Here is a 139,322-nt window from a genome sequence, read left to right on the forward strand (position 1 = left end):
AAGGTATCGGTATCGTATTGACTGATACGTATCGGTGTCACTAATACCTGATCTCTCACCACCATGGGCCGATCAATAAATTAACCAGATCAATAAATTAACCAGCAAAATGCATCAAAAGGTAGCTGAATTTATCAGTCATTGTCACCTTGCCTTGGACTCCAATATGTTTATTGGTATTAAAAAAAAAATGCTCTCCATTCCGTAACAACCTCTCTTCCCTTCCAAACAACATAGACCCATCAGAACTAAAATGAATAAATAAATATATATTTTATATGAAGGTGACATTTTCTGGTTGGGGCACGAAAATGAAAAAAAAAAAAAAAAAAAAAACCCACAGATACCACTCAACCTCATATTTCAAAATGATTAGATGAACAACAAACTCAGCCTTATCTCAACTTAATGGAGTCGACTACAAGGATCCAAAGAAGAGATTGTTACCAAGGGCACTCAATTAATCTGTGTGATCGAGAAATATTCTTGGGTGCAAGATAAACAAGATGGAGGCTCTGTAATTGGCTCTCTTGGTCTGTATAATGAACAACATTATAAAGTTACATTATAATACTGATAGAAAGAATGGAAGAAATACATTAGAAAAGGAATCTCACATTAAAAGAGAATAAGATTCTAATTGATCTCAAAGGTAGGTGAAGGTGATGTGGCTAATGAGGTAGACCCATTATCCTTATTAATTAGATTAGCATAAACATATGATCAAATGCATGAGTGCTTGGAATAGCAATAAATCATTATTTAGTACGAGGTGCAAGTCAGGCCAGGTTAGGTAGGCTTGTGTTCAACTCTACCCCCAATACAGGGGAATAAAAATTTCATCCTCTTAAAAGAAGGAAATGCATAAATTTTCACATATTTTTAGTTTTGGAGTTTATTTTAGGGGTTGATGTTCTTTGTGTCGCAGTGCAGGCTGCACCCAGACACATGAAACTGTATTTCTGCCATTCAAGGGGTGGGGCGATCATTTCGCCAACCCCCATGTATCTGGCACACCTTGCGCCCCCAACATAGAGAACATTTGGCCTTATTTTAGAATCAAGTTTCTCTTCAGCCATGGTTGATGGGAATCCATTCACTGAGGCAGGTTTAGATGCACATGGGGGAATCAAGAAGGTATTTTGGAGAACATACTAAAACCTAATAGGGACTTGTGAAACCTAGGATGATGGCTGAAGGTTCACCGTGGGTCAAGAAAAACTTTGTCTTGTGCACTTTTAGTGATCGATAGAAGGTTCCAAAAAGAGAGAGAGAGAAAGAAATCTATGTGTATTCACGACTCACCTATAGTAAGTTTTAAGAATCAGATGTAATTGAAACCAAGTCCATCGATTTTGATTCGAATTTAAACCATGCTGTTTGGTTGAAATTTCTTGACACCTTTGTTTTTTTTGTGGTAGAATTATTGGATTTGTACAGGTCCACAAATGCCAAATGTTTGTTTTTCCCCACTTTTTGACTAGTATCTCCATTTTCAAGAAAATCCCACCCAAAAAATGGTATAGAAAAAGGTTGGGTACACCGCAGGTTTACCATAAACTAGCACCATTTGTGTCTATTTCTCTTCCCCCTTTGAAATGATGCCCTTGCCTCTCCATTATGATGCTCTGTCCCATGCCCCCATTAATATCACCCACTACCTTACCACATAGGCGGTGTGCTTATCACTCTCCCAAAAAGTAATATTTGGATATAAATGCCTAGAAGTATTGGGATCAGGCTTTCAAAGGAAATATTGACCAGTGTTGATTTTGATCCTCTCTGGTTATGATCTCCTCAAAATTGTATCTTCTTTTGTGCCTGTATGGCTTTATAAATTTCTCACTTAGGTGGTCTATGAAATTGTATCTGACATAAAATATTTGCCACGTGCAAAATATTTTAACAACATTAGATTTGGATATTCTTACACATTTACTTCAGTATATGCTCTTCTCCACAAGAGAAAATTCAGATGTTGACAATCACATAAGATACAAATTTTATATCCCCTATATTGTTTTGAGATCATTGTTTTAGGTATTGTATCGGTGTCCATATTGGTCATTGTCGACACTGATACAATACCAATACGAATATATCAGCGGGTATCTATCGATATTGGTCGAAGGTTGAAAAACAAACCATTTTTGGCTAACACAAACCATCTGTATCTATATTTGAATTTGTAGCAGGTACCAATAAAAACTATTCTGTTAAAGGTTTCTATTTCTTCTTAGTTATAGAGACGTTTTTTTTTTTTTCGTATTATCATATATACAACATTTCGGGAGTCAAAATCAAAATTTTAAAACAGAAACGTTGTCATACATAGTCTTATTGGCTAAAACGCCATTATAGAGGAATCACATCAGATTAAAATGTCAAACTTTCAATGATCATTGATACCCTCTAAGTGCAAACAATTCAAATCTATAGTTTGAACCTAAAGTTAGCTTTAGGTTTCGTGTAGGGAATTGATTTCTTAAACATTTGGGAATGGCTACCTATTGTTAGGCTCTTTTTTTTCCTCTCTGGACGCAAAAGAATAATAGGCCATGATTCTGTTAGGGACAATATCTAAAAATAAATGTGGGAGTTGCTTTAACTCAAGACAAATCAGAAATAAATATTTAAAGAATAATAGGAAAGGCAGAGAGAGAGTATAAGAATCTGTAATTGTCCAATATTATATCCCATCTATGCAAAAGGCTTACCATGGCTGAAATGAACCTGCTGGTGGTGGGGTGCTAGTAATTACCCTAGATTCGTGAGTGTTTCCTTCATTGTGTGTCAAGGAACAGTGAAGGATATTTTGGATCTTCAATAAATAGGTGGGGACTAATAATTGTTATACAAGGCAAAGACTGTACGACTATTCTGTAATACGGTAATAGAAAAATACCTGTTAGTAGTACCGAGACACGAATCAAAGAGGAGAGCTCCGAACAGCACAAATAGGAACAAGCATGATGAGTTGAGTTGTATCTAATAGATACTCTCCTTAAGGTTTTAGATGCCCCACTTCTGCAAACTGGGTTGACCTTGCACCTAGCCCTTCAAGATGAAACAACTCCTAAACGTATAGGTTTGCAGTACCTGATACGAGTACTGTAGGATTCGAAAGGCTATACTATCACTTTGTTTATAAGAAAATGCAATAAGGTAAAACTGTCTCTGGAATGAACAATTGCATAGATAGAAAACGAAATCTGTTATCTATTGAAAATGGCAGACAAGACATGGTATTTGTAATGCTGGAGTACCTTTTTATGAAGGGATATACCCACGGCTCGACGCGCGTGCGTGCGCGATTCAAAAGCACCCCAAGGACCCCCCCCACACTAGCTAGAGAGAAGGATGACTATCTCTCCAAAATGCTCACACCTTAAGAAACCAACCATATATATATACCATTCAAGTTGCTTTCTCACAACCAATATTGCCTCTTGCACACAAAAAATGCACAACAAATTCAGACCAAAAACTGGAGGGAAGGTAAAAAGGAAGGAATGAACAAAAGACACTTTTTGAAACTTTGGCTCACTATGACTCTAAAAGTACTTTTAAAAATAATAATACAACAATAATGATCCTAGATTAATGGGAGTTTCCTCTTTTGTGGATCTAAAAAAACTTACGTCCAATTATATAAACAAAGGGTTGAGTTCCTATCCGGCTACGTGGCATAGCGTCTCCCTATTTTCTTATGAATAATTAAAGTGAAAAAGAACGTTGATTGGTCGTGTAGCTCCTGCATCCAGACTCAGGAGGGTGCGAAGTTACCATTACACCCCCATGGAAACCGAAAATCTCATCCATGTAGATGCCTGTAAGCACGCTCTATGCATTGGCCTCCACATTGATGTAGGGGCTACATGCCTAGACAACGATCTCTTGTCCTTAACTAAAAGTACGTGAGGGAAAAATAATGTTGCCTAATTGCGTGGCCCCTACGCCCAAACATAATGGATCCCCCTAAAATGACCGTCCCACCCCGCCCCCTACAATATGGAAAACCCCCTTGGTTGATGCCCCTGCACGTCCCTCATTGGTCCCCTTGCTGGTGCAGGGACTAGGCAACCGGACAGCGTTCTTCTTTCCTAAAAGTAACTATTAAGTTTTTTATATGCAATCTCATTAGCTTTTATGTATATTTTATTTCATTTATGTAAATAGATGAGTAGAAAGAATTGTCATTTCTATATTTTATGCTCTGATATAATGGCTATGATAGATGCTCACTTGATTTCTCATCTTTGCAAGTATCTTACTGATTTATTAATTAGTTCCAATTAATGTTATATCTACTATTTCTCTATCATGAGATAAGAGATAGACTGAAACATTTGTATGGTGACAAAATTTTAATTTTATATTTTTTAGTGACAAAATTCTAATTTTACAATCTTGCAAGTTTTCAATGTTTTAGTGCTAGTAATATAAAAAATCAATGAGATTGATAAGAGATTTGAAAATTTGAATGCACTTGTGAGACATGCATCTTTTGTGTGCATTTATGTATGTGATATAACTATGTAGTCTTCCCGGAAAGGAAATTCATGGCTTCACCTTATGTTATTTTCGAATCACCTAGATTTCTTGCCAAAGAATAGTATTCTGGCAATTTCAGTTTTTGGATTAAATATCACTATAAGCAGTATTTGTTTCGTTGTAAAAATTTTCATGAAATTGATATCCATTTGTTTTCATCTAAGAAGGTGAAAAAAAGTAAAAATTTTCTATAAAATAGGATTTTTCAATGGTTGTTTTAATATAAAATAATATATATTATAAAAGTAGAAAAATTGAGAAAAACTTTATAACAATACACACGTACATGAAAATTTTTCTCAATGTAATTTTTTTTTTATTTATTTTTATGTTTGTAGTGAAAAATCTTATTTTACAAGAAAATTTTCCTCTACAATTGTTCTACATGAAAGCAGGAGGAACCTTATGGGAAAAAAGGGTCATTCTCCACTAGGGGTGTCAACGGGCCGGGTTGGGACGGACTTACCCTAAACCTTAGCCCAACCCTAGGAGCCTTAACCTTAACCCAAGCCCAGCCCGACCCTGCTAGGCCCAAACATACCCTCAACCCAGTCCGACCTTGGCAGGGTTTTCCCAAGCCCGGCTCAGCCTTGAATATCTTGGCCCATTGAGTTGTGGAACTAACAAAGCCCAATCACTGCCCACTTAACAAAGGCCATGTTGTAAAAAAAAAAGATGCTTTTTGCAAAGAGGTTGTTTTTTATTTTCGAAAAAATACCCATTTGGTCAGAATGAAGCAACCCTGACTGTTGCAAAAACGCACCATATATATTGTATTTATAATGTTGCTTTAACCAAAAAAAATCCTTGTTACGTGAAACTATAGGATTTACTAGAATAATGCAATGTGGATATATCAAAATATTATACTAAAAATCCGTATCATTAACTTTAGAGTCATATTTAGCATTATAAGATATGCTAGTGAGTGTTTGCTTCTCTCCTCTTTGTGAGTGCTCTTTTTAGTGACTGTTTGCTTCTCTCCTATATCAGGACAAAAAAAAAAGAGTGTTTGATTCTCTCATCTTTGTGAGTGAATCACCATGATTATTGGAAGTTGTCCAAGCAAAGGTAAAAGTGAAGATATAGATGAAGATGAAAGCGAAAACGACGTCATGGTAGGGGTGAATTTGAGAACAGTGATGCAGTAGCATGGAATGTTCAAGAAGAGATGGAGGTTTCTAAAATGGAGGTAGACATAGACGAACATGATGAAGATGAGTTTGTGGTAGGGGATGAATATGAGGATATCGCCGCAATAGTCTGGAATAATTCTCTATTGTAATGTGTTTCTAGGTAAGCCCCATCGCAAGCAGGTTGTGACCGAAGCGTTGGTCTTTACATGGAATTCTCTAGACGAGGTGGAGGTTTCTCTAATGGAGGCTTGTCGATATCTGTTTCGTTGCTCCCCAAGATTTGTTTTTCAAGCTATTCTTCTCATTCGTTGCCGATTTGAAGTTCGTATTGAGCTCGTAATCAGGTATGGAAGGCTGCACATGTTTTGTATGCTTTGTTATTTTGATGAAATCGAGTGTTATAGGAACCAAGTAGACCCTTCATCAACATTTACGCTGAAGTTGAATTGTTCTTCGGCGGTAGCCTTTGACGGAGAAGACGATACCGCTAGAAACTTTAATTCTCATCAATTGATTTCAACCCTCAATGCATATCAAGTGGGTCTTGATTATCAAGCGGTTACAACTTATCAATTGATTTCAACCGTTAATACACATCAAGTGAGTCTTTTTTCCTTATTCTTAATTGAATATAATTTTTCTTTTCTTTCGATGTGAGCAAATGGTGTAACTCATTCCCTTGCCAGGAAAGCCTTGTCATTAGTGTGTATGATGGCTTGATCTAGTTCCATTCCTTGGCTTCATTATTTGTGTATTAATGAAACCTTGGCTATTACGCACTCTTATCATCAATAGAAATAGATTTTTGATTTATCAGGAAAAAAAAAAAAAACTTTTAGAATCTTATTTTATTGGGTACATTTCAAATTTGGGATCATAAATTCATAATTCATGCATGTAGTTTAAACATTTTTAAAAAAACAATGTTTTTCTTTTTTAATCATTTTCATTAATTTCTTTTGACATGTATTTGACTCTATTTGGACTAAAACTTAATATACAAGTAGACCTGATGTCTTTGGTGACAACTATTATTATTATTTATTATTTTCTTAGATACATTAATACTAGAAGTGGAGGTTAACTCGTTCAAATTAATTTCATACTCTGAAAATAAGTGATTTTTATTTTATTTTATGCAGTTTGAGAATATCTATTATCATTAGATGGCATTATAAATTATGAACTATATTAGGTCCGGGTCATGTTCACCCATAATCCACATTATGCCTCTTCAATAGCAAAGGAAACCAGAAAACTTGGTGACCCATAGGGTGGCTCTTCTAGTTTTTTATTTTTTGGTAAAGGGGGACTCTTCTAGTTTGATTATTATTATTATTTTCTTTCTTTCATGTTTTTTTTGATAATTAATTTATGAAAAAAACACTTATTTCTGATGTAAATTAGTACAAACTGGTTTGCCTGTCACATCACTCAATCCATGGCCCAATTCTCAACAGGGTTATGTTTGGTCTTGTGGTTCATGTTAAAGGTGTCAATTTAGAACCGAAATCGGCTATTAAATCAAGCTGAATGAACCAAAAATTTCAGCTTGATTTGTTTCATTCGGTTTGTCCAAAAAAGAAATGCATTCGGTTTAATTTCAGTTTAAAATTAAAATTATCAATTGAACCAAATCGTATAAAGCTCATCGTATAAATTTAAAATCGAACTAAGTTGAACCAAAGCTAAATCATACTAAACCCTACAATCATGAGTCTTTATTGAGTTGCCTAAAATTACCTACTATGGTTTCTTTGTTGAGTTGTGTAAAAAGAGATATTGTCTCGTATCATTGTGAGGTTGTAATTGCTTTTCTATATTTCCATTAAACCGAATTTGAACCTAATTACCAAGACCATGTACAAAGCAACTGAAACCAAATAAGAACTAATAGAATCGATTTGATTCCAGTTTTAAGATTATAAAAGATGAAACTAATACAGTTTTGGTTCAATTTCAATTTGTACATATCATACCCTGATCCAAATCGGAATCGAGTTTTGGTTCAATTTCAATTTGCACATAGCGTACTCTGATCCGAACCGGAATCGAACCAATTGGGCGACATTAAAAGTGTTTATTAATACCAATTGTACTTTACAAACGATATCTATCTAGAGTCTAGACGTTAGCTTTGTATATATTATAGGCTTTTCCCCAATTCTCCTGCTGCTGCTGATTAGTTGTTTTATTTCCTTTGTAAATTCTTAACTTTGTAACTCCTGAATACCGGATTCCCAGATGGCATAAGCTGTTGGAACTTGGAAGGCCAGGGCTCTTCAATGGAATGACTTTGGAGGTGTAAATAAGTAGAAAACTGTGAATTGAACACACTAGGGTTCTGTTTTCTGTCTCAGAAAATTAGGGTTCTTAAGACCTTCAACATTCCACCTTTAATGGGTGGTGGTGTTGGTTTCGGAGGATTTTAATGGAGAAACCCGAAGTCGAGGAGCCTGAGAAGAAGAAGAAACGTCATCTCAATTCTGTATCTTCCGCCATGGCCAGGAACTCACCTACTTCGCCTGAGAACAGAACTGTAAGCTCGCTCTTAATCTTTCTTGTTATTTCTTTAACTGGTACTTATTTTGGCAAGTGTAAATTCGTTATCATATTTGCTGCTAAGGATTTGATCATCTTGGTCAATGCATTATTTATACTCTGTACTCTTGATTGATCTTCTTGAGTTTGCTCCATTCCTTGGTTAATTTATTGTAGAAATTATGAACTTTTAATAATTTGATGGATTTCTTTGCTTAAAGTTTCGATCTTGATAATATGGTATTGGATTTGAGTACGAGTAAGTAAACAAAGGGATGTGTACATAAATAATGGAAGAAATGGGTAGACTCGGTTATGGAACACGTATTACTGATTTGGACACCCAAAACACTTACCCATATTATGAGAGGTCGTGGCATTGCTATTTGCTACCTGCTTTAATTGTCAAGAGCAATGAATCTTATTTTCTATATTTCGTAAACTTCACAAATTTCAAATTAGGTGTTAGTATAATAACCATGACCATTAAAATATTCGTCCTTATGTTCCTGATAAGGTTCAGAAGTTACCTTGAAGATGAATTATTCATCTTGTTACAGTGGAAAGGGGAAACCCTTTTTGGTGGTTTTTTTTTTTTTTTCCTTCCCCTCAGATGAACATTGCATATGCTTTTCAGTTGTGAAGAACCATAACTTTCTGCTGGTAAGAAAATAATGGGCCGTGTCAGTTTATCTTCCATATTGAAGGAAACAAAGTGAAAATTGGGAGAGAATAATATCCTTTGCAACTTTAGAATAGTGGTGCTGCTGGCGACCCGTCAACATCCTTCTGTTTTAAGAAGCTAAAAACATCCATACCAACAGAAGGATATCAATGATTTCCCAAAATTTGTCTGCATTTCCACAGCCTTTACTGCAAATTGTGATCAGCAGAGTTTCTGTGCACAGGCTGCATGCTTCATTAAAGATAAAGAACTGTTGCAACTGTGGAGAAAACTACTCCGTCAGCAAGCCCTCTGGGCCTCTTGTCCTCTCCCTTTTGCATATGTAAAGCCACAAATATCCCCAAAAAGTAAAGGATATTGATTATTCATAAAAAATAAATAGATAAATAAAATTAAGGGTATTGATCAAAGTTGTCTGCATATACACCTCTTTCCTTGCAAACTTTGATCATTGACGTCTGTGCATACAGTGCAGGCATAATGAGCATAATGCACATCATCAATGTAGAGTCTGATGCGAATTATGTCACTGTTTTAGTCCATCTAGGGCTGTATGTTTTAACTTGTAATAACTAAAGTTCCAAGACCTGGTTGTGATGCTGTAATGCTTTATTGGACTGGCACGAATCCGTCTTGAAAGCCCAGATCAAGACGAACCAGGTCTAAATATGGTATTGGTCCAGTAGGGTATTTAGTCACTAATTTGGGTTGATCTTGTAATCGTTTATGCTGTTTTGTTCTGTTTTATTTTGGGTTAGATACTTAGAAGATTGGATTGAGTTGTTTAGTTTCCTAGTTTGAGTCAGTTGGTTTCTATTTTGATTTCATATTTCCTCTTATTTATATGCATGTAACTCTTTGTTTGAGATTAGAATTGAATGTTGATTGAGTTGAGTTGTTGTTGGAGCCAAGGATAGGGCGTGGGTCCCCCCCCCCCTTGGCGATTCTGAAACTCCTCTCTCAGTTGCTCCCTCTCTTATATCTTCCTCTTCTTTTCCTTCCTATTCCATTTTTATTCCCTCTTATATCTTCCTTCTTGTTATTCTTACTTTTATTTTCCCTATTCCCTGTACCTGCGGTACTTTCTGGTTTTGAGAAATTTTGCCATAACTCGACTGAACCTTCACAGATCAGAAGTATTGGTGGTTTGCTTCCACTCTCTAGGGTGACCTGAGGTTTAGTTCCCCGCTCATTAGTTCCATCCCTCTCGTGAGATCAAATTCTGAAAGTCAATTTGGTTTTCCTCTTCTACCAGGTTTGGTTGCAGAATATTTTAATCTATTATTTCCTAACCAGTTGGGATTGTTATTACTTGCTTTCATTAGGGCTAGGGGTTGCGACTCACGACCTGAAATCTGAGGTTGATTAGTTCTCAATTGGTTGAGATTTCTCACTTGAATTGAAAGGGAGTTACCGCTGGTTTTTTCTACGTATCATGGGGAAGAAGATAGGTTCTTCTTATTATGGCTGAAATCCTATTTTCTGAATATATAGAACCCCCCTCCCCCTCTGAACTTTATTTCCTTTTGCCCCAATCTGATATTCAACATCCTAAATAACCCTTTGAAAAAGAGCGTCCCAGTGCACAAGGCTCTCGCTACTGCAGGGTCTGTAGTCTGTACGCAGCCTTACCCCCTGCTTCGCAGGAGAGGCTGTTTCCAAGTTTTGAACCTGCAACCAACAGGTTGCAATAGCACAACTTAAACGTTGCGCCAAGGCTCACCCACTTGCTTTCATTTTAATTTTTGATTTGCCCCAGTCTTTGGTTTCCTTACCAAAAGATGCTTGAACTATTCTCGAAATTACAAATTTGCCACTGTTCCATTATACTTGAATTTTATTATTTGAGTGGGCCCATAGCAACTCAAATTTAGGGTTTGGGAACCCATGGTTGCATCAGGGTGCAATGGGCAGTTACGCTAGTTCTTCAGAGGGCTGGGCTCCTCGACTGGTTGTCTGGTTGATTCGACAGTTGGTGATGCAGTGGGACTCAAATGGTTGGTTTGGGAAACCCAGCCCAGACGGAACTGGCCCAACCCGAGTTTTTGGTCTAATAAAGGTTGGTCGTGGTTGAGTTATTTATTTTGGTGTGCCCTTTTTAATGGTTTATTTATTTTTTTGGGGTTAACTTGTAGTTTATATTTCTTTTATTTTATCATGTTTCCCTTTGAGTAGATTACATAGAAATAGGAGGTAGAGTGGGAGTTAGTTTAGGTTTTACATTCCAGTTAGGAGTCTTTCTTTGATTTATCTTTCTTATCTGTATGTTTGTATTCAACGATTGGAAAACCAGATTTGGAATAGAAAATTTCTGAGTTTGCTCACCGTGGGTGTGGCAAGATTGTTGGTCTGAGATTCTCCCTCTTCTCCTTCCTCTTCCTCTCCTGTTACCAGATTCAACCCTTTTCCTTCTCCCTTGATCTCTTTCGTGCTTATCCCTTGTTCTTCCCTCTTATTTTCTTTCTTGTTCCTCTTCTTTCTTCCTGTTTCTGTTTGGCGTGACTCAGCCATCCATGTGGTTGCATTGAACCCTTTAATTCTCTTCTTTCCCCTCTCAGATTGTGGTATTAAATACCATGGAACAAAAACTTGCGATATCTAGCTATTTCAAAAGTTCGAGACGAGATGAAGGTCGAAATCCCATTTTACCCCAACTCAGTCGAAATCTCGGTCGGGTCGAGATTTCAACCCAAACACCATTATATGAGTGCCAGATCTCGGTGGTTTTTGGTCATATTGGTGGGAAATCTTGGTATACAAACACCTTGGTATACAGACAGTTATTTACGCCAGAAATCAGGACAGACACTTATTTATAACTAATATCATTTAAGTAAATGTTTCTTAACTATTCTTATTGGATTCAAGTAGGGGGGTATTTGCTTATTTATGAATAATATCTTAAGCAAATGAAAAACATTTACTAAATGATATCAGGCATAAATAAGTGTTTGTCCTGGTTTCTAGCATAAGTAAATGTTTCCCACCAAGTGAAATTCCTATTTGGACTTTGATTTTTCAAAATCTGATAGTGCCCTTGTGTTTAAATGGCCCAAAATAGGCTGTATATCAACTTTCATGACCAAACTAGGTCTAAAACCCACCGAAACCAGCCATTTAGTTCCCCCCAAAAAAAAAAAAAAAAACCCCAACTCGTCGATATCTCTACCCAAATTGCTTTTTGGCCTAGTCAAAACCTGTACTCGAGACGAGTTCTTGAACCATGTTAAATACCTTACCGTAGGGCGGTTCAAACACTGGAGTTTCATCCCCAACCGATCCTCCTCTTGAGAGATCTATTTCTGATCTGCAGAGCTTGATTTTCTGCCCTGGACATCCATGTTGGCTGTTCACTGTGTGTAATCTAGAGGTCAAACAGAGAAGCACTGAAGGAGTTCCCCCTTCAAAGTTGTGCTGGTTTTCTGCCTCCCTGTTTCGATCAGGAGGTTGAAGACAACCTAAACCCTCCCCACGATATATTGGATTTTACCTTTATTTCCCCTTTTGCCCCTCCTCCTTCATTTAATTCAATATTTTCCTTTATTTTAGTTTTATTTCAAATCTATCCTCTTCCTTTAATTGCTAAGCCCCCCCTATGTTCCTCTACCCTTTATTTCCTTATAGCCATTTAAGATTCCCTTTAATTACAATTCTGCTGTTCTCTTATAAATTTCACCTTAGTTACTGTTTTGCCACTATGCCTTGGATTTGAGCGTTCTCTTGCTCGTGCGGGCTCATAGTGATTCCGAATAGGGTTTCTGAACGCAGGGATCACCATCAGTTGGGCCCCATTAAACCAAACTCCAGGCTAAGCTAGTACCTAGATGGTTCACATGTAAACTGCCTGAGTAGGATGAGTAGATTGACGGAATCTCTATAGAGGTCTATCTTTTGCTTCTGACTTTCCCCATTATGACATATCACATCAAGTAAGAAAGAGTAAAAACTTCTATCTATATTTGCAGGTTGATGCAGCAGTTCTCCAGTATCAGAATCAAAAGCTTGTTCAGCAGCTGGATGTCCAGAAACATGAATTGCATGTTCTAGAAGAAAAGTTCAAAGAATTGAATGACAAGCAGACTTCTTATGATGACACTTTAATTACAGTGAACAGACTCTGGAGTCAGGTAAAATGAATTCTACTCAACTAATCCTGATCCCAACAAATTATGGAATCAAGGTCGATCATGGAAATATTTTTATACATGCACTTACCATAACTTTCCTCTTTTTATTAAAAAATGTCTTTTACAATTTTCTTTCCTTAATAGATCTTTATTGATTTAATTTTTTACCCAAATGGTAGTTGGTCGACGATTTAATTCTGCTTGGAGTGCGTGCTGGGGGTGATGGAAATGGTTTGCCAGTTTGGGATCAAGCTGATCGCTCTCAAGGTTTTATTCAGTTTCTTCTAATGCATTCTGAACTGTTGTCGATCGGTTGATAAAATGTGTAGAGCTAATCTCATACTTCTTTTGAAGCATATAAGATTAACTTATTTGCGCCATTTCGTTTTCTCTAGATTCAATTCCATCTTGCCCCTGGGAGGAGGTGTTTCTCTATAGACTTCTAGAAGCTGATCCTGTTGATTGGAATAGAGCTAAGGAAGCTACCAAAAATGTTGAAGAAGCCCTTGCTGCTCGCCATGCCTCTACTCTGAATTTGATGAAGTATTTAGAAGATACTATTGATGCCCAAAGAGCTAAAGCAGATAGCATTGCATCAAATTTTCATGGAAAGCTCTCTGCTGAAGGTCAGAAAGTATCTTGGTGCGAGGATCTGCGTTTTGATATATTTGTGTTCTTATTTATTGTCCTTAATGTTATCGTCAGAGTTGTTTTATGATAATTGTGTGAGGAATTTCTATGATGATTTTTTGTCTTCTCATGTTTGAATCTCTCAGATGCTATCATCCACCTGCATAAGATTGATGAAATAATGAGGGAGGAAGCATGCAATCTACGAAAGGTGATTGATATTCTTCACTTGAAGCATAGAGAATATGCGCATGAGATCCAAACTTATGTGCAAAGCCACTCTATGGATCAATCTGAGATAAGACGCCTTGCAGGTTTTGAGAAACATTTCCACTAATTCATCTTTGGATTGTATTATTTGTTTATGCATGTTCTAGTTGTATAAATGCATTTCATTATCAATTAATATTTATGCCCATATATTTTCCGAATATGTAGACTGCTGACTAGCACGGGTGGGATAGTGGGATAAGCATGTAGGCTGATAAGTAATCACAGCATGCACTCTAGGGGCAATATTATAAATTGTTGTCTATTGAATCTGATCCATCTTTCCTTTATGTTGACAGGTGAGGTAGAGGAATGCATGGCCGAACTGGAGGAAAGTAGGAGAAAATTAGTTAATCTTAAAATGCAAAAGGACGGCACATCTAGAGTGCATGTTCCTGTTCAGAATGCAGTAAATGGGAGCATGTCACCAGAAAAGCCTGTGGATAGGAGCATGGGGTTGCGTGAGCTTAAGGATTCCATGGAGGAAGCTAAGGTATTGTGTTCCGGCTGGGCACCTGTCTAGTAGGAAACTGTCATGACAACTGCTGCCTCATACTTCTTGACCTTTGTGTCCAAATTTTTATTTCCCTCAGTCCCTCTGCTTTTTTTCCCTTCTCTAAGTGGAAACTTACAATTTTGATTGTCTGGCATTGTTGCACCAATCTCGCAGATACTAGCAGCGAGCCGTCTTTCAGAGCTTCAGGAGGCACAAGAAGATAATCTAAATCTGTCCAAGCAATTTAAAGCACTTCAGGTTGGGTCAAAGCTCTTTTTTTTATTTTTTTGAATTTATTTAATTCGCTCAGAAATCATTATATCTGCTTATTTGTAATTACCTGTATTTGTTTAGTGGTCTCTGATCTTACATTGTCACAGGATGAGCTGAAGGATGAGAAATTTGTAGTCTCATCTAGACCTTACACTATACTAAGTGATCAGCTTCATCATTGGAACACTGAACTGGAGCGGTACAAAGGGTTAACAGATTCCTTGCAGGTATATTTGCCTTTACACAATTGCATGTGCTTAGACTGCAGCATTGGTTTGTGATTGTTTCTTAAAAGTTTAACTTCAGGCTGACAGGACTAATGTCCTGCGAAGGGAGAAGGAACTGAGTGCAAAGTCAGAATCAGCAGAGGATGCAAGAAGTGCTATTAACACAGCCGAGGTTCGGATTGAAGAGTTAGAGCTTCAGCTGCAAAAGTGTGTGATTGAAAGAAATGACCTTGAAATTAAATTGGAAGAAGCTGAGCAAGATTCAGGTGAAAGCAGGATTCATTCTGAAATTTTATATCCGTCTTGTGCCATTCCATGCTGGTGAGCTTCTGTTGTCTAAGCATGCTATCTGCTTCAGGTAGAAAGGACATTAAAGCAGAGTTCCGTGTTATGGCTTCTGCTTTGTCTAAGGAAATAGGGATGATGGAAGAACAGTTGAATCGATGCAAGGAGACAGCTCGTGAAGCCATTTCTTTACGTGAAGAATCCCATTCTCTGAAAGCTTTATTAAGTAGAAAGGTTTTGCCGGATCCCTACGCCATTATGTTCTTTGGCAGCCCTTTCAAAATTTTTTTTTTTATTTGGTCCTTATATTTTGATGTTGAAAGTAAATTGCAGTATGATGAATAATCAAAAGAAAAATTGTGACATTAGTTAAACTTGAAGGTAAAGATATTAATTGATGTTCTGTGCCATCTCAATTGTCAATTGGCAAACTGATATATATACATACACTCAAGAAGGAAGGACATATTAATTGATGTTCTGTAATGAAATCGTCATGATCTAATTGGATCCATTTCTGTCAGTCAAATTCTTCACGTGTTTCATTTTCACTAATGTTAATAATGCATTTTCAGTTCATTTATGTTTCTGGAGTATATTTTGCTATGTTTCTTTATTCAAATTGCTAGAGCTCAATTCATTAAATATTAACTATCCGTTGCTTCACCCTTATGAGTATGCTATTGTTCGTATGTTGTGTTTGACTTATAGGAGTTTATGAGTTACATATTTCCAGCATTATAACTTATCATTCAAATAGAAAGAAAGGAATTCCATTTTAAAAAAAAAAAGAATGAAAGGAATCTTAATGTCTGTGAGCACTCTGTGAGCATATTCTGGATGCTTGGACTGTTTGTGCGGGCTATGAAAGTCTCAACGCTTGTGGTGAATTGATGGTCTTGAGAGTACATCTTTGACGTTATTGTTGCTTTGTGTAGGATTTTTCTTATCTTATTATCTAGATGTAAGCTCGCCTCTATTTTTGTAGATGAACGAAATGAAGAGTCTAGCAGATAGATGCACTGAACAATCTGCAGAGATCAAATCCCTCAAAGTTTTGGTATGTTATTTCTCATATTAGTTTTGCACTTAATTTTTGAGTTGTGCCATCCTGACCCTTGGAGGATAAAAAAACTTAATGCAACACATGGCAGACAAAACAACCTTGCAGCTTTTTCAAACTTGTCTTGTTTCAAAGTACTTTGTCATCATTTCATCCCCCTTGGGTCATAGTATATCTTTTGTTATTTCTTTTTCAAGTATGCATGTATCTTCCTAAAAACAGGATTGAACTTCAACTTTTTCTGATAAATTATAGGTATCGCTACCTTGAAATAAACTAGATTTACTTTTTTGCAGATAGAGGAATTACAGAAGGAAAGACAGGAACTGGAAATCTTCTTGGAAATGCATGGACGGGAGTGTTTTGACAACAGGTACTTTCCTAACTAGACTTATTCTAAGCACTCTTACTAACACTGCTGTTGGCAACTTGGCATTAGAGTGCTTAGCAATCACTTTATGCCATGGGGGTTTCTGGAATAATGATGAGGTGACATGCTTATTGGAAGCTGAAAGTTCAAGAGATGAGAAACTTTTTTTTTCCTTTAGTTTTTTGAAATGTCATGATGATGGTTCCACGGGTAAAGTATTTTTCTATGTCATAAATTATATATGGGTCACCAATAAACAACAAGCCTTTCAATTTAAAAAAAAAAAAAACTCTCTGCAGGGGCATCTAAATAGCTGGATTAGACTTGTAAATCTAAAACATTGTGGTTTAGATTGTATCTAAAAGAACGCCTGTACATCTGAAGAGAGGTGGGCTTTTCAAATCCATTGATTTTTTTGTAGTTTCGGGTGTAGCCATTCAGGTGTGATTACTGGTTGATTGATGTAGATTTCCTTCTTCATTGTTTGGATATCATCTATAATTAGCTTCTATTGTGTGAACCAGAGATGTGATGGAAATAAAAGAATCAGAACGTAGAGCTCATGTACAGGCTGAAGTCTTGAGAAATGCTCTGGAAGAACATAGTCTAGAATTACGAGTTAAAGCTGCAAATGAAGCTGAGGCTGCTTGTCAACAAAGACTTGCTGCGGCTGAAGCTGAAATAGCTGATTTGAGGGGCAAATTGGATGCTTCTGAGAGGTGACATATCTTATTCTTTTCATTTGAAAACTTCCTTGAGCATTATTGGAAACTACATGCACTTGCAAGTGTATATGGTTTATGATTCTCTCATTTTATCCCTTTGGTTTTCTGATGGGAATCAGAAAATCACCTCTTCATCTGGTGTCCATATCTAGGCAGTCTAAGATACATTCTTAAGCTCTTTGGAGTATATGTGGAGTTTTCTTGTTGAATTATACAACCGAAAATTTTTAACTCTTAGGTGGCGAGGCTCACCTGGTATATAAAGTGTCTCCGAAGGACCCAAACCTAGTAGATGTTAGATTTTCCAAAACAGTTCTTGATGATTTTGTGTGGTTCTGGTGTTTCATCCCAATTGTTGAGCTCATGTGGAGATATACTATTATGGAAGTATTCTGAAGTCCTTTTAAGGAGATGAATAAATAGGATGTTACATCAAAGACCCATTGTTCCCGGGGGCTTACATTTTCTGACATAGAAAAAAAAAAAAGGGAGGGGGGGTGGAATTTTGGATCAACGGTCCAATATCATCTAGATGTGTGCAATATAATCTAATGATAAATTAGGATACCCAAACCAGTAACAGATTTTGATTCCTTTAGACTGATCTCCTTGGTTTCAGTTCAGAGTGACTGGAAGCTGATTTCAGACCATTCTGTTTCGATTCAGCATAAAAGGGAACCCCCCCCTCCCCCAATCACCCTCCACCAATACAAACAAATGCCAAAAAAAAAAAAAAGAAGAAGGCATCATGATGAACATTGTTGGAAGCTCTTTGGGGCTTTGGGCTGGAACTGGTTGTGCTTCCAGAGATCATGGAAAAACCATCTTTTGTACCCTACACCTCTTGGTCTTGCAGATTCTACCATGTGATATAAAGAATGTAATTATCTGTAATTCTGAAGCAATTGTTTTTTTTTTTTTGGGGGGGGGGGGGGGGTTGTTTTGTCCCTCAGTAAGAACCAAGTTCGTGGCTGGTTATTATCACAGGATAGATCCCAACAGTGATGCTTGTATATGACCAGGCATGTCTTGTCTCCCCCGCCCACTGAAGTGGAAGTCCAGAATATAGTCAATGATAGAAAATACAACATTGTCCTTTTGATATTCCACCTATTGGACATAAATTTATTTTCTTGATATGCTTGAACTCGGCGTTATTTTGTGCCCAAAAGATTAACAGCTGAACTTTAACTTCCACTGTTGGGTCAAGGAGGAGCTTGGGTTGGAACTTGGAAGAAGGCATCATGAATCCCCCCCCCCCCCTCCCCTTTTGTGGATTTTTTTTTTCTTGTTAGGGGGGGGGGGGGGGGAGAGAATTGATAAGAACATTCCAGTACACACCGTTAAAGGATGGAGTGTGAGGTTTGAAGCTCTTCAAACAAGGGAAAAGATAGTGTTTGGCGCAACTCTGGTCTGTTGTCCATAACATCAAGTGGAATGGCTGTGATTTATGATGCTGAACTGGAGTGAAAACCTATGTAATCCTGCAGGCTTCTGGACCAAGGATATAACCATGCATAATTTAAGGTTCCAAAAGATGCTTATGTGTCCAAAAACCAGCAGAAATAGTATATTCAGCAGCACAAAGCAGCTGGAAAATCTAGACTGCAGCCAAAAACCCAAGAAATTCCCGCGAAAAACAAATAATCTTTCATCCAGAATCAGGAACTCTGAATTACAATTGCTTCCACAGCATATATTTATGGACTCCTGACTATTCCTACTTCTATACTTCTGAGTTTCTTAACTCGTAATTAGACTAGGACTCCTAACATGATTATATTTTCTTTTTAGTAACTCTGTGCTCTAACCCCTCTCAAAGAATTACAAATATCAATTTAAGAAATAGCCTTTGAGTAAAGTTACTAACCAAATTAAACTTCCCTGAATAGAATTACTGTTACAGATCGACACCCTGTCCATAAATTGGTCATAACTTTCCTGGTACAGCTTAGAGTTACAACTTACAAGATGTTTCACAAGTTACTAAATAAGCTGTGAAACTACCTGTTATGGCTGTGTATTTTCTATATCCGATTGGTAGTATTCATAAGTTTCTTTACGGCACTCTGTTGCACTTGCATTTCATTTTGCAGGGATGTTTTGGAGCTTTCAGAGGCCATAAAAATCAAGGATGGAGAAGCAGAGGCTTATATTTCTGAAATTGAGGTGTCCAGTTGACTTTTTGCCCATACTATTCCTGTCATTATGCAGCACTTCTGCCTGCCTTTCCAATCTCAAAATTTCTTATGTTATTGTTTTCCTTCTCTTTCTCTTTCTGCAGACCATTGGTCAAGCATATGAAGATATGCAGACGCAGAACCAACATTTGTTGCAACAGGTTACTGACAGAGATGATTACAATATCAAGGTCTGTTGTACCTGCCTGCTTTGCCAGCTCAATCCTGTTTATTTATCAGTGTCAAGCTTCATCTTTGTTTTTGTTCCTCATCGAATTTGTTGATGCACTGATATGTGGTTGATTTTTTCTGATTATATTGAGTTATGGACTGCAGCTAGTATCTGAGAGTGTGAAAACAAAACAGGCGCAGAGCTTTCTCCTTTCTGAGAAACAGATGTTAGCAAAGCAGCTCCAGCAAGTTAATGCATCATTAGAATCCTTCAAACTAAAGATTTTCCGCAGTGAAGAGCAGGTAGATATATTCTTACTCTAAAATCATGCCCTTGCCCCCCTCTCCCCCCACCCCCTCTACAAGAGAGAAGAAGTCCATGTCTCTTTCCAACCAAAATTTTTTCTTGCAGATGAAAGCATATGTAGCTGAAGCTGGAAAAGCTTCTCTGGAAAACAGACACCTTGCCATCAACATGGAGAGTACAAAATGGGAATTGGCAGATGCTGAGAAAGATTTGAAATGGCTAAAGGCTGCTGTTGCTTCCTCAGAAAAGGAATTTGAGCTGAACCAGCGAAAGGCAGCAGAAATCCAATTAGAACTGGAGAGTGAAAGGTAAGTTTTCTTTGTTTAATGTATCCCTTCAAACAAGATTGCATGTAGGGCAGGTGCTGTAATCGTTGTTAGCCCTAGCCTTGTGATGGTCCACTCTCAACTGGTTGTGTATGGTAGCTCAGTTTCATGTGCCTTTTTTGTCACAGTCATGTGTTTCTAAAATTTAAATGTGGGTTTTGATCCAGAGCTGAGAAGAAGAAGCTCGAGGAAGAGCTCAAGGAGATGAATGGGAAAGTACTTGAGATGAGTTCAGCAAATGGGGAGGCTGCAATACAGAAGCTCCAAGATGAGATCAAGGAGTGCAAGGCGATCCTGAAGTGTGGTGTATGTTTTGACCGGCCTAAAGAGGTAGGATTTTTAGCTTTGCTTGTGAGAACAACTGCATGAACCTTTTGGTTACTCAGTGCTATTAGGATTAACGTATGCACTACTTAAATCCAAGGAGAATATTTCCATCATGCCTGTATTGATGCCATGATTGCATCTATGCAAGTAAACTGAGAGTTTCATCAATGCATATACATCAGGTCAATCTTCCAATTTGATAGAATACCCTTGATTATTCATCATGCTTGCGGTATGATTGATGTAGAAATTTGTTTTTAGAGAAGAAGTTGACCTGCATCCATTTAACTGCTACCTGGGTAATTGTTGATGATGGAATTTGTTTGTAACTTTGACAGGTCGTAATTACAAAGTGCTACCATCTGTTCTGCAATCCATGCATCCAAAGGAACCTAGAGATCCGGCATAGGAAGTGCCCTGGGTGTGGAACTGCATTTGGGCAGAATGATGTTCGATTTGTGAATATCTGAGTTCGCTTCCCCCCTCCTCCTCCTCCTCCCTCCCCTTAGGGATTTATTGGAATAGCTGTGTATATTGATCTTAATTTTGAAGCCATAGTTCTCTTTCTGACCTTCCTCAATGCTCATATTTGTTACATTTCTGATGATTAAAAATTTTTAGCATAAACATCTACCATGTTGGAGCTTCGTGTTGGGCACTCAAAATGGTGGAACTGTTGATTGTTTGAGTCTATCCACTTGGTGAGTATGAGCCTTCCATGTGAAAAAACTTTTGAGACTTGGTCAGAAGTAAGTTTCTGCAACTTTAGTTCAGTGATTGCATTTACAAACAGGTAAGAGCTCGATACATGGTGAGACCATATGCTAACATGAATGCCATGATGAGCACACAATTGGTTGAAATTAGAAAAGCCTAGGGTTTAAAATGGTACAAATTATCAAACAGTAACTCTCCCACGATCTCAATTATGATGTCCTATCTGTTGATGACTTGAAAGTCAAATACTCATTTCATCCATGGGAGTTAGGATCCAACTGAAGCACACTCGGAAGTCATCTTCAACGTGGTAAAATTTGATGCAACCATATAATAATAGGTCAAAATTGAGATCAATTTGAGTTCATTACAAGTAAATTGTAGTCCAGAAAAATCGTTTCTATTTAAGATTTAGTGCAGCAACAATTATAAAAAGTAAAAACTATGGGGGAAAGCTAAATACAAGGAAGGCTGAGGACTGATAATTTGAGATAAGACTACCAAATTTATTGTGGTCTATCTAAGTTACTCAAGGATATAAGTATTGGTTTCCATATCAATCTTGGCCGGTATCGATACGGATCGGCTAGAATTGAGTTGTATAGAGCTGCCCGAAACTGATTTAAACACTGATTGATACCCATATGGATCAGTTGGAATTGATGGTATCTGGCCAATATCAGATGTAATTTCAAAACTGATCCACTTTTAGGCTGATACACCCAAGTCATATTGGTATTTATCAATATTGGGCTCCAACAATGCCGATATGATTATAATTAGAACCATGGTGTTACTCTCAAGTCTCATTGCGTATCAGCTGACTAAAAGGGACAAAGTTCTTATAGATGTACATAAGCCTGAATTTTCATCCTCTTAACACACTTACGGATCCAACCGTAAAAACATGAGCAGTAACATCTTTTTTTCCTTTCAAGTGTTGGGTGGACGGTTGGATATTTAAGTGTGGTGCATTGGGCAATGCAGCGCACTTGAGTGGATAAATTTCCATAAAACATTTATTTGGCTTATATCTTCAATTATGTTTTATGTTTGACCAAAAAAATTTATGTTTTTGGCAAGAGATCATTGCATGGTAGTATAGTGCATGCACTAGCGCGGGAGGAGCAGGGGCCAATAAGAGCATGTGCAGGAGCATTTGATTGAATTGAATTTTTGAGTTCACTGGATACCGAGCGGTAATTTTGTGCGTAGGAACCACGTGACCAATTAACTTTCTTTTTCTATATGTTTTATTGTACCTGATTGTATCACAATAAGTTTATCTTTCATCACACTTATCCTAATCCTCTAGCTGTCAACCAAAAAACAAAAAAAAATTCCTAATCCTCTATCTATTTTTCCCTTAATAATATTAACCTTAGAAGGGTTTAGTGGTATGGCTATCACAACGGCATCAAGTTAAGTTAATTGCTATTGTTGGTGTTGGGTCACTTATTTGACTCCCAAATTTATAATTAGCAGCAGGTTGATAGACTGCGCTTCCTGTCTGCCATTCACATATCCTTATCCACAAAACAAGAGAAACTATCTTCTTTTCTTTTTCAATCCAATGGGCTTTCATTTTCATTAAGAATCTTCGGCAATCTTCTCTCTCTCTCTCTCTTCTCCTTGAGGTTTTGAGCACAGAAGCAGAAGAAAGATAAGAAGACGCAGAAGAAGAAGAAGAAGACCTGCTATTGTTTCTCAAGCTGACAACATGTTTCTCTCGCTGGTCCAAACATCCTTAACGTCACCCTTCCAAGCTATCCAAATCACGGGTACCCAATTTAATTCTTCTTTTCTGTCCAAAACCCTATTTCCTTCTCTTGGAACTGTGCCTTTCACCTTTATTACTCTGAGGAGATCACATAATGCTTCAATTGGCAAACTCAATGTCACTGGCGTTCATGCTTCCTTGATCCATAGTCCTGTCTTGTGGGTTGGTAGGCTTTGCATCTTCTATGCCCTCCTGAAGGCCGGATTAGCTGGATCTCCGGCAAGCCCATTGTTCTCAGGTACTAGAATCCTTTTACCTTTTGATGCTAAAGAGTTTTAATCTTTTCTTTCTTATATTGCCTCCTCTATTTCCCACAATTTTTATGTTCGACTCTTCTTTTTTCATTTGTTTCTTAGACCTGGAAACAGAAACAGAAGCCGACGATTTGGGCTTTTCCAAGTGGTTAGAGAGCTTGAAGGGGAAATCAGGTTTGTGGGGTTCCCTTCTTCTTTCATTTCCTTTGCTTTTCTTGCTTCTGTAATCTGTATTCTGTCATGGTGTTGTTGCCTTGTACCCGTCCTTAGCGATTTGATTGGTTGATCTCACAAATTATAAAGCATCATCCATTTAATCTGAATCTTCTGATGCTAATTTGTCCTTTAGTAGATTGCTGGTTAGATCGGGTAGATTAGTTAATCTTGTTTAACAAGTCGGTCTAATCCAAGGATTTCTAAAAATTTGCTTGCTACAGCATCGTGTGTCTTTTTGACAAGATATTTTAGAATCATGTTTTGGTTTAGTTTTATAGAAGCTAAGTAGTGAGGCAATAACTATGAACAAAGATAGACCCACTAATCCTGTACAGTCTATTGAGATTGAACTGCATTATCAGGAAGAGTACTGGATTTCATTAGCAGCTTAGTTAGAAAGATGAACTATATTCATTTAACTTGTGGTATTTGTTTGATTTAGAGGAAAAGGAAGCAGCTGACAAAAGGAAACTGGTGAGCAAATGGCATCCTACAACAAAAGGTACTCTCAAGAGGAGTTACAGAGTACCTTCCAAATCCGAAGGACGACGTCTTCTTAAAGCCATTGCGTCCCTGCTTTCTGATGATGATCACTTTGTTGATGCCACTTCTCATAAGGTACTTAAGTTCATACTATACTTCTTTTTCATCACTTGAAGCAGAGTTTGCATTCTCATCTAGATTTCTAATTGGAAGTTCTTGCATTGGTTTGTAGGGTTGTCAAATTAGGAGGGAGAGCGCTCATGGAGAAAGTGTCTGTTGTAACAATGTGAGAGCTCTTTTTGATGAGCTCCCTACTCCACATCTTGTTGTGGAGATCACACCTTTTCCTGCAGGGCCTCTCACAGACAAAGATTACGCCAAGGCTGAGAAACTAGAGAGGGTACTTAGGTCTGGACCTTCCATTTGAATTACCTTTGATTTCTTCACTTCTCCTTTGTGTATATACAATCCACAACTTGTACATATATATCACTAATAAAAGGTTTTTCTGTTGTTCCCTTTACATACTGAACCTCTTCAAGTCAATGATTTCTTTTGTCACATTCTGAAAATTGAAATCTATATGAAGCATGATGTAATCCAGGAGAAGAGAGTTAAGCCATTCCCCTATATGTGTGTGTACCTGTTAGGATCTCCCGTCGATAACAAATTTGAAAGGCTTTCCCATAAGTGACTGACAATTTATGGGCTGACAATGTTGTGTTGTGCTGCCGATATTCAAAGTGGAAAATGTGCAGCAATCCATTTAGTTTCTGTGAAATGTGAACTTTGTGGAGCTAGTTACTTAGACTTGTCAAAAATTGAATAAAGACACTCTGGAATTGAGAGTTCTCTTCTAGTTGGATCATAATACAAGTTGTCTCACCCAATTCACTTGTTATGTGAGTTCCTTAAAATTGGCGAACCGTCATGTAGAATGGAAGGTGAGATCTGGAAGAAAATGAAAATTCAAGAGAACTTAAATCACTCACTTGTTATATTGTTCATGAAATGGGTGCTGATTCCAGGTGATGAACAGGATTAGGACTCTCCCAGACATTGTGTTAAAATGTGTTTCATCTTCAGGATGTTTCACTCGATTTACTTACCTTATAATTACGAAACAGCAGTCTCTGATGTCTACTTGGGAATTTGTACTGCAACTCTTTTGTTCACAAGTAGAGGTTGCACGTGTTTCATATTTTCCTAAAAGGGTGCTGTGGGAGGGGTCTCCCTGGTAAATGGTTGGATGGGTTTCATCTCCAACGTGATTCAGTCAATTTACTTGCCTATGAGAACCAAAATGACAGCGTCTGCATCTACTTGATACTGCAGCTTGTTTGTTCAAAGCAGAATTTGTTGGAGGGTCGAACCCAAAACCTCTGAGGCATTAGTTTAAGAGAGTTTCTCAAATATACAAAGGCACCAAGGTTGGACTATAACTCTATAGCTCCCAACAAAACTTGTTTCTTTTTAAACTATCTTGGAAGAGATCTGCTTCCGATTACTGGGGGCTTCTAAGCTCTTGGTCCTTTAAACAGCTTCAGTGATAATTGCATATGTAATATTTTTCATAAATCCAAATAAACAATGGACAAGAGTAACAGTCAGTGTGGTATAGGGTTTTTTTTTTTTTTTTGTTTGGTTGAAAATGTGGTATAGGGGTTACTAGTTGCTGAAGTGTGTTTTTAATCAAGGTTAGAGAATAAGAGTTTCAAACACACAAAGCTTAGTCAAGTGAGATAGCATCTTTGAAAAGTTCCTACATTCTAGGGCTATTTCATTTTGCACCACCAAGGGGTTGGTATAGTCATTGCTTAGTCGTGCATCTACAGAGCGAACTCATTACCCTTGTGGCTGAGCTGAGAAAGTGGATATTATCATCACCAAAGAGACTAACAAGTGTTCCCTTTCCACTTTGTTTCAAGTTGTAATAATTGGATGTCTCATATGGTGGCCAATTTCTGTTTGTCCCAGTCTTGTATTGGTATTTGATCGAAGTGTCAGCACTACCGGAATCCCTATGTAATCTATTGTTGTAATAATATTTCTGATGAATAAAGTATATTCCCTCATGAAAAAAAATAAAAAAAAACCATTGTGGTTTTAGGGATTGACAGTTGAGAATATTTTGATCTTGAGAGTTTTTGTTTCTCAGAGCTTCGGAGTTTTTGCTTTCTTGTAAATATACATAGAAGTTTTCGTTTTAAAAAGTATTCAATGGAGGTTAAATCCAAGTTCCTGATGCTGTTGGGACTGTGGAGGAAAGTCTATGTATCATTCAAACGTAAATAGACAAAATTGTCACACAGGGATAGCGACAGCGGAGGTGAAATCCAATGTTACTCAGGGACTCAGGGTTCATCAATTCTCTCTTTATGTGATAAAACTCCCAATGCAGATTATTTTGCTTTTCTAATAATTTAAACTTCTATTAACTTCACTTCTCTGTCTATTGGTTATCAAATAACCCTTGAGAACTTATGTGGTTTAGTGGTTGTATCATGGTTTTTGGGAGGAAAAGAAATGGCATGATATCTTATTACAAGTTGGTGGTTGGAGGCAACATATATAGCAAACTGGATATAGGGAGTGAGTTTCATTGTAGTAATTTCTATCTCACTTATGATGTGCCACTAGTAAAGGCTTCTGTTTTGGGTAGCTCTGGGAGATTAAAAAAAAAAAAAAGAGTATCTAAAGTGAGTTTTTACAAAATTGAGGCTCAAAATCCTTGGTATCTTTTATTTATTAATTTTCTTAAGACCAGACCAGTCATGTTCATCAACCAAGGAATTATTGCAGTATATAAGATCTTGAAGCCTGATATCAAACATCTTGCCTTGGTTAGTAAAGGCTTCTGCAGGAATTTCTGCATTTGGAAGACTGTTTGAAGCAAGAAAAATGACTGCTGGGTAGTTTGCTTCTCTATAATAACCTGTCGGCTTGCCGTAAGCAAGAAGAGACAGAAGTGCAAGACAGAACTCAAGCACCTCTGAATGGTGTGGTTCCTGATACAGTTTTAGAAATTCACTTCTCATCTTCAATTTGGACCAAATTTAGGAAATTGGGTATCCATTATCTGAAAAGCATTCCATCACCAACAAAGGTCAGTCTCAATGTATTTGAAACAGCTTCTCTTTATTGAAGATAAAATACAGGGTCTGCGATAAACAAATGAAATGGTGAAACCTTTTTTTTTGTGGAAGAAGGTGAAACATTTTGACAGGGTTACTATACATGAAGTCCATATGGCTGAGGCAAAGATAGATCAAAAACAATTCAAAAACCACAAAATGAACATCAATACCCTGCTAACCTTAGCCATTCAGCATACAGAGAAAGCATACGAGGAGATCACCCAAACCAGATACACCTCAATATCTCCTAATCCAATTCTCACTGGCTTACAGGTTAACAGCACAGTTTTGAGTACCGGTGCACTTTCCCTTTCCTTTTTCAGGCCGTCAATAAGAACTATACATTTTACCAGGAACAGTGGAAATTAGCTACTAACGAGATCAGTACTTTCTGGTTAGAACCCCCCTCAAAAATAGAGGGGAAGGGGGGGGGGGGGGGAAGAGAGCGAGTTCCAACAGAATGTATTATGATATTCCATACTAATCAGTGCCTAATGGAGGATTACAAAACTGTTCAATACATCTCTATGCTACTGCTCACAGAATCCAAACTCAGCTAAAAAAGAAAATATTAAAGAAAATTGGCAAAGGTGCAGTGCAGCATTAATATTTACTACTTTTGACATTTTCATCTCCCAGGGAACTCACAACAATGCTGATGACCCTCGTGAGTTCGTAAGTTGCCACATTCTCCTTTATAAGTCATATTAACCCTTCATCTTGAGAAACAAACTGCAAGAGCAATCGCCATCATCTCACACCCACTGAATCCATCAGATCCTCGTACTCTGGGTCATTCTCCTGTTTTCTCACCTTGGCAGGACTATCTCCTTGTCGAGGAGGGGCAGAAGACACCGAAGTGGGTGAAAATGGGTCATAAATTTGGTTTCCTCCAGGACCGGAAGCAGGCTTACCAGATGCAAATGAGAGATTGTTGTTGAATTGCGGGTTTGGAAACAAGAGGTTCCCTGAACGAATAGTCGGGGACAGCTGATTCTGCTGTGGTTGCATTGCATTTGCAGGGCGAGGAGGTAAAGCACTGGGTATAGGAGGCATATGTGATGCTGAACCAAAGCTCTGTGGCCTCATTTGAGGCAGAGGAGTTGAAGGCCGGACAGAATGTGGACCTGGAAATACTGGAGGTCTTGGTGGTGGGGAGGTGGTGGTTGGGTTACCACCAAAGGGGACAACACCACCTGGTGAAGGTGTCAGGGCAGGAGCATGAGGCTGACCAATTGGATTGGCAACCTGAGGCCTTGCAAAATTTTGTATGCCAGGTTGTGGTATTGAATGCAAAGCTGGTCGAAAAGAAGGTGATTGAGGTGCCAGAGGTGGCAGCACTGGTGGGGTACTTTGAGCTGGGGGTTGTCCACTAGACCTTGGAACTGTTTGAGAAGCCGGATGCTGGGACCTGAGGGGCTGAAAAGTGAAATCACCAGAACTTGGCCTCTGGGGTTTTGGAGCTGTAACTGGTTGAATACTTCCTGGGCTTGTCACTGGGGGCTTCATGGGAGTAAAACTCGGTAAGCTTCCAGAAACAATAGGCATTCCAGATTGTGGTTGTGATGATGTTGATGGCACTGGTGAAGGAAGTGTTGATGAACCTACTACAGGATTTTGCAATGGATTACGCACTGGTGCACGTAAATTTACAGGCTGCATACGCGGCACTGGTGAAGTAGATTGAATGGAGGCAGCTGCTGATGCTGGAATTGTGCCAATTGCTTGAGTAAAAATTGGAGCTGGTACTCGAGGAAGTATTGCTGGTGGAATTTGTGTTTGTCCTGCCATAGATGGGCCCTGCAATAGTCCTGGTGCCTGTGAAGATACTGGAACTGGTACTGAGGGTTGAGAAGAGACTAATGGCATAGGGCTTGACCCAACTTGAGCTGGTACAGAAACAAAACCCGGTGTAGGAGCTGGACGGTTAACTGCTGATGTATTGACTAACTGGTGAGTGGGAGGTCGAGAAGGAAAACTAGCAGGAGAAACAACATTTGGTGCAGCAGGTCTACTCATTACAGTTGCTGAAATATTTAGCGGAGCTACTGATGCAATTGGTTGAACCATGGAACGAGGCCTTTGTGGTGGAACCATTGGTGAAGTCATCTGTACTGTGTTCCCTATCCCTTGAGGGATTACGGCAGGTACACCAGACCAACCACCAGAGCCCCCAGCAGGTGTTAGTGGCCTGTTTGGCAATGGTGGTCCTGATGAAAATGGTTGTGGTACCATTTGTCTTGCCACTGGTACTGGTCCAGCTGTTGTGGGTTGGTTACCAGTAAATGCTGGTGGTCCAGTAAGATTCGGTTGAGCTGATACAGTAGGGTATGCTGATGGAGGCTGTGAGACTGGCATGGGATTGTTTATTGGAGAGATGTGGCTAGCAGGTCGTGCGCCATGCATGTATGGCCATTGCAAAACCGGCATTGAAGGCTGTGGTCTGGCGGCAAGAGATGGGTTCGCTGAAACCGAACCAAATCCCGATACAGGAGTAAACCCCGCAAAAAATGGTCGGTTGTTTGAGGGATTGAGAGGGGGTGGAGAAATCTGAACCAGATTGTTAGGTACGGGCAATGAAGAATTTGGAAAGGAAATGAAGCCAGACGGTGATTGAATGGAGGTTTGGGTTGGACCTAGTGGGAACCATGGACTTGGATATGGCCGGAACTGGACTTGTGGAGGACCAGGCTGTGAAGATCCAATCATTGGTCGCACCATCCCCTGGTTTCCAATAGCAGCAGGCATCACATAACCAGTAACTAAGCCCTGACTTTGCTCAACAATACCGACAGTATCCCCAGAAACTGAAGTTGGAGCTGTGGAAACAACAGCTGAATTAACCTAGGGGGGAGGGGGAGACAGGCAAGAAGACACAGTATTAGCTTAAGATTCTAGGTAGATAAGCAGGAATAATACAACTTTCAACATGGCAAACTCACAGACACTGGTTTGACTAACAGTTCAATTAAAGCAACTGCAGCATCAACTTTCTCATATGTATCAGCTGATACATGGACATACAGCTCTTCATAAGCATTCTGGACTTCATCCCCATCTGCCCGAGTAATTTCAGCCTGGACATGAAGAAATAACAATGTGAAGAAGCTAGTAGGGCTTTATCTGTGTGTTCAGCCACAACACAGAGTGAACTGAGTGGATAAAACAGAGTAAATAATTGCAGTAAGATTATTCTAATATTACAATGGGAGTGAAATTAAAAAATGGAAAAGGAGAACAATAAATTCATGTCTTCGAGGCATTTTAATGAAACGAGACTTCCTTTCTTCCACTTCAAAGATGCATACCTTCTCTCCTGTGCCTGCTTTAGTGCCATGCACGCATACTTTAGCTCCAGTTTCCTGAACAATTCCAGAAAGAAACAGATTATGGAAAGCAGATGATTGATGTTGGGGGAGGGGGGGGGGGGGAAGTAAATGGGGAAGATCCCAAAACGAAGCCTTACAATTGGCAGCATAATTTATATCTGAAGTAACATGTAAGAAACACTTCTACAAGCATTAGGTGGGGAATACACAAACTACTCACTTCTTCTAATCTCTTAAGAGTATTTCTTCCAGACCCCAATAAAAGACCAATGAAATTGAATCTTGGATATGCTTTAAGCTACAAAAGCAACAGACAAAAGTTAAGCAATATATGTACAACAAACAATAAACAGAGCAACAAAGGGCTAATTGGTTAATGCTAATTATAACTTCTCGTTTTCAAAAAAAAATGGCAGTAACCACTGAAAGAGTCAAAGCAGAAGGTAGTGTGCTAGAAAGTCAAGGGCCAAAATCTGACTTACAGGAATAGGCACTACAGCCTCTTTCAATAATGGCTTGTAATCAGATGGAGCCTTGTAACTTGGATTCAGCTTTAGTATTTCACCTGGAAATACCAAGAACGCCTTGAGAATAAAATGAGAAATGAGAAATTGGAAACTGAACACTCACAAAACACTGAACATACCAATAACTTCCCTTCTTTCCAATTCCAATAGTTCCCACTTCTGGGCCTGCAAATTAGATAATAGAGACATTGAATTCAAGCATCATCAGAGAAAAAACAAATGCATCAAACTAACTATCCCAGCACAATGAAGTTACAAGCTTAAGGCAGCAACATTAACCATTATCATACCTCATCATTTATCTGATAGCTGGAGGTCTCAGAATTCGGAACCTGGCTCGGTGACACTGAGGCTTGGGCTTCTCCAGTCTTCAGAACTCCTGATTTCAGCTGTTGCGTAATTTGTTCCACTCGAGTCTGCTCAAAATTTGTGCCACCACACAGGCAGTAATATCACTTAATGCCACCTGGAATGGGAAGCTTCCATGCGAGAACTTCACAAGGAAGACACCCATGTTTAGCACCCAAATGGGAAAACAGAGAGTTGTCAATTGCCACAAATTGAGCAACTGACAAGCCTCCTTACAAATGGAGCTATAAATGCTCACGAAAAATTTCTACGACTCCATCTGGTGGGATGCTAAGTGTTGCAATGTAAACAAAATGGAAATCTTCCAAGTAGCTCAGAAAATTATTAGGAATGCTAAACCAAATTTTCAACATTATACTTCAATATTCGTGAAAATTATTGGCAAATTGGTCTTTTATTCTCAAAATATATATTTTGGTACTTACTTAAATGCTTTAGATTACAACATTTTAAATCCAACCAGATGGAGCCTATTCATTCTAAAAACTTAGGAAAAGGCAAAAATAAAATGGTGAGTCTCAGATAGAACTTGCAAACAGTCCCTTAAATACCTGATATGCTAAGGCTCTTTCTTTCCTGACAGCAGCATCTTGTGTCAAGTCAGTACCCCATTTTGTTTTCCTCTGAATCTGTTTGCTACTTTCTTCTTTGGTGGCATCACTGCTTTCGGACTTTCCCAAACTTCGAAATGCAGGAACTAAAGAACCTGATAATTTGTTCTTCGGTATAACAAATCCAGACTTCACACTGAACATGGAGACCTTAGAACTACTCGTCATTGCGGCAGCTGTAGTCCCAACAGTGGCTTGGTCAACCTTTGTAGCCATGTTCACTGGAGAAGTGTCCAATAGCAGCTAATCAATTGATGCTGCAACCCTGTTCAGAATATAAGTCCTAGATCAGCCTGGAAAGTTGTTTTAAAAGAATCCAGCAACACAATCACCCCAACAATGAAAAGACACCAAATTATCAGTTTCAAATAGCAAGTTCAATGATCAGAAATACTACCTTCAGTTTTGTCTTTTACTTCTCAGTTTAATTATTATTCATGATTCAAAAATTACTATGAACTGTGTTCCCAGAAAATGAAATTTGATGGGTTCTCATTCCGACTTCCTACTTACAATATATGCAAGTTTTTGTTACCAAAATTTAGATTAAGGGAGAAATGGCAAAAACTCGAAAAAAAGGATTCAAAGCCAGTAAGAACATATTATTAGGAAAAGAGTGAATCCATTATGAAACTATGACCTGAAAATCAATCCCTTCTTGTTTGGTCTTTTCGTTTCTTTTTTGTATTGGTTCCGAATCTACTTCGTCGGCATTGCAGGACAATCAAGGAGGACAGACTTTTTGAAGTAGACCCGCAAAAAATCGAACTAAAAAATTTAACCCTTAATCGTCAAGGTGAATGGAGGGAAAGAGAGGCAGATAAATGGAACAGGGGGTGCTCACCTGTAAAACTAGGGTTTTGACGTGCAACTGCGCCTCTGCTTCAGATTTAAACTTTGAAGACTTAAAAACCAACCAAGACGAAGACGGCCTTAAGAGCTTCCTTCGACATACGACATACAGAGAAGCCGCGAGCAAAGAGAACAAAACAGGTGACCCTTCTCTGCGTCCCAATTCCCAACTCCCATGTGAAACTGAAAAAGGTAAATTTTAGTGGGAGGCTGGGAGCTGAAAACTGAAGTACCCAGAGTTCCTAATGTAAAGAACGATGTTGCCCACTTGCCCCAAGGTGCACTTGCTCTTGGCTAATGGCTGTCAATGGCTGATGGCTCACACCACCTATAAGGATTCGAGTTTATTATGGTTCTGGTCCTCTGGATCTGATCCTCTGTTCGGGCCAGGGTTTTAAATCAAGGAAATTGAGATTTGAATCGAGTCCAGACGATTTCCGTCAGATTCTGTTTTGGATCGGTTGGAATCGGCCAAATTTCCCTTGAACCCTAGAAAACTTCATTGAATCCCCACTTCGGATTACGGTAGGATTTGGGATCGAATTCGGCTGCTTTTGATTCGATTTGCCCAATTTAATTCCCAAAATTTTTAATCTATGGTTCGAGAATCGCAATTGTGCAGATCCCCTACATCACCTTTACCTTTCAAATTAAGGAATCGGATCGAATCGGCCGTGACACACTCAAAACCCTAGAAATTTCCGTTTTTGGATTTGTGAATCGATCCTAGGGTTCTTGAAGGTCGATTCTAAATAATTCAATCCAGATTAGAATCATGACGATCCAATTCTGTCTCCAATCCACTTCGGTTTTGCACCTTGTCGATATCGTTTCAGTGACACAGTACAGACAAGAGATACTAAAATGATAAAAGAACCTATTTTTAAAGGAAAATCAAGGCAAATTTGTCCAATATGGCTGATACTAATAGATACCGATCCACTACCGTACCGATTTCTGAGTGTACTAAAACCATGGACTTGATATTAGCTCATCTCCAGGGAGCTCAGCACACCTAGGGTACTGCCAATCGTTGGGCTGTGCCACACACATCCCTAGGCATGCATCGAGATGTGTATACGCATAGCTCGACCACTAGATGCCCCCTCACATCACCCTGGGCACTGGGCTCTGAGACGATCCTGATCCCAAGATGGCTTGAATCAAATCTCTAGAAAGTGGACAGAAGAACGAGAAGTGGAAGTTGTCTACTTCGAAGTATTCAAGCTATCAGCCAAGCAAACTTGGTGAAGTAAAATCCTATATAATGAATCCCATTACATCTAAGATGGTATCTTGGTCAATGATACAATTGTCAACCATACATGACACCTATCCCATCATATAGTAGGATTCTTTTCTCACACAAGTACACTACCATGCTTACATTATGCTTCTTGTCATGTACAATTAAGAAGAAAAAAAAGGGGCAAGGGTAAAAAAAATGCAAAAATAAAGATTTCAAATAAAAAGTCAATTTTTCAGAATTTTTTTTCTTCCAATGAAACAAATGGAAACTTAGTGAAGTTTTTTTTTGGGTGATGGAACCTTAGTGAAGTTGAAACCCACAAATAGCTCGTTTCCCAGTTGCTGTCAATGTTTTGAGAAGTAAGAGAAAAACGGTGTAGGGGATCTTTCAATACATAGTTAACAAGTATATGTCCCAAATCCACAAACTTACAGAAGAATACTGCCTACTGAGTGATGACTGCAGTCCATCACAACAAACTATTGCAGTTCTCCTTTTCAAATTACTATACACGAAGGTGGAAACGAATTCGATGTCGCACAATCTTGTTAAAGTACCCAGTGAATGAATTGGAAACCGAACAACACTTCATTTGTAGGAAGGAGGTTGAGTGTAGGTTGCAAGCAAAAGCAGTCATGTGCCAAATGCATCAAAGATCTTGAGACAGTCTTCCCAAAATACAATTCCTGGCTATACCGCCATACGAAGTGCAATAGCCCACCAGCAAAGTGGAACTTGTCACCCCACAAATACAGAAGAAATAATGCTGCAACCTCTCAGGTAAAAGGATAGAAGTTTGAGAATAGCAAACTGCCAATAAGTATGTAAGCTGCAGAGTATGCCCAAATCAAGTAACCCCATCTCCTTGAGGTGCCAGGGGAAACCATTATATATGAGGCAAACCAATAAAGAACTGGACTGGCAGATAAGAAACGAGTCACAACCTGTTGAAGTATTATTGTCAGAAAATGCAGCCCATGTTTCTTAGTGATGAAGAATTAACTTCATTGCTCTTCTAAATTTCCTTACACATCAGTAATCTTCCTTCAAGCAATAGCTGAGACCAATCTTGACACACAGAATTTTAATGGTGCAAATTTAAATGTGGGAAATGTCAATATTGTAAATATTAAAAAACAAAAATCCCAGCCTAGGCCTGGCAACATGCTGTTTTGGGGTCTTTATGCAGATGAATTACAAGACATCATCAAATAGACACCAAAGTAAGCTCACATACACAAAGATAGCACAAAAAACTTACCTGTCTGAGCAGGCTCTAGGTTTTGGAAGAGAATATGGCTCCAAATCTAGCCATCTTTCTTTACAAATTATATGTCGATTAATTGTGCTAACTTCCATATAAAGAACCAAACCAATGAATATTGTAGGTAAGCGATAATTTTAAGTTCAAAATTCCCAAAACTCACAAGGCATCACAGTCAATCTAATATGATGATGGTGATAATAGTTCACTTCAAAAGCTTATGCCAGTAATATAAGACTTTAATGGCATAAAGTGATGCCAGAAGAAATCCCTTTGATTCAAACAGCCTATTTGTCGCCCTTCTATTTCTTTTTCCCCACTAATGAATGAGAGACCATGTATCTACAAGAGAATTTTAGTGTCCTCTATCTTGTTTTCACTAACATGAAAATGTGAGGTAGCTCCACAAAGCACAAAGACCTTAAATGTTTTGGATGCTAATGTATTCTCTTCGACTATCTGAAAGAATATCATTTCTTTCGCACCAGAACAGATCAATCTCAAGAAATGCAGCTAAGTTGCTTTTCTGATGACGCTGACAAAAATCCAATGAGCTGTTTCATTGGAGTTTTAAACAAAGGTGTTAATCAATATCTCCCAGTTCAAAAACATTTTCCAACCTTTAGCATGTTGAGGATGATCACTACATAATGAAGCAAAAGAATAGAATCTGACCTGCACATGCATGACAAAAAATGCTGTTGCAGCCATGAAGCCTAGGTGTAGAATGAAGGGAAGGACTACGATGGAGAAGTACCCTGTCTTTTCTGGAAGGCCTGCATAATCACCTGATGGAAGGGGATTCTGAAAAGAATCAGGAGTCTCTGGTTTACCCTTTTGTTTCCGCTGTCTGAGTGTGCGATCTTCTCCAACAGATAAAATAGAAGCTTCAGAATGTTGAATACATTGAAGAAGCAGCCAAGGACAAATAACATAAAGCAAATGACAGGCTCTTGGGATTTTCACAGAGCATAAGAAACTCTTAGAAAGATGACCAGCATGGTCATTCTTAGTGGCCCAAACAGCTCAAAGCATTGCAAGTTTATTCTAATTAGCTTCCTTGGTCAGTTGGTCATATGGCTATTTAAAAATTACATGCAAAAGAATACCACCTCCTCATGCAGCACAACCAAGAGCAACCACACATCCTACGATGCCAATTGATAATGGATGCAAGTGTTGCATGGAAGTTTAAAACGGATGGTTTATGTATGTTGGACATGAATTGTATTTTCAGACTCCATAGGTTCTTGATATCATTTGTAGAATTCCTGTAGGATTTAGCCCTTCAACAACTAAACGTCTAGAATGCATTATGAATTTCATCTTTTATTGTTTCTCTAGAAATCATTTAGTTGGAAAAGGTAAAATTTTATATCAGTAGCATCATTCCAAATCAATAGCTGGAAGTGACTTTTATGCCATTGAACACAAATCAAAGTTCAGCTCACCAAATAGGATCCCCAAACATGCATTGGATTCTGACTATTTTTTTTGGGTGGGTGGGTGGGGGTGGGGGTGGGTTAAGTAACAAAAAAAAAAAAAACTTCTTAGGACACTGCTTCAAGAAGAGTTGTACATAGGAGTATACAAGTAGTATGTAGACACAAAAACCCGCCTCTAAGCGGAACTATCTACAGTCAAAATTGACCTCAGATCATGCAATTGGCTATGGACCTATGTACATCGCCCCTCTTTTCACCCCACCCCAAGCTGATGTTCCTTTGATTGCATAGAGACCTTTCTCGATTGCAGCATTCTGGGTTAGCCATTTTATTACCAAAGCTTAGTGGACTTCCATAACAAGAAGAGTCCTCAGTTGTGGCATAAATAGATTGTCCCTAGCCTTGGTTTATGTTGTGTTTGAGTTTCTCTCCCAGTGGGACCTGAGGAGATCAATAGGACATTTCCCACATGATCTTGAAGCATTCCTCCAATTTCATATGGCCCTGGGTTTTCCCAAACTACTCCATTGAAGTTTAGATTTACAGAAGAATTTGATGAAGCAGTCCATTCATGAGGCAACTGACTGCTTCTCCACCTCCATGAAATGAGACACACACAGATCAAATCACAAATCAACAATATAGCAAAATCAACCAAACAGGAAAATAATCCAAGAAATCTACGACCACTTGGTTATATTCACATAGTAATATATAGACTGTGAGAAATAAGATTCTTTTACAGAAAACGATTGTCACTCTACCAAAACCAAGAAATATTTATTCCGCTGTAGAAATCCAAGACCTATGATCATCACCTCTTCAGTAAGTATGTCATATTCTGATTCAGAAACTGGTCAAACTAGTCCAAAAAGAAAATGGAATTTTCTTCTCCTCCACAGCTGTCCTCTTCTAGAAAATGAGTTTAATAGTAGAGCAATCAAAATCTTTTTGTCCTTCAGAATTCAATTCCTAGACAGTAAGGGGATTCAGCCATTTCGATCAGTCGCTTACATCTTCACAGGGAAGTCCATGGTGGTTCTCGGGACGCCCTGTACTACTGCTAAAGCTGTTGATAAAGGTCTTGCGGGTTTCCAGGTATTATGGCCCTTATCCAACATTATTCTGTTCATGGTTGTTTGGTATCAATGCTGGTTCTGCTGTATTGATTCATCAATGTATTCCTCACTTTTTTTGTTCTTAACCAAACTAATTCATTCCCAACCCACAAAACCCCTCCCCCCCCCCCCCCAAAAAAAAAAAAAGGGAAAAAATGTGAAAAGATGTCACACCTTGGAGGACTTTAGAAGGGAAATTGTCTGAAAACTCAGCATCCTTTGATCCTCGGTCTGTTCCCAGAGGATAGAGTACAGTAGCAACACTCTTTTCCTCACCAGAAGCTCCGAAACCCAGTGAAAATACAATTTTAGGCCGTAACATGGCATAATGTAAGACTGAACAAAATGCAAGGCACAATACTGGAGATGCAAGAAGAAAGTTCGGTAACTGCTTCAACTGGAAATATCTCAAGAAACCTACTCCCCTGTCATAAAAGAAAACATTACCACAACATCTGCACCTCTTATCAAAATAGCTCAACATAAACTTAGATTAGGAAACAAATGGAAAACCGATAATATTGATGATTTAAAAACAGGTCTATATCTCAGAATATTGCAACAGACCATGAAACTTGCAATCGATCAGCCATGGATCAACAGGCACACAGTAAAGTAATAAAATGATTGTCAAACCAGCTATTTGTTTTTGGAATGTAGCATTGAATAAATGATTTTCGGAGATTAACTCACCAGTAATGACTTTGAATATAATCATAAAGAAGTGGTGGTCTTGCTTTGCACCAGGGCTTCATTTCATCAGGCAAATGTCCAAGGCAAATATTGTAGTATCCATAAACTTGAAAAGCAATAAATGGTGCAAAAATACATAGAGATCGCACAGCTCCAGCAATGATTATCAGCACTGCCAACTGGACGAGAGAAAAAACAAAATAAATCGAGCATGAAAAAGAAAGGTAAGTTGAATTAAAACTAATATTGATCAATAAATTAGAAAACACTAAGCTGGAGAACCTAGATGCACCATAGGATTCTAAAATCTAGAGGTATATTTCAATGAACTTTCAAAATTGAAATTAGTGTAGCATCAAGCTTAGAATTGAAAGATTTTGACATGGGGATCTCTTCTGTGATGCCAATCTAGTGGTCTCTAGTACCCGCTAAGCATATCTCTTGTATTTATACAGAAGTTGTACAACCCAAAATGTGAAATGTAATATGCAATAACATTCACTTTCAGTCTTTGTAAGACATTAAAAAAAGAATTAACCTTGATTTTGTCGGACATGGCTTGCAATTGCACACGGAGCAATTAGCGAAATAGCAAACCCATACATTGAAATGCCACGAGCTATAATTATGTCAAAACATAAAATACTATAACATAACCAATATAAAAGAGAAGAAAAGAATCTAGATGGTAGAATCACTTCCTAAAATAATTTGGCATATCTAGAGCAGGCTTGAGCAGTTGGAGGTGAGGCTGAGATATTATATGTCTAGAATGATTGTCAATATACAAGGACAGCTATGCAACCTTCAAATATGTCAGTTTCCCTCTCACAAATCCAATGGATGGGATTAATTGTTAAGGGCTAGGGCACTACCGAAAAGGCTGAAATACACTTGTTTTATGCACAGTTTTGACAGAACTATACATATTACCATACCAGAACATATAAATTCATAAAGACAAAAAATCTCAGAAATATAGAAAAGTGCAGAGGTAAAATTACAACACAGATTGGGTTGCCAGATATCAAGACAAAAAACCTGACAGTGAGATTCAAATATGTTTAAAATACTGCCTAATTGGGAGACTTCCTTTATACTCAGCAGAGAGAAAAGGAATGCTCCATGTCTCACAGATAGAAGCAGCAGAAACTAGCCACCATAAGAGGTGCATAATTGCAAATTTTTTGGACTCATACAGAGTTTCTGCTCCTACCGCTTTACCTTTTCGGGTTTTCTTATCTTACACCTGGTATCTGTGTCTGAGACCAAAAAATATGTCCTTGAACAATTTTTATGGTCATACTGTACTATTAGTGAAGCAGTAAGGGTGGCGAAGAGCAATAACAAACAATAGAAGTTACAGTCCTAGGAATAAAAAGCTATCAAAGCAAGAACCAGTAATGTTTTAGTGACAAATACAGGTTTTTTGAAAAACTAAAATTTTCTAAAATGACACCATTTTGATAATTCTTTTCTGTTTCTTCCCGATCAAGCTCGATCTGTTATGCTTTATTATTGCTAAATTTTTTTAAATCTTAGACATGTGATACATGCAATTATTTTTTCACAGGTTGGATGCATCTTGGCATGTATGCATTTGTGTCTATTTCAATTAGGCAGCACTAAGTATGTAAGAAATGCCATAACTAAAGGCAACTGCCAGGAGAAAAGATAAAGAAAAGACTTACACTGGCACGCTTTTTTTCAAATATGGCATCATAAGCACGATGCATAGTCTGAAAACAAATATAGCCAGCATTTAGCACCCCATTTGACCTTGCAGAACTAGAGAGTGCAAAAAGCAGCACAGGAGTAATATTTGAACCAATTATGAAGTGATACAGTCCTCCAAGTGAAAGTAGAGAATACAAACTTTCTGAGTATCTGCAAATCAGGAGAAAAAACTATAAGTTCAGTCTATCATTTCAACCCTAGGATTTTTTTTTTTTTTTTTTTTTTGGTGGGTGGGGGGGGAGAGGTTATTATCAGTATCCAATTATCCATATCAAAATTGTAAAAAAAAGCAGCCTATACACTCAGGACCAGGATGGAGCACGGCTATGAACAGACTAACAGTAATCTCTTTTTGTTAGGTAACAACAATGAAGGTGCCAGCTGGTTCAGCTGGTAAAATCTGTCGCATGCTGTCGGCAAGGCCAGGGATTGAATCCCACCTTCACCTCATTACCTATCAAAAAATAGAAGGAAAAGGAATCAAATGATTACATTGATGAATAAAAAATGGAAGCTGGATTGAAGCAAAATAAAATTGATGCTCGAAATGCTGCCCCCGTGTCCTTCAAAACAATAACTGAAAGCCTGTAACAGGGATAAAATAACATTAATGAAGAGCAAATATGAACATCACAAACACTGAAAGCATATATGGTAAATAAAGAAACACAATACACTTTTACAACTACAGAGAAGAAAAGTTTTTCAAAGTCAAAAATTCCTTTTCTTGCTTTCTTTCTAGGGGAGTGATACTCAAAATTCCAATTGAGAGGAAATAGCAAAGAAATTGAAATTAACATAAGGACGGTGGGGATCCATCATATAGTTTGAGTGGCCTGCTATGATAAGTTTATTAAAGCAGCCCATACTCATTGTGCCACGTGGAATGATGTTGTGGCAATTCTGACTGATGGATAGATACTACATGGCCTGGATAAATCACGTGTCAAATTTCAGAGCCTAACAATCAAAAACCCTCCGATGTATTGGCATGCATCCCCATGTATGTCCATGCATACCTATGGTACTCCGACCACTAGTGTGCATTCTCCTATAGTCCTGAAATTTCAAACTTCTATTTTGCCACTTGGCAAAATCTATTTGGGCTGAATTTTACATGTGCGGAGAGGACCTTGGGGTCTAACAGCCTACACAATTTGGGCTCCATCCAATCTGCCACATGGTAGATATTTCATATTTAGGCAACCATTCTGAAAATGTTTATCCTTCCAATTAATATATGGATGGAAAAGAGAGACCAACCAAAAGGTGGTTTAAAAAATAAGTAAATGATGCTGCTATAATGTAAGCTGGGAAAAATACCATTAGCATGCAGGTAAAAGTCCCTGTTGTCTTTTGGTGTTTATTAGTTATCTCAAAATCTTTAACTGGATCAAGCAAAATGAGCTTTTATTATTGCCTGGCATTAAATAAGAAAAAAATTTTAATATTCAAACTTTGGACAAAGAAGAGTAGACTACAAGCAAAATTATTGGCCATAATAGAAAACAAATGCACCTTCTGCAGAGCCTAAATCCAAGCTTGAGAATATGCAAATTAGAGATCTTTCAAATAAGTGATTTAAAGCAGATAAACCTAAAGAGGTAATGTGCCAAGGAACATGAATAAATGGACCGACTGCAAATCATAACCACAAGCCCCACCCTAAAGATAAGGGTAAAAAACTGTTTAATGCTTTCACACAGTTGTAATGGGTAAAATACATTGTCGTAGATCATAGTTGTCAAGACGTCGCCTAGGTATCCAGGTGCCTTGGATGCCTTGTTGGTGTCACCTTGCGTCCACGCCCCCTCCAACGCCTTGGGTTGCCTAGACGCTGTGACAACTATGTTGTAGATACACAACTAAAGAATATGCATGTGCACCCATTTGTACAATTTATACGAATTAAAGTGAGCAAGTCTTCAATTTATAAGTTGAAATACTATTCCCATAAAAAAGAAGGGTTCGAGAAACTTAAGGAGGGAAGGGCAGATAGATAAGCCCAACACCTTTTTTCCCCGAACATTAAAATATAATATTTAGACGCCAAATTTTGCTCATAGGATTTGTTTTTCCTGATCATGTAATTTCATTGTGTATTTATTAATTACAAAGGGTTGAATGGAAAAAGAGGATTCCTTTAGCCAACCCTATTTTGCTATGATAAGGCTTACTTGAGTTAAGTCAAGTTGAGTATTGTGCACTTAGCAATTACATCTGAAGACTTCAAGATGGTTCAATTCCCTGAGGTGGAAGATGCAAATGTCCAACACACTAGACCATCTACCCAATTATTGGTATAACCAAGCAGTTGTGATTAACATCATTTCCGCTCCTTTGATTGTGAAATTACATAATAGTAAAGACTTGGACTTGGAGGATCCAGTGATGGAGTATTTACAAATTCGATCCCATTGTAATAACTGTTATTAAGAGAGCTTTTTGATAGGTTTGATGTTGGACATAGAAGAGTCTATATAAAGAAGCACTTGGGAATTTGGGCTTCCTTTAGAGTGATGTTGTTTGTCAAGGAAGTCACAGTCACAGTCACTTTAGTTCTATGGGGGAAGAAAGATGGATAATAATTACTTACCTGTAAAAATAAACCGCCGCAAACAAGAAGACAATGTTATTGAGAACATAGCCCGACAACCCCAACACCGCTCTGTATCCAATGAGCGGAATCAACGGAGCAAACACTGAAACGATAGAAATACCAACCAGCTATTAGAACATCAAAAGAGAAGCTGACACAGTTAGAAGTTTTAATAGCTTAGAGTTACTAGATCACCCACCAGTTCGAGACAAAACATAAACGCAGATCGGAAGAAGAGGTAAGAAGGCATAGGTCTGCTCGTATTCGTATCCGCATTGTGCGATTCTTACGAAATAGACACCGTCCCAGACGATACTTCCTTCGATCGCTGCTCCGATCCTCGGCCACAGCACAGAATGCACCGGGGAGAGATCTGTGGAATCCGACGTGAGGCAGTTAGGGTTTAAGGAAGCAGAGGTGTCGTAAGGGCTGATCAGCGACCTCCAGAAAACCATTAAGCCCAGAAGGAGAACCCTCGAAACGACCGCAACTCGGAAGACCAGACGTGATTCGTCGACTGCGTCAGTTTTCGCATTAATCTTTGAGGAATTCTTCGACATTGATTCACTTCATTGGTCGAGTTTCCTCGTCTTCAACAAAAGCTCTTCGCCTCCGCGAGAAAGATGGATAGAAAGCGTGCGAAGACGTTTTCGGACTCAGATCGATGGTCTTGATCCGCCATGAATCGGAGATCACTCTAGAAATCGGTCATAACTCATAACGATTTGGGCTGCCGCGCATGATATCCCGATCTAGAATGGCAGGTTGGCTCTAATCACCGTCTGATTGTACTGCACCATCGAGCGGTCACGATATTCTGATCAAAATCAACGAGGATCCATCACTGGGAGAGGATGCGCGGGTTAAACCAATATCACCAATGAGCGTAACTTAGCAACATGCATAAGAAAGGAGCTAGGGTTTTACGCAAGAAAATAAATTGAAGCCTTAAGCCTATTTTGTTTCTTCTCTGATTTTACGTTCTCTTCCCTGGTGAAGCGAGGGTGAGAAGATGCCGGCTGGCCATGGTGTGCGATCAAGAACGAGAGATCTGTTCGCTCGTCCCTTCAGGAAGAAGGGTTACATTCCATTAACGACGTATCTGAGGACATTTAAGATCGGAGATTTCGTCGATGTCAAGGTTAACGGAGCCGTTCACAAGGGTATGCCACACAAATTCTACCATGGCCGCACCGGTAGGGTCTGGAACGTCACCAAACGTGCAATTGGCGTTGAAATCAATAAGCAGGTCTCTCTAATCTTTTCCTTATATTCTCTCTCTTTTTTTCTTGTGGAAAATGGATGCTATTATTTCTGTATAGCTCCTGGTTTTTAATTTGGATTGGTATTCGCTTTTTAAGTTTCATATTTTGTTGTTGAAGAAATGGGCTGTTTTAAGTTGAGTTTGAAGTGTAGGGTAGTGGATTTAGATGTTATCGACTACCTGTGGGATCTATGAAAATTATATAAGCAAAGTCTAATTACTGATTAGTGTCCTTTAATACTGAAAAGAGCAGTTAAGACAACAAACACGTTTAGAGCTGTTTATGCAGGCACACGATTGAATAGCTAGAATTGCAGAGAAACTGAATTACTAAATATCATAAAGGGTATAAACAAAGTTGGCCTTCCAAGCGTAGTTACTGTAATGACACTTACATCTTTTTGGGTTGTGTAACAGAGTGATTTTGGTTTACTGGCAGATCATGTGAACCTGTCCAGAAAAGTTACAGATGAGGGGGGGAGGGGGAAAGTTGTCCAGAACAATTACAGATAGGGAGAAAAAAAATCATGTGAACATTGCCAAAGATGAAATATCAAAAAACAAGTCGTCACAACAAGCTCCTGTAATTGGAGAGTAATGACTATTCGTGTATGGTTTAGTGACAACACATGTGCTTTTGCTTCCATAAATCTCCCTAATCACGGGATGAAAAGTAAAAAAGATATGAAGTATTGTTTCTAACCCTTGTTCCTTTCCCAGAGATTGTATAACTCTGAGAAAGTACAGTCAAATGGACTTTAGCATCTAAAAACTCTGGTTTTACATAGAATTTCATTTGAAGATAAGGAATGGGAGTCTCAATCAATTTTTTCTTAATTTCTGGGAAAATATTTCTGGAATTTCTTTTAATTCTTTCTTCTATCTATATCCTGTTATTTGATGTTCGTTAAACATTATCATCATACTCCAAAATGGTCTTCAATTTGATTTGGGGTATTTTGTTCTTCATTGAGAGCATTGGATGTGGTCGCTGAGGTCATTGAGGATCCTTATTTTCACACTGGGGCATCGGTGTCCATATTCCATTCTAATGTGGTTTTGAGCAAAAATGAGTTCCCTGCCTAACCCCTGGGTAGCTATTTTTGGTAGATCAATTGTATTTTGGTGTACTTCATAACAAGTAGCATCTTACAAAAGTATCTTCTGAGTCAAATTTACTACTGTTGCTGCATAATGCACTATTATATTCATTGACAGATTCTTAATTTATATGTTCTATTTCAAGTCTGAGAGAGTAGTATATGTAGGAATTAGAAACAAGGTCCAACCAAAAATAAGTTCAGCTAGTTGAATTATAACTAATTGGAGCACTAGGAAGATAGTTTCCATAGTCTGTTGGTCACCCTAGTCCTAGTCTGATCACTTCTTAATGATCCATTAAATAAATGGTTACCCGGTGAATTTTCTTTTGGATGATTTGGTGGGCAGTACCGTTTGTCGCATTGTACAAACACTAGGCTCATCAAAAGGATGATGGAAAGGAGCTGGTAGTATATTATACTAATTAAATTTAAAGATTTTGATTTTTGGGGGTAGGAGAATGTTTCTGTTTTTTTATTTTCCTAGAAGATAGATCCTCTTTCATGAAACCCTCTAACTGCTCCTAAGCATCTTCAAATCCTAATTAAAAACCCTGTAATGGAGTAAAGACTTTACCTACTTTGAACTTTTTGAGTCTTACATTAGAGATCAGTTGTTTGCCTATTATAAAGTTTGGTCTGTGTGCTGGTTTGTGTGAAAGTGATTAGTGTTGATGACTTTTCATTGTTTGTTTTATTTACCTTGTGTTTTGGTGCATGTAAATGGTGCAGGTTGGACACAGAATAATCAGGAAACGAATTCATGTCCGTGTGGAGCATGTTCAGATTTCAAGGTGCGGAGAGGAACTCCGACTACGGAAGGTAAAGAACGATCAACTAAAGGCAGAGGCTAAGGCCCGAGGTGAGGTCATTAGCACAAAGAGGCAGCCAGAGGGGCCTAAACCAGGTTTCATGGTGGAAGGTGCAACTTTGGAAACTGTGACCCCCATCCCCTATGATGTTGTTAATGATCTAAAAGGTGGTTACTAGGTCAGCAGTTCATTTTTGCCCTTGTTTCGGTTTTTGTTTTGGTATTCTTGGACCCCTGCTGGGATTTAGAAACTTTAGATCTGAGTTTTGTTTACATTTATGATTGTTTTTTAGTAAACAAGAATATCTGATTCGTTTATCTATGAGTTAGAAATGCAAGTTGAAGCCCTTCTCTTCGAGATCTTGAAGGGTAATTTTTATTGTAGGAAGATTCTCTCTATTATGATGGCCCTGTGGAATGCTTTAGCAACAATTCAATTTGTTGTACTGTTTGATGTAAGGGTGTCAATTTGGGATCGGAACCGGGAACCTTCCCAATACCGTCCCGCTAAAACCCGGTACCAAACTGTCCCGTTAGTAAATGGGACAGTACTAGTATTTGATTTTGGTACCGAATGATAAATGGGACGGGACGGTTCTAGGACGGGATTTCCAACGGTATTAGTACCGAAATACCAATTAAGTATTGGATGGTATCGAAACTACTAGTACCGTTTAAAAAGAAAGAGTATATAAGATCTTTTTTTTTTTTTTTAAAAAAAGGTATAAGAATTACAACTCATTAGGGTTTCACTAATTGCCTTTTGAATATGAAGAGGAACAACAGGTCAATAGTCATAGCTTGAAGTCTCTCCTCACGGAATCTGCTACAGTGATACTCCATCTTCCTTCCTCCCTTGACCAATTACATCTATCAGGTTCTTTGTTTTTGCACTTCGTACTTTGTACCATACTATCATGTGACGTGTGATAAGTAGAGTTTTGTTTGGGAAAATCAAAGAGGAAACACAACAGGATTCTTCCATTTTGTAGGATTTCTTTAGATTTAAAAAAATGAAAAGCTTATTACATGTGATCTTTGAGAGTTTGAAGAAGTAAAACTATGATTTCATAATTTAAATACACAACTTAGATTTCATGATAGTGAAAAAATTCCACAACACTAATAAACCTGCCTTGTTATAAAAAAAATTAAACTTCTTCTCCTTTTTTCTACAGTGCCTAGAACCGTTTAAGAATCGGTACCGTCCCGTCCTGGTAGTAATCGGGATTGGGATTTAGATTTGGTCTCGTTAACTAAATGGGACAGTACTGAAATTGGTACTTTTGGTATTGGTATCGCTATCGGTACCGTCCCATCCCAAGTATCGGAACCGTCCCAATTGACACCCTTAGTTTGATGGAGAGAGAGAGATGAGCTTTTAGTTTCTGTCATGTCTTCAGTTTGTATACTCAATACCGTTTACCTTCTAGCAGGGGGGTCCTCTCTGTTCTTGGCTCGCTTTGATGCATGTTGGCCTCTCCTGTTAGCTAGTTTGGCTGGAACGTCTTCCGTATGTATATCTTCTTATTTATTACCGTAAATAATGCATGATGAACACATGTCAGGGCTGCATTTGCAAATGCCTGAGTTTGAGTTTTGAGGGTTGCCATTTTGCTCAAAACTGCCAAAGGTTCTGACCAACTCCAAAGTCACCTCTCACCAGCACTGGGTAATTGCTCCTTTTATTATGGAGACATAATTCATCAATTTCACAATAAGATTATAGAGTGAAATCGGTGAATGGTTATAAAATGTGGAAGAAATTATTGGAGTAGCGGCTGTTGACCATGTGAAATAGATTGTTTGTTATGAGAAGTGAAGAAGTTTTGATAGAAAATGGAAGAGGGTTGCAGAGGCTGGTTTGACAGGGAATGAATCGTTATTCACTTCTCTGAGTGTTTTTTTTATATTTTCTTATATCTTTATCAACTATTTTATAATTTAGTTATTGAACCGAGAATGGTGAGGAGAGAATCTCTTCAGACCTCCCCTATTGAAAGGGAAAGGGTTTTTGAAGATGAGATGTAGGAAACACCTACTCACATAAACTTTTTATATCATTTTTTTTAAGAGAGAAAAATTAAAAAATTCCAATGCATGTGGGCATTCCATAAACCTCATGTTTAGAGAGACTTTTTCCTTAATGAAATCAATCAGTAAGTAAACAAGAAATAAAAATATTAGAAAATCCAAAAAAAGAGATCACAATTTCAACATGAAAAACTCAATTCAATTAAGTCATATCCAAACTAAATGAGGTCAGTTATATGAATTATTTTTCACCAATCAACTTTTAATTCCTAGCTAGTGCTTCAAGCTGAAAATATAATCCCCTCTCTGGCATTGCATGCACTAATCTAAATCTGAATGACGAACAGGTCCTCTCACTAAATGGAGTGTTTGCGTTATTGAAAGATGAAATTAAGGTTGAGTTTAATATTGATGATTATATTCACTAAATGACTTGTGCGTGTGTGAGGGTCAATGAGAGCGCGTACATTGACATCATGGGTGTGGGTGGTACACCCCTGTTTTGACTGGGTTAAGTTGGATCTTCCAGCTCCCGCCACGATTGGAGGAGAGCTGAATTGGTTTGGGGAGGGTCATAATGTATGCAGCCTTACCCCTACTTCTATAGAGAGGTTGTTTCTAGATTCGAACCATGACCATTTGGTCACAATGGATCAACCTTGGGGCCTTTTAATTGTATTAATTTTCTCCTGAAAATTAGCATTAATTGTATATATATATAAAGGGAAAGAGAACGCTACCTAGTCGCATGTGATGTGTGGTCCCCTGCACCCAAACAAGGGCCGTGCAAAATGACTGTCGCACCCTCATGGAAAGGTAAAAATCCTTGACAGCATGATGGTCATTTCGTGTGGCCCTGTGCCTAGGCACAAGGGTTGCGCACCACACGGAACCAAAACTGTTAGGCCGGCCTTCACCATGGTTAATTTGAGGTATCAATATTGTATCACCTGTATCGGATGATATGTATCGATTTTGCAAGTAACCGATCCTAATACTGTGTGATACCATATCGGTGACACGATATAGACAAAGGGTAAAATGATTATAAAAAAAACACATTTTTAAAGGAGATTCAGGGGTAAATTTGTCCGATACGACGATCCATTCTAGATACCATATCGATTTTGTAGGTGACCAATAACCGATCCGATATTGTGCACTAAAACCATAGGACTTAGTTTCTTTACTTGTGCCACTCTAAATCCACCAAAATTTGGAAGGGAAAGGAGTATGCAGAGTTTAGATAACCATCATCACTTCTCTCTAGGGAGATCAAGAGAACGCTACCTAGTCCTGCGCTTAGCAAGGTGACCACGCCAAGACACAGAACCGCCTTGTGGCGCCTAGAAATGACCACCTTGCCCCATGTAAAGGTGAATTTTCCAGGCGTCCCAAGGTGGTTCTATGTCTGGGAGTGATCGTCACGCAAGGCACACGACCAGGTAGCTTTCTATTCCCCAACTTTTAATTATAAAATAAAAAAGAAGAAAAGAGTAGACACGTTGCCAAGGTGCCAGCATTTGTCATCCTCTCTCCTGCCCTTTAGGAAAAGTCTCCCTTGCCGTTGCCGTCCTATGTCTAGCCTTGTGATTTATGCATGTCGCTAACTTACTGAAAGCTGGTGACATACTCAACCCTCTCCCCCCAAAAAAAAAAATTTTGTTTTTTTTTTTTTTTTCGAGGATGGGGAAGAAGTTTGGGGCTTAATAACAATATCTAAAGCATCAAGCATCAATAACACATTTAAGTGGCTTGTCTAGAAGAAGGTATTGCTATACATCAAATAATGCATATCCAAGAAATTAGGCCTTGGTGTAAACTTAAACGACCAAAAGTTTTCAAAAGATATGGTGTGAGAAGTATATACAAAGAAAGGAACCAAAGGAACCATGTTCTCAAGCAAAGAGACTCAGTCAATTTTTAAAACAAGCTAAGTAGGTGAGTCAAGGATAACAAGATACTTTGATTGAAGTCACTTTCAATCTTCTCTTTCTTTACATTTATAATTAGAGATTGGCTTCATTTTTTAAAGTAATGTCTGCTTTTACTTAATAATCTCTATACAGTATCAAATTAAAGTAGATCTTGAGGCCTCTTAACTTCTTTTTATATACAGAAGAGAAGTCGATCTGAAATGTACACCAAATTGAAGTTGAAAGATGAAGATCTCCTACAGCCTATTCTTTCTCTTCACCTTGCTTCTCCTCTCATCAGGTCAGGATTATTTGATTTCATTACTTACAGAACTATCAATCTATCCCTTAACAAATATGAGTTTGTGAATTTTTTATTTTTTATTTCTCTTTTTTTTGTGTGACAGTTGATGAAGCTGTGGGTGCAGAGGATCGAGCAAATGCAATTAGACTTCCAGAGCATACATGCCATAAGAAAATGGACTCCACAGAGAGTTGTGATTCACAGAAATGCATGAACCAGTGTTCTGAAGAACCCAATGGTGTGGGGAAGTGCCAAAACACCATCTGTGTTTGCACATATTATTGTAATCAACCACCTGTGTGAAGTGTAATAGGCAATGAATGCTTTAATCCCCAACCCAGAATCTTCTTCTTATCATTTGGTAAGTGGTAACAATATTTTCTTTGAAAGCAAGTTCCCTTGTGTGTTTGACTTTAAATTACAATCTTCAATAGAAATGGCAAAAGTTTTCCTTCATCTGTGGAGAAAGCTAGAAGATTTCTCTCACCAATGGTGATATGACCATGTGATTGGATTCCTACGTTTTAATAAACTCTCACTCTCTATTGTACAAGGTCGAAAACATCTCTCCCTAATCCAATAAAATGGGGGTCGATGGCATTGATGAGGCGATACTTTTTTCAATGTGAGTGAAAGAAAACTTGGTCTAATGATTGTTAGGAAAAAGGTTCTTTGAGCCGCCAGGGGAGGGTACGCTGTCACCGTCTCTCTCTCTCTCTCTCATATGAAATGACCTCATTGCCTTCCCATAAGAACTGGGGAACTGGGCCGGGCAGAGAACTGGAGGTGATAAAGATCCCATCCCATGACTTCATGTCCCACAAAATCAAGATGTTGGCTCGTTAGAAAAGAAGAAGAAGATTTCGTTGCCTTCTTAGCTAGGAGATCGGCGACCATATTAGCCTGATGATAATTGTGAGAAATATTCCATATAATGGATCTCATGTAAGGCTAGAGAGCAAAACATCTAATTATAAAAGAACCACGAAACCTTTGAAGACCTAATTGCCTTTGCAAGAGTAGTCAAGTTAGTATCAATCAAAAGCCTCTGGTTGTACACATGCTTATCATCAGTAAATTCATTCCTTACCAAAAAAAAAAATAATCAAAAGCCTCTGAATACCCTTATATTTGGTCAATTCCATGCGAACTGATAGCCCGACCAGTCCAATTCAGTCCAGTTCTCAATCATTCACTTTGCTAGGGTTAGATTGGATCTCAGTTTAAAATCGTCCTCGGTCATTTGGCCCATACCTAACTTGGCCTGGGAAATCTTGGCATAGGTTCAAATTCAGCCCAAATTATTGGTCCCACAGCCAACCAGTCCATGCATGATGGATGCGGCAACCTATTGAGGCCAGGACCAAAATTTTATATCAATTGGCTGGGCTTGGGGTGGGCCAAGAGTAATCCTATAGGCCTAAATTACCTCTTTGGGCCTCAAAACAAAACCCGACTTGTTGGAAGCCCATTCTAGTGGGTCCAATATTTGAGGTCAGGCTCCGTAGAACTTTCGCAAATAATAACTAGGTCTAGGGAGAGGATCTTTATCACCTTCAGTTCTCTGTCCGGCCCAGTTCCCTAGTTCCTATAACAGGGGGGGTTGGAATGATCACCCTACCCCTGCCCAAATACTATGCCCTGGTGGGGTTCACCACCCCCTATTAGAGGAACTGGAGAACTGGGCCGGGCAGAGAACTGGAGGAGATATTTTTCCTGAGGTCATGTGAGATGCCTTTGGGACATGTTGATTTCATTTTGAGTAATTTTGTATTTCTCTATGGTAAGTATCTTGCTGTTTGCAATGCCAAAGATGAGAAACCTATCATAATGTGACTTTCTTGTAATTGGATAATGCCTAGATGCTAATTCGTGTTTTTTTTTTCCCTATTTATTGTATTTCTGTTGACCTTTAGTGACAAATATTACATAAGTTTTTATTTTATTTACGTTTTGAATTTTTTTATCATTTCGTTGTATTTGTGCGATTTCATTTCATTTCCACTTGCAATCAGAGGAAACCAAAAGGAAATACTCCTGACTTCTTGATATATGGCTTTTAAATGATACCTTTGAAGATTCAAAGGTTATAGCATCTCTCAACAGGGCGAGCAGAGATTATACTCATCTCTAGATTATTCCCATTATCCATGACAATGTTCGGATAGCAACATCTTTTCGTGTATGTTCTTTCTCTTATATTTTCAGGACTAGCAATGGTATTGTTGATAGCCTGGCCAGGAAGGTCTTGTAAATCTCGTGTAAGACATAATGACCAAATTCACTCCTTGACTCCATGAACTTTGTGTTTAGGATGCTTTAGGTTACCCACAAGTTCGCTCTCAATAAATCATTTAATTACAAAAAAAAAAAAAGATACCTTGATTAGCTAGTTTTCTTTTTGTGCTAGTTAATGCTATCCTAAAGTAAATATCATTAATGAGATCCCTTAATTATTTTTTACAATATTGTATCCTAAGGTGCTAAAAACTATAATGCTTTGAGGATGTATTATATATATATAAAAGTTTTCATTGAATCTTCTCCATGGTTCAATGGCAATTCAATTGTAGCCCCTATAGAGTACTCAAAATCAGGATCATTCAACTCATTAGCTTCCACCACCCCAAGGATCCGCTAGAACTGCAACTGCAATTGTTGTCAAAGACTCAACCACATCAAGGCAAAAGTGAAGATGAAACATGTGTGTTTAACAAAGGAGATTGAAGCTATTTTATTTTTCAGAATTTCAGATCCAATTAGAGAGAGATGGCTAAGTGATTGTTCTTACAATAATCAAACGCAATATCAAGGCAGAGGGAGGGGGAGACGGGGAGGGTGGAGCAAAGTGGTCAGGTTAGGTTACAGCGAGGGTAGGGGGATGGGTTGGGTGAGTTGGGTTTGCAGCAGGGAGTGGGGGCTGGTGGAATTGCAGGAGGAGAAGGAATGGTGATGTGAGTCCTGTTAGTTTTTTATATGGGAGAATGTTCTCTGTGCCGCAGCGCAGGCTGCGCCCAGGCACATGGGTTTGCCACTCAGGGGGCAGGGTGGTCATTGCGCCCACCCCCATGTGCCTGGGCGCAGTCAGTGCTACAACACAGAGAATTGTGCCCCTTTTTATATTTTAAAATAAAAATAACTATTTACAAAGGTACAATTGGAAAAAGGAAAATTTTTTTTGAGTAACTGAGTTATTTAAAATCCAATTTAAATACCGCAAACGCAATATGTGAAACATGGGTAACTAAACTACAATCTGTCTTGGTGGTTCGCTATTGCGTCAAGAGCTTGATTGGTGGCGAAGTCTCCTTAACGGCATCAAGTCCACATTTACTTGCTTTCCGGAAAGTGGAGCCCATGTGGGTACCATATTTGATCCCGTGTGAGTCTTCTCCTTGCCTCATTGTGGGGGGGGGAAATTTTTGCTGCTACGTCCATAGTAGGAATGTTCCTGCTACAAGGCTAGCAGCTAAGGAAATGGAATAATTCACTTCCCCTTTGGGTTCATAAATACCCTCCTAGGTTTTAGTATTTTCTAAAATACCCCTTAAGATCCCATTTCCTAGCAACAAAACTTCGTCCCATTGTGGGGCCAATAGGCCCTTGACAACTGCACCCAAAAAAAAAACTACAATTTGTCCGTATGTTACTATGTTAGGTACCCTAGCTGTGAAAAAGACTTCTATCAAGTAAAAAAAAACTGTGAAAAAGAAAACTTGCAAAGTCCAAACTGGTATGCGTCCACTTGGTACTCTAGTAGCGTTAACGTGTGTGAGTATGACTATTTTTAAGACCAAATCTAATTAATTTAGGGAAAAAAGATCTCTGTCCAAGAGTGTGGCCTACATGAGTCTATCTCTCTCCTCCCCATGTGAGAAGACACCTCTACCCCCTTGTTTTAAGGAGGAGAGAGATAGACACATGGGAGTGTTGGCGTAGGCCACACTCCTGGACAGGAAACTGTTTCCCTTTATTTAGATAGTAGTAATAGCCTTATAGATTCTACACACGTGCTTCTTTTCTTTCTATTTTTCTCTCTCTTTTAGCAGGTTTTATAGAAGGCTTCTCCATAAGTAGGGGTGTCAAACGGTCAGTTTGGCCCGGTTTTAATCGAGTTGAATAGATTTTGATATCAAAATTAGTGAGGCACTAAGACCAAAACCAAATCGTTGAGAAACTTTGGAGTTGTTTTTAGTTTATTTCGATTTTTCAATATCAAATTGATATCAATGTAGATCGATTTGTTTTTCGAGTTTGAACCACAGTTAAATCTTACAGTCATAATTTGTCATAAGAAAATATTCAATAAAACACTTTAATTCACTTTATCCAAGTTAAACAATTAAACAACCATTAATAAGAAAATAGATTTGATGTATTCATGTTGTAATCAAACAAGGAAGAATAAATTGTGAGAAAAAAATAACTAATATTGAAATCAATTGGATAAATAAAGTTTATAGTAAAATTATTGTTACAAATCATATCATTATTTATAATTAATTGTAAAAGGAAGATAACTAATTTTGAAATCAATGAATAACTAGTCATTCAGAAGATAACTAATATTGAAATAACAAAATGAACCCTACTATCAAATCATTCATTAATTATCCAATTAATATAGTAAACAAGAGATCAATGAAAGCATTGTTGTAAATCAAATTTCCTATTCATATCCTTACACTCATTGATTCGTAACAATTCCCTTACAATTAGAAAATTTCTCATTAATATTGAAATATATGGATAATCGATTCACCCATTCATAATCGTATACTCAATATTTTTATTGGTTTCATTCGGTTCAGCTTTCGATTTGGATATGGGTCGGTCTTGTCGGTTCGGACTAGATCTTGACACCCTTAACCATAAGGATCTATGGATAAGGAGAACAACTCACATATTTGTATCCTAAAACTAGCTTCATAGGATTGAAATTTTGTTATGAAGCAAGCCCAAAGGTATCCTGTCGTGCCCATGCGCCAGCATGAGAGCCAATAAGAGCAGTCATGAAAGTATCAACAGGGATGGGATTTATGCCTTCCGTAGGGGTTGGGGAGTCATTTTGCGGTATCTGGTCGTGGGAGCGATGCTCTGGGGCAGACTCCTTTTACCCTTAAATTGAATTTAGGAAAAAAAGGCTTTATGAGCCTAAGGCATACACTATGTCTCTTCATATGTTATTATTTAACAAAGGAAAAAAGTAACTGATCGTGAGGTTCCAACGCCCAAACATAGGACTATGCGAAATTACCGCTTAACCCCCAATGATCTAAAAAATCGCTTTCAATCAAATGCTCTTGTTATTGGCCATTGTGCTCGTGCACGCACTACATGCCTAGATAACAATATCTTGAGTTGGGCTCACATTCACGTACGTAAACTTACAAGAATGGCTCACAGCCGTCAAGATGGAATCCACCTCAAAACGAGCACCTTTTATTTGGCCGATACTTCTGATCCGTATTGATATTTGATACACAGTGATACTAGTACAAATATCGGCCGATACGCGGGTAGAGTACTGACACTGAGAAGTGAGAACCATGTTTGCCAAATTTTTTATTTTTTAAAAAAGCGATCAATATTAAACCAGGGGGTGAGACAGGCAGAGAGGCGTGGAAGACTCAAAAGGGCAAAGTACAGATTACAGAAAAGAAGCGAAGCAGGCATATATTGGGGCTTCTCTGTTTTGATTCCGAAGAGAATGGAGAGACGACCAAGAGAGCGCTTATTCACTTCTCTTCTTCTTCGCTCTTTATTAAACCCCTCACATAGATCCTTCTTTCTATAATTTCGCTTGTCTTCTTTGATTCTCATTTCTTGCTTAAATCAATAAACTGTACCCTTGTTTTGTTATTCGATTTCGATCTTTTCAACCAAAGATAATTTTTTTCCTCAGAATAATCTCCTTTTAAGTTCAAATCGAACCACTTATTCGATTTCTGAAAAAAAAAAACCCTTCGCTTTTCTTTAGGGTTTTAGAATCTCTTCCGGTGATAGATACTAAATAGAAGATATTAATATCTAGGGTTAAGTTGGATTTATCAAGGCTGGCGGATTTCAAGGTCCAGTGATGGCGGATCCGCCTGGTTTCCGCCTCTCTTTGGAATTCAGTTGCACGTTCGGAGCCAAGGAGGTTTTAGCGTCTGGGTTAGGGTTTGGGTCTGTGGATCGTGGAACGGAATTGTTGGAGGGGGAAGCATGCTGAGCGTGCTAAGGGTGCACCTTCCGTCCGACATTCCTATCGTAGGCTGCGAGCTTACGCCGTATGTGCTGTTGCGGCGACCAGATAACTCCATCACTACCGATGATGTTCCTGAATCAGCGCCACTCGATGGCTTCTACTTGAGATACAAGTGGTAAGTACTGCTTTGCTCCCTGGCTCTGGTTCGATCTCTGTTTTCTGCTGCTTAACTGTTTAGTACTCCTTTTTGTCTCGTGGATACCTTGGCAACATTTGATATTGCTGTTCTTTGTAAAAATTTCAACATTTCAGTCGCCTTCACTTAAATGCACCTGGTTATGCAACGCCATTTGTTGTCGATGTGGTTGATTGGGTGGTTTTTGACATTTTCATTTCATGTGTACATTTTATGCTATGTTATGTGGCTTGTTGGATTTGTTAGTCTGATCAGTGTTTGTTAGTTGAGAGTTGTAGATTGATAAAAATTGATGGGTTCGTTCTTCCTTTGCTCTTAATATTGCAATTTTGTAGCTTATATTATCCGCCATAAATTTCTAAATATGCCACTTTTAGGCACAAAAGTCTACTTATGTTGTTCGTGGGGTAGTCATTTTGTCATGTTAGTTGAGACATTCCCAGGCTGCCGGTGTGAAGACACCCCAATTTGAGTTTGAGGACTTGTAGCAGTTCATGCAAAAAACAACATAGTTAAGGACTGACCCACCTATTTCTGGACCCTGTCAAAGCAGTACTTAAACTGGTCATGACCATCCGTTTTTGAAGTTAAGATGTTATGAGGACCTCCTGATTTTCAATCTATCTTAACATTTTACTTTTTCTTTTAGAATCCTTAAATCATTTATTGGATAGCCCACTTAGGAGTGCATTCCTGTATCACCCTTATATATGCCCATGGTAGGTTGGGTGGGACTCAAGCTTTTGTAGATAGGTAGGGCCCGCTGTCTCCTGCACAGATGTCAAGTTTCAGGCCAAACAGGGTGCCATTTGGTGAAATAAAGCTTTTGAAAATCCACCCAGAATATGAAATTTTTGAAAAATAGATGGCTGAAAATATTGTGGAAAATGCCAAAACATGGGAGTGTATATGATTCAATTTAGCTCTGAATTTTCACACATGGCCAATCCAGAATATGCCTATGTATGCATGCCTACCTGTATTGGTGTTGGGATGTTCTCTCTGCAGTTTTGATGTTTGGTGGTTGGATCAAGAATGGTTTAGTTGGTTTTTTGAAATCAAAGATTAACTGTTGAAAGTTATCAGGGTATATGCGAAGGGTATTTTTAACCTTCTTATTGAGTTGTGTATGGAGTTAAAGAACTCATTATTTTTTGAGATTCAGTTTGTATGGAGCCTGGCATACCAGGGTCCTTTCTGTGAATGGAGAGGGGAACCTAATAGGAATTAAATACTTTTCCCCAGCTTATGGTTTCGTATGGTGTACAAAGACGATTGGCTTTTTGTTATTGTTGATTGATTCTTCTATTTAGGTCATTGTCTGTCTAACAAAGAGTGATATTAAGAAATTATAAAAGAACAAGTCAAGAAAAGATAAAAGAAAGAACAAACAACCAAGAATATATATTGGAATAGGTGAAGTGCAACTCATGCAAAAAGTCCATTGCTAGAGGAAACCCTGTTTCAAATTTCATAATCGTAAAGGGATAAAATCTTTGTTCCCATGTATCATATATTGAACTCTTAACTATAGATGTACTGAAAAAATACTCAAAAAACTGGATGAACTTAAATATATAAATTCATAGAATTCCCAAAACACCCTTAATTACTTGAAAGATCTGCATTAAAAAAATGGAGGAGAAATTAAATAATTTAAAGCCAACAACTGAGGCCCCCATTTTTTTCTCAATTGCCCCCTGTAAATTGATCAAATGACCAATTCTGAACCACTACACTGGAAGAAGGAACTTTTAGTGGGTCCACAAACTATTCATACTCCATAATTTTACTGTTTCTTTGATATTGATCTAACTGTGGCATTTTATCTGTTCAGTTTATGGCAAATGCCTCGATTATCATAAATAATGTGACTATTTCTCTGGTAAATGTGTTCCCATGTTAATCTCCGGTGCAACAATGGGGGATGTGGTAAAGCAGATCAACTTTCTTTCTTTAGAAACCTATTATGTTGGGAGTCTATATTTTCATGGCTTTGCTCTTTCAGTTATATGTTATGCCTTAGACATTCCATAAATTTAAATTGGATATGCATGTGAGGGATTTGGTTCTCTGGGAGAACCTCTTGAGATACTGATTTTGCCTTCGAAGCATAGTTGTTGGTGTCAATAAAACGACCAAACACTTAGAAGTATGCTACATTCCTACCATCTTGTGCCAACATCAGTAATTATATGAATGTTGACGCCAGATCCAAATAAATGCTCATCTTTTTCTTTGGTTTTGTGCATCAGTTGATTATAAATGCTCAAAGTCCATCTTGGGCCTCTGTGATTTTCTGGGGGCTGACTTCCATTATTATTATTATTTTTATTGTTTTTTTGTCATTGTAGTGATCTTACCCCTAGTTTCAGGTAGCCATTTGAGGTATTGCCCATTCATAATGCTCTGTTTGCTATGCCTTGTGCCTGGTCCATTGGGGTCTGTCCTGCAATATTTGGCCGTTTACTTTTTTCTCATTCACCTATTCTGTGTTGCAGGTATCGCATACAAAGTGACAGAAAAGTTGCTGTGTGCAGTATACATCCCTCTGAACCAGCTACCTTGCAGTGCTTAGGTTGTGTTAAAGCTAAGATAGCTGTTGCCAAAAGTTACCACTGCTCACCTAGGTGTTTTTCAGATGCATGGCAACATCATCGTGTTCTACATGATCGTGCAGCAAGTGCTGTAAACGAAAATGGAACTGAAGAGGAAGAGTTATTTGGGCGCTTTAATAGCTCTGGATCTGGAGCAATAAATGCAAGCTTATCTAGTTCAACAAGCATAGGACATACTTCTAGCTTGAATAATGGTTCTGCACCTTTATATCCCGCAGTTGTTACAGAAAGAAGTGGTGGTGAAACCTGGTTTGAAGTTGGACGTTCCAAAACATACACTCCAACTGCTGATGATATTGGCCATGTTCTTAAGTTTGAATGTGTAGCTGTAGATGCAGAGTCTAAATTGCCTATTGGACATGTTAACACTATTTTGACCTCCCGTGTCATCCCAGCTCCCTCCCCTAGTCCTCGTCGTTTGATTCCAGTCAGTGGAGTTGATGTAATTGGGCATTTGGATTCAAATGGCCGTACTGCATCCTCAGAAACCTTCACTGTACTCTCATATAACATTCTTTCTGATGCATATGCCACAAGTGAATCATACAGTTACTGCCCTTCTTGGGCCCTTTCCTGGCCTTATCGCAGACAGAATTTGTTACGAGAAATTGTTGGCTACCGTGCAGACATCATTTGTCTTCAAGAGGTACATTGGTATAGAATCAGTCTTGTCATTCTGTCTTTGAATTTGTTGGCTCTGAAGAGTGGAAAATGTACGCTGTATGTCTGCATCTTGCTTGATTATGATTTGATAAGCATTGATCCCCAAGTACTAATGGTTAGCATACTACACAGGCATCTGTCCATCTCTGAAAAATCAGCCCACCTGATACCAGTTATGAGCTTCATGGTTATTATTTGTTTCTTTCCAATCCTGTGCCTTGCTGGCTAGTTTAGCTAAATGTTAAAAGTCAAAACTTAAACCATTTCATGCATGAAATAGTAATCTTCTCTTGTCGCTGGAAGGTTGAATACTTACATCCATTTCAACAGAAGTTATCCTAATTCTTTTCCTTTTTCAATTAAATCTTTTGACAAGGCAAAAAGAAATGCCTTGAGGTATTTTCTTTGAGCCATGCTTGTGGTGTGCCTGAATACTTATTTAAGCATCACCTGCCCTTTAAAACACTAATTTTAACATACACAACAGTTTTGGACAAATTAGTAGGTGCATTATTCTTGTTGAAGTTTTAGCATTATGATAGCTCCTAAGACATATGAGCATCTCTTATATTATGGATTCTATGTAAACTAAAGGTGTTGTGTTTCTTCCTTTCAGGTTCAAAGTGATCATTTTGAAGGATTTTTCACTCCTGAGCTGGACAAACACGGTTATCAAGCTCTTTACAAGAAAAGAACAACAGAGGTTTGCTTCTAAATTTTGTGGCTCTCATTGCTGACATTTAAGAGGATTTGATATTCTTTTCAACTTCACTCAACTAAGCCTTTTCCCAATTATTTGGGATGAGCCCGCATGAATCTGCTTCTGCCTTTCATTTTATGATGGCTGAACTTATAATTTTCATGTTCCATGGTCGTTTATGTTTTCTTCTCTCCTCCCCCTCTTGTGTGGCAGGTTTATGGTGGAAGTGCTTATGCAATTGATGGTTGTGCAATATTTTTCCGCAGAGACAGATTTACGCATGTCAAAAAATATGAGGTTTGTAGATATTATGTTGGTAGATTGTTTCCCATGGTTCTTTACTTGTCTCAATTATTCTGAGATTTTTATGCTTGCATGCAGGTTGAATTTAATAAGGCTGCACAATCTTTGACTGATGCTGTAATACCAAGTACTCAGAAGAAAGCTGCTTTAAATAGATTGCTTAAGGTGGCTTGACTGCACTAGGATTTAATAGTATACAGTCCTCATTGACTCTCATTTTTTCTGCTTCTAATGATTTATTTTCTATATATAGGATAATGTCGCACTAATAGCAGTTCTGGAGGCAAAGTTTATCACTGACAGGCGTCAGCTTCTTTGCGTGGTAAGTTATTAATCTATGCTCATGTCAACTAGCTCTCTAGTTAGAAGTTTTGCCACATATTTTTTTTCGTATATCATTCATGATGTCAAATATGAACTTTGTTTAATTAATAGGTTTGGTCAAAATTCCTTCCCCGTGTACATTGCAAGAGTGACTTTGTTTTTGTATTTGGGTAATCTTACTTTTATGAAATGGTGTTTGATATCCATAAGCATGCTTTGCTTCATACCTTGAAGACATCTTTGATCATATGACTGCACTTTGTATTCAGTGCATGTTTTTATATCTTGGTGCTTCAACCGATTGCCGATTCCATTTAGTTGGGTTAAGGCTGAGTTGTTGTTGTTGCTTCAAGTGATTCTTTGAATGCAATGTTGCCTTGGCTGAAACAAGGGACACTATAATGTGAAACTGGTGATGAAAGCGCTTTGAGGAAGCATTTACATCAAATAATATGGCAACGACTTCTGTTAAAACCATTTTGTGTAGCTTTAGGCCTCACATTTTCTGCTTTGACTTTTTCCCTGGGGGGGAGCTAGAGAAAGTGTGGGAGGAGGGGGGGGCTGTAAGTCAAACTATACACTGGATTGAATCTGGGATTGTAAAGAGCAATTTCAGTGGCATAACAAAAATGATCTAAATTGTGGGTGCAGAATTCTCTATGAAGCATTGTGATCGTACCGCTTGTGAGTTGGTTAGCTTTGTCATTTGCAGACGAGGTCTCATTTGGAATTAGATGTTCGACATGGTGCGTAAATTTTGAAGAGTAAAGTGTGTAATAGATATTTTTAGCCTAAAAGTGTAACCCTAATGGAAATTTTTAGCTTCCATTCCATCAAATGTGAGCTCAATGTTGATCCTTGGAATGGTTTCTAGGCCCCCACATCCAGAGTGGAAATTACGGTTCTTAAAACCTGCTTTGCTGTCTTGGACAGGAATTTGGTGCATCTCCTCACTACACACAACTGATTAAATGGATCAGAAATTTCTGATTTCCCAAGCGATTGTTAATCATCATTGTTGATTTCACAAGAGCAGAAAAATCAATCAGAGGATTTGAGTAAAAATATGCCACATATCCAAACAGCTGTAACAACACTAGAAGAACCCAACAATTCATTTGAAATTGGGAGTAACTTGCTTCTCGCCTTTTGCTTATTAAACATGGAAATGTCTGCATTTAAAATTTCTTATCCTCTTTCCCCTTTCTTTTTTTCCTCATAAAGGAATTCTTAAGGAACATCTTGTCACATCTTGACTATTGCTTTTGGTTTTTACCTTGTGGGATTGGAGTACAGGCAAATACACATCTAAATGTTCACCAAGATCTCAAGGATGTTAAGCTCTGGCAGGTTCTTATCCAAGCATTCTTTGCTTCTCTAGTTTATAAATTTGTTCCTGTATTATGTTTCATTGAGTATTTTCTTGGTCATTCTATCAGGTCCATACTCTCTTAAAAGGATTGGAGAAGATAGCAAGCAGTGCTGAGATTCCGATGTTGGTTTGTGGAGATTTTAATTCAGTTCCTGGAAGGTTGATCCTCAATCTAATTACGTTTCCATTTCACATGTGCAACTTAAAATTCATCTTAAAATAATCAGCAGCTTGAATATTATCTTAACATAGATGCTGTACTTTATTGTAGTGCTCCTCATGCACTTCTTGCAATGGGAAAAGTTGATCCAATGCATCGAGATTTAGAAGTAGATCCCCTTGCAATTTTTCACACTGACAGGAAGTTAACCCACAAGCTACCTCTGGTATGTATAAGTTTTGATATTGCATGGCTTTAAGAGCTTGTGTTGGCTTACCAAACATGTTTTTGCCAATATGGTGCTCAAAGAATTTGTGCTGATTGTGAAATTATTCTTGTTTCAGGTTAGTGCTTACTCATCGTTTGCAAGACTACTGGGTGTTGGTCTTGGTTTTGAGCAACAAAGAAGGAGAATGGACCCCACAACATATGAACCTTTATTTACACATTGCACTAGAGATTTTATAGGAACTCTTGATTACATATTTTACACAGGTAGGCTTGTTCGTAAGATCCTTTCTCTATGCTGTGTCAGTTTGTTGTCTTTCATCATATTTGTGTGTCCTACTAGTCTATTATCTAGAAGTTGATGTATTCTTTTTGAACTTCTCTGCATAGATATGAAAGGGGAAACCATCCTGATATACAATCACTTGACTTGTGGTTTCAGCGGACTCTTTAACTGTAGAATCCTTATTGGAGCTATTGGATGAGGAAACTGTACGGAAAGACACAGCACTTCCTTCTCCAGAGTGGTCTTCTGATCATATGGCACTTTTAGCTGAATTCCGCTGTAAACCACCTAGAACAAGACGTTAATGCTACAAGGTAACAGTTTGTTTAGTTCTTTTATGCTTCCTTCATAAGGTTACTTCCCTGTTTATTGTTCTTGATAAATAATTTCTCAAAATAGAGTACAGCCAAGGATGAGGTTATTGTATTTTTGTTCTGCCAGTGGTTATTAGCATACTGACTGCTTCTAGAAGCTTTCCCAAGTCTTGTCCTATGTAACTATTCAGATTAGCATATTTTTGGCATCATAATTGCTTACAAGTACTGAAAATTTAAAGCTTTCTTTGAATTCGCAAAGTATTTGTTTTTGGGGTAAGGGTCTCCCACGCCACTTGTGGGGTGGGGGGAATCTCTACCAATCAATGGTGTGGGCAACTGTTTTATCAGCAGGGGGCCCTGGTCAGGGATGAGAGTGTCGGTGGGGCCCAAATGCTCAGAATGTGAGAGGGCATGGGAAAAAGCATCCCCACACCGCCTGTGTGGAATCTTTTTCCCTTTTTTTAATAATGAAAAGCATGAGCCGTGGCAGCACTGGCACTTCAACTAAGAGTATATCAGGCAAATGGCTGCCTAACTGGGCACCTAATTAGCATATAGGTAGTCCTCATCAATCCTTATCTGCCTAACTAGTTTCAGCCCTGAAGGATCTGCTCCAAGTCAGTGCAGGAAAATTATTGAAAGTCAACTTGTTGGCAAATTCTATAGGTGGCCCAGGGTAGATGGGTAATGTCCAATACTTGGTGGGTCCATATGATTCAGGTTACCTACCAAATTCCCCTAGTGCCTAATCCTGTGCTCTCTTCTATCCAGTGGTTGGTTTGGTGAGATTAACTGTCCAAATGGCATAAAGTTGAGTTGCCTGTGTTGCGTTTTAGAAAAAGAAGTCAAAATGAAGTACAAATCCCTAATATATGCTTCCTACCATCCCCATATTGCCCTTCTCTATGGAGTAAGAGGGAACCACTTCCAGAGTTTCCTATTTGTTCATGTGTTTAGCTTCATCAGGAATGCTTTTTCCTTGCACACATGTGGTGAAGATGCATCTTTTTTTTTTCTGAATAAAAAATTCTGGAACTTTAAGCACTCGAGGATCGCTATGTATTTACAAAGCTTCCTTTGTTGTCTTGTGTTGGTGCTGACATATTAACCGGGATGGATCCACTCCCAGGGTCGTTTCCTGGCGCATTAAGATTTTGTCAAGTGCTTGGGGTTGGAAGTTGGAATGTTCCAACTAGATCTGCATTGGGTTACCATTGTTCATGTACCTTAGCAGTTGTTTGCAGATAATTACTGTGGTACTTAATTTGAACTTAGTTTATCTGTTGTCAATGGATATCCATGTAACCTCCGAAGGTTTGGTGTAAAAATAGATCTGCCTTACACATGGCATGGTGTTTTCCCTTGAATATCTGTGTAATCTGCATGATTGGTTTGTCATTCCTGAATATCTATTTTATGTTGGTCTCAGGAAAATTCTCAAGAAAAATACTTCGGTGAACAATTCGATTCAATCAAGAAAGTTATTCATGGAGGGGGAGGATCATGCTCCATCTCTTCAACCCGAGGTGTTTCAGTATGGGATCCCATCGTGATCTACTTGTATCATGCCATCCTTTTAATTTAATTTTCTCTTCTCTTTTTGGGTAAAAATCAATGCCATCCTTGTCTCATATAAAAACTGTTCTCGTTCAAAATTTTCAGGCTCTTTTGTTCGCCACCTAAGCATAAAATTTCATTCAGAAAAAGGTCCAGGTTGAAATATTTTAGTTTTTCCCAATATTTCACCTAATCGTGTGATGGAGGTCAACGCCACATGTATTCATCGAGGGAATGAGAAAGAAATCCACTTACAGAATCATGATTACAAAAATTTCTATTTTCTTTTTCAAACTAATCATATTTCCCGTCCTTCCACTCCCCTCCTCAAACCTAATTTTTTTTTTTTTAGCAGCAGGATTGATTTTTCAGTTGCAGGATTATACACCAGTCTAAAGCTATTCAATTGATCTGTTTTAAATTGGTCCACATTGATCGATTAACTTTGTAGTGGTTCTTTGTGGTCGTACATTGGACCACTAATGAGGTTTGGACTATGGAATGGCCACTGAAAGAAACTTCTGTTCCATAATTATGCTTTGCTCTTATATCTTAGGCTCCGATATGGATACCTTGCCAATAGCTGCAACTTCATTACTCTCAATTTTCCGTCCCATAAAGTCGTTAATATGGGGAGTGTGATCAAGTTATGCTGAGTTAGGGTAAGTCTAAATGAATACGGTTGGTCCGATTGATTTCCAGTTCTGACTGATTTGCTGACGTTTCGATTGGAAATTGATCTGAATTGATGGAAATCAATCCCATGCCTAACTTAGGGGGAGGGTTCTCAATGCCGGAGTGAATTGACGTCCTAGTCCCCCTGAAGTAAATATTCCACCCGTGTTGAAATATATTAGTTCAGCCATGACACAAAAAAGGTCTAACATCAAAAAGATCTACCATGGTATAACTTAGAAGGGGTGTAAATGAATAGTTGAAATCCGTTTTTGTATTTGTATACGTATTCGTTTAGCACTATCCGAATCCGTCTGAAAGCTAAACGGATGCGGATGCGGATAGGGTATAGTTACCCAAAAAGCTATATTTAAATGTAAATGGATAAAATATTCGATATGTATCCATGTAGCATTATCTGAATCCGTCCGATAGCTAATCGGATGCGGATGCAGATGCAGATATAGCACTATTCAAGTCGAATCCAATCCGTTTACAGTCCTTGGTATAAGTTTGTGTTTTTTATATTTTTCTTTTAAGCTATGTTTGGAAGCCAAGAAAAGAAAAAATTCAAAAAAAATTTGAATTTAAGGAGAGAAATAGACACATAAATCATCATAGTTTTTATCTTATTAGATTATTTCTTTTCTTGGCTTCCAAACATAGCCTTAAGGTAAAGAAGTTTTTGTGCCATGTGGCATTGTTTGGAAGTTTTCAAAACTTAGTGGATATATTTTTCATTAATGTCATCATGGCTTGAACATTTTGAGCCATATCTTTACGATAGGATCTCAAATTTGCATGAATTTGGTCATTTCCCATCTATCCAACTGTCACAATTTGTCCGCATAGCAAAACAAGCATAAGTGACCAAATAGTTACGGTTTCGAGTCAGGAAACAACCTCTAAGCAGGGTAGACTGCATACATTAAGACCCTTCTCAAACCCTGAAGTAGTTGGAGCCTCATGTATTGAATATATCTTTTTCTAATGGTTAGTTTTAGGTCCATTGACATAATAGCATTTTAATTCCACTGCAGTCCTAGAATTATGGCTGATTTTGACTGATTCTCTATCAATTCTGGCCCACTGAATTGCTCATCACAAAATACCGGCCTCGTCTGTAGCAATCAAGACCATGCCCATGGCACAATGTTTCGAGTTTCAACTAAATTGAAATCAGAATTGACTGTACCTAATTTGGATCCCGATTCCAAGTTTAATAACCTTGGTTGAGCTTTAAACCGATCATTCATGAATCTGTTAGAACTCAGTATGAAACGTTCACTATACCTACTCCTGCAAGTCTGACATTTTAAATGTCCAAATGGAGCAAAGCTGTTTATGATCCATTTCCATGCACAGGTTAGATAGTACTGTTTGAGATGGGAAAAAATTGGTTGGAAAGACCTGGTCTGATTTGTGGTTGGATCGGCTGATCTGTTTGGTTCAGGTTTCAAAGTTGAAGCAAATATAGGAAGAAGAAATAAACCGTTGGATGCATTTAATTGTGATTTGAGAATGGAAATGTGTTACTTGGGAGTTGGGACAACATTTTCAAGCCTTAAAAATTGGTCCACTAGGGACATGAAACTTAAATGTAAGAACAATAATCGCCAACCCCTTATTAAAAGTTCCCAACTACATTTCTTCTTCCTCTACAAAAACAATCAAGCTATGCTTGAAGAAAAGGACAACCCCTAGCTTGTTCTTGAATGTTTCGTTTTAATTGCACCGTGATGGATCTCTTGTTTGGGATTAGGGTTTTTTATGGAGATTTTGTTGGTGATGACGAGTATTTTTCTACATATAGAGATTTGATGTTTATGTCTTGAGAACGATATTCAAAAGATCTCTATTCGCTCGGATTCGTAGTTGACCATAGATATATTAAAGATCGAGAGCAATGAATGATTCATGGACTATGCAACATTTGAAGATATAATGGTTATGAAATGAGAGATAGCCTAGCCGTGTTAGAGTTCCACAAGGAAGGTGAAAATAATAATCCCACAATATATGTGAGTAGCCCAATGTAAAGACTTATGATACCTCGATACTCTTTTTAAAGGCTAACTTTTAATGATGAGTTATACCCTATAAAGTCTCTAAAAAGTGTTATCAGAGCCAATGTTGTTATACGGCTAGTTTTTATGAATGAATTCTACAAGATGTAGTTTCTCTAATTGCCTAGCTACTCCAGGTTGAGGCAAACACCATCACAATCTAAAAATCTGTCATGCCCATCAATGGGTGTCAATTAAATAGATCAAAGATAGGAGAACATGGTAAAAGAAAGTGGAAAATGCAAATAACCCATCATTCTTATATGAATCTAGAGCATTTTTTTTAGGATCGACTTGTATGTGAATTAGGCCATTAAGAATACTGGCGACTACAACACAACTTAAGGCTGTGTTTGGTATGTATTCTAAATTGATTTCACATTCTTGGACGATAAAAATAATTATTCATCTGAGAATGCAAAATCGACTTAGATTGCATTCCAAGAATGCATGACAAATGCTGCGTTACTTAAAACAGAATGAAGCCAAACTCTCCATAATACTGACCTATTCTCTGCTGTCCAATCTCAATCTCAAGTCTCAATTAAAGATATATAAAAGCTATTTTATTATTGAAGGTCAGACTAAACTAAAGTTGGATCAAATGCTCCCCTTCATACATTAATAGGATTTCACAACAACCAATAGAAACAGCCCTTACATGAAGTTAAGAACATTTAAGACGATAGGTGATCGCGGACCAACCCAAAGAACTCACGCGTTGCGACTTTAGACCATAGTTAATTAAAACGTGTTTTAAATAACCATTTCCTTTTTTTTTATGGTTTTCTAAATTGATCTCAATGATACGATAAAAAATGGCCCAAAAAAAATGGCAAAAGTTTAAAACACCTTTGCCTTTTTTGAGTGAAAAAATGACATCTTTTAGAAAAATTTGATATAAAAAAATTAGCCAGCTGTGTAAAGACCTTTACTCTAGGCTCAAGAAAAAACCCAGTCTTTGGACTTCAAGTCATACCAAAGCTGTTCAAGATATTAAGAAATTAGTTAAAGAAATTCCTTGTTTAAAACTTGTAGATCCTGCACTTTTCAAGATAGTAGAAACTGATGCCTCTGAACTTGGATACGGAGGCATCCTTAAACAAGTCCAAGATAATAAAGAACAATTAGTCCAATTCGCTTCAGGAATCTGGAACCCAGCCCAACAAAATTGTAGTACCATTAAAAAAGAAATCCTTTCAGTAGTTCTTTGCATCCAAAAGTTTCAAAGTGATTTATTAAACAAAAAATTTTTGGTAAGAGTTGATTGCAGTGCCGCAAAACAAGTTTTAAAAAATGATGTTCAAAATATTATTTCAAAACAGATTTTTGCAAGATGGCAAGCTCTTTTATCGAGTTTTGATCTTTTACTAAAATAAACACCTGTTTTAAATAAACTCCTTGGTTGCAGATGTGAACATCTGACAATTTATAATTAACATTAAGTCTTGACCCATTTGCCCCTGTTAACTTCTGGGTCGTCTTTTCAAAATACTGGGTTGGGACTAACCCTTCTTGTATGCAATTCATTTGAGCCCCTGAGTCAACCAGGGCTATGGTACTGATCTTGTGGGTTGATGATATGACAATAATTATATATATATATATATAAAACCTTATGGCTTCACATCAAATATTAATATGGTTTTTTTAATAAGAGATAATTAAGTTGGTCCCACAATTATTGTGTATATCATTTTTTGGGTTTAATATTCTTCAAATTTTGGTTTAATATCTTTCAAATCTGAAGGTTTAAAACCTGTACCATCCAATTTATTCAAAAAATTTTACTATCACGTTCGAATTTTGAACAGTTGTAAATATACTGGTACCAAACAAAGTTTTTTTTTGGGTGTTGTTTCCATTTTTACTAACTATGCTCTAAATTGATACTAAGTTTTCTAAGAAAGAGCATCTAGTGTACTACGAGTTTCTCTCCTGCTACTGTAGGTCTGGGAGGGGCAAATGTATACAGCCTTACCTATTTCGTGGAGAGACTGTTTCCATTTCAAACCTATAACCTGATGGTTGCAATAGCACAACTTAACTGTTGCGCCAATGCTCGCAACAAACACAATTATTTCAACACCACCACCAAGGCCCCACAATTCTATTTTTCATCTCCCTCCATATTTATATAATCTGAAGGCAAAGCATAAAGGAGGAAGCATATCTCTGTTTCTCTCTCTTGCTCTGTGTTTCAAACATGGTGATGGGCTCAAACTATGCAACTGTAGGACTCTCATATCTGTTATTGTTGATGATGGCAATTTGTGTTGAGTCAGACACGGCCAAAGACAGAGAAGAGTGTGCAAATCAATTGCTGGGTTTGGCTACTTGTCTACCTTATGTGGGTGGAACAGCAAAGTCACCCACTCTAGACTGTTGCACTGGTCTGAAGCAAGTCCTAGATAAGAGCAAGAAGTGTCTCTGTGTCCTTGTTAGAGACCGGAACGATCCATCACTTGGTGTCAAGATCAATGCCACCCTTGCTATGAGCCTCCCTGATACTTGCCATGCCTCAGCTAATGTTTCCATGTGCCCTGGTATGATTTCAACTTTCTTCTAATCAGTAATTTTTACTTAGTTGTTATTGTTGTTGATTTCCCTTTCTCTGTATCCCTAATATGAACAAGTCATTGGTTTCCAGAACTTCTGCAGTTGCCTCCAAACTCTCCAGATGCTAAAGTTTTTGATCAGTTTGCAAACAGAAATAAAGGGAGTAGCACAGTTGCCAGTGGTAATTAATGTAGTTTTAGGCTGTATTTGGTATGCATTCTCAAAATAGATTATGGGCACTATTTTAAAAATCGGAATTGGTTGATTCGGATCAGAATCGGCTGTGAACGATCCTGATTCTGGACATTCCAGAGCAGTTGATTCTATGGTGTTTTTGGGACCGGATCGGCTTAGTTGCGAGCTCAAAACTTGAAAACAGCTTCTCTTGCAAAGTAGGGGGTAAGACTATGTACATTTGCCCCTCCTACAGTCGCTGGAGTCTCGTTCACTGTGACGTTCTTTTTTTATCACTGGATTTCAGATCATACTGGCTGATTCTAAGGTTTTTAGGATTGATTCTGATCTAGATTGGATCAGAACATCAGTCAGGAACTGATTCAATCCTGATTTCAAGTTTAAAATATTTGATTCGGGATCTAGAATGCATTCCAAAAAAACAAAAAATGATTTTTAATATGTTCTAGACTCAGAATTTATTCCGGGAATACATACCAAACACAATAATAGTTTCAATTTCTTTTGCCAGTTTCTGGAGCCTCTTATAAATTTTCCAAGCTTTTTTGATGTGGGTATTTAATATTTGTGGTTTCAGAGACAGGGAATCCCAGCAGTTCCAACAGTGCCTCTGCACAAGAAAAGAGTGATGGTGGGAGGGGAGAGAGGAGAATGTTAGTGGAGATGGTCAGTGGAGTTTGGTTGTGTTTGGGTTTGGCATTGTTCTTTATTATTGATGTTTGGAAATAGAAAGGCTACAATGCAAGATGGGAATAATAGCTATGGTGTGATCTCTTTCTCTGCATGTTAGATTTCAATGAACCCAGATGGGAATAATAGGGAACCACTTGTGTTCAAAGATCAGAATCTGTTATTTACCACAAGATAGTCAATTCTATCTGCCTAAGGCTGAGAATTGTTTCCCTTTTCTAATCCATGTACTTGTGTTCAGCTTCACATATATATATTTTTTTTGCATTGGTATTGATTTTATCAGATTGAGGCTCTTCTAGTATGTAATTATTTTTATAATCTGTAATTCCCTCCATTCCCTTTTTTTTTTTTTTTTTTTTGGTTGAAAGGTAAGCCATGAAGACTCACAAGAAGAAATAATGTATATGGATACACAACAAAGATCTGCCTCAGATGTAAAAATACTAGAACAAACCTAGCGAGAATTAACCACCTTTGGCATTGCCATCAATAGTTAATCTTAATAAGTCTTGAACAAAATCTATGTCAAGGTCTAGACATAGATTTTGATCTTTCGATAACAATGAGAAATCTTCCAAGAACAAGACTGAAGACAAAATTTAAGATTCCACCACTACGGAATAAATTTTCAAGGAAAAGTTTGTGATTTTCCGAAATCAAGGCTGAAGAATCAGTTTCATCCCATAATTTATCAAATCTTCTTTTACATCCTAACAGAGAGCTTAAGAAGCATGGAATTGTTAATGTCCCTCAATTTCTTCATTCCCAAACTCCTTCATGAATTCACTGTAAACTTTTGTAAATTTAAAAAGGGAAATTGTTCTCTGCACCGGACTGCGCCCACACACATGGGGTGGGCGAAATGACCAGCCTGGCTCCCTTGAATGACCCAAATGGCTACCCTGTCCCACCCCATGTGTCTAGGCGCAGCCTGCACCCTGTGCACCCACAGGTAGATAACATCGCACCATTTAAAAATATCCAAATCTCCATGTTAGATAAAAATCATTATCCAAGACCTCTTTAATTGATACAAATGGCATAGAAAACATGGATGGACTTTGAAGAAACAACAGATTTCAGCTATGGTTAGACACTTCTATTTCAAACTTGTTAATTTTTTCTTGATTTTAACTAACCCTATATTATAAACTTGACAGATTTGACATCTTAGTTGGCTTTAAGTGGAGATATCCAATATGAACTTGTGAGGTAAAAAAGGTACAGTTCAGTGTTAGCCACACATTATGGTAATTGGCAAGCAATGGGTTGGCATAATTCCCAGTACAAAGCCATGGTTGTAGTTGTACTAGAAAATTCTCATTAATCACATTAATGGTTACTATGTTGGAGTTCCTGCAATTCTGCACTGTGCCACCTGCAAATTAAACAACTCATGAAAGATGTGTCTTTATCCAACTCAAAAGGACCCAACACATACATTTAAGACCAAAACTACCAGAACGGCAGAACACTTAAATGTTGAACAAATTTCAGCTCGAATCCAACCGGCCAAACCCTTTATCGAGCTGGATTTGTCTGGGTTTTTATGAAACTGATAAAAATCAAAATCATTATAAAATTTATTTTATTTTGCATCCAAATCTCCCTGTTTTTTTCAATGGAGATTTAACATGATTGTCACTAACTCCAAATTATTTCTAATTTGATTAATAAAATTTAATCTATTTTGCATCGTAAAATAGAAATTACATCTGAAAATTTAATTACTAAATATAGTAATATTTTAAATAGTTTATATAGACAATAAAAGGGCATACCCAGTGCACAAGGCTCCCACCACTGCAGGGTCTGGGGAGGGTCATAATGTACGCTGTCTTACCCCTGCTTTCGTAGAGAGGCTGTTTCCCGACAATAAATACAAAAATTTCCTTATTTTTTATCAACCAATATCACTTCCCTTCCCTTCTCTTCCCTTTTACTTGCTACCAAAAAGAAGAGATTGGACTTTGGACTGGAGAGTGGTCTTCATAATCTCCCTTCTTATCAAGGCAAAAACAAGGTAGAATTTGTTTTAAAAAAAAATCCTTTGAGTTTTACACAAATTTTCCATGTTTTGTTAACAGATTAATTGAGGGTGCAACCTTTCTTTTCTTTCCTTTGTGGTAAACCAACAGTTGGAATAAACAGTCTACTTCTGCACCAATATTAAAAATCTGTTTGGATAGAAGTTGAGTTATTTTCCTTTTTGGCTACCAAAGGTAAAGTGAAGTTAAGAAAGATTCAGTACTCTCCCCTATTTACGAATGTCTGAAACTACCCTCAAACTCAAAACCCTAGGTCTAGCTGATCACCATGGTCATGCTAACCAGCCATCCCTCGCCCATAAACTTAAATGAAATGAGGTGAAAAAAAGTGAGTGAAATAGGCAAAAAAATTTGAGTCATGATGTAATATAAAATTGGATCAAGTTTTCCTTTAGCCACAGTGAATGGAAATCCATTCATTGAGGTTGAGGCAGGTTCAGATGCACGTGGGGGGTATTGGAAAGCTATAAAATAGGGGTTTGTGAACCCTAGGATGGTGACTGAATGTTCACCGGATGGTGGAGGAAAACTTTGTGCTGCAAATTTTGTGGACATGTGTTTTTCTTTAGGTAATATTTTACCTAAATGACCTCTTTTTTTTTTTTTTTTTCATTTTCTGCTGAAAACTAATGAAACTTTTTCCCTTAGTCAGGAGCAAAATATAAACTGATTTCCAAAGATACAGAATTTGATTAAGAATGCTCTATCTTCTTTCTTTTCACCATCCCCCCCCCCTCCCCCCTCCACACACACACACACACAAACTGTGTAAGTTGGGGAAAAAATTAAAACAATCCAAAATTGATTTAACAGAGTAATTCTCTTGGGCACAAAAGATGACAGAAGAATGCGGCAAAATGAATAACAAAAGGACTTGCAATATTAAAAAACAAAAAGTGAAGTTGTGAAGCACATTTAAGAGATCTCAAAGATGTTCTTGGGGTGTAATATACAAGGGAAGAATGCTCATACATCTGATAGCCATAACTTTCAGAGACCAACAGAGGAACTGACATATGAAAGGAAACTTTTAAGTGGGATAATAAGAACATTCTAGTGAGTCCTCATCTGGTGAATTATTCTTTCACCAGAATTTTTTTCTTTTCATAAACACCATCAAACATCAGTCTCTCAATGAATATTTCTTCCCAGTGAATGCTTGGAACTTCTGTTCTTCCTTCTTCTCAGGCTCCTGCTTGGTATTATTTGGGATGACCTACAGACAAAAGAAAATGAACGATTCAAGTTCAATTCCTGCATTAACTAGATCTAACATTGGGCCACTATTTATTTAGCCATTAGAAGAATATTACCTTTGGCATTTCATTGGAAGCCTGCCTCACATTTGAACCAAAAAGAAGTTTTCCCGAGTGACGACGTGATGGATTGCTTGATGAGCTGGAGCCATTTGTTCCATTAGCAAACTCTGGTCGGTGTTCCTTTAGAACAGACGAGGAAACTGATACAAGTGATTCGGGCAATGGCTTCCCATCTAAACGTCTAGCTGCCCCGGTGAATGGGCTGAATTTGGCATCTTCCTTTGCTGGCTCCTCTTGACCTGGAAGTATGAGATTCAAATATGTATTAAAATGTGAAAGGAATCATCCTCAATCCTACTATTGAAGAAACTAAATAGAAATGAATCTCAAGTTGATTGCTTTACTTGGAAGATGGGATGCTGCAGGTTTTTCAGGCTCCTTATAATCAAGAGGAGGAGCAAAGTCAACCTCACAATCTGTCTCAATAATACTTATCGCTGAGGTGGGCTTAGTTTCTATAATATCTATGTAAAATTTCTTATCGTTATAGGGCATCATGATAGTGTCACCGGTGGTCAAACAAGTGAAGTTCCTTAATGTTGTCTCCAAGCTGAAAGAAAACAAACAGTGAAAATGATCATACTCAATATAAACGAGGAAAATTTAGTGCAATTTTTTAGAGGAGAAACAAAGAGGAAAAGAAGCACCAAAACAAGACACTAACATTGCTTTTGGGTTAGAAATATCCAAAAAGTCCTTCGTGTGAGGCTGTAGCTTCACATATTTTCCCTTCAAAAGAGAGGTGTTTTTTACTTGCACAATGTCACCCTCTTGTAGTAGCAAGTTCTCCATCATCTATTGCCATACAATTATACAATAACAGGAAAGTAAACAGAAATTTTTATCAAATGAAACTGAACTGCAGTACAGATTCTTTGAAAAGCATACCCAGTATGGCAAGAAGATGACACCCTCCTCAGCAATAAACTCTAGGACACCACAATGTGAAACTCGTTTGGTATCAAGATTACTGAGTTCAAATAGCATTGGGTAATCAATATGCATAGAGGCTGCAGATCAGAATTTGAATTATGAGATTAAACCATGATTGGTAAGAGAAGTCTCCCCTCAAATGCATTAAAAGGAAGGGAAAACAGAAGGCTAATTAAAACAAGAACTTCCCATACCCAGACGCGTAAGAGCTGAAGGTGGCATTATAACTGTAAACAAGAGGTTGGTAAAACAGAACAAGTTGGTGAAATTCTGGACTAGAAGCTAGTCAAGTCTGAAAAAATGGTAGAATATTAGGATTTAGTTAAGAAGATAAGCTTACTTTTATCACCCTTTTCTAGATGTTCCTGCAAGATAAAAAGTAACTTATTTTAGTACAGAAACAAAGAGGAAGATACAGTTGGATATATAATTAAGTGCAGTGTCCAATTCAATTTGCTCTAATCTTGGGAGTCTTATAGTGCAAGGTATCCAGGTGCTTTTTGCAGAGAGGGTTCTGATTATGGTTGAAGGTGCTTACAGCCATTTGAACGTTTAGCCGGTATAGGTATCCTTATATGCTTGACTACCAATGCGTTTCAAGCCATAATAGCATCTTTGAGGGTTCTTGAAAGACCACAGTTTTGCACTTTAGAAAAATGATATCTTCGAAAGACATAATTTCTTATACAGTTATACTTATCAAATCCAAGAATTATCTGATTCATGTTCAGCTAGGCTTTCTTTGGAAAGTTGTAGATGAAACTAGCACCCATTCTAGGATTATGCTTATATATTTAATATTACTATAGGATTAACTTTAGATGTCAAGTTAGATTCCAACAATGACGAGCAATTCCTCTGCTACATTAGAGTTGAATTCCATGAATTTAAGCCAAGGTTGGAACTCTATGAATCATGGCAATTGGATCTAGGAGATTAAAGCAGGTAATCACCTCCACCTGATCCAGCATATAACTTGAACAACTTCTAGCAGTTTGGATTCTTAATGATCCCAAATAGCACCTTAATGTAGCCTAATTTTCATGTTCGCCATTTGAATTTCTAGCCATGGCCTGCTTAGCCACAATAGAGAAGTTACTTAAGTGGGTCTAACTCATATGGCAATGGACATAGTTCACTTTCTAAAGATGTAGAAGAAACATGTTACAGAGTAGCATATTACAGGAATAGTAATCATACCTTGTTCATAAAAGATACAGGGTAGCAATGGTACAACTGTTGAAACGATGAACCATGATAATAATCATCATACTCCTCGCCGTACTGAGATCATGAACAACAATGTCATACATAAGTGCAACTAGAGGAAAAACTATCTCCACACAAGATACATTAGAAAGTGAGGGGAACCAATTCATAAGATAGTAATGTGCAATATCTGAGACTCTTTAGCTATTCCCGAATAGCATGGGGAGTTTGCTGGGAAAATTACTGACACCATCTTTCAAGCATGATCATATAGAATGAAAAAATCAACAATTTCATGCAATGCATTAAGTTCCCAAGACAGAGCACACGACATAAAAGCATCCTCTCCTCTCCTTGCCATCTGATTTGGCAAACCATACCCATTCAAATTAGCTCCAAAGTTGAACTCAATAGAGGTCATATTGGTTTGAAAGTGGCCAACAGGGAAAGATGATTAACTTTTTGGGGAGAAAGAAAGTAGATTGAATCATGCAGCTTAGTTGGGTTGGAGGGTCAGTAAATATTACATCTTAATGATGTGGTTTCAATCAATTACATGGGCTAGACAGACCTGGTTTTCTAGCTGAATAAAGTTGTTCATCAAGTAACAAGATCAAAAAACCCGAACAAATTCAAAGAGAATCGCCAATCCAGTTCAATTTATATTACCTAGTCTTGTAGAAAAGTAGAATAACAAACAGTAACACTGAAAGGCAAAAAGAGAAGCAATATGGGTAACAAACCTCCATTATGACTGATTTGAAGAATCGCAGTCACCAAAAGATCAATAACAATCCTCTCGAACTCCTAAGAAGATACAGTAACAACAAAACAATGGATTAAACATAATCCTTTATCAGAAAAAGGAATAGAGCACACACAGACAGAGAGAGAAACTCAAGCAGAGCGTGTCATAAGAAACGAGAAGGAAGGTATAATCATCCGATATAAGCAGAAGCTTACCACTTTAATCTGGAAACTCAGCTCGAAACCTCTGGTGTGGTCTCTGAGATTCTTGAAGAGGAAGAAAGCAATAAATACTAAATAGTATGAAGGAGGACTCTTTAAGTTCTAATTTATATACCAATCGCCAGCCACCAATCAATACCTTTGATATCGTGATCGGTAGTTAAAGTTTGAGGGGAACTTGGAAGCTGAGCTGGCATCCTAATGGGGTCCACTTTCCAGTAATTCTTGTCCACGTGGCAGAAGAACTCTTATTGAACTCGTACGGATCCTAAATACCTGATTCTACTAGGTTAAGGACTCTACAGCTCTACTTGGGGTCACTACTAGTCTAACACTATTTTAACTCTTCTAGTTGCCGTTGGAGGAGCCCCCTTGCTGAGACATGGACTTCCATGCCCTTTATAGAGTTAAATTTGGATTAGGCCATGGGTATCAAACGGACCAGATCCAACTTCCTGGTGTACCAGTTAGGGGTGTCAACCGGTCAGGCTCGGTCGGGTTCCGTCGGGCCTAGCTGGGCTTCACAGTGCTTAAAGTCTGTACTGTGATCGCTCGTTTAAGTCTTCGGGTCGGGCCTAATCGGACTACAATCGGGTTAGTGTAATCGGGCCTTAACCGGGCTGTGGGCATGTTTAACTCTAAACGGGCCTTAACAGATTAAGAGTAATAGAATAATCAACTTATCTTTTCTTTCTCACTTCTTAGGTTTATTAGTTTTGATCAACAGTAAAAAAAATTTCTAATCATATGGTCCTCAAAATATGGATAAATAAGTTATTCAATGTATCAATTAGGGTCTAACGCCTTCTGGGCTTCTCATGCTACATGGAATCAAGCTACTACATCAGTTTTGATATGAGAGTGAGTGAGAACATATTATAACATATATGTGTGTATTAAATATTAATAACCTAATTCATCGGCCACGAGGTGAAAATTTTCAAGACCCATATTAAGTTAAAACCTGATTGATCATCCAAAGACCAAACATGCCATTAAAATTTATAAATATTCAGTTCACAAGGTTTCAAAACCAACAAATAAGGTCGAGCTAGCATTCGATCGGTCCGATCGGGCGTCTGATGAGCTAAGACCCCACACCAGGACAGCCCAACTACAAAACGTGTCGGATTTAATCGACCGGGCCTGGAATTGACACCCCTGTGTACCAGTGATCTAAAGGACATTTGGACCAAGGTTATTAAACACGAAATTGAAATCCGAGTGTGGTCTAGCCGAGTCCGATTCTAGCTAGATGCCAATATTAGCTAGAATCGGTCAGGACTAGAGAATTAAAACTAGCGTGGATCAATCGTTCTGGATCGGACAGAATTCAGCTCGATTGATTTTGATTGTTGAAACCCTATTTTGGACTAGATGAATGGACCATGGTCAGACCAGTGTTTTAAAGAACGGGTGGACCAGAAACTTGGACCATAGCAAACAATAATCAGATACAAAGAGCTTCAAGGGCTGAAAAAACATAATGGATAGAAGTTAAAGGAAAAACTTCCCCCGCAATGCCATAGTGCAGTTTTGCTCTTAGTAGGTCTTGTATGGATGATCTTACCTAAGTCGCAATCCTCATTGGCAACCTGCTCCTCCTCCTCCTCCTCCTCCTCCTCCCGGTTACTTCAAATTGAACAATGATGTTGCTATTCTAGTGTAAGGAGGTAAAGGTATCTGGTTGGTCATTTGGAACTCCCTCGAAAGGGTTATGGTGGCGATCTCGGAGCCCAATGTATTTGCATCATAAATTCTTCAGGGCAAGGCCTTAGCTATGCGTTCTGGTATGCTTCACGCTCTAGAAGATAGTTTTGAGAACCTATTCATAGAGTCCGATAACAGAGAACTCATATGCTCCATCAATTTAGATTCTTCTCAATGCTATTATCATTATTCAAGATATCCAGTATCTGTCAACGTATTTCTAGAGTTATATGTTTATTCATATTCCAAGGTCTATCAACAATTTTGTTGAAATCTTTGCACTAAAGGCCTTGTCAATAGAATGTGTGGCAAATTGACCTACTTCCACTCCATAAGTGATCAATCTTTGTAATTGTGATTCCATGCGTTTATGACACTCTCAATAAGACTATCATTACCAAAAAAGGTACATTGTCAGCATTAGAGAACCCTCTCCGAAAAATTAAATAAATGTGGATGAGCTGGTTGACCTAAGAGTATAGGACTTTACATCCAATGGTTATAACTAGAGAAACAAATTTTTTTTTTTTTTGTAAGTTACTAGAGAAACAATTCATGTGGCTCAAAACAATGAACCTATCTTATCTTAAACTATTAATGGAGTTCAGATTGACGGACATCCTTTCGTACTTATTTGAGTAAATATTTGGTTAATGTACTATGACATCATACAAAGCAAGCAATTTGGTGGGCAAACGAACAAAAATATCTTTTGTACAAAAAAAATTACAACAAAACAAATCATACTCGAAGAAAATAAAAGAATGGTTGACGTTGTCTGGGTGAGCGTGGTTCGTGTACACGGGGCCAATGAGAGCACAAATATTTGCATCATGGCGAAAGGGTTTTCTCTTTTGATGGGGTGGGGAGAAGTATTTTTTGTAGATCTAGGAAATTATTCTAATCAAATATTTTTAACTCTTAGATTAACCTTGATCAAGTCAAGGTCATTCTCTATTATCCGAGAAGGGTGTTTTTTTTTTTTTGGTGCAATTTAAGGGCCCATCGGCCATCAACCTCAACAGGACCCCACAAGAAGATAATGAGGGGACCCACAAGGGGTCAAATATGATACCCAAAGGCTCCACTTTTTGGAAAGCAATTAAATGTGGACTAGATATCGCTAAAGAGACTTGAATCACCGATCAAACGCCTGATGCAGTTCTCCCAAAGGAGTAGCGAACCACCAGGGCAAGCCCTGATGGTCATCCGAGAAGGGTTCACTTTCACTCTCTTCATCTCTTTTGTCTCTCTCTTTCTCACATGAAATGAAATGAAATGACATCTTAATTTACTTCTTTTATGTATAAAACCATTTCATTGCTCCTCATTGGTGCCCCGTTTGTTTAAGCAACCTTAAGATTTGGTCCTCTGCACTTATGGTAAATTACACGTTAGATGACAAATCTCAAATACTCCAACTCAAAAGTCAGGAGTCAGAATCCATTATCCACCGCCTACTATTTTGGACATTTAATGTTTCTTCCAAATAATAATATGAGAGAGTCTAAGGTGATCTCACTCCCATAAGGGGCTGGACCCACCTCCATTGAGCTGCCGGGTCCAATGAGAATTATATTGGCCCTACCAAATAAATATTAGATAGTCCCAGTCCTGAATCCATATGATCTAAGGGTGGGTGGCCCACAAATCATGAACAATACACCCTTCTTTTATAGATTCCCCAAGAGGAACACTGGTTCTTGGAGACATATGTCAAGTTAGAATTGGGCACAGAGGTCGTACCCACCTACCTCTGGGGTACGGAGGGTGGAGTTATTCTGTCCCCACTAGCCCCCATGTGGGGATTCTGATCTTTTCTCTGGGACAAATGGCCCCACATGTTTACCCTCACTACTATTATGGCAGTGTCTGATAAAAAACCCGCAAATTATGGTGATTTTTCTTCTTCTTATTCTTCTTCTTCCCTGCTTTGCCCAAAACCCCAAATAAATTCTCTCTGTTTCCAAAGTCTTCATTTTATCTCAGCTGTCTTCTTACACAGTCAACACGTTCCAACTTCTAACTTCTCTTTCTGTCTCTCTCCTTTTGTGTCTACTCTGAAGTTTTCTTCAGTTTCTTCTTCTTTTTCTTTAGGACCCAGTTTCTTTTACCAGTAAAACCAGTCGAACAATGGTTCCTTGTTCGAAATTGCTTATGGGTTTCATTCTCCTTTTCCTGTTTGTCGCTTCTGCACTAGGAATCTCCTCGGTTTCGTCCTCTAATGGCACAACAGTCTACGAAATCCTGACCCAACATGGTCTCCCGAGTGGCCTCTTACCTGACTCGGTGAAAAATTTCTCCATCTCTGACGATGGGAGTTTCGTCGTGGAATTGGAGAAGCCCTGTTACGTTCAGTTCGAGTACTTGGTCTATTACGACCAGAAGATTACCGGTACGATCAACATCGGTTCGATAACGAATCTTGACGGGATTGAGGTGAGGCGGTTCTTCTTGTGGCTTGACGTCGATGAGATCAGGGTGGATTTGCCGCCGAGCGATTACATATATTTTCAGGTCGGGATCATCAACAAGAAGCTTGATGCTGACCAGTTCCAGACTGTGCACGCTTGCAAGGATGGTCTCTCCCGTCAAGGTTCTTGGAAGGATATTCTGAAGGTAAAAGGTTCTTTCTTTTGCTTCGTTTCTTGATTTTTACAACTTTCTTTCTGGTCCGGATGCTGCAGAAATCAGAATCTTCTTCGTTTATAGTTTGTCTTTGACTTTCCGGATTGAAAGGTTGGGGTTCTCGAACTATTTCTTTTGCTTCAGAGAACCCCGAATCCTTTGATATCCGCGGGAAAAACTTGAATATTCATAGGCAATTATTTGCGTCTTTTGAGAGTGCTGGCTTATTTGGCTTGAGGCGGCTTGATAAGCTCAGTATCTTTAGAAACCAATTGGAAAATTGTTAGGGTTTGGTCTTTTATGAACTTTAGGTTGAAATACCAAGAAAACTCTTTCATTTTTTTATTGAATAGGTTACTTAGAATTTTTGCAGTTGACATGAAATGAGGATGACTACTATGTGAATTGAAGTTTAAGTATTTTCTTTTCTGATTGCTTCTTTAAATCAAAACGGTAAAGAAATCTTAACATATGAATATATTTTGTTCCTTGAAGGCTCTTTTAGCAGCAAGAATATGATGTGATTGTATTTTCAGTTTATCTTAGATGGCTTTTCGTTTGGGATTCTTGGGAGATTGAATCAGGTCTATATGTTGATAGCGAGGAGCTTGAATCATTACAGAAAGTTGACAGTTGGATGCAAGCTTGTCCCATTTCCTGGATTTTTCAAAGGCCTATTTCGCCACTTGGTAAAATACGTTTGGGCTGAAACTTGACATGCAAACAGGGGACTAGGGGTCAACCTGTCTACAGAGTTTCGGCCCCATACAATATGCCACATGGTAGATCTAGGTCCTTGCAAAAGGGGCCTTCTACAAAGCTCTTTATTTATAATGTTGTGTTCCATAGTCTAAAGCAGAGGACTCGGGGCTGCAAAACAGTCAGAAGCTCAATTCCTTTTCAATGAGCTTAAGTCTGTTCAACTAGAAACTACTTCCTACCCTGCAAAGCACAAATATATATTTTCTCAATGGGTAATCAACTCAATCACTTCTTGTATATATGGCTTATATGCCTCATTATTTTGGACTGGCCCATTTATGGATACAACTCAACTCATCTTGGACTTATCCCAACTAAAGGGAGTTGGCTACATGGATCTTTTTTCTCGAATCAACTCTATTTAAAGCCATACTTGTTACTAGTCCTAAGCCATGCATTTCTTTCTTCTCTACTTCTTCTAAAGTCGTTTTAGGCTTATCCCTGACCCTGGCTTTTTTAGCTCCATCAATCTGAATCAAATCAACCCTCCGTACTGGAGCATTCAAAGGCCTTCATTGCACATGCCAGCCCATTTACAGATCAGAAGATTATATTATTCTTAAGTTCATCATTATTTGATATCATTTTTTTAAATGTTGTAAGTAGCATAGTCATAACAAGCTTAATGTGTATGCAATATGATTATAGATGGAAATGTGGAAGCATATGATGTTGGGAACCTCAGTCCTGTTAAATGTGAGTGTTTGTCTACTACCCCACATATCATATATTAGGCATGGAATGGCATTATGTGATGGTGGAATATATGTAGAACAGTAATACATTTGCCAATTGTCATTGGAAGCCTGTTGATATGACCTACCTTCTTGTATTGAAACATGTATTAGAGATTGGCTATTGACGTAACTATGGCGACTAATGAAACAAGCTGTGGACGCTGACATTTTTTGGTGCTGGTTATGATTGATTTTATACCATTGTTTAAGGATAAGTTTCCCTTGGCCCTTTTTTTTTTGGAGAGTTGGGTATGCAAAAGTGAAAACAATCGATGGTGTCATGGAATCTGAAGTTTCAGAAATAATTTACAGAGCATATGGGGTGCTATGTTGATAAAAGATGGAAATGAGTCTTTGTTTAGTGTTTTTGGTGAGCAGATCTGTTTTCCTTTTTCCATGGTATCAACAAGAAGATGTGTTGAATTGCTTATGACATGTTATATTTTTAGATACAGTTAGAATGTGGATTTGTAATGTTACTTTATAATCATCCAGTTGTATTTGGTTCATGAGGTATATACATCCATGTGTAGATATATGACAAATTTTTGCCAATATGATCTGATATTTTAAATTTGTAATTTTATTCTTCATAATATGTTAGTAGGAAAGCACATGTCTGTGTCCCACTTGCAGTAGTTTTTTATCACACTAATTTTAAATCATTGTTTAGAAGTACAATCGACCGCCCCATGACGGGCCATCCTGATAAACTTATCAGGGTGGCTTTCCAATTTTAAGCCACATGGTGAGATGGTGTGGCAATTCATACCAATTGATAGATTGGTCTAGGATTGGATTAGCGATGCAGTTTAGTCCTGAGAGAACAGGCAAAACAGGGCCTGCGACATGAGGGTGGAACAGGCCGAAACTCTCACCTATGGTTCTGATTTTGGACCAGATTTCTGGTCCTAGTGCAAGCCAGGGTTGGGCTGGCCTGCGTAATGGATATGGTTTGATTTGGCCTGGATATGGCTTGTGTGAGATATTCTAGAAGATTGTGTGGGGTCCTATGAGAAGAACTGGTAGTATATCTTGAAGATCTGCTGGAATGCTTTCCTAGTAGTTACTATCTTCTATTATTGTAACAGTTCCTTAGTTTCTAAATTAATAGCTTTAAGAGAACTGAGAGTTACTATTTTTTTTGTTTCCTTTTTTGAGTAGTGCTGTCCACGTAGGGAAGGTATTTTCGGTCTTTGGGACTTTTATTTAAACAATGTAGAGGAGATGGTTGAGAAATGAAGTTTGTTTTCCTTTGGTTCAGTGATGAATTTGGACAAGGTTGCAGTGGTGAAGCTGTAACACCTCTTGGTGGTGATTCCAAGAGCGGTGATTTCAATCAGACCTTACCATGGTGATTCAGTAGGTTGGGTATGTTGGTAATTCCATTCCCACAGGCCAGGTGGTGATATCTTGGTTATCCTTTTTATTTCTTCTGTCATAAGTAAAAAATAAAAAGTTCTAGTGAATTCTGTTCTTAATACTGGTCTGTCCCTATTTGCGATCTTGTTGCAATTGATCTCTCCCTAGTTTTGCTGGTTTGAGTTCGCTTCTTTGTTAATTAGCTACATGTCAAATTTCAGGACATACTTAAATCAAATACCCTCCCATGTATTGCCATGTGTCCCTGTATTTTCAGCTGTCGATGTATGTCCATACACCCTCTTGTAGTCCCCTGATCTTCAAAGCTTTATTTTGCCACTTGGGCGGGTTCTGTTCGGTCTGAAACTCAACACATAGGGTGAGGACCTCGAGGTCTCCGCAGAAGTCATGCTACATATAAACTGCCACATGGCAGAAACTTGGGCCGTCCTGGGTAATCTGGAGGTGTTTGGAAATATTTGCCTGCTTGCCTAGGGTTACATAGCCAAAAAGTGGAAGAATATTTTCTTGACTCATAGTTCTTCGACTAAACCCTACACTAGGTTTTCTGGTGGTATTCCACCGGGGTTACAGAACATGTCCCTGTTTATATTCTTATTCATGGATGTATCTCTTATGCAAGTCAGTTTATATATGTGCCCTGGATATCCAGGATAATGCAAATAAATCATAATTGTTGGCTAACTGGGATCTAAATGTTCGTGATTCTGCAGGTTGCAACTCCCATTAATGAAGTCCCAATGCTTCTAACCGAGTAAGGAAAGGCCAAATCAACTGTTTTATAATTACATAATTATAGGTACTCTGTGATGTGCTGGACTTTGTTGTAAGAGTCTTTGTACCCTTAAAGCCACCAGAAGCAGGTGGACCAATACAAGGTTGGTTATATTAGGGTTTTGTTCAGCGATGTGCTGGACTTTGTTGTAAGAGTCTTTGTACCCAAAAAGCCACCAGAAGCAGGTGGATCAATATATGGTTTGGTTGTATGATGGTTTTGCTCAGCGATATGCTGGACTTTGTTGTATGAGTCTTTGTACTCAAAAACCCACCAGAAGCAGGTGGACCAATATATGGTTATATGAGGGTTTGTAAGTTGTACAATCTGAGTCCTTGTAATGTTTTTAGTCAGCCTTTGTTTTCTTGTTTTGGGACCTTAACGTAATGAAATTACCAGCAGCACAGATAATTGGTATCAGTCAAGGTAGATTCTGATCTGAATCCGATCCCTACCAATTCTGATTGGATCAGAATTGGGTCCCAAAAACCCTAAAATCGGCCACTCCAGAACATTTGGAATTGGTGGTCAATGTCGATTCTGATCTGAATTGGTCGATTGGACCGATAATTGGTATCAGTCAAGGTCGATTCTGATCTGAATTGGTGTGGATACAAAATTCCGATTTTTGAACCATGGTCCTTTCCTACTGAGTCCAAGTGAACGTTGAAAATATTCCAAACCCATAGAGAATAAGTTTCCATTATTTATGAATTTCACGGTCTCCACCAGATTTTGAGTTATAAAGGAAAGCTACTTCTGTACCGCCCAGCGTATGGCGTCTATGCTTGCTTGAAGCTGCTGATAGAAAAAACCCACTTGCATTTCTTGCAATTCATCTTTCAAAGCTTCTGATGATACTTCTACTGCACTACTCAAAAATGCGATTTGTGTTGCTGAACCCAAATTGGGACTAATGAGTGTGGTTCAACATTATCAAAACAACATTAATAAGTCCATCCATATGGATGACATGACAATTCCAACTGCTTAAATAAGGATCTTATAATTATCAATGTATTCATACAGGAAAAGAGAGGAAAGGGTGAGTGAGTGGGGGGCGGTGTTGTGAACCACTTCTAGTTTACAGGATATGACCTCCAAATTCTCCACATGTAGGAGATATGAAGCCTTGGCAATGATAGTGTGTAATTGATTGGTGAAGCAATGAGAGATGACGGCCATTAAGGAGCCTCCAAGCTAAATGGTGGCCTTTTACAAGCTCCCCCCACAAGAGTGTAGACGAACTGCTCCTTTTGCCATTTTCACCAGTAAACCTAGAGGAGACCTGCAGAGAGGATTTAATGGGAGTTCTCAATGCTAAATGAGAATCTTCACATAAGAAATACCACAGTACTGTTTTCTCTTCGGTTTCAACAAACATACAACAGAAAGTACCATGTTTCCCTATAGCCCCAATTCCTTCTTCAACCTAGCAAGAGTGGCCTCAATCTCATCAATGTTGTCCTCTATGCCGCTCTCATTGTCTGCTTTGTTTTGGTCATCTTCCCCAGTGTCTGACCGGGATTTTGCATATGGATCACTACTTGGGGGCCTTTCATTGTTGTTTCCGCCTTCAACATTGGGATCAGTTATGTTCAGCTCTTTCTCTAGAAATTCCACAAATTCTTCACCAATGTCCTGCAAAATGAAATTTTTAGTAGTTTCCGCTACAAATAGTGCTTGCTTATGGTCTTCACTAAGTTACTTTCTTCATTTCTGTATGTTGTTGCAATAAACATGCATGCCTATAAGCTTAAACCTACATGGCCAATACAAAAAGATAGAGATGGGAATTTCAATTAAGAGGTAAATACAGAACATTGTACCGCCTTACCGCCAACTCCTCCCATAAACTCTTTGGCTTCCCTTGTGAATCAACATTAGCTTCCCAGTTACGGAATTCTGCTTGGAGGTCTCTAAAGAAGTCCTCTGTAAATAACCAAAATGAAGATTTAAGAACTACCAAATACTAGGTTTCTTAATAACCACAGTTGTCATGGGGGCAAGGCGAGCCTAGGCGGTGGCCAAGCATCTTTTCACCTCGGTGCCTAGACAGTCAAATTGTATTGTATAAAGACGGGGGTTTTGTGTAAAAAACTAAACTTATGAACAAACTAGTGTTTTATTTTTTTTTTACAGGGGACTTGTGTAAAAAATAATGAATACTTTCCTTTCATTTATAAATATGAGAGGGTCTTCTTCTTCTTCTTGAAGGTGGTGGATGGTAGTGGCAGCTGCTACTGCTTCTTCCCATTTTTCTTTTTCTTTTTTTGTTCTTTCTGATTTTTCACCCATTTTCCCCTCTTTTCTTTCCTGTTTCCCCCATTTCGTCCCCCTTTTTCTCATTTTTTCCCTTTCTTTCCCCCCTATTTTCTGTCTGAGCACCTTGAACAATATGACGATCAGTTGCTTGGGTGTTCAAGAACCACCTAGGCAATGCCTTGACAACTATGTTCATTCATAATAGTGAAAATGCAGGGGGAAAAATAAAATGAATGCAAGATAAATTTAGTCTCCATTTTGTCCTACGGTAGGACAAATCTACCTATTGTTATTTGAACATCCCTCACAAAGTTACCTGCAGAAATAAATGGCTTATGTATAAGAATTTAAGTAAATCTGACCTATCTGAGGACAAGAAACTACAAGATGAGGTCAGAAAATACTTTTTCCTACAGGTTTTCACTTTCCCCCTAATATAGCTTCAACAACAAATATTACACTGCACTATAATCTAAGGTACAGGTCTGGTAGACAACTATAGTCTAAAAGGGCAATAGCAATACATGCAGCTCATAAACAGTGAAACAGGACTCACCACTTGATGGATTCCACATGGGAACCCTCTTACAGCATAAAACAGAAGAGGGAAAAAACTGAGGCCTAGAATGGCAGGGGATCAGAAGGTAAGATGGTTACGATCATCTAATTGATCAATTTTGGCTCAATGGATCTCAAATATGAGATCCATCAAATGGCATGTGATCCAGTTGTGTTATTCTAGCAGAAATACAAAAAGGAGGGGTGGGTGCCATAAAAATAAGGGTATATGAATCAATACCAAAACCATAGAACTCCTCATCTTGCTTTCTTTCATCTCTGGAGCTGGAATAACTGGATGCACTATTTCCAAAATCATATCTCTGCCGAGATTCCGAGTTCAATAATGTATTGTATGCATGTTTTATCCTCATGAACTTCTCCTGAGCATTGGCCTGTACATGTGAAAGCCAGAATTTTTTTTAGTAAATCAGACCTAGGCAGTACATGCTAATGAAATGTACACTAAGAAAACCAGAAGTCATTTGAGATTAAAATTTTTTTATTCATTTCATCATTCAACAAGAAGCTGTTTTTCCCCCCCCCCCCCCCCCTCCCCCCTGGCGGCAGGATGTGCGTGTGAAACAGAGGGTATATAATTGTTCCCAGGTATATAAATCAAATGCATGTAGCATGTGCATTTTTCCAAGTGTTGGTTGGTGTATCCATGTTGGACATGCAATTAGATTCCAACGCCCAATGGATTCCTGAGACTCCTGGAGATTTCCTTTTAAGCAGTAAGCCAGTCAAACCTCAGCATTGCAATGCTTATTCCCTGAGGTTGTGTCCTAGAAATTGAAGGTGCAATCATCCCCATTGACTATGACTATGTGATACACCATGAGGCCATGGTATGTGCCCACGCAGAGCAAGTGCAAACAAACTAGGTGGAGAGGATGCAAGGAAAAGCAAGTGCATCTAACATGAACACCCTAGGCTTATATTTGAAGGTATAACCGTGAGGAAAATAAGATGAAGGTGTGGAAGGCAAAAGGATTCATGCTAGCAAATCTAACCATAGCTGGTAAAAGTGATTCTAATCCATTGTCTTTTTTCTCCATGCCTCACCAGGGTTGTTTTAAGTCTTATCGTATCTGCAACAAAAACCAAGAGGTTGGTTAACCAACTTGGGTGGTGTTATGGATTTCTCTCAACCATCAAATACCCTCTAATTCGAGATCACCTCGACACACAGAGGATCTCTTAGACGACAAATCAGCCCTCAGAATCACATCAGTGGTGTTCTAGAAACACATCAAGAGCGTCTCAAAATCATCACTGATCACCCAGACACCAAAGCATTTGGCAAAAAAAGGCAATCACCCAAGTTTCACTTACTAGTGTTTTCATATCAGAAAAATGTTTCATTACCTATCATACATGGGAAGGCAAAGAAGGAAAGTAAAAGTAGAATAAAAGAGAAATATGATGTCATGTGAATGACAAACATTTCAAAACCTTCGAATGCACCCTTCAGATTTTTTTTTCACGAAATGTCTTCAAACCTGAAAGTTATCAATTCCCTCCCTTTTTTTTGTTATCATTGTACTGATTTTTGTAGTTCAATTTTTATCAAGCCAAATTTTAATTCAATAAATATATTGAAATTTACTCATTGAGAAATCCCTATCATCTAGACAGTGCCTGGACTCTAATAAATTCCATCCCACTTGAACCAACCAAACGAATGAGAGCTAAGGAGGCAGTCCATCAATGTGGCAGTAGTGATGAATTTCGGGAAGGGTGGCAAAAGTTCTTCTTGTTGGCACCATGCACTAAGAGATGTAGCCATGGTGAGTCTGCAAGATTTTAGTTAAATCAGATGGTGCATTAATCCTGCTGACCCCTGGAATGGGTGGGAACATTAACTGAGGAGGTCCAGAGAATACTTGGTGGAAAGTAAGTAGTGAACACCAGCAAGTGGAATATACTAAGCCTCATGTGGGATATTTACTGGTAAAGGGACCATGATGTGGATTGTAGATATGCCTGTGTCTGCCTCTGCGTGCCTGATGAAGGATAGCACCCAAATTCACTTGCTAGGCACAGAAATTTTACACCCTATTATCTTCAGAAGATTGCATGTGACTTTTAAGTTTAAGCCATCTATCGAGCATTGCATCCCAAATCTAAACCCACAGGCATGTAATGATAAACGGAAATGTTGAGATCATAAAATATGCAGTGGTTTATTTGGATTTTTATTTGGGGGACGATGATGAAGCAGAGGTCAGGTTTTGAACCGATTGAAGGTGAGTTGATTTCAAGGGATGTGGGTGTAGAGAAGAGGAGATTAGGCTTGGAAAGATGATGGAAGGTTTCAAGGGATTGGTGTTGGGCACTTGGGCTTCATGAAGACGATGGGAGGTGACGTCGAGGAAGAGGTAGAAAGGGTATTAGGGACTCAAGGTCTTTCATTTCCATAGGTGAAAGATTATGGAATAAGAGAGGTGAAGCTTTAGTGAGATTTGAGAGGAGATACCCGGTTGTGAAGGTGGGAAGGTTTGGAGTGGCTGATAGAACAAATTTTTTGAGTGGTAGAAGGTCAGGAACCATCTGAATTAGAATGGGAAGGATGGATGAAAGAGTTCTGAGGTTTCTTCGATGTGAAGGTTAGAAGCTTAACAAGCAAATGGTCCTATAATCAATAGGACCACTCCTAATGGTCCATTGGGGTCAAACATGGAGAATCCAAACAAGATAGAAGAAAACAACACCGTTGAGAGGGCTCAACAATCTGTAGAAATGGAGGAAGTTACTCCTTCCAAATCAGAGGACATTATTGAGGCTTTGGAAAGAGAGTGGGGAATACAAGACACAGTTCAATAAAATGCTGGGGGGGGGGGGGGGAACTCATAGGAAGTTCTTTATAGCAACTGGGTTCAAGGGGAGGTCTGAGGGAAAGGGCAGTGTGAAAAGAGGGACTGGTGTGCTTTCGGGGAAAGGGAGAAAAGGTAATAGAAAAAACCATAGGAAGGAATTTCATGAAGGGGAAGTGAAAGAATTGGGGAGAGGAGGTTTGATGATAATGGGCGAGGGGAGATGTTTTAGAATGGGATAATAGAAATGTCCAGCAGGGTGGTGAGGAGATCAGGAGTAGAGTTGTATCTGATGTCATGAAAGCTGCAGTTTCAATTGGTAGCAGGATTGGAGTTACCTTTACGAAAAGAGATGAAAGAGCTTTCCAATTGTCGAGAAATTTCATCAAAAAAAATGTTGGGAAAAAAGGCTGAATATGTGGCTGCACTGGATTCATAGGTGAAGTTGGCGACGTGAATCTAATTTGGAATTTCCCTCCATCTCAGGTATGAGACTTATAATGAGGAGATCAGGAGTAGAGTTGTATCTGATGTCATGGAAGCTGCAATTTCAATCGGTAGCACGATTGGAGCTGCCTTTATGAAAAGAGATGAAAGAGCTTTCCAAGTGTTAAAGAGAAATTTCATCAAAAAATGTTGGGAAAAAAGGCTCAATCTGTGGCTGTACTGGATTCATAGATGAAGTTGGGGAGGTGAATCTAATTTGGGACTTCCCTCCATCTCAGGTATGAGACTTTTAATGTGGAGTGTAGGGATTTGGATTCAATCTTAACGAACTCATGTTTGTTCTTTGATAAGGGATTGGAAATTTGAAGTAGTGGCTTTACAAGAGACAAAGATTAATAGATCAGATTGGGCTTCTCTGTTGGCAGTGTGGGAATAGAGCGAGGGAGTATCCTTGCCATATGGGTTTGCCATTATGGTTTAATTGTGTGGAAGATGACCCCAGTCTCGTTGGTTGGAGCTTATAGATGGAGAGGGTTAATCGATGTTATTTAGTATACGGCGAGGAGCTATGATAATATTGTTTAACAATGTTGTTGAAGATAACTTGATTCTGTGGGCTGCTGTTCTGAAGGATTTTAGAGTAAAGGACCTCAATGCCACAACGGAAGTCTTCTGATTGATAGTCTTACAGGGTGAAGGTGGCTGAAAGCCAAATACTGGATTTTTTTTATTTTTTCAGTTGGAGATGTTCGTGTTTTGAAATCGGAAGTTTCTGCTTAGATCATAAAAAAGGGATCTTGGTTATCGAAAGGACAAACTTTAATTATTCAGTTCAATTTCCATCAGAGATTTCGATTATGCGCACATTTAACTCCAATATCCAGAAAAAGAACAAAACAATATCCCAGAACAAGGTGGGTTTATTCACTGGAGTATCGGTGCAGATCGCAAGATACCCCATACATGTACCCACAAAAGAAAATTTATAATAGAAAGGGATAAACTTAAATTTCCATCAAATGCATCAAAATCCAAGAGAGAAAGATGATTGAAAAGGAATGTACTAACCTCCTTGTTGACATCAGGATGGAATCTGAGCGCGAGCTTTCTGTAAGCTCTCTTAATTTCTTCAGGAGTTGCGGTGGGCGAGACGCCCAAAACAGCATATGGGGACTCTCTTCGGCTTGCTCTTAAAAGGGTAGAACAGTTACGTTTGGTTCTCTTCTTGGAACTCAGCGAGAAAGACTGCGGAGCGAACAGAAAAAGATTGAAATCACTTCTTCGGCCATATCTGGGAACAAGTATAGAAGATTTTGCTTGGTTCTTCAGATAGAGAAGACAACTGTGAGGAGGTTTAAAAGACCAACAGCAAGTAGTAACAGAGTTGAGCCTTATCTTCGTTTCTAGAGTTTGGGTGATTCCATGCATATTCATGAACGAATCGAGTGAGTCTTCACTCAGCTCATCCGTGCGAAGCTCGTGTACATGTACAGACTTCAGAATTCACAAATCGAACTCAGATGACACTTCGATAGCATGTCTCAGCCAAACAATTGGACACTTCGACAGCACAAGGACACCAGAATCTAGGATCCAGATCTCCTACGGCACAGCTGCCCATAGCTGCCTGTACGACATGTTAGGGCCGCACGCATAATAACCGCCTTACCCCCACTCGGGCAAGGCACTGGGCAGGGGGTAAGGCGGTCATTACGAGTGCAGCCCAGTTTGTGCCACACAGATTGCTATGGGCAGTTGGGCGGTAGACCGATTGCAGAAACTATATTTTCTTTTTTGTTTTTAATAAATAAACGAAAAAAAGAATGGTGCTTGGTCGCATGGCTCCTTCATCCAAACGCAGCCCCTCGAATGATCGCCCCACCGATTTACAAATTGAAAATTCCTTTGATCGATGCCCTTGCGTGTCCTCTCATTGGCCCCGCACTTGTGCATGGCCATGTGATTGGGTGCCACATTTGTCTTCCCATTAACAAATAGAGAAAGAGGTTCCCATGTTGCTATTATGGGGAGGAATCTACATGCTACACTATGGGTGTCTTGAAAAAAAATATCATCCATATGGGGTCTATAATTTTAGGACAGGTGAGTGAAAAAAAAAATCATCAGAGAAAAACAAAATTTCTCAAATAATGAGAGAGTTTCATATAACCTAGAGTGCAGTTTGGCACCAATAAGAGGAGGGTGACAAATCGTTCAATAGGGGTGGGCATTTAACAAGGAGAGAGGATGTGATACCCATATATGGGTGGGTGGGATGTGAGAGGCATGTGCAAGAATATGCACATTGATGTCGTTTATTTCCCTTTTACCATAAATAATATGGGTCGACAGTCTCTGTGTTGCAGCACAGGCTATGCCAAGACACATGGGGGTGGCATTTCCACCATTTAGGTGGGGGTGCATGACGGTCATTTCGCCCACCCCCATGTGCCCCAAGCACAGAGAATATTTTCCCTAATATATATTTTTTTCGGGAAAAAGTTCCTCATGACGCCAATGTGGGGAGGAATCTACACACCATACCAATGTGTGTGAAGAAAATAGTATCATCCACATAGGCCGTGGATAAAAAAAAATGTGTTAAGAGTGAACACCGGATCTCATCATGTGAGAGGACGTACACTAGAATCTGCATTCCAATGTCATGTGTTTCTTTGTTCCAAACTTTTATTTTTGCCAAAGTTTTTAAGATTAAATTTTTTGGACAAAGTTTTCCTCAATTATTAAGGACGGTTCACCCACCATCCTAGGGTTCACAAACCCCTCTTAGGATATTTTATGTTCCAAAATACCCTCTTGATATCCATTCATGCTGTCTCCCGCCGCTCGATGAACGAGATCTCATTCATCTTGGTTGGAGGAAAACTTTGTGCATTCCAAAGTTTTTTTTTAAATCCTGGGTGAAGAGAAAACTAGAAAATTGGTTCCTAGATGCCTATCTTATGAGCATTTTTTACATGCTCACAATTTTTTTAAGGAAAGTTACAAGATTAACCACTTTTGAGTTTCTCTTTACAAAATCTATCTCTTTGTGTTTCACTTAACAAAATTATGGCCAAATGCTCTCTGTGCTGGGATGTAGGCTGCGTCCAAACACATGGGGTGGACGAAATGATCATCCTACCCCCCTGAATGATAGGCTCATGTGTCTAGGCACAGACTGCACTGCGGCACAGAGAACATCAACCCCAAAATTATGTAACATAGAGTTTAAGTTTACAAAACTAGCGACTACCTACAGTGTCTCTCCCTCGCTTGCCTCTCTTATTTCACATGTTTACCCTTGATCCTGCCTTCCTGCAACCCCATCCCACCCTTGACGATGCAAGTGAAACAATGGCTAAGACTCTGAGATGACGACTATTGTAGCCAATAGCGGAGAAGAAACTCTGCTCAGAAGAGGATATGGCTTATCCCCTGTTCTTAATCCCAGCTCACCCCTCTGCAAAGTAGACGAAGAAGAAAAAGAAAAAGAGAGAGATGGAAAACATAGCTCTGTACATTGTATTTTCGAAATTAATTAACAACTGCGTCGTCTCGCATCGAACACAGACGGCAGATGGAGATCGGATTCTTTGATCCAAAAATCCACAACAATATTAAGTTCAATTAAGACAAACACCAAAACCTCTCGCTGCATCTCTCAGTCTCTCAAATTGAAGCCAAAATCTATAACTTTCTTAAAGATTAAGTTTCAGATTGACCTAATAAGAAACAAAAAAAACCTAATTCAACCCGACCGAAACTGTATTAAATTGACTAATTGACACCGTTATCTCACACAATCCTTTCATATTGGAATTGGAGTAGTTCCATTAAGCAGAAAAGTCGTTTTTTTTTTTTAAAAAAAAAAAAAATGGATCAAGAGCAGTCAAGTTTGAAGATAATGAATTTGAACTTCCATTAAACCTACCTACCTCTCTTCTCCAAAACACATGAATCACATGTGCCTCTATCTATTCCTAAAATAAAGAATTAAGAGAACACTTACATTAATTCTTCTTGAATTACACGTACCTTGTTATACTTTTGGCAGAAGTATTCCCACGAGCATAAACATTTAATATTTAATATTTCAACTGTACTCTGGTAATCATAAAATAATGAAATTTAATACTTCTTTAATTTGCATTTTCCTTCTTCCATCATTATCTTGTCCCTCTTGCTTTTCTCTTTAGTTGTATTTATATATATAATCAGACACCAGTACCAGTGTTTTTCTGCAAGCAAGCAAGCAAGCATCAACCCTTTCTCTTATCTTGAATCCTTGGCGCGCTAGAGCTTTGTTGGGTTACAGACGTACAGGCCTTAATTGGGACTCTAATTACCTCAATATCTCTGAACTCATGGCTGATCGAAAGGTACTTGTGAACAGACCTGGAGAGGTCTCTTCTCATGGTGGCAGTACAAGAAATAGTATTGATGATGATGTGATCAAGGTTGGTACTAAAGTTGATCAGATCAGAAATAAACAGAGAAGGTGGGAAGACAGAAAAGATGTAAATGAATTGGCAGAAGCTTTCATCAACAACTTCCATAAGCAGTTGAAGATTCAGAGAGAAGAGTCCTTCAAAACTTATAAGGAGATGATCGATAGAGGAGCTTGAAGAAGCCCCGCCCACATGCATCATCTTTATTATATATTACTTTACTGTTTTGTTTTTCATTATTAGTAGTAAATGCCCAACTTATGTTTTATGCAATAGAAGCAGGCAGGCAGGCTTGAATAGATTGTGAGTGTAGAATGCATTTTGAAGTGACAAAAATAAAGAAAAATCGGATTTCAGAATCTATTCTGAAGGACCGACCTACCTTTAATTAAGCACAAGTTGTGCTTTTATGTTCTACAAAACACTCAATAAAAAACACTTTTTATCTATTTTCATATTACATGATAATGGATTTTCCCTGAACAATATCATTGACATAAACTTTATTGATTATTAAAGGGAAAGGTATTGATACACCGGAGTTCTCCTATCGATCACCTGCATTAAATAAGGAGTGCAGGGTTTTTTATGTCATTTTGGATTGATATTTATGTAAACCTGATTGTATTTAATACAGATCGTGCACGGGCTGTCTCATTTTCATGGTCCTATTATGTTGAGAGACCTCTCAACATGGCTTGCGGTCCTACGTACCCTTATTGTGCTCCACTCTAGATAAAATGATGTGGCTATTCCAACTGTTAGACAAAGAAGCAATGTAATAAACTAGGCTTATAAAAATAGGAATAATAAAACCAAAATTGTATACAAAATATATATATAATAATAGTTGATATATTTACTATATGTTGCAATATTGAAAAGGAATAATAAGAAAGCCGGCCACATCTTTATTTAAAATAAGGAAGAACTTATACCTCTCTTGAAATATATAAATATTGAAAGCTAAAATGTAAAAGAATACATAATAGAAACACAACCAATTGTAATTATAAAATCTAAATCATCTTAGAAATAAACCTAGATCGAAGACCATTTCAAAAATTAAACAGCACGATGAAACTGGATAGTAATAGTACTATAAGAATAAAATAAGCAAGTAAGATATTATTACATCCACTGATAGATAAAGTTTTTAATTTCAAACTTTTGAGCTGCGTTTGGTATGCATTCTTGGAACACATTCCAGGTTGATTTCACATTAATCTTGGATGATACAAATAACTATTTTTATCATCCAAGAATGCGAAATCGACCTAGAATGCATTCCAAGAATTCATACCAAACACAACATTAAAATGAGTATTTATAAAATTAGAAAAATGGCACAATTTTTTTTAATAATTTAAACATATTAACAAATAATAATATGCTGCTAATTAAACAAAATATATTGTAATTGATAAATAAATTGTAATTTCAGAAAATTAGTTAGTAAAGGATCTAAAACCAAAAATATACATATATCGAAAAAGTAGACAAACTACTTAATAAGTTTAAATAAAGCATTAAAACAAAAAATATATGTATACCAACAAATTACACAAATGGGATCTTAATTAGAGATCTTCAACTTCTCAAAAACCGTCTTCTTCTCTGCAACGTCTCTCTCACTTCTTCTCCTTTTCTTTAAAAAAACTGTCTTCCTCCATCACTACCGTGAACAGGGATGGAGTGCAGGTTTGGAAGTTTGGACGTCTCTCTCCCTTCTTCCAATTCCAGGCCTCCCTTTTTCCCTTGACAATCTAACATTCTAACTTTTACCTATACTTTTGTTGTCCGCTTTTGTGTGTGTTCTCTGTCCGTCATTGTACGTGTTCTCTGCAAGTTTGAAATTCATCATTGTCTTCCACTTTTGCAATCATTGATTATGCTTGCATGAATAAGATTGCATGATTATGGCTTCATCTTCATGGTCAAACCATGGCCACTTCAAACCTCATCCACCGCTTCTTACCCCAGGTGGTTTGCTTCATCATTGTGTGCAATTTTATGACGCCAGCACTTCTCATCCATCAGATCGTGGTTGTTCGAAACTGGGAGAGTGCTCTACAAGACTTACATTAGGATTTTATTCCTCTTCGTATGGATTTAGTTCAACACAGAGACAATTGAAAAATTCACAGTTGTTATGGTCTTGTTCTCCCCATTCAGATGTCCTACTTTCAAACTGAAGACTTTTAGTTTTTATCTTCATACTTTATTGTTTGTAATTTTAACTTTGTTCCAAGGGAGATTAACAACCTATATGTCTATCTGGCTTGGACGACTCTCTCAGTGACATGTACGATGATTTGGCCCAATTCCATTCCATGGATTCTAGAGATGTGTTCTTCTCTTTCCATGTGTTTTGTTTGACTATGTATTAAATGTTTTTCTATCAAAAAAAAAAATAAAATTACACAAACCTTTTTTTGGATAAAACAAATTAAAAAACTACCCAATAAGATTAGATGAAATAGTGGAATTAATAATTATATGTACATACACAAATTAAAATAAGATTAGAAGAAAATAATTCATATTTAGACTCTTAGAGAAATAAAATACACACGCATGGAAGGAGAGAGAGAGAGAGAGAGAGAGTCCAAGGGTGAGTGCGAAGAAAGTGGGCGGTGGTGGCAGAAATTATTGATTTGGATGAGAGAGAGAGAGCGCAGAAATTATTGACTTGGATCATTTGGATGAATGAGAGAGAGAGAGACGCCAAAGTAATCACTCAAAATAATTGAACCTAAAAAATGGTAAGAATAATTAAAAAAAATGTTTTTAGAAGAGGAAGAGGGAAGGTACGACGCCAAAGTATAGTTTCTCACAAATGAGAGGTAAAGTAATCAATTTGTGCAGTAAGGAATTTTACCGATATTAAAATGCTAAAAATCCATAAAAATATAAAACTCAAACCGAATCAGATCAAAATCAAACTTTAAATTAATGATTTCATTTAGATTTGACCCATACTAGACCAAAATTCAACTGAACCGATGGATTAACATCCTTGGATATGGGGAAGCGTCATACAACCGAATGCAATCTTGAAATTTAAGTTTCGGTTTTTAGGAAAAAGAACATTACCTAATCGTGTAGCTGGTGTGACTCTTGTACCTAAACATAAAAACACATTAAAGTACGATACTTACATGTATACTTCTATTGACCAGTGTCGTGCAAGCAAGCCCAAACAAACTTTTCCTTATTTTTTCTAGAAATCTTAAAGTTTAAGTGGCAATGATTTTTTTTCTAACCCCAAAAAAGAGAAAAAAAAGAGCAAAAAAATGAGTGGGAGTGTGAGACCCACAGTGAAGCCAATCTGATCTATGTGAATGATTATGAACATGACCTAAAAAAAATAAATAAATAAATAAATTTATGAGGGGATGAGCCAAATTCCAAATAATTGATGCCCATACATACACTATCCGTGTGGGATAAAAATATTTTTTAACAAAAATAATTCTTCTTGGGAATTTGGTAGAGATTAATAAAAAGTACAAATTCCAAACAATATCTTCGGAACCGTTATTCCAGTGGGCCTCCACCCCACCAGGCACCAACCAGCCCACCTTCCTTTCTTCGCTAAAATTAAAAAAAGAAAAAATTTGCCGCCCGTATTCTCCAATGGTGGGCAACCATGAGTGAATCTTTGCTTTTTTTTGAAAAAAATAGAATCTAATGGAGTTGTGTATTCAAAAAACATGGAATTGCAATATAAAAAGGGCTGACATCATTCCTGCAACTCTACCTGCCAGTCAATCTCATCTCATGGAAACTATAAAGTCAATCTATTCCCAAGAAGAAGCAAACCCAGAAAATATTCTCATTTTAAATTGGAATTAGAAGAAGAAACTACAAAAGGAGTCGCAAATTGCAATTGATGACGTGATGAGATTGGTTTACCGTTTGCTCCAGGCTCTCCCAAACTGCAAGTAATGTAAACCTCCGCCATAATTAAGACCCATAGACTCTCTGAGTGAGTGACAGACAGACAGACAGACAAAGAAGAGAGCGACCGCTAGCTCCATCCATTCTCATCCTTCCCACCCACTCTCTCTCTCTCTTTCTACACTATTTAACACCATCTCCTCTCCTGAGAAGTGGTTATTCCATGAAAAGTTTTTCTTGATACAAAACAGGTAACCTCTCTCTCATTCATAGGTTGTATACTTATGTATACTTGTTCTGAGCAGAGGCCCCAATTCCAGGATTTATGGAAACAATGAAAGAATCACAAAATCATTTATATTATATGTATAAACGCTAGAATTGCTTTCTTTTTTATTGGTTTTAACCTTCCTTCTCTTGGAATTAAATCTTAGTTCGTGGGAAAGGTGTGAATCTGTTATTAGAAGTTGTATTTTATTTCAATTTTTTGTTTCTACTGTTTATTTCTGCATAGCATGTTTGCTCTTTAGAAGTAGAAAAAATTTTGTTATTGGTTGACAGGAAATTTCTGCCTATCTGCGTTTATGAGTACAGTGATCCACTGTGATTCATTCAAGTTATTAACTTATTTGATTACTCTGAACTGTTTGGCTGATGTGTAACAATGTCTAGTTTGATCCATTTTCTGTTATCTATTAATCTGATTAGATGAATATGAAATTTGTGCTTTCTATTATTGAAACCCTGATCAATATTCATCTGATTAGATGGATATGAAATTTATGCTTTCGATTAATGAAACCCCGATCTCTCCCATGCAGAGTTTCTACAGGGTGGAGCATGTTTGACATATTTTGATTTGTTGTAAATTGTAATCTGGTGTATCAACATGGTTAATAATTCGGAAGATGAGGAATTATGCAGTAAACCCATCGGAAGAGTGTCCGTGGTTTACTATGGTGTTGGCCACATGCTCAATGACATCACATCTGCTTGTTGGTTTACTTACCTATTAGTGTTCTTGACAGATATTGGATTGTCCCCAAGGTAACAAGAACATTTCTTGTTTCCTAACTTGCATTTCATATCACATTTTGCTTGGGCTTTCTTTGAACTTTGATTCCATGTTCATTACTCCATATTTTCGCTTTAGTTATTCATGGAAAATTAGGTCACAAAATATTATTAATGCTCATCCTAATAGTATGAAGCTAGATGGAAGTTTCCTTTTTTATACGAATTTTCATTTTTGGGTTGTTGCTGTTGTTGTTGTCGGTGATAACTGTCTTTCTAATGCATACCCAACTACCTAAGCTCTCAGTCAATGCCTAATGATCTCACAGGGAAAGTTGAATTTTACATGTTATGCTCTCACAGGGAAGGGTGAATTATACTTGCAGATAGTGCCTCAACAAAGCTTCTGACAGTTAAATATGCTGATATTCTCCATCAGTTAAAACCAAATAAAAGGACTCTCATTACATGTCTTCCTTTAAAAAAAAGCAAAATTTTAGCTTCTCTCAACTTTCCCCAATATGAAAAATGGAGTTCCTCATCATCTTCTATGCAGCATCACCTACTCCAACTGAAGCCATGGCAAAAGTGCTTTCCTTATCTTCTTTTGGGAACCTCCTCTTTTGGACAGGGACTCTGAATGCATCAGGAACTCATTACTCATTTGCATTAGTAATGTCATCAATCAGTTCCAATGGTTAGCTTAACCATTAATTTCTCATTCTATCAACTTGTAGGCTTAGACAGTTGTACAGACTTTCGGACTGTGGCCAGATTCTCTTCACAATATATATTTTTTTACCTTTATCTTTAATTTTAAAACTATTTTCCACATCACGATGCAGACCTGTCTTGGCCTAGAACATCAGACTTTGATTGCTGGTCCTTGATGCCAAGGCATCTAGTCTGATTTTAGAAATGCTGCTGCTTTCTTTAGTAATCTATTAAGTTCTGATTCGGGTTTTACCCCAGGGGGTCATCAGCTGTGATTACATTACTGGTTTTTTTCTATTTTTCTTGTTTTTCTAAGTCTTACACAAACATGATCTGCACCAAGTTTCTTACAACCTTCCCTGTGGTGAACAGAGATATCAGCTAAAACTATGGCAATTATTCCTTATTATATTACCAATAAAATGACATGTTAATTTAGATCATATATATAACAAAATTTACTAGCAACTTCGCTTGCAAATAAATTTGTGTACTATTAACTAATTCCATCTATAAGCGCTTCAGAATCTGTTATTGAAAAGCTTCATTTTTTTTTTTTTTCTCTCTTGTGGAAGCAGTCTTTCATTCCACAAGTATATGGTGCCCATTACTGCATAACAAATGTCTTAACGCTATTCATGACTTATGAAAGTCTTCTAATAAATGTTCCTTGCACTATTATGAGGGATTTTCCAACAGCTTCTACATAGAGGTTTTTTTAATCCCTGTGTTGGTTGTTCTTATCCATAGGGATGCGGCCATAGTCATGCTGTCGGGTCAAGTTGCTGATGGATTTACAACCATATTTGCAGGGGAGCTGGTACAATCAGATGCATCTACTAGCTTATCTGACTTACAACCCGATTTATTTTTATTGTAAATCATCTTGTGATTAGTTATTATCTAAAGATTATAGTTATCTTCTAAGACAGGCTTTGATATTCTCTTGAACATTTATACTTCTTCGTAAAGGCTAACCTGTCACTAATGAAATGATTATACCTGCATCAACTTACCAAAAAAAGAAAAGAGATTTCCCCAGATTTCACATGTATATTTTGTATATCATGACATGTATGGTTCTTTTTTTCTAAAATTAAACTTGCACTTGTTTCAATTATCTCAAGCTCTCACAATATTGATCTCATCCAAGTACTCTAATTTGAAGTTGTTGGTAGCTCAGATGAGTAACATGTTGGAAGCTGTGGTTGAGAAGACTTCTGTACTATCTTAAGTATTCTCAAACATTTGGAGGTGGCTGAATGATTCGTTTTTCACTATGAGTTTGAAACATAGATTTTAAAATTCTTGAGTAAACTATCCTAGAGTCCTCCATCCAGGCATGGGACTGCCAATTATACGACACTAGGCAAAGCTGCACCAGTGTTTTGTAAGTTTGTTTAGGAAATTTTGATGTCCCAAAGACTCTAAGAGAAATGGTTTTAGTCCTCATGATCATTGATCTCTGGCTTAAAATGGACAAAACTCAGTACCTCTTCTTGTGTTCTTTCTTTTGAAAAGTCATTTTATGTTATTTTTTGGAGATGCTATTTATATAGTTGGAAGTTGAAAGAAGCAAAGTTGATGATAATGGGGTGGGAACAGGGGCCACCAAAATGTTATGAATCCCAGTAAACTGTGTCCAAGGAGTAAAGTGAAAAAGACTTGGGGTATATTTGGAGGTGCTACTTGCGCCCATATTATGTATGAGAAATAGAAAGTATACCACCCAGGGGATTCCGGCGCTAAAGATTCCTAACGATGATTTTTTGTTGGATGTGCTCTTTTAACCCCCATTTTCACCGGAAGCTGGATTCTAGAATCCGAGAAGCAGAAGCTGGAGAAGTTCCCCCAAAACATGTAGTTAGGGTTACAAAATTTTAACATCAATGCTCCCATATCCTAAAGAGTAGCTCAATTGTGGCTGAAAAAGCCATAGAAGTTACAAGATTATAATGGTTTATAACCTTACATAAAACAAACAAAGCATCAACCGGATGCTTCAGTCCTAGGGGTGGCAGTGGGGAGTTAAAGTGGTGCGCCGCCACACCTGGTGGCATGGTCTCCTATAATGGTTCAGTATGGTACTACACTTATAGGGTTGGGGTAGGTTGTGTGTTTTTTTAGCTACCTGCTCCATCCGGCCTCACTCTGCAGGGGCCCATTGTTACCTTGTCAAATTGGTGAGGCCCATGGATGTTTCTTTGGGTGGGTTAGTTATGGCTTTGCAATTTCAGTGTCCATTATGGCATTGGTGAAACTCACCTGAACCTGCCCTGTTGTTGTTCCTATTTGGTCCCATTTTAACAAGGATAATATAGATTACTTAATTTTAATTGGGAATATTTTCTCAAATATCACACAGAAAATGATTATTACTTCTTTTTTTTTTTACATGCTAGATAGACAGGTTTGGACATTTCAAAATATGGCATGGTGCAGGATCAGTTCTGGTCGCCGTTTCCTTTTCTTCTGTTTTTGGTGGTTGCCTACCTTGCAAAATCTTTGGGACTAATTCTTCTGCTCTTCAAACGGTTGGTTACAGCATGTTTGCTGCAATTTTCAATGTGGGTTGGGCTGCTACCCAAGTTTCACACATGTAATAATCCTTTTTTGTGATTCCCTGTTAATTTGTTCAATTTGATTACTTTTTTCTTTAATCTACAGCTGTGGCCTAAGAAATACTTATTAGTTTTTTTTCCCCTCCTTTTTCTCATTGAAGGTCTATGGTTAACTGCATCACACTAAATCAAACAAGCAGAGTTGTGCTAGCTAGTTGTCGTAATGCTTTTACAATGGTTAGCATTTCTCTTAATCTTGATTTCATGTAAATCATGTCAGTTTCAATTCTACACAGTGTTATCATGGTTATGATTCTTTTTATATAATTGTTGTTGAAGGTGGCAAATCTTAGCCTATATGTAGTTGCTTTGGCTGTGTTCAATATATATAAACCCAAGACACGTGTTGATATTGAAAATCAGGTATGTCATTCAAATATGAAATTGAATGCCTAAAAGGAAAATATCCAGTGGTGCCGATGATTTTTTGGGCCCCTATAAAAAGAATTTATTCTTTGTCGTTTAATATATTTTGGCGTTCGCTCTTACACTTTTGTAAAATGGACAGTACCGGTGGATTGCGTATTTGTCAATTTTTATTGGATGCTGTTTTGTGGGCATATTTCTTTTTGGAACCAAAGAACCAAGGTTTGCGACATTTTATCTTTCAATTAACCTTCTCATATCATTTGTTCAGTCATATTGTTTAATATTTTGAACATATTAATTGCCGTAATAATAATTTTTTGTTCCATGTGAATGCGATATGTAGATTAAACAAAGATACTCAAGGAACAATTAAGCATAGGATTTTATGGACGCACTGGTTTAAGAAAGTTCTGTACTATCAAGTTGCACTTGTGTATGTTCTCACTCGACTAGTAACAAATGTTTCCCAGGTCTGCACTCTTTCCCTTTCCAAGCATGAAAAGATAATCTTAGGTATCTTTCAGTTACTAAATGTTTTATTGTCACAGTTGTTACATTGAATGGACAAAAAGGTCTCTGAGAAATTGTTTTCAGAAGTGTTGTTTTTCTCATTAATACCATTTTTTCTTCTCAGGCACTTCTTGCCTTCTATGTGATTCATGATCTTCAAATGGTTCAATCATCTAAAGCTCTGGTAAACCCATGAACCTACAGTGTTGCATTCAGTTCAGCCTTAATCTTTTTCAGAAAGTGATAGAACTGACTATACATTCCAACTGATATGGCAGGTACCTGCCATCATCTATATTTGCAGCTTTGCAATATCTGTTATTCTACAGGTAAAACTATCCTTTTTCTAAAGAGGAAAAAAGTAGGGTTAACGTTAAGAGTATATTCTTTGGTTAGGATCACTTATGTAGAATATTTGACCAGCCATTCTCTAATTTAATGTGGACATCCTGCAAACTGTTTTGGGTTGAGTACCCCAAAAACAGCAGTGAACAAATTTTGTCAATAATGTGATCCTAAGGTAAGCTCTTTCCTTATGCTTATTCTGCACCTAACTAGTGTCAGAAGGGATTAAATTCCCAATGGTTCATCTGACCTTCCTGAAAGCTGTAAGAGATCATACTCAGGGTGCAATTTGGGTCAGGATAAATGCAAACCTGACCAATCCAACCAAGCTTCTTTCTGGGTTGGGCTATCTTGGGTGCTTTTGGTTGGACTGAGGCCTAAGGTAAACCAATTCTAGGCCGGGGCTTACATGTATGATGTATCAGGGGAAAGGTTTACAAGGTGGGATTTCTTTTTTCTTATACATGTTTTCTAGTGTTGAGGTTTTGGTGTCCTTTTTGAAGAAAATTTTTTAAGGACTATATGGGTATTTCAGTAAATTTCCTGCATGGGGTTTCACTATAAATCTGTAGCGAGAGTTCTTTCTCTGTATTGCAAATCTGAGAGAGGTGTGAGGAATGAGCGACTGTAACCCTATTCTCCATTGATAGTGAAACAAATCTCATCTCACCGTGGACGTAAGCAACCTTGCCGAACCATGTAAATCTTTGTGCGCATTGTGTGATTGTGTTTGCTATTTCCATTCTTCTCTGCATCGTGTTAGATTTTACATCTAGGTGGGATTTCACCAGGTAAATTCTACCTTTTCTGCGACTTGGGGAATGATGTACCCAATCTGGACCTTTGATTAGATAGGACTCATTCCTGACTGACCATATGTCCAAATTTTGTGGTCCACCATGTCATAGTTTGGACATTAACCCCCATTTCAAAAGGACACTGCCTACAGTTCAGTTTTATTGACATTGTAATATGGATAATCTAATCGTTGTAGGTACACCATATATGTAATTTATCCTTCACTTCACTAGAAAGTATTGATCAACTACTCAATCAAATACTCGCTACATTCTGCTAAACTATTTTTGGAAAAACCTAAGAGTTAATGAGTCAGTTCCAAACTACCAAGACTTGTAATAAGTGGTTACATAATTCTTCAATGGCCATATTGAATAATCAGAGTTTCGTATGATAAGTTAAATTCCTCCTCTGTACCCATGGTTAAAAGATTAGAGAATTAATGGAACTGATTGGGAATTTGATTTTGATAAATTTAAGTTGTGCTGGTGTTTCCTTTAAAAAAATTGTAATATCATATATTTTGGTGAACTGTTTTGAATGGGGAAGTAGTTTGATCTTGACCCAACTCACCTAAGCCCCGAGTTAGAAACTAGGTATGTATTGATTCAACCAAAGGAACAAGGACTAGCAGCTGGGAAGAAAAGAGAAAGAAGAGAGAGTTAAGAGGGAAATCGTGGTGAGTAGCTTGAGGGCTTCTCTCACCTATTTGATTCATTATTAATATTCTTGGAATTACATATGCCTCCCTAGGGAGGTAAAAGATAAAAAATAACAAAAGAGAAAATTACACCTCAGTATGACTTACAATAAACTAGTGACTAAAGTACCCCTAATACATAAACTCTAACACTCCGACCCAACTCAAACCTAAACTACATTCAGGGGTGTGATTATTAGAAATGTATTTCTGCTGGGTTTTGGTTGGGTAACTCCAGGTTGGGTTTCTTGGTTGGGCTTGCCTTTGCACTTTTACTGTGCGGCTTGGGTAAGCCCCTTAACTGACCCACCTGCCAAATAATTGAACATCATGCTTTCTTTACACACTATAACATATTAGAGTGTTCTCCAAGTGGGAAATGACTCAAACCCGACCAACCCCAACTCAAACATAATCTAGTGCTCTCCCCATCCAAAGAAAAAAACACACTGCTTGGGTTTAAAAAAATGCACAAGTTGGGTTTGGTCTGGCCCTTTAACCCACCCAACCTGCCCAAGTTGCATCCAAGCCATGAGGCAATAGGGACAAAAACTGAAGAAGGCAGCACTGGTTCAACCCCAAACTTCTTCCAAAAAAAAGTGTCCATATTTGATATATGAACTCATATTTGCAGCCAAAGACATCAACTGATTCTCAATTTTTTCTGGCATAGGAAACATATCATTAGAATGCATCATTACCCCAAACCCAAGTCATCAACGATTAATTCTGTCAAGGGACACAGTCCACATAAAAGCATTATTAAAGGCACATCTGCGCTCCATATATACTTGGAACAAGAAAAAACTTCCTCCAGCCCTGAAGTAATGTTTGAGAGGTAAAAAGTAACTTTTGGATTAACTCTACAAATTATCATCTGCATTATGTTGGTTGTCAGTCTGCCCTAATCTTCCCACTAGAGTTGATGGTATATCTACCTCCAAAACATTGATCATCTAAACTTTGGTTGCTGACTGCTCTCTCCTCCATTACCTCTAAACAATTCTGGACCCTGCTCCTTTGTCTCTTGAGGCATGATACAAGGATGGAAAATATAGGTTCAGTGGTTCACACCCACAAATATCTTCCCAAAAAGAAGAGGTTGTCCTCTTCACTACTTGGAAGTTGTACCTGCTCCGTATGATAAGATCCCTCTCTCAATAATGCAAGTACAGTACATTATGAAGGCATGCCCACTTCCCAAATCCAGAGGTCAACATCCACATCTTCTTATGATAACACTACATCATAAATTGTACTGATCTTTCTTGAAATACCAAAACCCACTGCTCAAAAGTTTGATCCCCACTGGAACATCATTTTGTTCCATTAAAATATCAAAAAATAAAATATTTTTTTTATTAGATCAATTGATACCTTTTCCCTTTCTAATGTTGAGACTATTTATCCTCCATATAATAGGAAATCAGATGGACAGGCCAACGTCTCAAGGCTTTCTTTACTGCTGGTGGCGTTCTGTGGATATTTTCGGGTGCAGGAATCCTTGTTCTTCCAAGTAGCATGCATGGTTTTATGTACCTTCTATCAGTAACTATTGGTGTGGCCAATGCTTTAATGACAGTATGTACAAATTCCTTCCTCTCAATTTTCATGTTCTTTTCCATTTGTTCTTCCTTTTTTCCATATTTACATATCAATTTAAATCCTGGAAAACTATCTCTTCCCATTTCCCTGTGATCATTTTTGACATTAGCTGATTGAGTAAATGGTGAATGAAAAATTCAAATCTAAGATCTGGAATGCAAGAGACCGAACAGAAATGAAAGTATAGTTTTTGTGGGCAATGATATCCTTATGAAGTAAATTTTTCTTTCACATGGAAGAGAAAATTGACTACGTGGGATCATCTGATGAGTTTCGGCCAAATCTGATCAAAAGTTTAAAATTACTTTCACTCCCTAATGGGATCCTGGTTCAGTCCTTGCAATAAAATCAGAATCCACAATAGACAAGGATCGTAGGGAGGTGGGAACACAACCAAAAATTGAGAAATTTTAATAACAGAGGAAGAAGAAAGATAAGAAGATATGACTTGAAGAAACAACATATAAATAAACTTAGGGTAACTAAAATGAGGATGTTAAGATGGATTGAGTGGTAAAACTAAAAAGATAAATTAAGGAATGAACAAATTAGGATTAATTTAGAAGTAGCTCCGATACATGATAAGTTGAGAGAATTTGTTTGAGGTGGCACAGATATGTAAAATGGAGGCCTTCAAATGCTCCAGTAAGGAACAGTGATATGATTCAGGTTAGAGGAGCTAAAAGAGCCAAGGGTAGGCTAAAATGATTTTAGGGGATGGGTTTCTACTTTCTAGATGCCTAGGAGATTAGGTTTAGAAACTCAATTAAAAATAAAACCGCAGTGAAGAGAAAAAAGATCAGATTCAACTAAGAGATTGGTTCAGAAACTCGATTAAAAAAACCAGAACCGCAGTGAAGAGAGAGAGAAAAATGAACGGATTCAAGAGGATTTCAATAGACTGAAATCCATGGTCAAGAATAAATCCTCAAAATCTAACTGAAATCTGATGGTCAGATCTTGAGTCAATCCTATTGACAATAGGATTAGGGTTTCAGCACAACAGTGAAATGAGAAATTTAAAGTTAAAAATTGATAATCTACAAAAGAGCAAATTAATGATCAGATATCAGAATTTAAAAAAGACTAACAAACTGAAATAATAAACAGAATCTGATCTTTAAAATAAGTAGAATTATGATTCCCACTTGAGATAGGACTCCAAGAAATTAGCACAAAAATCAAGTTTTGAATCTGTGGGTGTGTTTAGAATATTATCTGGTTACCAATCTGAAGTTTGATTTGGAATCTCAGATGGAAACAATGGAGAAATTAAAATTCCAGCAAGTAGGGTATGCCCAAGAACAGAATAGGAACAGAAAATTTTAACCTACTTTAATGATGAACAACATGAAGAAGAATGGTAGAGAAGTAAAATGATATGGACCAAGCCTCTCACCTGGAACTTGATTGGAATCCCACCCATCCTACCTTAGCCTCTCACCAAGGGCTGTTGCATCACACAACAGAATTCTGCAACTCACAGAATATTGGTGCAAAAGCCAAGCTTTATCATAAAAAACCTGGGGAATCTGTATGGTTGTTTCAATTTAGCCTAGGATAAGGTAACAGGCAATAGCAAACAACTCCTTTAGACCATTACAGATACAGGACATAAAGTAACAAAACAACCTGGCTAAGGAGTCCTAAACTGTAAGCAAGAGAAGTCCGAATTTGGATTGAAATCCCTTGTTAAAATAAAGGAAATCATTCTCCTTTGAAACTGAAACTCTGAAGTCCTATTCCAGATCATATAACTACTAAAATAAAGAGAGAAATAAGGGATAAAACTACTAACAGACACCCACGGTTGGGTGGACCAACCCTGGTTCAGAATCATACCAGTAGAACCAGACCCTGTAAAAAAGTGGTTCTAAAAGCTCCAAACTAGAACTGCACACTATGGTTCTGGTGTAGGTTTCTTTCACCCGCGTTGGTACTTCAGAAAGTACCTATCTTGATGCTGATCTGCATCAATTAGGAGAACTGATTAGGAAAGACATGCATAGCTCAGGCCTAGTAGCAAGTATGTCTTTGAATAGAGTTGATTGGAGAAAGAAGACCCATGTAGTCAATCCCATTTAGTTGGGATAAGACTGATTTGAGTTGAGTTGATGTGTAGCGTCATTGGTTTAGATATTATTATTTTATTTGAATGCTTTGTTAGGGTTAAAGCTTAATGTTTTTTTATTTGAATGCTTTGTTGAGGTTAAAACTTAAAAGTATGAATATGATGCAGGTATGTAAAAGGACCTCTAAAAACTTGATGGAATTGGTGCCTCATGGAGTCATATTTTGGTCATGAATCCTAATTTAGATGGTTATCTAAACAATGCAACCCATTTGGTGCTTTTCCCCTTTCTTTTTTCAAATACCCCACAGAACTCCAGGATCTGAAGCTGCCCTCAGAAATTTATTAATTATTCAAAAGAGAAAGCAACCAATTGGAACTCATAGTTATTTACAACTCTCAAACCAAGATTACTTCTCTGTCAAAATACCTGCTTTTTCTGAACTTTCTCCCTTTATAGACTCTCATTTTGTGCCTCTATGGAGTAACAGGTAACAGGAGTGAGCATGCAAAGTGTTCTAGTTGGAGAGGATCTCAATGGTTGTGCATTTGTTTATGGGTCATTGAGCTTCTTGGACAAAATCTCATGCGGGCTTGCTTTATATGTTCTCGAATCCTATCAGAGTGAATACCTTATCTCTTCCATTCTTTTCCAAATAAAACATTTTAGTAATTAAGATATTACGATGAGTGAATAATTTTTCCTTGTATGCTATTAAATTGAATAGCCTTATTGCTCATTCTTTTCTACATGAAATGTTTTGTTAATTAAGATATAAATTGCAACATAATGCTAAATTTGATTGTTAGTAGAGTACTTTTCTCTTAAGATGGTATCAAGCATCAATATGTATCGAGATTGGCATGTCGATCCGATACAGAACCGACACTTAAAAAATTATGTACAGAACCGTATGGAACAATACAGTACCACTACAGACCGATACACTCAATACACAAGCTACCAAAACCCAAAATCCTAGTTTTTGAAAAAATAAATATACAACTTCTTCTTACTCTTGACTTTTTTTGCCAAAACGTAAGTGAATCCCATCTACAGTAAAAAAACGACAAGGGGAAGTGATTAAGTAAGCAAAAATTTGCATTAAATCTCATCAAAGTCGCAGGTCAAAGCATGTTAAAAATATTGGTTTTTTTACTTGAATCTTGGTTTTTTTTGCTTGTTTTTGTCAAGCATCACATCTAAACTGGAAAACTGATCTAGATTTGGATCATCTTGAATGATTTATAATTTATGATGTATAATTAGGTTTGTTGCTAGGTACATTTTATTAGCATACTACTTTAGATTTATTTATTATATTACTAGTATAGTAGTATGGTTAATGTGTATGTACTTAATGTAACTTAATAATTATTAATATTTTATACTTAAATATTGTTTGCTTGGTTAGAACCTTCAGGGGTTACTTTAAGCCATATCCTAATATGCAAACAGAATTTTCTTTTTCTAAACTTCTTGCTTAATTGCAACCTGTTGGTTGCGGGTTCAAAACTTGGAAACAGCCTCTCTGCGAAGCAGGGGGTAAGGCTGTGCACATTTGCCCCTCCCAGACCCTGCAGTAGCGGGAGCCTCGTGCATTGGGACGCTCTTTTATTTATGGTCCACAATGCTTAAAACACTTGTTTTGCATGTATCATAAGCATATCCATACATATCAAAGCGTATTTTTAATGTGTCTAATGTCTCTCTGATATGTCTCTGAGACATCTCTTAAATTTAGCTTTCTCATATGCTGCCCAATACCGATACTTGGCACCTTTTTAAGACAACTGGATAAAACCCATATCACTTTTCCAGTTATTGACCTATAGTATCAATAATACATGATAACAGAATATTTCTAATTTATGGTTAGGTTAGCTGTTCTTTAATGTTGAACTCAGAATGGGAATTGACCTATAGTTCAGCTAGTGGTTTATGAAAGCCATAACAGACCGTATGGAGGTGCTATATCCTCCATCGGGAAACTTCCGTTTCTGAAAAGAGAAATTTTTTAGGAGGAAATTTATCAAATGCAAACCGTTTCCTATGGGAAGGTTTCTTTTTTATGTATATCAACAACATCTGGTATCATCTGGTCCTACTGAGATGCTTTCCTCTGAAAACCATACTGATGATGACAGCACCATTAGTATTATATATTTGATAAGGTTTTAAAGTTTGGCCTGTTCATCGACTTGTGAAAGAGACTGGGTCACAGATGGAGGAGTTGAACCCAATGGGTCTGTGGAACCTTTATGTTTTGAAATTTGAAATAGATCGCAATTGTAAGCAACCCAGGATATGATCTAATTATGGATTGTTCGAGTTTTAAAATGTTGCTCTTTTTCTAGGCCATTCACCTTGTTACATTACGTGGTTAAGTCATCTCATTTTTTTGTCACTATGAAGTTTAATTCGTGGATAAACTGGACTCAAATCGGTGATCTTATGATGCCTTGTAACACAATATATGGACCTTTGAACAATGGCTTGAGCTGATCAAGTTTGCACTGGCATAATGAGTTGTAGCTTACTTTAGAGTGCTCACCTTGCACTCCAGACTAACAGAATCCTTGACTGCAGTATTTCTACTCTCTACAGTAGACCAAACGTGATATCATTTTACTGATGCAAACAAAATTGAGTTTTTCGAGGCTGATGGTCCACAGTGATAGCAAACTAAAACAGAGAATCAAATAATATAATGAAAAAGTCCAACCACACTATTGGTCCACCAGTCCATTCACTGAAGGTGACTTGGACTTCATTAAATTGTCTGCTTGAAGTGCTTATTTCATTCAGTCGTTGAAGTTCTTCTTCCTTTCCCTTCTCACTTTTTGAATCTTCCATTAATCATCATCTATGAAGTGGGTGATCTGGTCCGTTAATAGGTGTACATGGAACATATAACTATTGGCTACTAGATGTTCTTAATCATCCAATTGGCAAATTGTTTTGGTTGGGTATTGCCCTCTGCTCTGATGGACTTCCAAATCAACGAATATCAGATGTTTAGAATAACTTCTACTTTAATTGGTAAAACTGATATTTAAATTACTAATAGAAATAAACAATCAGAGAATTCATGTTATCGATTATGGAGATGAATATATCTTTCTCAGCAGCGTATTTGCTGCCATACCTGCATACCCATCTTATATTATTTAGTATTTGAACTCATTCGGATTTCTCAATACAACTTTCTGGTGTGTGTGCAAGCTTCATCCAAAAGTTGGTCATATATACTCTCCTTAGCTCATGGTGGATGTGACTTTAAAGGTTCCTTTTTTTTTTTTTTTCCTGCTAATGACTCCAAAGGTGCCCATTATCATTGTGACTTTTCTAATGCAGGTACTTCTCCTAGTCTTCTGGGCTGTCCTTCAATCATAGGCTGTTTGTCGATTACAAGATATGGATTGGGTCTCATTCCCGCATCTTGTGCACTTCTTGGATCAGTAATTACATACACCATGGACCTTCATACACCTGTAGTGAAACCTTTAATGGAGCCCCTGCTGACTTGAGTTGAGGTAATAAACTTCCCGCTGACTGAATGTTGAGATGGCTCCGACGGTTTGCCGGAAAAAGTGGCAATAAGATGGAGTTGGTGCAACTGTGGTAACGGTTCATGTTACATGATTCAAAATGGAAGTTAAAAGACATAAAGAGGATTTGCTGATGTAGAGAGAAAGTTGTGTTTCCTCACAAACTCAATATGTGCAAGATTTTTTTCTCCATCTTTGTCAGTTTAAAATTGTTATGGCTATGTACAGTTTCAGCCATTGTGAAATCTTCATTTATTAGATGGTCCTTTTCAGTTCTCACCACGCATAGTGACAAACACCTTTAACCACTTCATTATGTTAAACCTGGATCAACCAGAGATCATTCCCTCCATCTCTTGCACCCAATTGCAGAGTGGTAATTTTTTTGATGATTTGTTGTACCATACTGTATTTCTTTAGATTTTTACTTATTATGATAGTTTCAGTCATCATATCAAACAGGCAAGTCTCATTTATCCACCCCCCCCCTCCCTTCACACTAAAAAAAATAAGGCAACTCTCCTGTTACGAGGACAATATTCTGTACCGATAGTTCCCAGACACTTTGATCTGGAAAATTCTACCCTTAATGTTCTGTGGCTTCATGACCATACACTGGTTTAGGGCACCAATAACTAAGCCCTGTGTCTTGGGTTCAGATGATCAGGACCACCGGTTGGATGGGACCCTATCTGAACATCCAAAAGAATTATAAATTTGTAATATTATAGTGAAGATTATCATGGCCCCAACAGAAGGATGAATCAGTTCGGATCTTTTTTACCATTCAAATGGACACGGAAAATGCATTGAGTATGAAGGACCGAGTTTCCATTCACTGAGGGGCGGGAGAAGGCGGGAATGGGTATCGAGAGGGTATTTTGGAATATACTAAAACCCTAGGAGGGGTTTGTGAACCCTCAGATGGTGGGTGAACAGTCCTCTATGGATGGAGGAAAACTTTGTCCTACTAGGAATTGTCTGTTTTCAAATTTCAATCTTTATTTGGTCTAATTGATCGCTTGGGCAGGGCCATGAGATAAAGTACAGGTTTATTCTCTCCTCTCTCTCTCTCTCTCTCTCTATAAATGTTCTGTTATAGATTCTCCTATGGCCATCCCTCTGATCCATTATCAGTTCACAACAAATTAGAGTTCTGCGATTCACCCATACAATTTCAGGAGTTGACTGACGCCAGCCCCTAACTCAGTAGATTGAGCATGGATTTTCCACATTTACCAGGGGAACTGGGTTTAAAGTGACTCTCTTGCTGGTCTTGCAGTCAATGATAAGCAAGCTTCCAACACTTAACTTCATTTCTTTTATTAGGATAACTTACAGTTGAAGATCGTCAGAACCTCTCATCAGAATCAAAGAATAGCATTCCTAGAAGCTTCATACCAAATACAGCCCAAGCTGAAGTTCTGATCAGGACTTGCACCTGGGCCTCCAATATTATGATGTAGAGGAAAATCAATCGCAACAACCTAAATTTTATTTTCAAATTGCTTGATGCCCTCCCAAATGTATCTATGTATACGATTTCCTTGGCTGATCTCTATATCCAGTTGTATTCACAAAGCATTCTACATAGTACATAATACTAAGGTATAATCCACAAAAAAAAAATAAAAAAAATACACACACATCAAAGCCACAAGTTGCTAGGTGCAATGGCCCATGCGCATGTTGTTCTGGACTCCCCTAAAACAAATTTCAAAATGACTTATACCCATTTCTTCACCAGCCCCTTTTCAGTCTGAAAGGGGTGGTGCTATGTGAAAAATATCCCTCTAAGCCATCATCTCTTGCTTTTCATCTTTCTTCCTAGTCTGACACAAAGGCAAGACTCCCATCCAAAATTGAGCATCTTCGTTCATTTTCTAACACAAACCGATGATTCAATCTCCACAAAGCGAATACAGCATGCCAGGAAGGAGCATACAGCACCTAACTGATGCACTGTTGCTAATGAACATACTGTTTTGAATGCAAAAACCTCATTGTGACAAAGTAATGGGATCGAGAAAAGTTTCTAAGGAGTTGCAGATTCCTGGGAAGCCTTCCACCGGTTTTCATGCCTGAAGCACCTGACAGTGCACAATGTGACTCTTCAAACCACTTCGCCCAGCAATACTGGACCATAAGTTAGAGACAAGAGTCCTAAAGTGCCCTTTCCCTGCAATAGTCTCCCAAAGATGAGGGTTACTCTCCACATGTTTATCAGGGCTAGAAACATCAACCAGGCTGATGCTCATGTTGTTGCGAATGATGCAAAGCTTCCCATTCAAGGGGACAAGTGCAGCAGCCTCCAGGGCCCGTGAGCTTCCAAGGTGGAGCTTACTGTCTATGAACTTGTTCCATGAATCTGTGGCCCCATCATACACCCGTAGCTTACATCCATCCCTGCAGTCCAATGCATAGAGCTGCCCATTCAAAGAGATGCTGGGGTTGCGCCAACCTGCAACCATCCCATCATTAACTAGGACCCAACTATTGGTTTCAGGAGTGTAGGCTTCACTCATGACCTCGCGATGAGAACCAAGTCCTTTTAGGAACCACTTCCCATTATAAACAACCCCAATGAAGGGCACCATCGCAGTGCTCATATCAGCAACAAAGCTCCACCTGTTCCTGTTAGGATCATAAACCTCGGCTGACCGCAGGGTTCTTTGGATCCCTTCACGTTCTCCACCAGCCACATATAGGCAGTTATTAATGACACAAGAACCAAAGAAGTGGCGTTTTCGAATCATATCTGGTGCCCAGTGCCATTTGTTTGTCCGGGCACTGTAGAAGATGACCCTTCTCATAGATCCTCTAAGTGGATCTTTGCCCCCAAATAAATAGAGATGGCAACCACTCAGAACTGCACACCCAAATCCAAGGGCCTCAGAATACTCCGGAGGAACAGGGGGAAGCGGCTGCCACATCTGGTAGGTAGGATCAAAAGCATGCCATGATATTTTTCCATCACGGTCTCGTTTGATAACATACACCCACTCCTCTGCCATTCCCAGGTTCTTTCTCAGTGAGTAAAAGAAGTTACCAGCAAGAAGCTTATACCATCTCTTGCAGACCAGACGGAGCTTTCTATGCTCAACACGTGGAACCCGAATGAGACACGCAATGGCAAGATCATCAGGAAGACCAGGCAAAAGGGGATGTTGGACTCTGCTTCTCTCCCTGCGGGAGTTCTTGGTCTTGTGTGCATGAGTCTTGATATCAGGCTGTATACAAAGTTTTGACCCTGGGACAAATTTTCTTGCCCCAGCAACTGTTTTTAAGCCTGAATCTACTCTGCAATAGCACGAAACAGATTCCACCTGCAATGAATTCCATGGTCAAAAACATTTCTTCTTTTCTTTTTTTTTTTTGGGGGGGGGTGGGGGGTGGGAGGGAAGGGGGGAGTGATGAATTGTGAACAGAACCACAATCTATTACTGGAAAAGGGCAAAGATACACAAAATTGAAGAAGCAAGTCATTTATGCTGGCTGACTGGAAATAGAACCTAGAACTGTGAATCAGTAAAGTGGATTCATTGTACAGTATGACTAAAAAAAAGGGCGTACCCAGTGCACAAGGCTCCCGCCACTATGGGGTCTGGGGAGGGTCATAATGTACGCAGCCTTAACCCCTGCTTTGCAGAGAGGCTGTTTCCAGAGACTTGAATCCACGACCACTTGGTCCCAATGGAGCAACCTAACCGTTGCACCAATTGTACAGTATGACTCAATAACTTAAAAAACCCAATTATGAATGAGAGACAGTTCTCCAAACAGTTTGCTCGGATAGCAGAGTTCAAAGCTGGATATGCATCCAACGTTATTGGACCATTAACCCACCTAACTGGTTGAGCCATCCATAAAAAAGCAATGAATCAGATCTCTTAACTCTTACATAAGTACATACATATAGATAGATATAGATATATATGTATATAAATACTATAAATGTGACATGTTATTTAGCCTTTATATATTACTTCTCATTTTAAAGTTGTCTGAATTCACCAGGTTAACCAGTATCATCAACCCCCCCCCCCCAGTCAAACTGCAACGACACCCTTTTACCAGGTTCACTTTTTAAAACATAGGCTGATACCTGGATTAGAGGTGGGAGGCGGGGAAGCCAGTGGGGTTCAAGTCACTAACTTTAATGGGGGATCCAGGGCTAAATAAATAGGGAGGAATATATAGGGGTATTATGAAACCTATAAGAGAAGAGTATGAATGAAGCAGCTAAAGCAATAAGCTATCCATCTATAAAGTACAAATGACCTTTTGACTTTTTGGACTTTGGTATACATTTTCATGAAAAAAATACCCTTAGTTAAATTATTAAAGAAAATCTCTCTCACAAACTCTCACTCCTCATCCTCCCAACCACCCTCTCAACTCCTCACTCAAGCGCAACACTCAGAGAATGCACTTTTCTCGGATTGTTTGTGACTGCCACCCACCAAATATGATAAGAGTTGACACTAGAATCCCAGGCTGATCAAATCATAGGTGGAAATTATCTGTAGACAAGTAGAAAAGTAGTCAATACAGCTTCGTTAGGCAAATGGTTATGGATATTGGTCGAGGAGGATGGGGCTTTATGGAAGGAGGTGATTATTCCTAAGTACTGGATTGTTAGAAAGGGATTGGGAGACTAGGGAGGTGAATACATCTTATGGGCAAGGAGCATTGAAGGGCGTTTGGAAGGTTAACGAGAAGTTCAAAAAGGAAATGAAATTCTAGGTTGGCAATGGGAAGAGGTTGAAATTTTGACATGATTCTTGGAGTGGGGATGGACTGTCAAAGGAGACTCCAATGGCATTGCATGGAACAAGGATACATACATAGAAGATCATATGGAAGTCGGGGTGGGAAGGAGGGTTTGGACTCCAATTTCAGGAGGAATTTGAATGATTGGGAGATGGGTAGGGTGGATGCAAGTGTTGGAAGGGGAAATCATAAAGGAGGGGAGGGATGTGAGAGTGTGAAGTAGGGGTCAGAGTGGTCAATTTTCAAGCCTTAGCCAACCTGACCCACCTGCACCTAGTTCACTTTCTATGTGCAAAATGAATACCGAAGTGTCATATTCTCACGACACCAATATGTGAATAAGTGAAAACACAATACATTGATATGCTCGGGACCTTAGGACCTACACTATCTAATTAAATTACAAACAATAACTTATTCAAAATTGTATATGGATTAAGAAAGGAGAAAATATTTTCCGAAAGGCAAATATTTTAAATTTCAAGATGTTGTTTTCCCAAAAAGAAGTAGCGGTATCTTGGACATTGATACACTTGGCACCCATGGTGGACTCCAACCCCATCAAGTGGCTGGATTCTTTCCATCAACAAAGCCTAAACATGCTTCCTTGTCATGTCGAACCCAAAAAAAAAAATCAGAAAAATATTCTTAGGTGAAATAAATGGAACTCCAGGCTGCTTGATCCCGAGCTCCATCAATATGGCATCAAGAACCTTTTTTACAGTCCCTATCCATAACTGATATCCTACAAAAGTTCTGATCATGATCATGATAATAGTGAAGATGAAAACAGAAATGGAATCCAATAGTTGATATTCAACTGTCCCAAGAACCCTTGAAGAATTCAAAGATATATCAATAGAGGTACAGTTGAAGTAGGTACCACCAAGAAGAGCAGTAAGTAGAAGATCGAAAAAAGCAAGAATGGGGGTTATAGCCAGAAAGGTCTCTCAAGAGGAGCAGGCACCAAAAGCATCAAGCAGCAAACAAAAATTAGGCTTGAAATATTAGTATGGGAACCAAACCGAGCAGATTCTCACACCCATGACAAGTGAGAAATTTATAGCCAAATATACCACAGGATCCCCAGCAGATACTCATGCCTAAGACAAATGAGAAATCTACAGACAAATATACAACAGGGTAGGACAATAAATTCATTAAAAAAAAGTGAAAGGTTATAGCCACCTAAATAGGTGGAAATACAGGACTAAAGCATGAATGGGATCCTAGTCTCAAACAGACACTACTCTCATCGAACAACTTCCCCCCACCCCCCAGCAAAGCACTGCCATCAAACTTAGAAACACCAGTAGTCCCATACTTCGCACTTAAACCACCGAGTTTACTGGACTCATCTCCTACAGAAGAAAAAAACAATAAAACCGAACCCACCGGTCTTCCAAGACCAACAGATCTAGTATCCAATCTGCCCATCATTTGATTTGAACCGAATTCCATAATCGACCCTCCAACACCAACATCCTAGGTATGCAAGGCATCCACAGGAAAATGTAGCACTCACCCACCTCCACATCCCTAGATTTGAAACCCAAAACTAAAAAAGTAGCAATAATCAAGCAAAATCAAAGGGAAAGCAAAAACCCAGTAGCTCTTCAAATATTTAAGCACATCAAATTTCAAAGCTTTCCTCAAAGACTGAAAATTCAACCATAATTTCATCTGGGTACCTTCGGAAATTGAATGGCTTACAAGAGAAAGCAACGAATGACAATAATACTGGAGTGGGCTTACCAATGGAGCTTGAAGTCGGACGCCTCTTTCCGCTTTCGAAGAAGTTTCACCGGACTCCATCTCAGAAGAGCAAGTTCATCCAAAAACTTCCAGCAAACCCCAGAATCAGCAAAAAGGTTATAAGAGAAGCTCAGGAGACTTGGATCGAGCTTCTCGTGCTTCAATCGGTGTAACTGCCTAAAAACAAAAGCCACAAATGGAAAGCTTTGTCTATATCTCTTCCAATGCAAAACAATAAACAACAAACGAAAGCATCAGAACGTGAGGGCAGTGTAACTGTAACCCCCCTTCTCGTCCATCTGTGTCTCCCTCTGACTGAAGATTACAGCTGGACCCATTTTGATTTCTCCATGGTTTTCAATTTTCATATCTACTCTTTAGTCTCTTACAGTCTAACTCTAACCACTAGACAATAAGAACATAAGATCAGATCCTATCAGAAAAACACGAACATAAGATCATATTCCAAATACTATTATTTACCAGTCAACTCCTTAAAGTGGGGTTAGGGGGAAAAAAATCCTTTAGTAAGGTGGGGTTGGGAGAAAAACAAAATCAGAGTTAACCTACGATGGATATAAGGTCTTTCGTCCTACATAGATGCTATCCTTCAGCGACCGTTGGATTCGTTGACGTTAACTACTACTATTGATCATGGATTTAGTTCATGATATCATTGAGATGGTATGGGCTCGATTCCAAATCAAAACACCATTTTTCTTTTCTTTTTTAACTTTTTTTTGAGTTATAAGACAATATTCGTACCGTATCGGGTTTATATTTGCATGTTGAAAGTAAATCAGGTTTCGACTCAACTCCCCCACAATAAATCCCTGGTGACTCAATCAAGTCAAACTATATCAAGGAAAATCAAAATTTTATGTATTTAAAATGGGAAAGTGTTGTCTAAAACAAGACTGAAAGCACATCAATGAGGTACAATAAAACAATAAAGAGTAAATGACTCCCCCCTCCCCTCGATTATGCTCTAATGACAAACCCCGCCCCTGGGTATTGAGTAATGACTCTCCCCTCCCCTGTATTAACAAGATTCTATCAAGCATACCCATTCCGTTAAAAATGACTGTTAAGTGATGACATCACCCTACAAATATTCATTTAAACCCCAAAATACCCTTATGTTTGTGATATTCCAATTATACCCCTAACCATATCAAAATCCTAAAAACCTCATTTCTCTAGTTTAACTAACGATCACCATCACCACCGCCACCACCACTTCCGTAGCCATGGTCACCACCACCACCAGTTCCTTAGCCACGGTCACTACCATGGCTGTATCCACCACCGCCGCCCTCATGACGTCCATAACCACTGCCGCCTTCACCTCTATAGCCTCTGCCACCACCGCTGCAATAACCACCTCCACCACCGCCTGCACCCCTGGTCTGGGCTTGATTGACGGTAATAATCCTACCATCAAGGTCCTATCCGTTCATCCCTTCAATAGTATCCCTCATCGATTGCTCATCGCGGAAAGTAACGAAGCCAAACCCTCTGGATCTCCCAGTCTCACGATTGCTGATGATCGTTTTCGGTGATCAATTAGAGAACAGAGAGATTGGTAGTACAGGAAAATTCAGACCTAACTGAGATTTTGGATATTGAAGCGAGATCTTGAAGAAAGAATAGCGACAGTAGATGTGGAATGTGATTCTGGAGCAAGGATGAGGCCTTTGAGCAGTTTAGGAATTGGTCTAATTTTGGTGTTCGGTTGTCTGCTCTTAGCTCTTGTTGCAGAGCTCTACTATTTGTTATGGTGGAAAAAGAGGGTCACCAACAGAGAGATTGAAGATGATTACAACAGTCCTACAAGAGAGCTATTTTATACGTTTTGCTGGAAAAAAACAAACCACCGTTGTCGAGTTCCACAACCTTGAACCCTCAGGAACTCTGCACCTCTGTGAGAATTACAAGAGCCCATGGTCATAAAACAGAGAATTAACTTATCCTTCATTTTGGGCCACATACGGATTTGTTACTGAAACCCTTTGAAGATGATGCCATGGATTTGGAACTCTTGATGCGGCAGAATCTCTGTGGACCTCCACGATTCCTCTTCACCATTAAAGAAGATTTGAAGGAAGATTTGGAGTCCGATGATGGGAAATCCAAAAGTGAAAAAAGCCGAAAAGGGTCAAGAAGTAGGAGCTTGAGTGATATCCTCCCCAGTGTGGAGACCCCATTTTTAACTCCTATGCCTTCTCCACCATTTACTCCACCACTGACTCCTATAGACTCGTATAACCACCATGGATTGACTGGAAGCCCTCTCTTTTGGTTCCTTTCTATGGAAAATACTTCATTTTGAATTGATTTACAGGGAACACACATACAAGTGACAGCTATGTGGGGCACAAGACGACTAAGGTGGTGAAGGAGGCAACCACATACATTAAAAATTGCTTAGGCGCAGGAACAGATGATGCATTCATATTCTGTGGCTCGGGCACCACTGCAACAATCAAACATCTTCAAGAGGTTATGGGAATCACAGTGATTTCAACCATGAGAGAAAGGATACTCAAGAGCCTAAAGAGAGAAGAGAGATGGGTGGTCTTTGTTGGGCCATATGAGCACCACTCCAACCTCCTCTCATGGCGTAACATCTTAGCAGAGGTGATTGAGATCGGTCTTGACGATGGTGAATTGGTAGACATATGAGCTCTAAGTCGCCAACTTGAGTTTTATAAGGGTTCCAATCTCTGCCGAGCTTTTTTCACACCTAAATATGGAAACTGGTATAGCTTTCGGAGATGCATTAGGAAGAAGAAGAAGAAGAGTGGGGTGGCGGTGGTGCAGAGTGGTGGGGGCGGGTGGGGTTACAGGAGGAAGAAGAAAGAAGTGAGGTAGAGATGGGGGTATTATTGTCATTTTATTTGCATTTTTAACACCGTCAGTCAAAATGGATAAGGTTGATAGAATCTTGTTAATACAGGGGAGGGGAGAGTCATTATTCAATACCCAGGGGAGGGGTTTGTCATTAGAGCATAATCTAGGGGAGGGGGGAGTAATTTACTCAACAATATATCATACATAGATGGACAGCAAGGTCATATGAAGAGGAAAAATTTTAGGGATAGAATTATATTGTTAGGTACTTGATCAATACGCCAAAAGCTTCGAAGTTGATGGAACGTGTTAAATCAAGCCCTTTAACCTATCACATGCTAGGCTGGGCCGATCTAGTGCTCATATACTATAGTGGACCCCATTAGGCACATAATAGACCACCATGCTTCCGCAGCCGTCGTCCTCAGCGGCTCTCACTTTAGGTAGCTTTCACTCTTACTCTAGGTAGCCCTTCTCCTAGGTAGCTATTTTCGTGACTCGAACCCTTGACTTAGTGCCCAACTCTGATACCAAATGTTAGGTATTTGACCAATACACCAAAAGCTCTGAAACTGATGGAATGCGTTAAATCAAACCCTTTAACTTATCCCATGCTAGCCTGACCCAATCTAGTACTCATACACTATAGTGGACCCCATTAGGCACAGAACATATATCCATCAAGATTATGTTATGATTTGCCATAAAAAAAAATTAAAAAGAATTAAAAAAAATTTATAAAAAAAAGATTATATTATGAGAAAGAGGTTGTCAATATAATTAGCGCTACGCACCCCAAGATGGATCGGATAAAAATAGTAAAACACAATTTGGGAACACATGAATGGTTTAGTGTACCGTTTTAGTAAAAAATAAAAGATTATTATAGGGGAAGATTTAAATGGACATGTTGGGATATATGGTAGATGCTATTAAGGTGTATATGTAGAATGTAGTTTTGGAGAGAGGAATGAGGAGTGGACTTCAGTTTTAGATTTTGTTGCGACTTATAATTTATCCATGGCAACACATACTTTGAAGAGAGAGAATCATTTAGGGGTTTTTTTTTCTGTCATTTTCATTCTCATTTTCTAACAAAATTTCTTTTAAAATTTTTTTCATGTGTTTGTATCATTTTTTAAATTTGCTTTTATTTGAAATAAATGAAGACACGAATCCACATTTGCTATCCACATGGGGAAGGGTGGGGATAAATCTGACCCCACCATGAGGCGTGGGTCCCACACCCTAGAGGCGGGTTCCACACTCCCATGAAGGGTTCAATTTCCTCATTTTTACGTTGTTTAACGAGCACGTGCTCGTAAGACTATGGTATCAAGAGTAAAATGGAAATCTGACATTGATTTTAGAAAAGCAAATTTGATATTGATTTTAGAAAAGCCCCTTTTTTCTTCTTCTTCTTCTTCGATCCCTAGTGAAATTGAAAATCACATTGAATCATCCTACTTTGATGATTGTACTTTTGTGCTTATATTCCAAGGGCTGCTAATTCTCTAGTAGACTGCCTTGCCAGGAGGGTACTATCCGTTGCGGGAAAGATGACCTGGTCCAATTCCGATTCCTTGTTCTCTGAAACTGTGACTTCGAATACTAGGAGTGTTTCCCGTTCTCTACAATAAATTTATCTTTTACCAAAAAAAAAAAAAAATCACATCGAATCCTCTATGGGGACTTTCATTGGCTTGCCTATTACACTGGTGTAGGGCTACACAACCATTAGCATTCTGTTGCCCCCTTTTTTTATTAACTCGAATCGACTTGATACAGCCGATACGTGTCGAATTCGGAACCGACTAAGGTACCGATTTTATGACCTATATGGCTATATGGATGACAGTGGACAGTTTATGCATACACAAGCACGAACTCGCTGAAGCATTGGTTTCCGAAAACCATATAAAGGGAAGGGAAGAATCATAAGAGAGAGAACACGGAGCAAGCGCTTCAGGCTTCAGCTCACATGATCTTGACCAGTTCAGCTCTCTATTTTCTACCGAATCTTCGTTCAGCCCTTACCCGTGAGACCAGCAAGCTTCACCTTCACCAACAGCTCCAATGGCGGGGACTGGTGAAGGTGAGACTGAAATGGGTGAAGAACAAAGGCCTCGATCACATTATAGACAGAGAGACCGATCTCAAAGCTGCTTCTCTCCTCAAAGATGCAATCAAACGATCACCCACAGGTTTCATCACCGCCAGGTCTCTCTCCGACTGGCAGAAGCACCTCGGCCTTACCGTTCCCGTCCTCCGCTTCATCCGCAGGTACCCAACTCTCTTCTATGAATTCCCTCATTCTCGCTATGCCAGCCTCCCTTGCTTTCGTCTTACCGACACAGCTCTGCGGCTGGACACCCAAGAACAGATTATACATCAAGCCCAAGAGGCCGATACCGTCGAAAGGCTCACTAGGGTCCTAATGATGTTAAAAAGCAAGGCCATTCCTTTCAAATCGCTCCTCCATTTGAAATGGGATCTTGGTTTGCCTGACAGTTTCGCCACCACTATAATTCCCAAATACCCAGATCATTTTCGTATCGTTGAGTCACAGAACGGGCTTTCGTGCTTCACCCTTGCGCAATGGAGAGACGAATATGCGGTGTCCGCATTGCAAAAGAACAATGAAAATGCCGAATTCGGTGACGCGTATCGGCAATTTAAGAGGGGTACAACGGCGTTGGCATTCCCAATGAGTTTCCCAAGGGGATACGGCGCCCAGAATAAGGTGAAGGCTTGGATGGAAAATTTTCAAAAGCTGCCTTACATTTCACCATACGAGGACTCTTCACAGATCGACCCAAGTAGTGATCTTATGGAGAAACGGGTTGTCGGGGTTTTGCATGAGCTGTTGAGATTGACTATTCACAAGAAGACTAAGAGGAACTACTTCAGGCCCTTGAGACAGGAGCTGAATCTACCTCATAGGTTTACACGGATTTTTACGAGATACCCAGGGATATTTTATCTCTCTTTGAAATGTAAAACGACGACCGTGGCACTAAAAGAAGGGTATAGGAGAGGGAAGTTAGCAGACCCACATCCCCTTGCCCGAATTAGGGACAAGTACTACCATGTCATGAGGACTGGGGTGCTCTATCGGGCTACAGGTGTGAACTTGATACCAGAAAAGGAGGGTCTGGTTAATCCGGAAGAGGTTGAAATAAAAGAATCAGACCCGGAGGAGGAAGGTGTTGAGACAAGCGATGAATGCTATGAGGAGGACATCTCAGAGGATTCTGAGGATGAATAGCACAATTATCTGAAAGTGTTTCACAAGGACAGCTTCTTCCTGTGGTAAGGATTAGCATGCCAGTGTATCTTCTATACATACAAAGATGCATGAATGAGTTGCATATCTTGAAAGATTGCGGTTCTTAAGTTGCATATTGAATGAAATTCTTGTCTGCTAATTATTTGTGTTGGTCAATCAATTTCTCTCTTCTTTTCACATACTTCAGCTAATGGTGATTTTATTCCTTTTTGTTTCTATATATTGTCACAATTTTCTCTTACACTTTTTAGTTACTGATGGGTTTAGTTGCTTATATGAATGGAAATGGGAATACCATCAAATAGAAGAAATTGAAATGTTAATAAGAGATGCAAAATGTAGTTTTCATTAAATTATTACATTTCTTGTGTTTATATATCTTTTTTAATTTCTATGAAATTTTAAGACATCTATAGATGCTTTTCTTCATATAGCTGTTTATATGTTGGAAGATCAATTTACTTTTCTACATCTGCTTTATAAGTTGGACTCTAAAATATTTCATCAACTTATATGGTCAAAATTGGAATGTTCAGGGTCATGACTGTCCAATTGATTAATACCAGTTATCTTCATAAATATAAAAGGAAAAAAGAGGGACAATTACACTCTAGGCATTGCATATGCAATTTGTAGGGTATTGTTAAATTATGGAAAAAGGTGCACACATACGTGTTTATGAAGCCATGCTGTACAGTCAGTGTGATGTTGTAATATCATCTTAAATCACATTTAGCAAAACAAAAGAATCCGATGTTGTTTCTATATGCTTACATAAACTATTTCATACAGTTGTTGGCAAGTGTCTATTTCAAAATTGAGGCAACTCATCTTATAGAAGTCCTTGTTATAGATCTTGGATAGAGTTAGGTTTTAGTGTTAAAGTTAGATATAAGATGTATTTAGATACCTTTGTGGAAGTGATGCAGTAGCCCTTGACTGGTTGGACAAGCATGAGTGCATGACCAAGTTTGGAAACCCTAACCCAGATAGAACCAGCTCAACCTGGGTTTTTTTTTATCCAATAAGAATTGGTAGTAGTTTAGTTAGTCTTTATGTCTTTTAATCATGTTTTGTTGAATTGGATACGTAGGAATAGGAGATAGAGTTTGATTGCAAGTTAGTTTCAGTTTTACATTCATTCAGATTAGGCTAATTTTGATTTTATTTTATTTATACCTTGTAACCATCGTTGAGAGAGAAATTAGAATGAATGAAATTTTGAGTTTGCTTGAGCAGCTTGCGTGTCCTTGTGGTTAGTGTTTTCTCTTCTCTCCCCGCAACTCTGAGTTCCCATCTCATCTTCCCGTTCTCTAAGCGGCCCTTCACCAGGAAGGGTTCTGAATTAGAGGCGGACCTTGGTTCAACGGTAAGGTTGCTCCATTGCGACCTAGTTATCTCGGGCTCGAGTTGGGAGACAGTCTCTCCGCAAAGCAGGGGTAAGACTGCGTACATTATGACCCTCCCCAGTCCCCACAGTGGCGGGAGCCTCGTGCAAAAGATTCTGAATTGAACAGTAAATACTTTGGAAAGTTAGGTGTGGCTGGACCTTTTTGTTTTTGGTTCAATTTCTACTAGTTTAGCTTTGATTTAACCCTGATATAAAAAATTGACTAAAGAAACAAATTTTTAGGTATTAAAATCTAGAAAGAAGATGGAGTAAATGTCTGAACCAACCAGTCTTGACTTGATGCTACGACACATTCTTTATACAGGGCAGGTTAGTTTTGGGGACCAATGGGTTTCTACATGTTCGATCAACTCTATCCCTATTCACTAGCCAGTTTTCAACCAAGGGTTCTCTACCGGCTTGCGTGGATATGGAGCAATGGTAGAAGGTTTGGGCTGCCATGACAAATGCCCAGGTTCGAGTCTTGAGGGCAACCACTTTGCACAAAAGTGGCAAAGGTTAGGACCAACTCCAAACTCACCCCACCCAGGACCTTGTATAGGCGGGACCAGACTGGGTAATTGCCCTTTTATATGGTCTCATTTTGTTAAACTTATGTTTGAAATGAAGATATTTTTTATTTGGGGGAATTTCTTAGATCTGCTAAATTTAAAAAAGATTTACAAAAATAGTAGCTATAAATTATGTTCCACAAACACAAGTTACAATTTTGAAAAGATTTACCAAATTCCCGTATGAGTAAAAATAGCTAAAGGAATAACCTAAAATATCCCCAGCTTCTTCTTTCCCTCTCCTTCATTCTTCTTCTCCCCCTCTTCCTCCTCCAATAAAGGAACACCACCGCACTCCCTCCTCCCTGAAACACCGCCCCACCTTCCTCTCTGAAATCTGCCCCGTTCCACCACCACTGCCACCCCGTCCCTCCCCTGCAAACCCGCCCCACCATACTTTTAAATGAATCGTTTCCTCTGTACATTTCGCCCATAATAATGAAATTTTGATGATTAGTGTTTATAGGTCTTCCTCTTAATTGCTTCAAGGTATTAGAGAGTTGTTAAAGATTTGCTTATATATTCTTGCCTTAACAGGGAAGATCTCATCCTCTGCTAGAAAAAATTTCGATAAGATATTCCTCTTTTTTTCTGTAATTGAGGGAGGGGGGGTTTATCTCTTGCTGATGATTTGAATGACGACTTTGAAGCTGTGATTATGAAATCTATCAGTTTCGACAACTTAATCACAACACTATGATTCTTTATTTTCCATGGTCGAAATTTTGAACCCAAAATACAAAATTCCCTTGGCTCCGGAAGGATGCTCTTAGAAGGGTCGGTTGGCTTTAAAACTTCACAAATAGAAACCATGATTTCAATAAAGGCACACCTTCCCAGGGAAGGAAACTAAATCCATAAAGAGAGAGAGAAAGAGATTGTGGTTTCTTAATTTATTATATTCCTAGCTGTGTGGTTTTTCCCCTTTTATTGAATGATTTATTAAGGAAGGGGAACATGGTGGGGCGGGTTTGCAGGGGAAGGAGGAGGTATGGGGAGGAGAGCGGGAGAGGGAGAGAGGGGGTGGATGGCGGTGGTGGTGCGGGGCAGATTTGCAGGGAGGGGGAGGGAAGACGAAGAGGGAGTACGGAGGTGTTCCCTAATCAGAGGAGGAAGAAAAGGAGAGAGAGAGAAGGAAGTTGGGGGTATTTTAGGTTATTCCTTTAGCTATTTTTACTCATAGGCTGATTCAGTAAATCTTTTCAACATTGTACCTTGTGATGGTAAAACATAATTTATACCTACTATTTTTGTAAATCTTTTTATAATCTAGTAGATCTAGGCAATTCTTCCTTTTTTATTTTAGGGAAAATTACTTGTACACCCCCTATACTATGGCCCGAATGCTTGATAAACCCGACTTTTCAAACAATTACTTGAACCCCATGTAACCTGACGGTGTTAGTCTTCTGTTAGTGGTCGAATGGAAAAGTCCATTTTACCCTTATATGTTATTCAATGGAAACTTGTGATGTTAAAATGACCAACCTACTCTTTAAAGGTTTTAACCTAAAAAACCCCAAATCAATTCAATCCATTGCCGGCGAAGGTGAAGGTGAAGAAGACGACTGAAATTTCTGGCAAGGCTCACCGCTGCAACTCCCTGACAAAGGTATGTCTCACCGCTGAAATTTCCGACGAAGGCTCACCGATTCAACACATGTCTATTGTACTGGTGCATAGCATGGGATTCACTTCTCTTATCCTTAATAGCATCCATGGTCAAACTCAATGGAAGTCTGGTCTGATTCAAGGTCTGTTTACTCTCCCTCACCAGTCCGTGCACCCCCAGTTGGAGGCGGTGGAACTCAGCGCTAACAGATTGACGGGAGCTGTGCAAGGTTGGTTCTTTCCAATGCTATCGGCAGTTTCTCTGAGGTACAACAGATTTCGTGGTCCAATTCCCTGCAGATTTTTTATCACTGTGTTTGTTGGCTTTATGTGGAAATGGGGAACAGCAATTGGAAAGTGGGCATGTGGTTGTTATCAAGTGGCCGTGGGTAATAGATTTGTAAGATTCTAAACCCGCTGTTTTCTTTTTCTGTCTCCCTTCTAAAGGTTTCTCTCTTTTCTTATTGGCTTCTTTGCTTCATCCTTTTTCCTATGCTCATGGAGCCCATCAGCCTTCCCTAAAATATCATGGATTTTTCTGTTGTTTCTATTCGGATCTGAGTTTCATCATCTTCTTCGTCCCTTTTCTTCACATCTTCATTAATCCTTTTGTGTTGTGCTAATTAATTAATTAATTAACCCCTGTTTCTTCTCATTCTTCTGTTGCTGCTGCAACATTAATCCGAATGGAAATGCCACCACTGCTTCTGTTAATCCTACCGAGACAGATCTTCGGTAGGGGACAAAGCAGATTGATCTTTTTTGTTCTTGTTTACATAACGAAGATACCTGTGATTAATTGTCTCTCACTTGCAAGTTGCAACCAGCATCAGGGCCCTCCATGGTCATTTTCAAACTCTTGGGCTTCTGCTATCTGTGCTTCTCTGGTTTTTAAGTGATGATGGTCGAAGTAGTTGCAGGTTGGAGGGGAAAACAGAGAAGGAAAGAAATGTGGGAAGGGTTGGGGGTTTTTTAATGGCCGGCGGTAGGATCACAAAGGTTGAGGGTTCCATACTTCCATTCAAGGCTTGCTTCGTCTTCTCCGTCGACTGCAAATCACGATAGCAGCAGCAGCAGAGTGGAGGGTGGAGGGATTGTTCAACGATGAAAAGGAAGGTACCCTTTACTATGACCAAAGGGTAAATGGGTCACTTCACTACCCTTAATGGGTAATTTTGGGCATTTAGAATTTTTTTAACCCATTACATCATCACTAAACAGTGACTGACTAACGGACAGTGGCTACTTGTAAGAAATCGTAAAATGCAGGGGGTGTTCAAGTAATTGTTTAAAAAGTTGGGGTATCAAGCAATCAGGCCACTGTACAGGGGGTGTACGAGTACTTTTCCCTTTATTTTATAACTTGCTCCTTGCGAGTCAAAGAAAATAAAACTTTCGTTTTCCATATATCCCACCCCCCTTAAAATTACATCTTAGAGGAAGGAAATCCTATAGTTTACATCTAAACCTCCCTTTGTATATGCACACCTTAGGCGCCGAGGCAACAAGGTGTCTGCCTGGGCTCGCCTTGGCACGATGGTACTATGTTCACTACCATATGTGGTATCAACATCATATGACCTTAGTTTGTTCTGAAGTTACTAATCCCTCATATTTTAGATATAACTCCTTGTATGTAAGTGAATTTATAAAAGGTTCAATTATGTCTAATCATCTTATATGACTTACAACTCATCTTGATTCTTTTGTTTCATGGTATAATGAAATTAAGACTCAATTTGATGCTTCTGTTAAAATTTTTCGATCTGATAATGCCCTTGAATGCACACAACGTGAGATATTTGATTTTTGTTCTACTCATGGTATGCTCCATCAAACGAGTTGTCGAATACACCTCAATAAAATGGGGCCGTTGAATGAAAAAAACAAACACTTATTGGAGATTGCCCAGTCTATAATGATTCATATGCATGCTCCCAAACATTTTTGGTGTGATGCAGTTCTCACCGCCTATTATTGATTAACTGAAAAAATCCCTCTTCTGTACTAGGTAACCATTCCCCTTTTTCTGTTTCCTGGGGAGCGGGAATACTGTATTATTTATGTCACTTTGTTTTTAAAGAAGGGCTGGTAGAAGATTCCCTTACTAATCAGATGAGATAACCAGAAGATTTTATGATTTGCAATAATTAGGGGATGGGACTACAATGTACTTTCTAACAAGGAATTTTTTAAGTATGGAAAGATTTATGATGGAGTTCACTTAATGCTGGAAAGGGGACAAATATGTTTCTGGGATGATGTGCAACGGGGAGAGTTCTCTTCAGGATGCTTTACCAAGCATGTATCACCAACAGCAGACAAAGGAGCTATTGTGAGTGCCAGTCTTTTAAGTTTTGCTGCATCAAAGAGCAGATTTCTTTGAACCATTTGTTCAGAAGAAAGTAAATGGTTGGGAGGTCAAAGTATGGCTTACCCCTTGGGAACAGTGAAAGAGATCCAACTAAACTCAAATGAAGTGGACCAAAGAATTTTTAGATGGGAGAAAGAAGATTCTTTTCTGTGACTTCTTTTCTACTTGGCTTACAGTAGGGATCCTGTGCCACCTTTCCTCACTAAGGTGGGGGCCAATGCCTTGAGCTCTCACCATATATTACATTTTAGACTGTATTTACAGTTACATAAGTCATATATATTATACTGTTAGCAAGACAGACATTAAGAGAATGGATTAAGTGAGTTGTTTGTTCACTCAGCCCTTTCATTTATATCTTTCAATAATAAGGCTGAATTACAAAAATACCCTGTACAGCCGACTATGCTAATAACAGGGAATAAACAAGTGAAAAAACAAAAAATACCCTTATAGGGTTACATAACTCAACACTCCCCCTCAAGTTGGAGCATATATCACACATGCCCAACTTGACTAGACTAGGATGAAATAACTTTCCACTTAGGCCTTTAGTGAAGACATCAGCAAGTTGATCATCAAACTTCACAAAAGATAAACAAATCTGCCCACTTTCTAACTTCTCCTTGATGAAGTGTCTGGCGATCTCCACATGCTTGGTACGATCATGTTGCACTGGATTGTGGGCAATGTTGATTGTTGCTTTGTTGTCACAATACAACATCATTGAAAGATGAACAGAACCACTAAAATCCTGGAGTAAACTCTGAAGCCACAACAACTCACATATGCCCTGGGCCATGGCATGGAATTCGGCTTCAGCACTGGACCTTGCCACCACATTTTGCTTTTTACTTCGCTATGTGACAAGGTTACCTCCCACAAAAGTACAATAACCTGAAGTGGATTTCCTGTCAGAGTTACCACCCCAGTCAGCATTTATGTACGCCTCAATGCGAAGATGATCATGCGGAGATAGGAGAATCCCTTTTCCTGGAACTGACTTCAAGTAATGAAGAATACGAAGAACAACAGTCATATGTGTGGAGTAGGGATCATGCATGAACTGACTGACCAAGCTTAAGGCAAATGCAATGTTCGGTCTAATGTGGGAGAGATAGATTAGTTTTCCTACCAACCGTTGATATCGCCATCCTTCTCTTGCAGACGAGTAGTAGCTTCCAAAGGAGTGTTACATGGATGACATCCTAACAAACCAGTCTTTGAGAGTAGGTTTAGAACATATTTCCTTTTGGAGAGAAAAATGTCTTTGGGAGAATGGACAACTTCAATCCCAAAGAAGTACCTGAGCTGTCCTAAGTTTTTTATTTCAAAATCTCGACCCAGGAAGGTCTTCAGGTGGGAAACTTCAGCTGAATCATTACCAGTCACAATTATGTCATCGACATAGAATATAAGAAGAGTGACCTTATCCCCTTTTCGTTTGATGAATAAGGTGTGACCAGCCCTAGGGGATTACTTCAGCCCATATAATGCCCGCTTCAGCCTGCAAACCTTCCCATCAGTCTTGTCATAAGAGAAACTTGAAGGAACCTCCATGTAAACCTCCTCTTCCAGCTCTCCTCCATGTAAACCTCCTCTTCCAGCTCTCCATGGAGGAATGCATTTTTTACATCCAATTGCTGCAAATCCCAGCCTAGATTGACAACATATGACAGTAAAACCCGAACAGTAATCAGCTTTGCAACTGGAGCAAACATCTCCTGATAGTCATTCCCATAGGCCTAAGTAAAGCCTTTGGCCACAAGTCTGGCCTTAAATCTGTCCACAGTTCCGTCTGGCTTCTGCTTGACAACAAATACCCATTTACAACCAACTGGTTTCTTGCCCGAAAGAAGAACCACCAGCTCCTACGTCTCATTTTTTGATAAGGCCATCATCTCTTCCATCATGGCTGCTTTCCACTTTGGATCTGCAATTGCCTCCTGCCATTTTTGAGGAATAGAAATAGAGGAAAGAGAGGATACAAATGCACGATAGGAAGGAGACAAAGCATCATAGGAAACAAAATTGGAAATGGGATGTTGGGTGCAAGACCTAATGCCTTTGTGGGTAGCAATAGGTAAATCAAGAGACGGATCCTTACCAGGTGGTGTAGTGGAGTCTGGATCTGGATCAAGTTCTGATGATTGGAGAAGTGGTACAGTAGTGGTAGTCTCAACTTGCTCTTTGTGCTTCTGGGTATAGACTTGATCAATAGGAATCTGACTTACAGGTCTACGCTCCCCCTGAATAGGAGTCATACAGGAGACTGAGGTGGGAGGTACTGGAGAAGAAGGCTCCCCCTGAATAGGAGCCGGTAGAAGAGAAGACACATCTTTGAACCCTGGATCATGCTCCCCCTAAAGAGGTGGCTGGGAATAATATGCCAGGGATTCATGCAAGATAATATCCTTGGTAACAAATGTACACCGAGTGGGTGGATGATAACATTTGTAACCTTTCTGGATGGTGGAGTAGCCCAAGAAAATACACCGGATGCTCCGAGGATCGAGTTTGCCATGAAATGATGGTTGCGAGCATAACAAATACAACCAAATATTTTTAGGGGAACTACAAAGGAGGAAGAGCCTTGAAGAAGGTCAACAGGGGCACGACCATCAAGAACAGAAGTAGGCATGTGGTTGAGGAGGTAGGCAGCGGTGAGGATAGCATCACTTCAATGTTGAGGAGGAATCTGCCGTGCAAACATAATTGCCCGAGCCACTTCCAGAAGGTGCCTATTTTTTCTTTCAGCTACTCCATTCTGGGCCGGTATGTCTTCACAGTTGGTCTGATGAAGGATGCCATTTTCAGCCAAATAATTTTGGAATTGACCTTCCATGTATTTCTTGCCATTATCACTCCGCAGAATTTTTAATGTGGCGTTGAATTGGGTCTGAACCATACGATGAAATAGCTGAAATCGAAAAACCTCACTCTTGTGTTGTATCATATACACCCAAGTGGTCCTAGTAAAGCAATCAATAAAGGAAACAAACCATCTATGGCCAGAAATGGAAAAACAATGGGCAAGGCCCCGCACATCAGTATGAACTATAGCAAAGGGAGAAATACTTATTTTATTTAATGGAGAGTAAGTGGAACGCGTCTGTTTAGCCAAAACACAAGCTTCACTTAAAAACTCATCCTTTATACAATCTTTAATTAACTGAGGAAGAGGAGGGTGACCAAGCCAACAATGCCATAGATGGAGATCCGAAGAAGTGGTTGAATGTAACTCATGAGTAAGGGATGGAGCTGACGGTGGACAAGTCTGACCCGTGTCGAGTATGTAGGGACCACCATGTACCTTACCACCCCCAATCGTGTGACCTTTCACCAGATCCTGTATGACACAATGAGAGGGAAAGAAAGTTACTTTGCAGTTCAAATCTTTAGTTAGACTACTAATGGAAAGAAAATTGGTAGAAAAGGAAGGAACATGCAAAACAGAATTTAATGTAAGGGTAGAAGAGCAACAAATGAAACCCTTTCCATTAATAGGAGAAAGAGAACCATTAGCTACTCGAACACTATCCTTGCCAGAAGATGGAGAACACTGGTGAAACACATGGGAAGAACCAGTCATATGGTCAGTGGCACTGGAGTCTATAATCCAAGGAACAGAGACAGCTGATGCACAATGACTACCGACTGGAATACCTGAGGCAAACTGAGAACCAGAAGGGGCAGCAGGTGCAGATGCCCTGGTAGGTGCAGCAGAAGAGGCCTGTAGCATGTCACGGAAAGCCAAGAGTTCATCCCGAGTAAGCCCAATGTCAGTAGAGGGGGGCAGTAGCAGCGGCAACAGAAGATTCCGTAAGATTGGCCTTAGTTTTGGACTTCACACGACCCCGTTGGGCCTCAAAATCAGTAGGCTTCCCATGTAACTTCCAGCATTGAGCCTTGGTGTGATAAGGTTTGTTGCAGTGTTCACACTTGACAGGCTCCTTGGAGGCAGCATTACCACCAACAGTAATGGTAATGGAAGTGGGGCTGGAAGTAATCTAGAGGGCAGACCTATCAACAGTAGGAGTATGTAACATCACAGCTCGACAAGTCTCCTCAGTAGAACTAAAGCAACGGACTGCTCTAGTGTAGGGAAGGGAGAGCCGCTCAGCACTTGCACGCGAATAGGGTCATACTCCACACTCAGACCTGCCAGGAAGTCGTATACACGAATTTTGTCGACGTGTTTTCTATAAGCAGCAATATCAGCAGGTGTAGAGGGCTGATAGTCGGAGTAATGATCCAATTGCTGCCACAAGCTTTTGAGGGCAGCATAGTACGCCAAAACAAACAGCTCCTTCTGAGTGGTGTCATGGGCCTTCTTGCGAATCTCATACACTTGAGCATCATTCCCAACGCATCCATAAGTCTCCTTGGCGGCACTCCAGATTTGATGGGCTGTCTCCAGAAACAAAAAATTGTCGGACAGATCTGGTTGCATAGAATGGACCAAATAGGACATCACCATAGTATCATGTGACATCCACTTCTCTTGCGAAGAATAAGGCCACGATCAGCAATGGTCAAGTAGGTAGTCCGAGACCACTTGAGGTAATTTGTGCCATCGAGTTTGATAGGAGCAGCCAAGGGCAGAAAATCTGTCTGGGACTGGCCATCAAGCCCAAAGGTTGCAGAAGAAGAGTCTGAACCTGTCATTGGAGCAGCCAAACGATGAAGGGAACAAGCAATGACCCAATGGAGTCAACAACTAAGAACCAAGAACCTTGATATCGATATGAGAGAAAATCAATCTCAAGAAAGGGGAAAACAGAGATCTCTCGAAAGTTGCACAAACAATGGCTGAAACTGAGGTCAAGGGAGGCTTGTGATGGTAGAAAATAGCTCCAAAAGAAGCAGCACCAATAGGCAGCCCAGCAGCCCTAACCCTGAAATCGATTGGAGTTAGGTTTTTTGAACAAAAAACTGAAAAAAAAAGATCGATTAGAGGTTAGGATCTGCAAAGAGGGAAGGGAAAGGTTGATAGTTGCTGGTTAGGGTTGCAAAGGAAGCTCCAATCAAGAGAAGATCATCTTACAACAGGTATCGAGGCTGAATCTTCAAAACTTGGAAAACTTCAAAATCGCAAAGAGAAGGGCAGCAACTATCGGGCATAAATGTGGTTTATGTCATGAAGAAGATGAGGTGGTTTGAAGGGCAGCAACTAGATCGTAAGATCACCTCATTAGTGCTGTCCTAAGCTGAAGGGAAAGAACCAAGAAGAAGAGGAGAAAGAAGATCAAAGAAAGGAAGGAAGAAGGGAAAAACGATGGAGGGAAGGAGGTGGGTTTTTGGACTTAGATCAGAATAGGGTTTTAGGGTCCTGCTCTGATACCATGTTAGCAAGACAGAAATTAAGAGAATGGCTTAAGTGAGTTGTTTGTTCACTCAGCCCTTTCATTTATATCTTTCAATAATAACGCAGAATTACAAGAATACCCTGTACAGCCGACTATGCTAATAACAAGGAATAAACAAGTGAAAAAACCAAAAATACCCTTATAGAGTTACATAACTCAACATATACATTTTAGGGTCCTTCTATTTGTCACTATAGAGAGTAAAGCAATTCATTTCACTACTTTTTATTTACCCTTACAAGTTATTTTTTCTGAGTTGGAGTGAAAGGGTAATTTTGTTAATTCATTTTAAATAAATCAGTGTAGCAAATCCCTGCCCCTTCGGCTCTCCCTCTCCCTTCCTCTCACACTCCCTCTCTGGCTCTGGCTCCGGCTCCGGCTCCGGCACCCCTCCCCTGCCTCTCTCTTTCTACCCCCTCCACTGTGACTCTCGGAGCACTCCCTCTCTCGCTATTGAAGGAAATCAAGATATTTTTTAAGAAGCAAAGCACTAGGCATCTGAGAGAAAATGACGGAC

At 38.6% G+C, this 139,322-nt stretch overlaps 13 protein-coding genes and 2 long non-coding RNA genes across 23 annotated transcripts in view; 9 read left to right on the forward strand and 6 right to left on the reverse strand.

The window, feature by feature from the left end:
- Positions 1–7,926: 7,926 nt before the first annotated feature.
- Positions 7,927–21,316, forward strand: LOC122642532 (E3 ubiquitin-protein ligase BRE1-like 2). Its single transcript, XM_043836036.1, has 19 exons — positions 7,927–8,229; positions 12,882–13,043; positions 13,223–13,310; positions 13,439–13,669; positions 13,820–13,987; positions 14,243–14,436; positions 14,614–14,697; positions 14,820–14,939; positions 15,019–15,205; positions 15,298–15,458; positions 16,213–16,284; positions 16,584–16,660; positions 17,182–17,376; positions 19,479–19,551; positions 19,667–19,753; positions 19,899–20,036; positions 20,146–20,348; positions 20,534–20,696; positions 21,032–21,316. Exons 1-19 carry the CDS (start codon positions 8,122–8,124, stop codon positions 21,161–21,163), a joined length of 2,643 nt encoding a protein of 880 aa, XP_043691971.1. The 5' UTR covers positions 7,927–8,121; the 3' UTR covers positions 21,164–21,316.
- Positions 21,317–23,091: 1,775 nt separating this feature from the next.
- On the forward strand, positions 23,092–24,665 carry LOC122642608. Its single transcript, XM_043836129.1, has 4 exons — positions 23,092–23,428; positions 23,547–23,618; positions 24,103–24,278; positions 24,376–24,665. Exons 1-4 carry the CDS (start codon positions 23,131–23,133, stop codon positions 24,568–24,570), a joined length of 741 nt encoding a protein of 246 aa, XP_043692064.1. The 5' UTR covers positions 23,092–23,130; the 3' UTR covers positions 24,571–24,665.
- Positions 24,666–27,730: 3,065 nt separating this feature from the next.
- On the reverse strand, positions 27,731–33,208 carry LOC122642602 (extensin). Of its 2 annotated transcripts, XM_043836119.1 has the most exons (10): positions 33,090–33,208; positions 32,961–32,993; positions 32,057–32,381; positions 31,427–31,552; positions 31,256–31,301; positions 31,092–31,174; positions 30,830–30,907; positions 30,589–30,642; positions 30,223–30,357; positions 27,731–30,124 (listed from the first exon to the last, which is right to left on the reverse strand). In XM_043836119.1, the coding sequence occupies exons 3-10, from the start codon at positions 32,330–32,332 to the stop codon at positions 28,031–28,033; spliced, it is 2,892 nt and encodes a 963-aa protein (XP_043692054.1). In that variant the 5' UTR covers positions 32,333–32,381; positions 32,961–32,993; positions 33,090–33,208; the 3' UTR covers positions 27,731–28,030. The 2 variants fall into 2 exon arrangements, with proteins under 2 accessions (XP_043692054.1, XP_043692055.1); XM_043836120.1 differs by lacking the exon at positions 30,589–30,642.
- A 1,309-nt stretch (positions 33,209–34,517) lies between these two features.
- LOC122642604 (GPI mannosyltransferase 2) lies at positions 34,518–43,730 on the reverse strand. The gene is made up of 8 exons (XM_043836123.1): positions 43,273–43,730; positions 43,071–43,176; positions 40,967–41,059; positions 40,429–40,624; positions 38,738–38,916; positions 38,219–38,469; positions 36,157–36,344; positions 34,518–35,161 (listed from the first exon to the last, which is right to left on the reverse strand). Exons 1-8 carry the CDS (start codon positions 43,631–43,633, stop codon positions 34,994–34,996), a joined length of 1,542 nt encoding a protein of 513 aa, XP_043692058.1. The 5' UTR covers positions 43,634–43,730; the 3' UTR covers positions 34,518–34,993.
- A 285-nt stretch (positions 43,731–44,015) lies between these two features.
- On the forward strand, positions 44,016–46,519 carry LOC122642611 (60S ribosomal protein L21-1). The gene is made up of 2 exons (XM_043836134.1): positions 44,016–44,322; positions 46,170–46,519. Exons 1-2 carry the CDS (start codon positions 44,086–44,088, stop codon positions 46,425–46,427), a joined length of 495 nt encoding a protein of 164 aa, XP_043692069.1. The 5' UTR covers positions 44,016–44,085; the 3' UTR covers positions 46,428–46,519.
- On the forward strand, positions 46,081–71,640 carry LOC122642609 (non-specific lipid transfer protein GPI-anchored 14-like). Of its 2 annotated transcripts, XM_043836130.1 has the most exons (5): positions 46,081–46,086; positions 64,771–64,777; positions 70,358–70,703; positions 70,808–70,897; positions 71,489–71,640. In XM_043836130.1, the coding sequence occupies exons 3-5, from the start codon at positions 70,364–70,366 to the stop codon at positions 71,638–71,640; spliced, it is 582 nt and encodes a 193-aa protein (XP_043692065.1). In that variant the 5' UTR covers positions 46,081–46,086; positions 64,771–64,777; positions 70,358–70,363. The 2 variants fall into 2 exon arrangements, with proteins under 2 accessions (XP_043692065.1, XP_043692066.1); XM_043836131.1 differs by lacking the exons at positions 46,081–46,086; positions 64,771–64,777 and having other exon boundaries at positions 70,331–70,703; positions 71,495–71,640.
- On the forward strand, positions 56,105–65,514 carry LOC122642603 (carbon catabolite repressor protein 4 homolog 1-like). Of its 2 annotated transcripts, none has more exons than XM_043836121.1 (12): positions 56,105–56,867; positions 59,390–60,152; positions 60,786–60,872; positions 61,083–61,166; positions 61,251–61,337; positions 61,426–61,494; positions 62,793–62,846; positions 62,936–63,027; positions 63,140–63,254; positions 63,373–63,523; positions 63,699–63,856; positions 65,282–65,514. In XM_043836121.1, the coding sequence occupies exons 1-11, from the start codon at positions 56,710–56,712 to the stop codon at positions 63,845–63,847; spliced, it is 1,809 nt and encodes a 602-aa protein (XP_043692056.1). In that variant the 5' UTR covers positions 56,105–56,709; the 3' UTR covers positions 63,848–63,856; positions 65,282–65,514. The 2 variants fall into 2 exon arrangements, with proteins under 2 accessions (XP_043692056.1, XP_043692057.1); XM_043836122.1 differs by having other exon boundaries at positions 65,289–65,514.
- Positions 71,543–79,962, reverse strand: LOC122642612. The gene is made up of 3 exons (XR_006330069.1): positions 79,936–79,962; positions 78,535–78,537; positions 71,543–71,645 (listed from the first exon to the last, which is right to left on the reverse strand). It is a non-coding gene; the product is annotated as an uncharacterized LOC122642612 (long non-coding RNA).
- Positions 74,567–78,131, reverse strand: LOC122642606 (ubiquitin fusion degradation protein 1 homolog). Its single transcript, XM_043836124.1, has 10 exons — positions 78,077–78,131; positions 77,857–77,920; positions 77,105–77,188; positions 76,245–76,269; positions 76,099–76,131; positions 75,860–75,981; positions 75,636–75,766; positions 75,316–75,521; positions 74,966–75,210; positions 74,567–74,868 (listed from the first exon to the last, which is right to left on the reverse strand). Exons 2-10 carry the CDS (start codon positions 77,860–77,862, stop codon positions 74,776–74,778), a joined length of 945 nt encoding a protein of 314 aa, XP_043692059.1. The 5' UTR covers positions 77,863–77,920; positions 78,077–78,131; the 3' UTR covers positions 74,567–74,775.
- A 1,877-nt stretch (positions 79,963–81,839) lies between the features above and the next one.
- Positions 81,840–86,440, forward strand: LOC122642610. 2 transcript variants are annotated; one of them, XM_043836132.1, is made up of 3 exons: positions 81,840–82,411; positions 86,016–86,165; positions 86,361–86,440. In XM_043836132.1, exons 1-2 carry the CDS (start codon positions 81,926–81,928, stop codon positions 86,058–86,060), a joined length of 531 nt encoding a protein of 176 aa, XP_043692067.1. In that variant the 5' UTR covers positions 81,840–81,925; the 3' UTR covers positions 86,061–86,165; positions 86,361–86,440. The 2 variants fall into 2 exon arrangements, with proteins under 2 accessions (XP_043692067.1, XP_043692068.1); XM_043836133.1 differs by having other exon boundaries at positions 81,843–82,418.
- Positions 86,441–87,319: 879 nt separating this feature from the next.
- On the reverse strand, positions 87,320–93,695 carry LOC122642607 (chaperone protein DnaJ-like). 3 transcript variants are annotated; one of them, XM_043836126.1, is made up of 6 exons: positions 93,235–93,695; positions 89,142–89,295; positions 88,626–88,658; positions 87,915–88,009; positions 87,476–87,718; positions 87,320–87,365 (listed from the first exon to the last, which is right to left on the reverse strand). In XM_043836126.1, the coding sequence occupies exons 1-5, from the start codon at positions 93,598–93,600 to the stop codon at positions 87,485–87,487; spliced, it is 882 nt and encodes a 293-aa protein (XP_043692061.1). In that variant the 5' UTR covers positions 93,601–93,695; the 3' UTR covers positions 87,320–87,365; positions 87,476–87,484. The 3 variants fall into 3 exon arrangements, with proteins under 3 accessions (XP_043692061.1, XP_043692060.1, XP_043692063.1); XM_043836125.1 differs by having other exon boundaries at positions 87,320–87,718; XM_043836128.1 differs by lacking the exon at positions 88,626–88,658 and having other exon boundaries at positions 87,320–87,718.
- Positions 93,696–101,297: 7,602 nt separating this feature from the next.
- Positions 101,298–115,211, forward strand: LOC122641928 (major facilitator superfamily domain-containing protein 12-like). Of its 2 annotated transcripts, none has more exons than XM_043835266.1 (12): positions 101,298–101,567; positions 102,999–103,068; positions 104,651–104,847; positions 104,971–105,046; positions 105,149–105,232; positions 105,378–105,457; positions 105,582–105,708; positions 105,873–105,932; positions 106,027–106,077; positions 109,014–109,172; positions 111,759–111,911; positions 114,631–115,211. In XM_043835266.1, the coding sequence occupies exons 1-12, from the start codon at positions 101,410–101,412 to the stop codon at positions 114,796–114,798; spliced, it is 1,383 nt and encodes a 460-aa protein (XP_043691201.1). In that variant the 5' UTR covers positions 101,298–101,409; the 3' UTR covers positions 114,799–115,211. The 2 variants fall into 2 exon arrangements, with proteins under 2 accessions (XP_043691201.1, XP_043691202.1); XM_043835267.1 differs by having other exon boundaries at positions 101,299–101,567; positions 111,759–111,891; positions 114,626–115,211.
- Positions 115,212–116,652: 1,441 nt separating this feature from the next.
- On the reverse strand, positions 116,653–121,699 carry LOC122641929 (F-box/kelch-repeat protein At1g55270-like). The gene is made up of 2 exons (XM_043835268.1): positions 121,348–121,699; positions 116,653–118,145 (listed from the first exon to the last, which is right to left on the reverse strand). The coding sequence occupies exons 1-2, from the start codon at positions 121,405–121,407 to the stop codon at positions 116,895–116,897; spliced, it is 1,311 nt and encodes a 436-aa protein (XP_043691203.1). The 5' UTR covers positions 121,408–121,699; the 3' UTR covers positions 116,653–116,894.
- Positions 121,700–122,705: 1,006 nt separating this feature from the next.
- Positions 122,706–137,869, forward strand: LOC122643966. Its single transcript, XR_006330203.1, has 3 exons — positions 122,706–122,898; positions 133,992–134,006; positions 137,857–137,869. It is a non-coding gene; the product is annotated as an uncharacterized LOC122643966 (long non-coding RNA).
- The window catches only part of LOC122643964 (protein WHAT'S THIS FACTOR 9, mitochondrial-like), a 16,907-nt gene continuing 3,701 nt past the window's right edge, over positions 126,117–139,322 (forward strand). For both annotated transcript variants that reach the window (XM_043837545.1, XM_043837546.1), the window contains exon 1: positions 126,117–127,512. In XM_043837545.1, the coding sequence (XP_043693480.1) occupies positions 126,182–127,468 (1,287 nt within the window). In that variant the 5' untranslated portion in view covers positions 126,117–126,181 and the 3' untranslated portion in view covers positions 127,469–127,512. The remainder of the gene's footprint in view (positions 127,513–139,322) is intronic.

The sequence above is a fragment of the Telopea speciosissima genome, chromosome 10, assembly GCF_018873765.1.
Source record: "Telopea speciosissima isolate NSW1024214 ecotype Mountain lineage chromosome 10, Tspe_v1, whole genome shotgun sequence".
NCBI classification, from domain to species: Eukaryota; Viridiplantae; Streptophyta; class Magnoliopsida; order Proteales; family Proteaceae; genus Telopea; species Telopea speciosissima.

Excerpts from the sequence above, each read along its gene's own strand:
- LOC122642608 (XM_043836129.1), top strand. The coding sequence starts at position 23,131 with ATGTTTCTCTCGCTGGTCCAAACATCCTTAACGTCACCCTTCCAAGCT. Across the intron at positions 23,429-23,546 it reads GGCAAGCCCATTGTTCTCAG|ACCTGGAAACAGAAACAGAA; the intron begins GTACTAGAATCC and ends TTTGTTTCTTAG. Across the intron at positions 24,279-24,375 it reads TTGATGCCACTTCTCATAAG|GGTTGTCAAATTAGGAGGGA; the intron begins GTACTTAAGTTC and ends ATTGGTTTGTAG.
- LOC122642610 (XM_043836132.1), top strand. The coding sequence starts at position 81,926 with ATGGTTCCTTGTTCGAAATTGCTTATGGGTTTCATTCTCCTTTTCCTG. Across the intron at positions 82,412-86,015 it reads CTTGGAAGGATATTCTGAAG|GTTGCAACTCCCATTAATGA; the intron begins GTAAAAGGTTCT and ends GTGATTCTGCAG.
- LOC122642604 (XM_043836123.1), bottom strand. The coding sequence starts at position 43,633 with ATGTCGAAGAATTCCTCAAAGATTAATGCGAAAACTGACGCAGTCGAC. Across the intron at positions 41,060-43,070 it reads GCGGCGGTTTATTTTTACAG|GCTTTCAGTTATTGTTTTGA; the intron begins GTAAGTAATTAT and ends TCCCTGTTACAG. Across the intron at positions 36,345-38,218 it reads CCCTTCTAAAGTCCTCCAAG|ATCGCACACTCAGACAGCGG; the intron begins GTGTGACATCTT and ends CTGTTGGAGAAG.
- LOC122642607 (XM_043836126.1), bottom strand. The coding sequence starts at position 93,600 with ATGAATATGCATGGAATCACCCAAACTCTAGAAACGAAGATAAGGCTC. Across the intron at positions 89,296-93,234 it reads ATCCTGATGTCAACAAGGAG|GCCAATGCTCAGGAGAAGTT; the intron begins GTTAGTACATTC and ends TCACATGTACAG. Across the intron at positions 88,010-88,625 it reads GGATGTTCAAATAACAATAG|AGGACTTCTTTAGAGACCTC; the intron begins GTAGATTTGTCC and ends GGTTATTTACAG.
- LOC122642602 (XM_043836119.1), bottom strand. The coding sequence starts at position 32,332 with ATGGCTACAAAGGTTGACCAAGCCACTGTTGGGACTACAGCTGCCGCA. Across the intron at positions 31,175-31,255 it reads GGAAAGAAGGGAAGTTATTG|GTGAAATACTAAAGCTGAAT; the intron begins GTATGTTCAGTG and ends TGGTATTTCCAG. Across the intron at positions 30,908-31,091 it reads AGGCTGTAGTGCCTATTCCT|CTTAAAGCATATCCAAGATT; the intron begins GTAAGTCAGATT and ends TTGCTTTTGTAG.
- LOC122642611 (XM_043836134.1), top strand. The coding sequence starts at position 44,086 with ATGCCGGCTGGCCATGGTGTGCGATCAAGAACGAGAGATCTGTTCGCT. Across the intron at positions 44,323-46,169 it reads GCGTTGAAATCAATAAGCAG|GTTGGACACAGAATAATCAG; the intron begins GTCTCTCTAATC and ends TAAATGGTGCAG.
- LOC122642606 (XM_043836124.1), bottom strand. Across the intron at positions 76,270-77,104 it reads CTGTATCTTTTATGAACAAG|GAACATCTAGAAAAGGGTGA; the intron begins GTATGATTACTA and ends TTTATCTTGCAG. Across the intron at positions 75,211-75,315 it reads TGCAGCATCCCATCTTCCAA|GTCAAGAGGAGCCAGCAAAG; the intron begins GTAAAGCAATCA and ends TCATACTTCCAG.
- LOC122642532 (XM_043836036.1), top strand. The coding sequence starts at position 8,122 with ATGGAGAAACCCGAAGTCGAGGAGCCTGAGAAGAAGAAGAAACGTCAT. Across the intron at positions 15,206-15,297 it reads AGAAGCTGAGCAAGATTCAG|GTAGAAAGGACATTAAAGCA; the intron begins GTGAAAGCAGGA and ends TATCTGCTTCAG. Across the intron at positions 15,459-16,212 it reads AAGCTTTATTAAGTAGAAAG|ATGAACGAAATGAAGAGTCT; the intron begins GTTTTGCCGGAT and ends CTATTTTTGTAG.
- LOC122641929 (XM_043835268.1), bottom strand. The coding sequence starts at position 121,407 with ATGGAGTCCGGTGAAACTTCTTCGAAAGCGGAAAGAGGCGTCCGACTT. Across the intron at positions 118,146-121,347 it reads TCCGACTTCAAGCTCCATTG|GTGGAATCTGTTTCGTGCTA; the intron begins GTAAGCCCACTC and ends AATTCATTGCAG.
- LOC122641928 (XM_043835266.1), top strand. The coding sequence starts at position 101,410 with ATGGTTAATAATTCGGAAGATGAGGAATTATGCAGTAAACCCATCGGA. Across the intron at positions 105,233-105,377 it reads GTGTTGATATTGAAAATCAG|TACCGGTGGATTGCGTATTT; the intron begins GTATGTCATTCA and ends TAAAATGGACAG. Across the intron at positions 105,458-105,581 it reads TTTGGAACCAAAGAACCAAG|ATTAAACAAAGATACTCAAG; the intron begins GTTTGCGACATT and ends TGCGATATGTAG.
- LOC122642609 (XM_043836130.1), top strand. The coding sequence starts at position 70,364 with ATGGTGATGGGCTCAAACTATGCAACTGTAGGACTCTCATATCTGTTA. Across the intron at positions 70,704-70,807 it reads TAATGTTTCCATGTGCCCTG|AACTTCTGCAGTTGCCTCCA; the intron begins GTATGATTTCAA and ends ATTGGTTTCCAG. Across the intron at positions 70,898-71,488 it reads GAGTAGCACAGTTGCCAGTG|AGACAGGGAATCCCAGCAGT; the intron begins GTAATTAATGTA and ends TTGTGGTTTCAG.
- LOC122642603 (XM_043836121.1), top strand. The coding sequence starts at position 56,710 with ATGCTGAGCGTGCTAAGGGTGCACCTTCCGTCCGACATTCCTATCGTA. Across the intron at positions 61,167-61,250 it reads CGCATGTCAAAAAATATGAG|GTTGAATTTAATAAGGCTGC; the intron begins GTTTGTAGATAT and ends GCTTGCATGCAG. Across the intron at positions 63,255-63,372 it reads TAACCCACAAGCTACCTCTG|GTTAGTGCTTACTCATCGTT; the intron begins GTATGTATAAGT and ends TTCTTGTTTCAG.